Source organism: Hemitrygon akajei, chromosome 9 (assembly GCF_048418815.1).
Source record: "Hemitrygon akajei chromosome 9, sHemAka1.3, whole genome shotgun sequence".
Lineage (NCBI taxonomy): Eukaryota > Metazoa > Chordata > Chondrichthyes > Myliobatiformes > Dasyatidae > Hemitrygon > Hemitrygon akajei.
Genome location: NC_133132.1, coordinates 58,566,810 through 58,679,568, shown reverse-complemented (window position 1 = coordinate 58,679,568; position 112,759 = coordinate 58,566,810). Strand labels below are relative to the sequence as shown.

The window sequence follows — 112,759 nt, the reverse complement described above, 5'->3', positions numbered from 1 at the left end:
ATGGTCCTTCTCTGGTCCAATGTGCTTTCCAACCAGAGGCACAGAGGTTTGCACCAACACCTGTTTGCCCCCTGCTGGGGAACAATTTATGGTGTACAGCATGGAGACAGTTGTGACATCATCCTGTACCTTTCCCAAATGGCATGTGGCATGCAAATGTTGGAAATATTTCCAGTCAAGTTGTAGTTGCCTCTGCCAATTACACTCCCACAATGCTGGCTGTATATGGCTTGATGGCTGTTAAATTTCACTGTTACAAATGTCATTCTGACAGGATATACTTTTTCTACAGTTTAAGCTTTTAGTTGGATATCTAGAAACATAGAAAGTCTACAGCACATTACAGGCCCTTCGGTCTACAATGTTGTAACCTACTGTAGAAGCTGTGAAGAATTTCCCTAGTGCATAGCCTTCTATTTTTCTAATATCCAAGTACCTATCTAAGAGTCTCTTAAAAGACCCTGTTGTAGTCGCCTCTACCACATTCACTGGCAGTGCATTACATGCACCCACCACTCTCTGTGTGAAAAACTTACCTTTGACATCCCCTTTGTACCTACTTCCAAGCACCTTTAAACTGTGCCCTCTCATATTAGCCATTTCAGCCCTGGGAAAAAGCCTCTGGCTATCCACACGATCAATGCCTCTCATCATCTTATACTCCTCTATCAGGTCACTTCTCATCCTCTGTCGCTCCAAGGAGAAAAGGCTGAGTTCTCTCAAATTCTACATGGTGAATTTTAGTATCTTTGAAATGCCATTCAAGCTCACTTTATGGAATGATGGACCAGGGTCCTACCCAGTTTAATTAATTTTCCTTTCACTTCTGGCATAAACCCATACTGTTTGTCTGTTGCTAGTTTTCACATTTTAAATATCAAAGCTGCACAGCACAGTCCTGTGTCACTCTCATCATTGGTCATCAACAGCATGCAGATTAGTGCTCTTTTTTTGACTATTATTTCTTTTCCTCTTCCCTGTACTGTCCGTTTATTTTTGTCCACCTGACATACACTTTGTTTGTGTCGTACTTTGTTGCATTTTTTGCGAGTTTTGCTTTTAAATCTCAATCGGTCTGTTATATGTGAGACTGTGCCACAATGTTAACACAATTTGTATGGCCTGACTAGCTTCTGTTTCAATGCTGCAATTTTGTCTACACTCATTTCCATTACTAACTGCAACTTAATTGCCTCTTTATTTGTTGCTTCCATTAAAGCAGTGATTTCAACTGCTCCTTTAAATGTAAGCTGTGTTTTTGTTAGAAGGCGTTTATAAATGCTTTCTTGTAAAATTCCACAAATTAAATGATCTCTTAGTGCATCATTAAGCCCATAATTGAACTGACAATGCTCAATCTCTTCAATTGAGCCACGTATGCTGAAATTGATTCCTCTTCCTTTTGATTCCGCATATGAAGCTTAAAGCATTCAGCAAATGATAGTGGTTTTGGTTCCAAATGTTCCTGCATAACTTTCACAATATCAGCAAAGCTCATTTCTGCTGGTTTGGTTGGAACAGTCAAATGTCATAGCAAACCGTATGCCTTTAAACCCAACGTGCTCAGCAAAATTGGTACTCGTTTGTCATTGGTTATTTCATTTGCTTCAGTATACATGAGCCAGTTATCTCTTAAGGATTCAAAGACCATAAGACATAAGACATAGGAGCAGAATTAGGCCATTCAGCCCATCAAATCTGCTCCACCATTCCATCATGGCTGATTCCAAATCCCACTCAATCCAATGCACCTGCTTCTCACCATATTCGTTGATGCCCTGACAAATCAGGAAACTATCAACTTCCACTTTAAATATACCCATGGACCTGGCCTCCTCTGCAGTCTGTGGCAAAGCATTCTACAGATTCACTACTCTCTGGCGAACAAAAGTCCTCCTTAACTCTGTTCTAAAAGGTCGCCTGTTAATTTTCAGACTGTGCCCTCTAGGTCTGAATACCTCCCCCCCCCCCCCCCCACCTCCCTGCAATAGGAAAAATCCTCTCCACATTCACCTTATCTAGGCTGTTCAACATTTTGGTAGGTTTCAATGAGATCCCCCCACATTCTTCTAAATTCTAGTGAGGACAGGCCCAAATCAGCCCAAATTAGCTGAATTCAACTAATCAGCTGAATACTAAAAAATATTCAGGCCCCCACTACAGTTATTTTCACATTTTACTGTGTGTTACGTACCCCGTAACTGGGTGTCTTACCAGCAAAGATAGAAGTGTCCGTTGGAGTCTGGTACTATTTTCAAAACAGTGTTTATTAGTAAAATATACAAATCAATATCAACAATGCAAATATACAGATAATACATGTTAGCAATACTAAACCTAAAAGTGTGGGTATAATAATAATCAATAATAAACAAGCTCTATCAATGTCTAGGGGATAATGAATTGTAATATGTGAATATAAAGTTCAGTTCAGTTTATACAGGCTGAGGTAGTTGTTGGTCGATGTGTTGTAATTGTTGGAGAGAGAGAGAGAGAGAGAGAGAGAGAGAGAGAGAGAGAGAGAGAGGGGAGGGAGCAAACAGTGACAGCCAGTCAAACCTTCCTTTACGTTCTTGATCCGTCGATGTGTTGTTGTGGCCATTCAGGTATGACCCCTCTGTCCTTTAGCTAGACTGGTCTTCTACGGTGGACTCGTCACCCAGGCAAGGGTGGACACACACACAAGCCCCCACCGGCCTCGCTATAAACACTGAGAATTAAAATTGACCGATCCTTCTTTCAGTCTCCGATGCCCCACACCTTCACGTGGGTTCCAACACTTAAGTAGTGCTTACTAGTGTGTCTCTTGGTGCATCTGAGGGGTGTCTCCCCAGACCTCACTTTTATCCCCACTCACGGGGTCTCAGGTGTCAATCAGTTTTGAATGGCTTAGCCCATCAAACCAGACCACTCCGGCTGTCCACTGAGGAATTTTAATGAACAGAATAGTACCAAGTAAACAGCCCTCTCCGGAGCCATAAGTCTTACAGGAGGCATAATATGGTGGAACAACAATTCTCTTCCTCCCTGTGTTATCTCTCCCTTATCTGAAGCAAATGTTCCAGTCCAAGTATGTTTTTGTTCCATCTCTTTCTCTCTCATTAGCAGCCTGGCAACAGTAACGGTTTGTAATTCTCCCAGGGGAGGGGGACATGGGCAACCTTGCACCTTTCTGCCCATCAGAGCTGTTCATCCTTCGTAACATGTGTCATTTTCTAAATTTAAAATATATTGAAGTAGAATTTTTCTGCTAATCTACAAAACATTGTGTATCATGTCAAATTAAAGGAAAAATTCTAAAACTTGTCAACAATTTCCTAAAAGTTAAAAACCAAAATAGTGAGGCTGCAAAAATGTTCATCCTTTCTGCATAACTGTACTAACTTCCCTCAGACGCAGTATATTACCTTACCAACTTACTCAATCTATTGATGTCAAAAATTAATAAATTCATCAGAAGGTCCAACAGTATGCTAGATTTTCTGCAAAATGAAGAGAACAGAGCATTAAAGTTCAGATTCAGATTCAGTTTATTGTCATTTTTAAACCACAAATACAATGCAGTTAAAAAATGAGACAACGTTCTCCGGAATGATATCACGAAAAAGCACAAAACAGACCACACAAGAAAAACCACATAATGTTTGGTAATCCCCAATCCAGAGTCCGGAGAGGCTGCTGCGTATCGATATCACGCTACCGTCTTAGCACGTTCCCTGGAAAGGAACTACAAACCCAAAATGTCGACTGGCTGAAATGTCGTAACCAGGTAGATATCTCTTCCTCAAGTGCTGATTTAATCCAGCTAAAGAAACCCCAAACCTTAGGAGAAGCCTGGGAATTTAGAATAGCCTCTGTATTTTTCTTTGTTTTTAGGCATCCGTCAGTCTCATGAGACCATGGATTTGCGCCTTGGAAGGTTTTTTTTTCCAGGGTGCAGGCCTGGGCAGGGTTGCATGGGAGACCGGCAGTTGCCCAAGCTGCAGGCCTTCCCCTCTCCATGCCACTGATGTTGTCCAAGGGAAGGGCACTAGGACCCATGCAGCTTGGCACCGGTGTCGTCGCAGAGCAATGTGTTGTTAAGTGCCTTGCTCAAGGACACAAACACGCTGCCTCAGCTGAGGCTCGAACCAGTGACCTTCAGGTTACTAGTCTGATGCCTTGCCCACTAGGCCACGTGCCAACACGCCTCTGGCATTCATTTGCAATCGAGTTATATGTTCCAATAGATGTGTGATTTTTTTTGGAACATCTGGTGTATACTGCACTCTTACGTGCAACCATCTTTCTCAACTAGCGCACCAACCCCACCTTCTTTTGCTTAGACAAAGTCCAGGGTAATCCTGTTTTGCAAAGCGACTACTCGGAGTGTTTGCATTCACCAATTCATAATAGAGAACCCTTCTATAGTTTAATTAGCTAGTCATTCTAAGTTAAAGAACACAATAATTAAAAGCAGCAAATATAAATACATAAGATAGCTTAAGTACATTGTTATGATCCAGCAACAATGAATATATGATTGAGACAGGTTTTTATAACAAATAAAACATATATAAAACACTGCTAAAAAAAAACCAAAAGTAAACTAACGACTAACTTAACCGGAAGTCGGCTGCTATGCGGCAGCTTGAAAAGTTCTTAAAGCGATAATGCATAAACAGTTCTTAGAAGTAGTAATGCGAAAGTCCAGATGTTTACACAGTCACTTAGGAGAGGCTTTCCTTGGGATAATAAATTCTCTTTCGTGGCATTACTGCTGATCCCAGCCGAAGTATGCTTTGCCGAGGGATTTACAATTGAAGGAAATAAAACTGCTTAAAGGCACTGACCTTTCCTTGGCGAAACTCTGCATCCAACTCTTTCTGCTCTTTTGGCAAAGCAGGAGTTAACACGGACACAGGTTACTAATTCCTCGTGCAAAGATTAAATAAAGGTCGAACCAGCTTCACAGCCGACATCAACTTTCCTCGATCTTTCAACTTCCTGAACTTCAACAAATCTTCACTCTCTGACTGGATTTTAACTGGCAGTATTGTAGCAAAACTGCCGGCAATAACCTTTGACTTAAGGCAGAAAGTAAAACTCCACTTTAAAATAAAACTGCGTCATAACATCAAATATGCAGCAACATGGAGTCACTATTGAATTCAACCATGACTGCCCCACCTCAAAGGGAGGGGTCCTCCTTTTATACCCTGTTGAAATAATTTATCACATGACCTCTCACTGGCAGGAAAATGACATCACTCCACCATCACAAGACCATTACCTCATGTCTAGCATAGCCTCAATCACATCATGGTCATGTGACAGGCACAAGACCCCACGGGTATGTAACAACATAGATTGGTTGTATGTCTATAAAGTGACGCTGGCATCTGTACATAAGAGGGCTGATGGGGAATAATGAAGTAGTGGTGGTACTGTGGTATGGTGGAGGTGTTTAGCAGTCTTACTGCTTGGGGAAAGTATCTATTTTTTTTGTCTGGTGGTCCTGGCGTGGATGGTAGGTAGCCTTGTCCCAGATAGGAGTGGGACAAACAGTCCATGGGCAGGGTGGCTGGAAACTTTCATTATATTACTTTTCTATATATATATATATGTAGTTGATGGTGTGTTGGCTAGTGTCAGTGATGCCTTTCACAGTTTTGACTACCCTTCCTGTCTGTCGCTGTGTTTTCCATATCATAAGGTTATACAGTATATTACTGCACATTTGTAGAATGATTTAGATCTGCAGAAAGACGAGTATCGATGTACATAGTCCAGGTCTTTTCAGCCTCATCAGGAATTAAAGGCATTGGTGGGGTTTCGTGTTTGTGTGGAATGTGTTCTGAGACCATGAGAGGTTGTGTGAAATGCACTCCCATGAGTTTGAAATTCCTTGCAGGAAAAAATCTGCAGATGCTAGAAATCCAAAGGAATTCAACAGCATTTATGGAAAACAGTAAACTGTCAATATATCAGAGTGAGACCCTTCTTCAGAAATCCTAGTAGTTTTCCAGTTGTATAGCTGATGTAAAGTAGGTTGTGAGTGATGCAAGTTCTCCTAAAGTTGATAACCATTATCCTTGGCCTTTGTTAACACTAAGAAATAAGTTATTTGCCTGGCACCAGACCTCGAGCTCTTCCACCTCCTCTCTGTAAGCTGTCTCATCATTGTTGGTGAAGAGCCCCACTACTGACATATCATCAGCGAACTTGACATTAGGCCACGTAGTCATTTGTGAGCAGAGTGTACAAAAATTGGCTCCACAGTCATCCCTGGCGGACACCTGTGTGAGGCTGATTGGGAGGGAGGAGCCGTTGTGCACCGAATATATAAGGTCTGTTGGTTAGGAGGTCCAACACCAAGTTGCACAGTGGTATATTTAGACTGAGGAGTAGGAGTTTGTTCACCAAGGCTTGTGGAACAATGGTTTTGAAAGCCAAACTGAAATCTAGAAATAATGTTCTGACATAAAGTGTCCTTGTTTTCTAGGTGTGTCAGGACCAAGTGTATGTCAGATGCAATGACATCTGTTGTCATCTGTTGTAAAGTGGTTCTGCTGATGTACATATTGGTGAGTATCCAATTCAGCAGGAATGGAATTTTTTGAAATGTGCAATTACCAGTCGTCCAAAGAATACATGATGATTGGTACATCCCCACATGCTTCAAATCAGTTGTGTCTACATTGATCTGTAGCCTCTTGAAATCCTGTGCATTGGAGCCATCAGACCAGGCGGTGATACAATCAGTTAGATTGCTTTACACTGTACATCTATAAAAATTTGCAACGCAAATAAATGAAAAAAGCAATAGGTATTGAGAATATGAGATGAAGAGTCCTTGAAAGTGAGTTCACTGGTTGTGGGAGAATATCACTGATGTTGGGGCAAGTGAGGTTGAAAGAAGTTATCCCCTTTGGTTCAAGAGCCTAATGGTTGAGGGATAGTAGCTGTTCCTAAATTTGGTGCTGTGAGTCCAGAGACTCAATGCCTGTACTTCCAGAAGCTCGTTTGTCGTTGCTCCACTGGTTACTCTGCTAGGGTTCACTTCCAATCAATTCGACCCAGCTTGTCTTTCATGCATCCTGACTCACTTTTAAACTAAAATGTTCATTCAATCATAATATGATCATTGCCTCCTAATGGTTGAGTCAGCTTAAGCTCCTCAATCAAATCTGTCTCACTTCAGAACATCAAATCCAGAACTGCTCCTTTACCTTGTTTCGTATACTGCATGCAATGAAATACCCCAACCTCAGTCCCATATTCATAGCTTCCCCTCTCAAAGTCATCTTCGTGTTACTGTAAAGTAGGTTCCTGGGCATTTTGAAATATTGTCCTGCTTTTCATTCTGGAGTGTTTGATAACTTCTCCTGTTCTCTCTTTCCCTTTGACTGCTTTCTCACTATTCCATGACTTTGAAACCGCTCGTCCACCAACTGGTTAGCTTAAAACTCACTCCGCAATTCACCAGGACTCCAGTCCCGGCATAATTCAGTTGGAGTCCATCTCAGGAGTACAGAACTGGTGCCAATGATCAATGCATTCAAACCCGCTTCTCCTACACCAGTCTTTGAGCCAGACATCCACCTCTAATCTTGTTACCTCTGTGTTAGTTAGTATGCGATGAAGTTAGAATCACAAACCAATTGGAAAACCTCTGACAGCCTTGTGCTGCTCAGGGATATCATTGTGCATGTGCAGGTCAGATGGGTGGATGCCAGTCTGAATAGCTTGGACCAACAGAAAATCTTCAGTCAAGTACACGTCCTTCTGTTTTATTTGTGTGTTCCATCGGAATTCATCAGGAAGGGCAAAAGCTTTATGAGGTGTTGTCTCCCAGGTTAAGATATCCCTGTACATGGACGATGTTGTGGCCCTTTCTTTGAATCCACAGTCATTTTGCAGATTGATCAGCATCTGCAGTCAGTCTCCGTTGGCATTAGTAGCCAGAGTCAAGCACACTAAGAGCAAGGCGATACTTGTTGACAGTGGCCTGACCAATCAGGTCTCATGAACTGAAATAGTGGTTCAGAGGTTCTGAGCTGAGTTAACAAGGATTGATTGGAGCAGATTGAGAAGGCAAACAAAATATTGGCTCTGTTGAAGCAGCTTTCTCTGTCCATAATGGGAAAGAACTATGTCATCAGGTGACTTGATGCAGGGCTCTGAGAGAAATATTGGCAATTACTTTCCTTCCACAGATGCTGTTTGACATGCTGACACTCTCCAGCACCGTGTTTGTTGTTCTTGATTCCAGCATGCAGTCTCTTGTGTCTCTACATTCAAGAGCATGTTCTCGTACCTTGTGCACTGTTGCACAAAGTAAAATCTTAATTACTTAATGAGGGAAATTCACTTTTCTGTAACACAGTGCTGTCTTCTGGTAACATAAATTGTAATTAATCAGACAGCCAAATTTCCCCTTGTTCACTTTTATACAATCTCAAGATGAATATCTGTGCTGGAAACACAGACAAATGTCCCCAGAATAATTTCTGCCAGGACTGAAGGAAAAAGGTTTACGAAATTTTGTGACTTTCAATATGTTATTTACATGAGCTCTCTGATGCAGGAGTGAGACACAAACTGTGAGAAGTGTCAGAAACTGGGAACTAAGAACTAAGAAACTAAATTGTGCTTTGAAATTCATTAGGTAACACAGTCAAGGTACACTCGCAACATCAAACGACACATCACAGAGCAGACAAAGAAGGCAGTTGAAATGCTGGTCCCGTAACAGCACAGTTTCAAGGAACGTGGCTTGCAGAGGTCTGGCTGTTCTTTGCCTCATTATTCAGAGATAGATTTCAGAGATGAGACAGGTACTGCATGCGTACTGTCATTCATTTTCTTTAGAATTTGTACGATGGAAAATAAGATGCAAATGAAGCAAAGCAAAAACCAGCTGAACTGTCAAGGTGAATTGACAGGTGATATCACTCTGTCACAGGGTTAAGCAAATTAACCCATTTGTAAAAAACATTTTGTGATCCAATGTCCCCCATGTAGGGATATTTGACACCAGAAGAAAGAACAAACAGGAGTGTTATGGAAATGCTGTTGAGTTCCATTGCTATGATGGAGGGTGGAATTAACTCTGTGCAGATTGCATTGATGTCTGTTCAATTGGGACAAGTACTTGAGCAGATACAGATCCACTTTCTCCAGTCACCATACTTCTGCTATCTCTTATCTCATAAATGAAAATAAAATATGCAGATGTTTGAAATCGTAGAAAGATGCACAAAATTCTTGAAACACTCAGCAGGGCAGGCAGTATCTGTGGAAAGTAAAACTACCAAAGTGATTCCGGTCATAAAGACAAAGCTATACATATAGGATGGACCACGATCTCTTCAGCCCACTGTTTCATGTTTTCGATAGATTTGCCCACATCTGGTCCAAATCCCTCTGATCTTTTCTTATCTATATACTGTGTGTGCCCAAGAATCTTGCCTCAAGCACATACTTTGGTGGTTTATTCAATGTACAAGCACCTTCTGGGTGCAATGGTCCTTATTCTGACCCCTGACAAATACTACTGGTACTGACCTGCACTGCATAAAATGATCTTGTACTACCATCGTCTGCTCTTTCTGCTGTTGTGTATTTAATATTTCAGTAATATTTGAGTAACCTTGTATATATATATATATATATTGTTTGATTAAGCCTTGTGATTTATATAAATAATTCCCGTGCAGTGGTGCACGCACTTGACAGAGTCGTTGTGTGGAACTTACTGAGGGAGCAGGATAATGACCCAAGGTCCTTAAGAACGGGCAGTTCTTAAGATTGATTAACAGTCCTTGGGTACCCATGAAATCCAAACCAAGCAAACCCCTTTAGCCAGGAAGAAGTCCCACATGTACTGTTGTCTACTGAAGCAGAGCGTCACCTGCCCTGTCCTGTAAGTCTGGATCCTGCGGCCGTTAGCATCCTCCAGTGAAGCTTCATTGCTTTTTGCCTTCTCATCAATAAGCGATGCTGGCAGCACGTTCACTTGAGCACCTTTGTCGCACAGGAAACGTTGCCCTGAAAGGGTGCCGTAGTGAACAGGAGACATACCTGGGCAGCTGGAACCCACAGCGTTCACAGATCTCTGAGGGCCTAATGCGCCGGCACTGTTGAAGCGGCAAGGCGGCCGGCACTTCCCAGTATTTGTTCCAAAGCCAGCATGGTAAAAACACAGATTGTCTGTTTCGCCCTTATGTTGGATGCCTTGCTGACTGGGCTTATTGAGGCAGGAAAGGAGGAGGAATGATGCACCGCTGCCTAGCTGAGTGTAGATTGTCAGCCATTTTATCAAGCTACTTGTAGATCTTCAGGGGTGTATTAGCAAGGGCTATGCAAATTTGATTAGGCATTTGCTGCATAAAGAGTGCTTTAAAAAGAAAACAGGGATGGTGATTTCCCAGGAGAAACAGCAAATACTACATTAGCTCCCGTGGCTTACCATCACAAGGCTGGGCAAGGGGAGCAACTGTCAGGCACGGTCAGACTCCAACAGTACAGAAGTGTGCGGAAGTTGAGTTTTCAGCAATCAGCATTTATAGTGTTCAGGCGGGTGTTCTGGTAGGCTCACCACTCTCACATCTGTAGAGTTGCTGAGTGACGCTTCCACATAGTAAAATTTGGTGTCATTGATGGAGCTTTCTCACAGCACAAATTGGGCCTCGGCTTGTACAAACCAGAAAAAAACAGATATTTTGCTCTCAAAATCTCGGCATATTCAAAGCAACTGTGTTAGCCGACATGTTCAATAACTCTGGAATTGCCCGAGAGCACCAATGTAGTTTTTTCCCCAAATAAAACAGCATGAGATGTTTTATGCTTAAGGAAAACTGTGAGTGACTTCCGGTAAGATGGCGATTGTTTAGTCGCTTAAAACTTTCGCTCCATTACATTTCTTACCGTCGCACTATGTATCTCCCTTTTTTTAATTTCAGTTTGTTAACTTTTTTGTCTTTCTCATCTGCCTGTAAATACGCTTATCTCACAATGGCTACAAAGCTTCCTAAATCTGGGATAAAAGAAACCTCCACGTCTCTGTCTGCTGAGATTCTCTCTGTCCTGGAACAGAATCAACAAGACATTCTAACTGATTTCAAGTCTGAATTTAGGTCTTTTATCAGTCAGTCAGAGTCAAAATTGGATCAGATTAACGCTAGAGTGGATGAACATGCTGAACGTTTATCTCGCATCGACTTAACATCTGAAGATTTAAAACGCCACGTTCAGCAGCTGGAAGCTGCTCCAATTTGACGGAGCAAAACAGCAAACTTACTTTCAAAATGACGGATCTTGAAAATTGGAGCAGACGTTATAACCTACGAATTCTCGGTTTGCCGGAGGCCATCGAAAGGGGATCTCCTGTTGAATTTTTCTCTTCTTTACTTTGTGAGATTTTCGGGGAAGAAATTCTTCTGACTCCACCTGAGTTAGAAAGAGCCCACAGGATATTCATTCCTCGAGTTGTCCTGGCTTCTAGGTCAAGCCCAATAATTCTCTGTTTTCATCTATATCAGGTGAAAAACCTTCTGATCATGGAGGCACACCGGAGAGGTAATTCATATTGTTGAAGACTATGAAGATGTGAAGATTTTGAAGATGTGCACTGAGTTCAAAGGTGTTATGAAAGAGTTCTTTAATCGTGGACTCAAACCTTCCCTCTGTAATCCCGCTGATCTCCGAATTACTCTTACTACTGGGGACTACAAATGGTCCAAGTTGGTCAAGGAGGCTCAGAAGTTTATTGAAGGTCTCCCAGCCATTTCAACTTCTTTGGACTTGGTTTGACTTTCTAAAATGGCCAATAAGTACTTCCTTTAAAAAAAAAGCCTTCTTGTGGACTCCGATTTTATTTGTGTAATCTAGCTCACTTTCGAATAACTTTAACTACTGAGAACCACAAATGGCTTCAATGGGTTTGGGAAGCTTAGAGTTTTATTGAAGGTCTCCCTGCCAATTTACTGCATCAGATTTGCTTTTTTTAAAACGGCTGATAAGTACTTTTTTTATATATAAAATTTTTCTTCTCTTTTTTTTCCCTTTGTTTTCTTTTCAAATTTACTTTTTTTTCTCTCATTTTTTTATAGTTTCTCGCAGGTGGATTATTTCTCAGTTATTAAATCCGTATTAACTTTTATTTTTTTTCATGGTATTGTTTCTTTTTATCTGCAATCTTGATTTGCAGTGCATAAATTAGCTAGTTTTTGTTATATTATTTAAACGGAGCCTATGTCAATGTTACAAAACTAGAAGTTGGTTTTTGGGGTGTCTTTTTTCTTGTAGAGCTAGCTGCTTTTTTGGGTAGCCATCTAGTTTTGGGATTTGAGGGTGGGGTAGGTTCTCCAGTGCCAACACTATTTAATGCTTTTTTTTTTGCTTTTCCTTGTTACTCAGGACTTTTTTTGTTCTGATTTTATTGATTTATATTTATATTTTTGCTCCCAAACTGTTATTTGAATGTTGGACCTTATATATGCCTACTACATTTTATGTTTTATCAATTGATAATGGTTAGTCCATTGAAATTTATAAGCTGGAATGTAAAGGGATTGACTCATCCTGTTAAAAGAAGGAAGGTCTTCTCCCATCTTAAGCAACTTAAAGCTGACATTGCCTTCCTGCAAGAAACTCATATTCATAGTTTTGATCATTCTCATCTTATGTCAAGGTGGGTGGGTCACCATTTCCGTTCCTCCTTCCCGGCCAAAGCTAGGGGGGTTTCTATCCTTATCAATCCAAATGTTCCTTTTGAACTCCACAGTAAGATATCTGATACAAATGGCCATCTTATTATAGTTTCTGGCAAATTGTATAACACTAAGGTAGTATTAGCTAATTTGTATGCTCCCAATTCAGATGATGTGAACTTTTTTTCCCCTCATTATCGGATCTGAATCTATATTCTCTTATACTGGGTGGTGACTTTAACTGTTGGTTAGATCCAGCTTTGGATCTATCATCCTCTGTTCTTAGATTACCTACTAAATCTGCTTTAGCTATTCATTCTTTTCTTAATGGTATCTCCAATGTATGGCATTTTTTGCATCCTACTGAGAGAGATTATTCCTTTTTTTCACATGTCCATCATACTTTCACTAGAATTGATTATTTTTTAATTGATTATCAACTTATTTCATTTGTTCACTCTTGTGATTATCAGAGTATATTGATCTCGGATCATGCTCCAGTTACTTTGTCTTTAAATCTTCCCAGTCTCCCTCAAATGAATAAACATTGGCATTTTAATCCGACTTTGTTATCGGATGATGATTTTGTAAAACTTATGAAGGATCAGATAACTTTTTTCCTAAACACCAATACGTCATCTAAAATTTCATCCTATATTGTCTGGGATGCTATGAAAGCATATCTGAGGGGTCAAATAAGTTCATATACAGCGAATCTTAAAAGAAAGTTCCAATTAGAGCGATTAGATTTGATTAATCAGATTAAAGTACTAAAAACGTTTGTAGATCAACTATATGCTCAGACTAAAAACCCTGAATTGTACAAGAAACGTGTAGAATTCCAAACTAAATTTGACCTTCTCTCCACTCAACCAGTTGAACGTCAACTTCTTGAAAGTAAGAGCCGCTTTTATATTCATGGTGATAAATCTGGTAAGTTTCTAGTTAATCAGTTGAGACGGTCTAAAGCTAAGCAACATATTACAAAGATTCTGAAGGAGAATGGGGATATTATATTGAATCATTCTGAAATTAATGACTCATTCAAGAATTTTTATTCTCATCTTTATACCTCCGAATCCTTGAATGATAATATTTCTGTTGACCTTTTTTTAAATAGTTTGAATATTCCTTCCCTCTCATCTGACTTTAAAGCAAAACCTAATGAGCCAATACCACTAGAAGAAGTATCTTTTGCCATTTCTGCACTGTTGTTGGGCAAATCTCCTGGACCTGATGGGTTTTCTGCAGAATTTTGTAAATCATATTCCTCACTTCTTTCATCTCAGTTATTTTCAGTTCTATCTGATTCGTTTAAACATGGTAAATTGCCACCATCATTTAATGAGGCATGTATTATCCTTCTACTCAAAAAAGGTAAAGCTCCAACAGAGTGCTCCTCTTATAGGCCAATTTCTTGGCTAAATGTTGATGTTAAAATTTTGGCCAAAGTTTTGTCCCACAGATTGGAAAATATTATACTTTCTATTATTTCTGATGTCCAAACTCGTTTTATTAAAAATTGTCTTCACTTTTTTGATAAATGGCATTTATTCAATATTTTATACTCACTTTCAATTGGGACTCCTGAATGTGTTATTTCTCTTGATGTGGAGAAAGCTTTTGATCATGTAGAGTGGAATTACCTTTTTGCGGTTTTAGGAAAATTTGATCTCTGTCAAAGTTTTATTTCTTGGATCAAATTGTTATACCTATATCCTACCCGCTTCTGTTCTGACTAACTCTCAGCAATCCCAGTCGTTTAGCCTTAAACATGGCACCCGTCAAGGATGCCCTTTAAGTCCCTTCCTTTTTGATTTGGCTATAGAGCCACCGGCGATTGCATTTCAAAGCTGTCCTGAACTGACGGGGATCTGGAGGGGAGGTGTTGAGCATAAAGTTTCTTTTTATGCCGACGATTTATTACTTTTTCTATCAAATCCGTCCACTTCCTTACCCCAAGGTTTTTACTTTTTGATCAATTCAGCCAGTTTTCTGGCTATAAACTTAACCTACTCAAGAGTGAACTTTTTCCAATTAATAAAGAAGCACAAGTATCAGCATTTTGTGACCTCCCTTTAAAATAGTTAATAATCAATTTACTTATCTTGGTATTACAGTTACAAGGAATTTCAAGGATCTTTTTCGTGAAAATTTTGCCAATCTTTTGAAATCTACAAAACAGAATTTGTCACAACGGTCACCCTTATCTATGTCTCTGGTAGGTTGTGTTAACGTTATTAAAATGTGTATCTTTCCTAAATTTTTATGCTTATTTCAATCTATTCCAATTTTTATTTCTAAAACCTGTTTTGATTCCTTAGACTCATATTTTGTCCTATCTATGGAAGGGTAAGCGTTCTAGACTTAATAAAGCTTACCTCCAAAAATCTAAAAAAGGTGGCCTGGCTTTACCTAACTTCCGTTTATACCTCTGGGCAGCTAATATTCACTCTTACTTTCTGGTCCTTCATTCATAGCCAGTCTGATTGTCAAAAATGGGTGGCAATGGAGTTGAACTCCACTAAGGATCTCTCTATTTCTGCACTTCTTGGATCTGCACTCCCTAGTTGCTTGCCTAGACTAATTGTTAATCCTCTTGTTAGACATACTCTGAGAATATGGGCCCAGTTTAGAAAATTTAATGATCTTCATGGTTTCTCCCTTTCTAGTCCTATCTTGGATAAATTGCCACTTAGAACCTAACCCTCTGATTGCTCATTTTGATATCTTGGGTGCGGCAGATATACCGTACATCTGAGTCCGACTAAACGTCAATCATAATCTTTTGCTTCTCTTTTGGTTAGATGTTTAATTCTTCTTAGTTGGAGAGATGTTGCCCCACCCACCCATGCTCAATGGCTTAATGATATTATGTCCTGTTTAGATCTTGAAAAAATTCACTACTCACTTCTTAATTCGGACATAAGGTTTCATAAGGTGTGGGGACCTTTTCTTGAATATTTTCATAACTCCTCTTTAGATTGTCTTTTTTTCAGTCCCTTACTTTCAGCTTTTTTTCTTTCTTTCTTTGGTAGTAGGCATTATTATCTTTTGTTCTTATTTTCATTTACAGTTTTGGGGGTTTGAATGCTCCGATTTATATTTCCTACATCTTGCAGGGGTTGGTCTGGAGTTTTTTTTTCTCCGTGGGGGGGAAGGATACTAACTTTACATGTCTTTATTTTGGGTGCTTTTTCATCATTATTTTGAACCATATTATTGTATGTTTATCTTGCACTGTATTAATCTTTATATTGTAGTGGTAAAAATGCATAAAAAATTAATTAAAAAAAGAAAAACTGTAACAACTCATTTCTTGTACTCCAAACACTGAACACAAAGCGCGGTAACAATACAACCAGTCAGAATGCTTCACACTGCATACCTGTAGATATTTGCAATAAGTTTTATGCATCTGCCATATCATTCAAAGTTCAAAGTGCAAATGTTTTAAGTAAATTTAATATCAAAGTACATATCACCATATACAATTGTGAGAATCATTTTCTTGTAGGCCTGCTCAATAAATCCATAGGCTAATAACCATAACAGTTATCCCCTTTAGTTCAAAAGCCTGATGGCTGAGGAGTACTAAATGTTCCTGAACCTGGTGGTGTGAGTCCTGAGGCTCCTGTACTCCCAGAAGCTCCTTACATTACCGCTCCACAGACTACTCTGCTAGTTTCCACTTCCAATCAATTCTACCCTGCTTGTCTCTCATGCATCCTGCTTCAAATATAACAATTACATCTGATTTCTCTCTTTCAAACTGAAATGTTGATTCTATCATATTATGATTATTGCCTAACCTTAAGCTGCTCGATCAGATCTGCCTCCCTTTATAACACCAAATCCAGAATTGCTTATTCCCTAGTGGGCTCTACCACAAGCTGCTCTGAAAACCCTCTCATTGAGTGATCATTGAGCTGCTGCTGTACAAGTTCCTTCCCGTTATGCACAGAGAAAGCCATTTCAACAGTGCCAATATGTTGTTTGCCATCTCAATCTGCTCCAATCAATCCTTGTAACTTACCTGAACCACTACTTCAGGTAGCGAGACCTGATGGTGAAGGGGATGTTGTATTGGTCGGACCACTACCAACAAGTGTGGCCTTGCTGTTAGTGCACTTGACTCTGGCCACTAATGCCAACTTAGACTGGCTGCAGATGCTGAACAATCTGCAAAATGACTGGATTCAAAGAAAAGGCAACAACATCATCTGTGTAAAGGAATATTTTGACCTGGGTGACAACACCACGTTTTCAAGCTTTCGACCTTCCTGATGAATTCCTATGCAAAATTCCAACAGAACAGAAGGAAGTGTGTCTGATGATAGGCTTGATGGAGAGGCTATGAGTCTTGAATATTTCCTTGAGTACCACTTCCAAACTAATTTTCCAACTACACCCATGTATTGTAGCCCACTGTGATCACTGTAATATTGCCTTTCTCAATGTATTCTCAGTCTCCTGGTGTATTTTGTATCTCACAGCCTGTCTACGATTCAGAGGCTGATATGTTACTGCCATGAGGATCTTTTCATTTTATTGTTTCTCAAATTTACCCACAAATATTCCATGTCTTCTGATCTATCTCCTTGCTATTGAATTTGTCTTGTTCATTTTACCAACATCCCAACGTTCTGCCCACTTCCCTACCTTTTTGACAGAATGTACATCCTTGGGTAACTAGCTCCCTGCTCTGATGCTCTTTGAGCCATGTCTCCATGAAGCCCACTACAAAGTTCCCAAAGTTTACAATCTGCACTGTAGCTCATTTACCTTGTTATGTATACTTTGTGCAATCAAATACAGCACCGTCAATGCTGCTCTGCTCAAGGATATAGCTGTCAATGAGCAGGTTAATGGGTGGATGTCATTCTGGTTAGCCTGGCCGAGCAGTCCTTCAAAGGATTTCGCACACAAACAGTATATAATAGATATGAGTTTTGAGGAAGGGATCAGAAAGTGAATCCCACTGCTTTACACGGATATCTGTCATAAAGTGGAAGATTGCTTGGAGCAGCTTGAGAAGGCAAACAAAATATTGACTCTGTTGAAACAGCTTTCTCTATTCATAACAGGAAAGAACTTGGTCAGCAGCTGTCCTGATCAGATTTCTGAGAGAAATATTGATAATTCCTTCACTCCCATGGATGCTGCTAAACCTACTGAGTTCCTCCAGCACAGTGTTTGCTGTTCCAGATTCCTGTATCTACAGTCTCCGGAGTCTCCATATCCAAGAGTACATTCTTGTACCTTGTGCACTGTTGCACAAAGTAAATCTCAATAACTTGCTGGGGCGGGTGGGGGGAGACAGTAATTTTACTTTTCTCTGACACTATGCTGTCTCATTTTAACTTAACTTCTAATTAATCTGACAGCCCTATTTCCCATTGTTCACTTTCAAAACGAATGTCTGTGCTCAAAGCACAGCCAAATCTCCCCATACTACCTTCCACCAGGTCTGAAGGAAAGGTTTATGATGTTTTGTGACTTTCAATATGTGACTTGCATGAGCTCTCTGACGCAGGAGTGAGAAATAAAATGTGGGAAGTGGGAGAACTTTGGAAACTAAGAGCAATTGTGCTTTGAAATTCATTAGGGAATACAGTCAAGGTACACTTGTGTCACTAAAAGACACATCACGAAGCAGCCAAAGAAGGCAGTTGAAATGCTGGTCCTGTATCAGCACAGTTTCAAGGGACCTGGTTTGCAGAGTTTGGCTGTTCTTTGCCTCGTTATTCAGAGATGAGACAGGTTTTGCATGTGTACTGTTGTTCAGGTTATTTAGAATTTTAATGATGGAAAAAAGGATACAAATGAATTGACAGGTGATATCACTACTCCAGGGTTAAGGAAATTTACCCTCTTTAAAAAGATACATTTTGATCGAGGATTTGCATTCAGGGACATTTGATGCCAGAGGAAAAAATGAGGTACGAAGGTAAACTAGCCAAGAATATAAAGGAGGATAGTAAAAGCTTCTTTAGGTATGTGAATAGCAAAAAAATAGTTAAGACCAAAATTGGACCATTGAAGACAGAAAAGGGTGAATTTATTATGGGGAACAAGGAAATGGCAGATGAATTGAACAAGTACTTTGGATCTGTCTTCACTAGGGAAGACACAGACAATCTCCCAGATGTAATAGTGGTCAAAGGAACTAGGGTAAAGGATGAACTGAAGGAAATTTATATTAGGCAATAAACGGTGTTGGATAGACTGTTGAGTCTGAAGGCTGATAAGTCCCCGGGACCTGATGGTCTGCATCGCAGGGTACTTGGGAGGTGGCTCTAGAAATCGTGGATGCATTGGTAATCATTTTCCAATGTTCTATAGATTCAGGAACAGTTCCTGCTTACTGGAAGGTGGCTAAAGTTGTCCCACTTTTCAAGAAAGGAAGGAGAGAGAAAACAGGGAATTATAGACCGGTTAGCCTGACGTCAGTGGTGGGAGAGATGCTAGAGTCAATTATAAAAGATGAAATTACGACACATTTGGATAGTAGTAGAAGGATCAGTCTGAGTCAGCATGGATTTATGAAGGGAAAATCATACTTGACTAATCTTCCGGAGTTTTTTGAGGATGTAACTATGAAAATGGACAAGGGAGAGCCAGTGAATGTAGTGTACCTGGACTTCCAGAAAGCTTTTGAGAAAGTCCCACATAGGAGATTAGTGGGCAAAATTAGGGCACATGGTATTGGGGGCAGAGTACTGACATGGATTGAAAATTGGCTGGCTGACAGGAAACAAAGAGTAGCGATTAACGGGTCCCTTTTGGAATGGCAGGCTGTGACCAGTGGGGTACCACAAGGTTCAGTGCTGGGACCGCAGCTGTTTACAATATACGTTAATGATTTAGATGAAGGGATTAAAAGTAACATTAGCAAATTTGCTGATGACACAAAGCTGGGTGGCAGTGTGAAATGTCAGGAGGATGTTATGAGAATGCAGGGTGACGTGGACAGGTTGGGTGAGTGGGCAAATGTATGGCAGATGCAGTTTAATGTGGATAAATGTGAGGTTATCCACTTTGGTGGCAAGAACAGGAAGGCAGATTACTATCTAAATGGAGTCAAGTTAGGAAAAGGGGAAGTACAACGAGATCTAGTTGTTCTTGTACATCAGTCAATGAAAGCAAGCATGCAGGTACAACAGGCAGTGAAGAAAGCTAATGGCATGCTGGCCTTTATAACAAGAGGAATTGAGTATAGGAGTAAAGAAGTCCTCCTGCAGCTGTACAGGGCCCTGGTGAGACCCCACCTGGAGTATTGTGTGCAGTTTTGGTCTCCAAATTTGAGGAAGGACATTCTTGCTATTGAGGGAGTGCAGCGTAGGTTCACAAGGTTAATTCCCAGAATGGCGGGACTGTCATATGTTGAAAGATTGGAGCGACTGGGCTTGTATACACTAGAATTTAGAAGGATGAGAGGGGATCTGATTGAGACATATAAGATTATTAAGGGATTGGACACGCTGGAGGCAGGAAGCATGTTCCCGCTGATGGGTGAGTCCAGAACTAGAGGCCACAGTTTAAGAATAAGGGGTAGACCATTTAGAACTGAGATGCGGAAAAACTTTTTCACCCAGAGAGTGGTGGATATGTGGAATGCTCTACCCCAGAAGGCAGTGGAAGCACAAGTCTCCGGATGCATTCAAGAGAGAGTTAGATTCAGCTCTTATAGATAGCGGGGTCAAGGGATATGGGGAGAGGGCAGGTACGGGGTACTGATTGTGTATGATCAGCCATGATCACAGTGAATGGCGGTGCTGGCTAGAAGGGCTGAATGGCCTACTCCTGCACCTATTGTCTATTGTCTATTGTCTATTGAAAGAACAGGTAAGAATCTTACGGAAATGCTGTTATGTTCCGTCACTGTGATGGACTTGATGGAATTAACTCTCTATGTGCTGATTCCATTGATCTGTTCAATTGGGACAAGTACTTGAGCAGGTACAGACTTGCTTTCTCCAGTCACCAATCTCCCCACTGGACCTTCTGGTATCTCTTACCTCATAAATAAAAATAAAATATGCAGATGTTGGAAATCTGAGAAAGATAAATAAAATTCTTGAAACATTAAACTGACCAGGCAGTATCTGTGAAAAGTGAAATTAACAAAATAATTCATGTCATAAAGACCAAGACTTACATACAGTATGGAACATGATCCCTTCAGCCCACTGTATCGTGTTGTCGATTGATTTGCCAATGTTAGGTCCATATTTTTCTGAACCTTTCCTATCTATATACAGTACATGCCCAATAATCTTTTATATGTTGTTCATATACCTGCTTCAAGTACATACTTTGGATGTTTATTCAATGTACAATCATTGTCTGGATGCAATGGTCCTTATTGTGACCCCTGGCAAACACTACTGGTACTGACTTTCAGTGCAAAGACAATCTTGCACTATCATTGTAAGATCTTCCCACTGTTGTGCATTTAATATTTCAGTAATCTTTGAGTAATCTTGTATATATTTTTTTGCTTGATTAAGCATTCTGATTTTTTTAAATAATTCATTATGGGTTATGTATATAAATATGTGAATCGCAGCTGTCATTATGCTACCACATGATATATGTGCGCCTCACTTGACATAAGCGCATATTTACCACCTGGATCTCAATGCCCTGCTTGGTTATTTCTTCAGAAAACACAAATTCATGGAACACCATTTCTCATGCACAAATCCACACGGACTATCCCTGAACAACCACTGTCTTTCCAAATGCTCATCACTTTGAATCTCCTCCAGTAACTTAAGTACCACAGTTATTAGTGTGGTATATTTAATATTTCAGTTGGATTTGAGACATTTTGTAAATGTATTTAAAGATATATTGTTTAATTGAACATTCTTATTTATGTAAGTATATGCTGGTTATATGTAAAGATAAGTGAATTGCATATATCACGAGGCTACTACGTGATCATTGTGTGCCTTGCTTACAGTAAAGACAAAGTTACCTGCATTCTGGCCTGCCCTGTTTTCCTTCCAATTAGTTTTCCAATTTGGTGTTACGAAACATTACTGGTCTATAAACAAAGTTTTTCTTTGCAGCTCTTCTTGAATAGGGGCAAATATTGGCCATCCCTAGTCCTTTGGCACCTTCTTGTTGTTCAGTCATTAAGTCGAGTCCAACTCTTCGGTATCTCATGAACCATAGGGTTTTCATGGCAAGACACGGAAGCAGAGTGGCAGGTCTTTCTTCTCCACAGATACTGCAGCTGCCCAGCTGGGACCTGACTAGATTAGAACTCAGGACTGTCTGTCTTGAAGTCCAGTGCTGATGTGACTAGACCACAGGCTGACACCTTAGCTGTGCTTAATAATAATGTGAACAGTTTATCTCAGCCAAGGCTCCCAAAGTGTTTTTTTTCCAGCATCCCCGGTGTCCTTGCATATACCTAACTGAAACTTGGAGATTTATCCACCTTCATACATTTTAAGACATCCAGCATCTTCTCTGCTGTAATACAGATAATCCTCATCGACTAACTAGAGTTCCAAAGTATTTAGATCTTCCTCTGCTGTAAAAACAGAGGAGGAACATTCATAAAGGATCTCACCATTTCCTGCAGCTTCACAAGTGGATGTTCATTTGATCTTTGAATGGTCCTAATCAACCTGTAGTTACTTTTACCCTTCTTGCTTTTACAAAATCTCCTTAGTTTCTCCTTAATCTTCTCTGCCAAAGCTATCTCATTTTTCTTTCTGATGTTCTGATTTCATTCCTGCCCTATACTCCTGGGGTCATTTATTTGATCCCAGGTGCCGGTACTGACCACGTCTCTTTCATTTTGGGGCAGCACAGTAGCAAAGTGGCCAGCACAAAGCTTTAGTGTACAGGTGACCCAGGTTCTATTCCCTCCACTACCTGTAAGGAGTACACCCCATGACTGCCTGAGTTTCCTCCCACAGATGTACCCATTGGTAGGTTAGTTGATCTTTGCAAATTGTCCTGTGATTAATCTGGGATTAAAGTGGGGAATTGTAGGTGGCATGGCTCAAAGGGCTAGAAGAGTCTATGCTGCATTGTATCACAATAAATAAATAAAATATCCTTACCAGAGCCTCAATAACCTTAGGCATTGAGATCAAAACCCCTAAATCAGATTTGGGAAAACAATTTAAAGAAAGACAGTTTTATGTTGGAGAGAAGGTGAAAGGAAGTAGGTTTTGGACACATGGAATATATGCTTTTGTGTGAAACAAGGTGAAGTGGGTTAACAGGAATATTTGAAATGTGTTTATTCTTCTTTGTCTCTGTTCAGTTTTATCAGGTGTATAGAAGATGTCCAGATTTGCTTCCGGTACAAGACCCAGGCTTTGGAGTTGTATAGCAGCGAAGTGATGATGGCAGCGCTGTACACCTGGATTTTTGTGAAGAGACACAGCTGCTGGTTCTTCCATAGATGTTTTTGCAAGCCCTCGAAGGCACTGGTGGCTTTGGCAATCAAGGCAAAACCGACCAGATACGTGGACATCAGCGGGTAAGAACGGCGGGAAGAATTTGAAAGGAGTGCATTTTTTCTTCAGTGGTTTGATCGAAGCATGACTACGCAAGCACGTGGTTATCAGCGAGTTAGACCGGCAGGAAGAATTTAAAAAGAAGGCAGCTTTATGGAATGGGCACTGGAGTAGAGGGAGTCAGAGTAGGAGGGCTTTGGCTCAATGGGTCGAGGTGAGGTCAGTTACTTGTGAAGACTAGGAATAGGAAGTATGTCTGCGAGGCCAGTGTTCCGTACTGGGTGTCAGAGGTGGGATGTCTAGGAGAATCCCAGCCTCCTGGACGGCCACATCTGCGCCAGGTGCATTAAGCTGCAGCTCCTTAGTGACCGCGTCAGGGAACTGGAGATGCAGCTTGATGACTTTCATCCGGTCAGGGAAAGTGAGGAGGTGATAGAGAGGTGCCATAGGCAAGTAGGCTCAGAGGTGCCTCGGGAGACACGTAAGTGGGTAACAGTCAGGAGAGGGAAGGGCAAGGGTCAGACAGTAGACAGTAACCCTGTGGCTGTCCCCCTTAACAATAAGTACTCCAGTTTGAGTACTGCTGGGGGTGGGGAACGGCCTACCTGGGGGAGGCAACAATGACTGCGCCTCTGGCACAGAGTCTGGCCCTGTGGCTCAGAAAGGGTAGGGAAAGGAAGAGAATGGAAGCAGTGATTGGAGACTCTATAGTTAGGGAGTCAGACAGGCGATTCTGTGGACGCAGGAAAGAAACACAGATGGTGGTTTGCCTCATAGGCACCAGGGTCCAGGATGTTTCTGATCGCATCCATGATATCCTGCGGTGGGAGGGTGAACAGCCAAGAGGTCCTGGTACATATTGGTACCAATGACATAGGTAGGAAAAGGGAGGAGATTCTGAAAACAGACTACAGGGAGTTAGGAAGGAAGTTGAGAAGCAGGACCACAAAGGTAGTCATCTCAAGATTACTGACTGTGCCATGCGACAGTGAGTATAGGAATAGAGTGAGGTGGAGGACGAATGTGTGACTGAGCCGTTGGAGTGGGGGCAGGGATTCAAATTTCCGGATCATTGGGACCTCTTTTGGGGCAGGCATGACCTGTACGAAAAGGACGGGTTGCACTTAAATCCGAGAGGGACCAATATCCTGGTAGGAAGGCTTGCTAAGGCTTTTGGGGAGAGTTTAAACTAGGATTGCTGGGGGGTGGGAACCAAACTGAAGAGACAGAGGAAGGGTTGTTTGGCTCACAAACTGAGAAAGCTTAGAGACAGTGCAAGAGGGAGGATAGACAGGTGATAGAGAAGTGATGTGCTCAGACTGATGTTTGGAGATGTGTCTATTTTAATGCAAGGAGTGTTGTGAATGAAGTGGATGAGCTTAGAGTGTGGATCAGAACTTGGAGCTATGATGTTGTGGCCATTACAGAGACTTGGATGGCTCAGGGGCAGGAATGGTTACTTAGAGTGCCGGGCTTTAGATGCTTCAGAAAGGACAGTGAGGGAAGCAAAAGAGATAGGGGCGTGGCACTGCTGATCAGAGATAGTGTCATGGTTGCAGAAAAAGTGGAACACATGGAGGGATTGTCTACTGAGTCTCTGTGGGTGGAAGTTAGAACAGGAAGGGGTCAATAATTCTACTGGGTATTTTTATAGACCATCCAATAGTAACAGGGACATCGAGGAGCAGATAGGGGGACAGATTCTGGAATGGTGCAGTAATAATAGGGTTGTCATGATGGGGGATTTTAATTTCCCCAATATTGATTAGCATCTCCATAGAACAAAGGGTTTAGATGAATGGAGCTTGTTAGGTGTGTTCAGGAGATTACTGAGTCTCTGGCAATGATCTTTGCATCATCAGTGGGGATGGGAGAGGTTCCGGAGAATTGGAAGGTTGCAGATGTTGTTCCCTTATTCATGAAAGGGAGTAGGGATAGCCCAGGAAATTATAGACCAGTGAGTCTTACCTCAGTGGTTGGTGAGTTGATGGAGAAGATCCTGAGAGGCAGGATTTATGTATATTTGTACAGGCATAATATGATTAGGGATAGTCAGCATTGCTTTGTCAAAGGCGGGTTGTGCCTGACAAGTCTGATTGAATTTATTGAGGATGTGACTAAGCACATTGATGAAGGTAGAGCAGTAGATGTAGTGTATATGGATTTCAGCAAGGTATTTGATAAGGTAGCTCATGCAAGGCTTATTAAGAAAGTAAGGACATTGCTTTGTGGACCCAGAACTGGCTTGCCCACAGAAGGCAAAGAGTGGTTGTAAATGGGTAATATTCTGCATGGAGTTTGGTGACCAGTGGAATACCTCAAGGATCTGTTCTGGGACCCCTTCTCTTTGTGATTTTGATAAATGACCTGGATGAGGAAGTGGAGGGATGGGTTAGTAAATGTATCGATGACACAAAGGTTGGGGGTGTTCTGGATAGTGTGGAGGGCTGTCAGAGGTTACAGCGGGACATCAATAGGATGCAAAACTGGGCTGAGAAGTGGCAGATGGAGTTCAACTCAGATAAATGTGAGGTGGTTCATTTTGGTAGGTCAACTATGACAGCAGAATATAGTATTAACGGTAAGACTCTTGGCTGTGTGCAGGATCAGAGGGATCTTGGGGTCTCAGTCTACAGCACGCTCAAAGGTGCTGCGCAGGTTGACTCTGTTGTTAAGAAGGCATTTGGTGCATTGGCCTTCATCAACCATGGGATTGAGTTTAAGAGCCGAGAGGTAATGTTGCAGCTATATAGGACCCTGGTCAGACCCCACTTGGAGTACTGTGCTCAGATCTGGTCACCTCACTACAGGAAGTATGTGGAAACTATAGAAAGGATGCAGAGGAGATTTACAAGGATGTTGCCTGGATTTGGGAGCATGCCTTATGAGAATAGATTGAGTGAACTCGGCCTTTTCTCCTTTGAGCGACGGAGGATGAGATGTGACCTGATAGAGGTGTATATGATGAAAGGCATTGATTGTGTGGATAGTCAGAGGCTTTTTCCCAGGGTTGAAATGGCTAACACGAGACAGCAGAGTTTTAAGGTGCTTGGAAGAAGGTCTAGAGCAGATGCCAGGGGTAGGTTGATTTTATTAAAAATGCAGGGAGTGGTGAGTGCATGGACTGGGCTGCCGGCAACAGTGGTGGAGGCAGATACGATAGGGTCTTTTAAGAGACTCCTGGATAGGGATTATTGCCTCACCTTAAGCTGCTCGATCAGATCTGCCTCCCTTTACAACACCAAATCCAGAATTGCTTATTCCCTAGTGGGCTCTACCACAAGCTGCTCTGAAAACCCTCTCATTGACTGATCATTGAGCTGCTGCTGTACAAGTTCCTTCCCGTTATGCACAGAGAAAGCCATTTCAACAGTGCCAATATGTTGTTTGCCATCTCAATCTGCTCCAATCAATCCTTGTAACTTACCTGAACCACTACTTCAGGTAGCGAGACCTGATGGTGAAGGGGATGTTGTATTGGTCGGACCACTGCCAACAAGTGTGGCCTTGCTGTTAGTGCACTTGACTCTGGCCACTAATGCCAACTTAGACTGGCTGCAGATGCTGAACAATCTGCAAAATGACTGGATTCAAAGAAAAGGCAACAACATCATCCGTGTACAGGAATATTTTGACCTGGGTGACAACACCATGTTTTCAAGCTTTCGACCTTCCTGATGAATTCCTATGCAAAATTCCAACAAAACAGAAGGAAGTGTGTCTGATGATAGGCTTGATGGAGAGGCTATGAGTCTTGAATATTTCTTGAGTACCACTTCCAAACTAATTTTCCAACTACACCCGTGTATTGTAGCCCACTGTGATCACTGTAATATTGCCTTTCTCAATGTATTCTCAGTCTCCTGGTGTATTTTGTATCTCACAGCCTGTCTACGATTCAGAGGCTGATATGTTACTGCCATGAGGATCTTTTCATTTTATTGTTCCTCAAATTTACCCACAAATATTCCATGTCTTCTGATCTATCTCCTTGCTATTGAATTTGTCTTGTTCATTTTACCAACATCCCAACATTCTGCCCACTTCCCTACCTTTTTGACAGAATGTACATCCTTGGGTAACTAGCTCCCTGCTCTGATGCTCTTTGAGCCATGTCTCCATGAAGCCCACTACAAAGTTCCCAAAGTTTTCAATCTGCACTGTAGCTCATTTACCTTGTTATGTATACTTTGTGCAATCAAATACAGCACCGTCAATGCTGCTCTGCTCAAGGATATAGCTGTCAATGAGCAGGTTAATGGGTGGATGTCATTCTGGTTAGCCTGGCCGAGCAGTCCTTCAAAGGATTTCGCACACAAACAGTATATAATAGATATGAGTTTTGAGGAAGGGATCAGAAAGTGAATCCCACTGCTTTACACGGATATCTGTCATAAAGTGGAAGATTGCTTGGAGCAGCTTGAGAAGGCAAACAAAATATTGACTCTGTTGAAACAGCTTTCTCTATTCATAACAGGAAAGAACTTGGTCAGCAGCTGTCCTGATCAGATTTCTGAGAGAAATATTGATAATTCCTTCACTCCCATGGATGCTGCTAAACCTACTGAGTTCCTCCAGCACAGTGTTTGCTGTTCCAGATTCCTGTATCTACAGTCTCCGGTGTCTCCATATCCAAGAGTACATTCTTGTACCTTGTGCACTGTTGCACAAAGTAAATCTCAATAACTTGCTGGGGCGGGTGGGGGGAGACAGTAATTTTACTTTTCTCTGACACTATGCTGTCTCATTTTAACTTAACTTCTAATTAATCTGACAGCCCTATTTCCCATTGTTCACTTTCAAAACGAATGTCTGTGCTCAAAGCACAGCCAAATCTCCCCATACTACCTTCCACCAGGTCTGAAGGAAAGGTTTATGATGTTTTGTGACTTTCAATATGTGACTTGCATGAGCTCTCTGACGCAGGAGTGAGAAATAAAATGTGGGAAGTGGGAGAACTTTGGAAACTAAGAGCAATTGTGCTTTGAAATTCATTAGGGAATACAGTCAAGGTACACTTGTGTCACTAAAAGACACATCACGAAGCAGCCAAAGAAGGCAGTTGAAATGCTGGTCCTGTATCAGCACAGTTTCAAGGGACCTGGTTTGCAGAGTTTGGCTGTTCTTTGCCTCGTTATTCAGAGATGAGACAGGTTTTGCATGTGTACTGTTGTTCAGGTTATTTAGAATTTTAATGATGGAAAAAAGGATACAAATGAATTGACAGGTGATATCACTACTCCAGGGTTAAGGAAATTTACCCTCTTTAAAAAGATACATTTTGATCGAGGATTTGCATTCAGGGACATTTGATGCCAGAGGAAAAAATGAGGTACGAAGGTAAACTAGCCAAGAATATAAAGGAGGATAGTAAAAGCTTCTTTAGGTATGTGAATAGCAAAAAAATAGTTAAGACCAAAATTGGACCATTGAAGACAGAAAAGGGTGAATTTATTATGGGGAACAAGGAAATGGCAGATGAATTGAACAAGTACTTTGGATCTGTCTTCACTAGGGAAGACACAGACAATCTCCCAGATGTAATAGTGGTCAAAGGAACTAGGGTAAAGGATGAACTGAAGGAAATTTATATTAGGCAATAAACGGTGTTGGATAGACTGTTGAGTCTGAAGGCTGATAAGTCCCCGGGACCTGATGGTCTGCATCGCAGGGTACTTGGGAGGTGGCTCTAGAAATCGTGGATGCATTGGTAATCATTTTCCAATGTTCTATAGATTCAGGAACAGTTCCTGCTTACTGGAAGGTGGCTAAAGTTGTCCCACTTTTCAAGAAAGGAAGGAGAGAGAAAACAGGGAATTATAGACCGGTTAGCCTGACGTCAGTGGTGGGAGAGATGCTAGAGTCAATTATAAAAGATGAAATTACGACACATTTGGATAGCAGTAGAAGGATCAGTCTGAGTCAGCATGGATTTATGAAGGGAAAATCATACTTGACTAATCTTCCGGAGTTTTTTGAGGATGTAACTATGAAAATGGACAAGGGAGAGCCAGTGAATGTAGTGTACCTGGACTTCCAGAAAGCTTTTGAGAAAGTCCCACATAGGAGATTAGTGGGCAAAATTAGGGCACATGGTATTGGGGGCAGAGTACTGACATGGATTGAAAATTGGCTGGCTGACAGGAAACAAAGAGTAGCGATTAACGGGTCCCTTTTGGAATGGCAGGCTGTGACCAGTGGGGTACCACAAGGTTCAGTGCTGGGACCGCAGCTGTTTACAATATACGTTAATGATTTAGATGAAGGGATTAAAAGTAACATTAGCAAATTTGCTGATGACACAAAGCTGGGTGGCAGTGTGAAATGTCAGGAGGATGTTATGAGAATGCAGGGTGACGTGGACAGGTTGGGTGAGTGGGCAAATGTATGGCAGATGCAGTTTAATGTGGATAAATGTGAGGTTATCCACTTTGGTGGCAAGAACAGGAAGGCAGATTACTATCTAAATGGAGTCAAGTTAGGAAAAGGGGAAGTACAACGAGATCTAGTTGTTCTTGTACATCAGTCAATGAAAGCAAGCATGCAGGTACAACAGGCAGTGAAGAAAGCTAATGGCATGCTGGCCTTTATAACAAGAGGAATTGAGTATAGGAGTAAAGAAGTCCTCCTGCAGCTGTACAGGGCCCTGGTGAGACCCCACCTGGAGTATTGTGTGCAGTTTTGGTCTCCAAATTTGAGGAAGGACATTCTTGCTATTGAGGGAGTGCAGCGTAGGTTCACAAGGTTAATTCCCAGAATGGCGGGACTGTCATATGTTGAAAGATTGGAGCGACTGGGCTTGTATACACTAGAATTTAGAAGGATGAGAGGGGATCTGATTGAGACATATAAGATTATTAAGGGATTGGACACGCTGGAGGCAGGAAGCATGTTCCCGCTGATGGGTGAGTCCAGAACTAGAGGCCACAGTTTAAGAATAAGGGGTAGACCATTTAGAACTGAGATGCGGAAAAACTTTTTCACCCAGAGAGTGGTGGATATGTGGAATGCTCTACCCCAGAAGGCAGTGGAAGCACAAGTCTCCGGATGCATTCAAGAGAGAGTTAGATTCAGCTCTTATAGATAGCGGGGTCAAGGGATATGGGGAGAGGGCAGGTACGGGGTACTGATTGTGTATGATCAGCCATGATCACAGTGAATGGCGGTGCTGGCTAGAAGGGCTGAATGGCCTACTCCTGCACCTATTGTCTATTGTCTATTGTCTATTGAAAGAACAGGTAAGAATCTTACGGAAATGCTGTTATGTTCCGTCACTGTGATGGACTTGATGGAATTAACTCTCTATGTGCTGATTCCATTGATCTGTTCAATTGGGACAAGTACTTGAGCAGGTACAGACTTGCTTTCTCCAGTCACCAATCTCCCCACTGGACCTTCTGGTATCTCTTACCTCATAAATAAAAATAAAATATGCAGATGTTGGAAATCTGAGAAAGATAAATAAAATTCTTGAAACATTAAACTGACCAGGCAGTATCTGTGAAAAGTGAAATTAACAAAATAATTCATGTCATAAAGACCAAGACTTACATACAGTATGGAACATGATCCCTTCAGCCCACTGTATCGTGTTGTCGATTGATTTGCCAATGTTAGGTCCATATTTTTCTGAACCTTTCCTATCTATATACAGTACATGCCCAATAATCTTTTATATGTTGTTCATATACCTGCTTCAAGTACATACTTTGGATGTTTATTCAATGTACAATCATTGTCTGGATGCAATGGTCCTTATTGTGACCCCTGGCAAACACTACTGGTACTGACTTTCAGTGCAAAGACAATCTTGCACTATCATTGTAAGATCTTCCTACTGTTGTGCATTTAATATTTCAGTAATCTTTGAGTAATCTTGTATATATTTTTTTGCTTGATTAAGCATTCTGATTTTTTTAAATAATTCATTATGGGTTATGTATATAAATATGTGAATCGCAGCTGTCATTATGCTACCACATGATATATGTGCGCCTCACTTGACATAAGCGCATATTTACCACCTGGATCTCAATGCCCTGCTTGGTTATTTCTTCAGAAAACACAAATTCATGGAACACCATTTCTCATGCACAAATCCACACGGACTATCCCTGAACAACCACTGTCTTTCCAAATGCTCATCACTTTGAATCTCCTCCAGTAACTTAAGTACCACAGTTATTAGTGTGGTATATTTAATATTTCAGTTGGATTTGAGACATTTTGTAAATGTATTTAAAGATATATTGTTTAATTGAACATTCTTATTTATGTAAGTATATGCTGGTTATATGTAAAGATAAGTGAATTGCATATATCACGAGGCTACTACGTGATCATTGTGTGCCTTGCTTACAGTAAAGACAAAGTTACCTGCATTCTGGCCTGCCCTGTTTTCCTTCCAATTAGTTTTCCAATTTGGTGTTACGAAACATTACTGGTCTATAAACAAAGTTTTTCTTTGCAGCTCTTCTTGAATAGGGGCAAATATTGGCCTTCTTGTTGTTCAGTCATTAAGTCGAGTCCAACTCTTCGGTATCTCATGAACCATAGGGTTTTCATGGCAAGACACGGAAGCAGAGTGGCAGGTCTTTCTTCTCCACAGATACTGCAGCTGCCCAGCTGGGACCTGACTAGATTAGAACTCAGGACTGTCTGTCTTGAAGTCCAGTGCTGATGTGACTAGACCACAGGCTGACACCTTAGCTGTGCTTAATAATAATGTGAACAGTTTATCTCAGCCAAGGCTCCCAAAGTGTTTTTTTTCCAGCATCCCCGGTGTCCTTGCATATACCTAACTGAAACTTGGAGATTTATCCACCTTCATACATTTTAAGACATCCAGCATCTTCTCTGCTGTAATACAGATAATCCTCATCGACTAACTAGAGTTCCAAAGTATTTAGATCTTCCTCTGCTGTAAAAACAGAGGAGGAACATTCATAAAGGATCTCACCATTTCCTGCAGCTTCACAAGTGGATGTTCATTTGATCTTTGAATGGTCCTAATCAACCTGTAGTTACTTTTACCCTTCTTGCTTTTACAAAATCTCCTTAGTTTCTCCTTAATCTTCTCTGCCAAAGCTATCTCATTTTTCTTTCTGATGTTCTGATTTCATTCCTGCCCTATACTCCTGGGGTCATTTATTTGATCCCAGGTGCCGGTACTGACCACGTCTCTTTCATTTTGGGGCAGCACAGTAGCAAAGTGGCCAGCACAAAGCTTTAGTGTACAGGTGACCCAGGTTCTATTCCCTCCACTACCTGTAAGGAGTACACCCCATGACTGCCTGAGTTTCCTCCCACAGATGTACCCATTGGTAGGTTAGTTGATCTTTGCAAATTGTCCTGTGATTAATCTGGGATTAAAGTGGGGAATTGTAGGTGGCATGGCTCAAAGGGCTAGAAGAGTCTATGCTGCATTGTATCACAATAAATAAATAAAATATCCTTACCAGAGCCTCAATAACCTTAGGCATTGAGATCAAAACCCCTAAATCAGATTTGGGAAAACAATTTAAAGAAAGACAGTTTTATGTTGGAGAGAAGGTGAAAGGAAGTAGGTTTTGGACACATGGAATATATGCTTTTGTGTGAAACAAGGTGAAGTGGGTTAACAGGAATATTTGAAATGTGTTTATTCTTCTTTGTCTCTGTTCAGTTTTATCAGGTGTATAGAAGATGTCCAGATTTGCTTCCGGTACAAGACCCAGGCTTTGGAGTTGTATAGCAGCGAAGTGATGATGGCAGCGCTGTACACCTGGATTTTTGTGAAGAGACACAGCTGCTGGTTCTTCCATAGATGTTTTTGCAAGCCCTCGAAGGCACTGGTGGCTTTGGCAATCAAGGCAAAACCGACCAGATACGTGGACATCAGCGGGTAAGAACGGCGGGAAGAATTTGAAAGGAGTGCATTTTTTCTTCAGTGGTTTGATCGAAGCATGACTACGCAAGCACGTGGTTATCAGCGAGTTAGACCGGCAGGAAGAATTTAAAAAGAAGGCAGCTTTATGGAATGGGCACTGGAGTAGAGGGAGTCAGAGTAGGAGGGCTTTGGCTCAATGGGTCGAGGTGAGGTCAGTTACTTGTGAAGACTAGGAATAGGAAGTATGTCTGCGAGGCCAGTGTTCCGTACTGGGTGTCAGAGGTGGGATGTCTAGGAGAATCCCAGCCTCCTGGACGGCCACATCTGCGCCAGGTGCATTAAGCTGCAGCTCCTTAGTGACCGCGTCAGGGAACTGGAGATGCAGCTTGATGACTTTCATCCGGTCAGGGAAAGTGAGGAGGTGATAGAGAGGTGCCATAGGCAAGTAGGCTCAGAGGTGCCTCGGGAGACACGTAAGTGGGTAACAGTCAGGAGAGGGAAGGGCAAGGGTCAGACAGTAGACAGTAACCCTGTGGCTGTCCCCCTTAACAATAAGTACTCCAGTTTGAGTACTGCTGGGGGTGGGGAACGGCCTACCTGGGGGAGGCAACAATGACTGCGCCTCTGGCACAGAGTCTGGCCCTGTGGCTCAGAAAGGGTAGGGAAAGGAAGAGAATGGAAGCAGTGATTGGAGACTCTATAGTTAGGGAGTCAGACAGGCGATTCTGTGGACGCAGGAAAGAAACACAGATGGTGGTTTGCCTCATAGGCACCAGGGTCCAGGATGTTTCTGATCGCATCCATGATATCCTGCGGTGGGAGGGTGAACAGCCAAGAGGTCCTGGTACATATTGGTACCAATGACATAGGTAGGAAAAGGGAGGAGATTCTGAAAACAGACTACAGGGAGTTAGGAAGGAAGTTGAGAAGCAGGACCACAAAGGTAGTCATCTCAAGATTACTGACTGTGCCATGCGACAGTGAGTATAGGAATAGAGTGAGGTGGAGGACGAATGTGTGACTGAGGGGTTGGAGTGGGGGCAGGGATTCAAATTTCCGGATCATTGGGACCTCTTTTGGGGCAGGCATGACCTGTACGAAAAGGACGGGTTGCACTTAAATCCGAGAGGGACCAATATCCTGGTAGGAAGGCTTGCTAAGGCTTTTGGGGAGAGTTTAAACTAGGATTGCTGGGGGGTGGGAACCAAACTGAAGAGACAGAGGAAGGGTTGTTTGGCTCACAAACTGAGAAAGCTTAGAGACAGTGCAAGAGGGAGGATAGACAGGTGATAGAGAAGTGATGTGCTCAGACTGATGTTTGGAGATGTGTCTATTTTAATGCAAGGAGTGTTGTGAATGAAGTGGATGAGCTTAGAGTGTGGATCAGAACTTGGAGCTATGATGTTGTGGCCATTACAGAGACTTGGATGGCTCAGGGGCAGGAATGGTTACTTAGAGTGCCGGGCTTTAGATGCTTCAGAAAGGACAGTGAGGGAAGCAAAAGAGATAGGGGCGTGGCACTGCTGATCAGAGATAGTGTCATGGTTGCAGAAAAAGTGGAACACATGGAGGGATTGTCTACTGAGTCTCTGTGGGTGGAAGTTAGAACAGGAAGGGGTCAATAATTCTACTGGGTATTTTTATAGACCATCCAATAGTAACAGGGACATCGAGGAGCAGATAGGGGGACAGATTCTGGAATGGTGCAGTAATAATAGGGTTGTCATGATGGGGGATTTTAATTTCCCCAATATTGATTAGCATCTCCATAGAACAAAGGGTTTAGATGAATGGAGCTTGTTAGGTGTGTTCAGGAGATTACTGAGTCTCTGGCAATGATCTTTGCATCATCAGTGGGGATGGGAGAGGTTCCGGAGAATTGGAAGGTTGCAGATGTTGTTCCCTTATTCATGAAAGGGAGTAGGGATAGCCCAGGAAATTATAGACCAGTGAGTCTTACCTCAGTGGTTGGTGAGTTGATGGAGAAGATCCTGAGAGGCAGGATTTATGTATATTTGTACAGGCATAATATGATTAGGGATAGTCAGCATTGCTTTGTCAAAGGCGGGTTGTGCCTGACAAGTCTGATTGAATTTATTGAGGATGTGACTAAGCACATTGATGAAGGTAGAGCAGTAGATGTAGTGTATATGGATTTCAGCAAGGTATTTGATAAGGTAGCTCATGCAAGGCTTATTAAGAAAGTAAGGACATTGCTTTGTGGACCCAGAACTGGCTTGCCCACAGAAGGCAAAGAGTGGTTGTAAATGGGTAATATTCTGCATGGAGTTTGGTGACCAGTGGAATACCTCAAGGATCTGTTCTGGGACCCCTTCTCTTTGTGATTTTGATAAATGACCTGGATGAGGAAGTGGAGGGATGGGTTAGTAAATGTATCGATGACACAAAGGTTGGGGGTGTTCTGGATAGTGTGGAGGGCTGTCAGAGGTTACAGCGGGACATCAATAGGATGCAAAACTGGGCTGAGAAGTGGCAGATGGAGTTCAACTCAGATAAATGTGAGGTGGTTCATTTTGGTAGGTCAACTATGACAGCAGAATATAGTATTAACGGTAAGACTCTTGGCTGTGTGCAGGATCAGAGGGATCTTGGGGTCTCAGTCTACAGCACGCTCAAAGGTGCTGCGCAGGTTGACTCTGTTGTTAAGAAGGCATTTGGTGCATTGGCCTTCATCAACCATGGGATTGAGTTTAAGAGCCGAGAGGTAATGTTGCAGCTATATAGGACCCTGGTCAGACCCCACTTGGAGTACTGTGCTCAGATCTGGTCACCTCACTACAGGAAGTATGTGGAAACTATAGAAAGGATGCAGAGGAGATTTACAAGGATGTTGCCTGGATTTGGGAGCATGCCTTATGAGAATAGATTGAGTGAACTCGGCCTTTTCTCCTTTGAGCGACGGAGGATGAGATGTGACCTGATAGAGGTGTATATGATGAAAGGCATTGATTGTGTGGATAGTCAGAGGCTTTTTCCCAGGGTTGAAATGGCTAACACGAGACAGCAGAGTTTTAAGGTGCTTGGAAGAAGGTCTAGAGCAGATGCCAGGGGTAGGTTGATTTTATTAAAAATGCAGGGAGTGGTGAGTGCATGGACTGGGCTGCCGGCAACAGTGGTGGAGGCAGATACGATAGGGTCTTTTAAGAGACTCCTGGATAGGGATTATTGCCTCACCTTAAGCTGCTCGATCAGATCTGCCTCCCTTTACAACACCAAATCCAGAATTGCTTATTCCCTAGTGGGCTCTACCACAAGCTGCTCTGAAAACCCTCTCATTGAGTGATCATTGAGCTGCTGCTGTACAAGTTCCTTCCCGTTATGCACAGAGAAAGCCATTTCAACAGTGCCAATATGTTGTTTGCCATCTCAATCTGCTCCAATCAATCCTTGTAACTTACCTGAACCACTACTTCAGGTAGCGAGACCTGATGGTGAAGGGGATGTTGTATTGGTCGGACCACTGCCAACAAGTGTGGCCTTGCTGTTAGTGCACTTGACTCTGGCCACTAATGCCAACTTAGACTGGCTGCAGATGCTGAACAATCTGCAAAATGACTGGATTCAAAGAAAAGGCAACAACATCATCCGTGTACAGGAATATTTTGACCTGGGTGACAACACCATGTTTTCAAGCTTTCGACCTTCCTGATGAATTCCTATGCAAAATTCCAACAAAACAGAAGGAAGTGTGTCTGATGATAGGCTTGATGGAGAGGCTATGAGTCTTGACTATTTCTTGAGTACCACTTCCAAACTAATTTTCCAACTACACCCGTGTATTGTAGCCCACTGTGATCACTGTAATATTGCCTTTCTCAATGTATTCTCAGTCTCCTGGTGTATTTTGTATCTCACAGCCTGTCTACGATTCAGAGGCTGATATGTTACTGCCATGAGGATCTTTTCATTTTATTGTTCCTCAAATTTACCCACAAATATTCCATGTCTTCTGATCTATCTCCTTGCTATTGAATTTGTCTTGTTCATTTTACCAACATCCCAACATTCTGCCCACTTCCCTACCTTTTTGACAGAATGTACATCCTTGGGTAACTAGCTCCCTGCTCTGATGCTCTTTGAGCCATGTCTCCATGAAGCCCACTACAAAGTTCCCAAAGTTTTCAATCTGCACTGTAGCTCATTTACCTTGTTATGTATACTTTGTGCAATCAAATACAGCACCGTCAATGCTGCTCTGCTCAAGGATATAGCTGTCAATGAGCAGGTTAATGGGTGGATGTCATTCTGGTTAGCCTGGCCGAGCAGTCCTTCAAAGGATTTCGCACACAAACAGTATATAATAGATATGAGTTTTGAGGAAGGGATCAGAAAGTGAATCCCACTGCTTTACACGGATATCTGTCATAAAGTGGAAGATTGCTTGGAGCAGCTTGAGAAGGCAAACAAAATATTGACTCTGTTGAAACAGCTTTCTCTATTCATAACAGGAAAGAACTTGGTCAGCAGCTGTCCTGATCAGATTTCTGAGAGAAATATTGATAATTCCTTCACTCCCATGGATGCTGCTAAACCTACTGAGTTCCTCCAGCACAGTGTTTGCTGTTCCAGATTCCTGTATCTACAGTCTCCGGTGTCTCCATATCCAAGAGTACATTCTTGTACCTTGTGCACTGTTGCACAAAGTAAATCTCAATAACTTGCTGGGGCGGGTGGGGGGAGACAGTAATTTTACTTTTCTCTGACACTATGCTGTCTCATTTTAACTTAACTTCTAATTAATCTGACAGCCCTATTTCCCATTGTTCACTTTCAAAACGAATGTCTGTGCTCAAAGCACAGCCAAATCTCCCCATACTACCTTCCACCAGGACTGAAGGAAAGGTTTATGATGTTTTGTGACTTTCAATATGTGACTTGCATGAGCTCTCTGACGCAGGAGTGAGAAATAAAATGTGGGAAGTGGGAAAACTTTGGAAACTAAGAGCAATTGTGCTTTGAAATTCATTAGGGAATACAGTCAAGGTACACTTGTGTCACTAAAAGACACATCACGAAGCAGCCAAAGAAGGCAGTTGAAATGCTGGTCCTGTATCAGCACAGTTTCAAGGGACCTGGTTTGCAGAGTTTGGCTGTTCTTTGCCTCGTTATTCAGAGATGAGACAGGTTTTGCATGTGTACTGTTGTTCAGGTTATTTAGAATTTTAATGATGGAAAAAAGGATACAAATGAATTGACAGGTGATATCACTACTCCAGGGTTAAGGAAATTTACCCTCTTTAAAAAGATACATTTTGATCGAGGATTTGCATTCAGGGACATTTGATGCCAGAGGAAAAAATGAGGTACGAAGGTAAACTAGCCAAGAATATAAAGGAGGATAGTAAAAGCTTCTTTAGGTATGTGAATAGCAAAAAAATAGTTAAGACCAAAATTGGACCATTGAAGACAGAAAAGGGTGAATTTATTATGGGGAACAAGGAAATGGCAGATGAATTGAACAAGTACTTTGGATCTGTCTTCACTAGGGAAGACACAGACAATCTCCCAGATGTAATAGTGGTCAAAGGAACTAGGGTAAAGGATGAACTGAAGGAAATTTATATTAGGCAATAAACGGTGTTGGATAGACTGTTGAGTCTGAAGGCTGATAAGTCCCCGGGACCTGATGGTCTGCATCGCAGGGTACTTGGGAGGTGGCTCTAGAAATCGTGGATGCATTGGTAATCATTTTCCAATGTTCTATAGATTCAGGAACAGTTCCTGCTTACTGGAAGGTGGCTAAAGTTGTCCCACTTTTCAAGAAAGGAAGGAGAGAGAAAACAGGGAATTATAGACCGGTTAGCCTGACGTCAGTGGTGGGAGAGATGCTAGAGTCAATTATAAAAGATGAAATTACGACACATTTGGATAGCAGTAGAAGGATCAGTCTGAGTCAGCATGGATTTATGAAGGGAAAATCATACTTGACTAATCTTCCGGAGTTTTTTGAGGATGTAACTATGAAAATGGACAAGGGAGAGCCAGTGAATGTAGTGTACCTGGACTTCCAGAAAGCTTTTGAGAAAGTCCCACATAGGAGATTAGTGGGCAAAATTAGGGCACATGGTATTGGGGGCAGAGTACTGACATGGATTGAAAATTGGCTGGCTGACAGGAAACAAAGAGTAGCGATTAACGGGTCCCTTTTGGAATGGCAGGCTGTGACCAGTGGGGTACCACAAGGTTCAGTGCTGGGACCGCAGCTGTTTACAATATACGTTAATGATTTAGATGAAGGGATTAAAAGTAACATTAGCAAATTTGCTGATGACACAAAGCTGGGTGGCAGTGTGAAATGTCAGGAGGATGTTATGAGAATGCAGGGTGACGTGGACAGGTTGGGTGAGTGGGCAAATGTATGGCAGATGCAGTTTAATGTGGATAAATGTGAGGTTATCCACTTTGGTGGCAAGAACAGGAAGGCAGATTACTATCTAAATGGAGTCAAGTTAGGAAAAGGGGAAGTACAACGAGATCTAGTTGTTCTTGTACATCAGTCAATGAAAGCAAGCATGCAGGTACAACAGGCAGTGAAGAAAGCTAATGGCATGCTGGCCTTTATAACAAGAGGAATTGAGTATAGGAGTAAAGAAGTCCTCCTGCAGCTGTACAGGGCCCTGGTGAGACCCCACCTGGAGTATTGTGTGCAGTTTTGGTCTCCAAATTTGAGGAAGGACATTCTTGCTATTGAGGGAGTGCAGCGTAGGTTCACAAGGTTAATTCCCAGAATGGCGGGACTGTCATATGTTGAAAGATTGGAGCGACTGGGCTTGTATACACTAGAATTTAGAAGGATGAGAGGGGATCTGATTGAGACATATAAGATTATTAAGGGATTGGACACGCTGGAGGCAGGAAGCATGTTCCCGCTGATGGGTGAGTCCAGAACTAGAGGCCACAGTTTAAGAATAAGGGGTAGACCATTTAGAACTGAGATGCGGAAAAACTTTTTCACCCAGAGAGTGGTGGATATGTGGAATGCTCTACCCCAGAAGGCAGTGGAAGCACAAGTCTCCGGATGCATTCAAGAGAGAGTTAGATTCAGCTCTTATAGATAGCGGGGTCAAGGGATATGGGGAGAGGGCAGGTACGGGGTACTGATTGTGTATGATCAGCCATGATCACAGTGAATGGCGGTGCTGGCTAGAAGGGCTGAATGGCCTACTCCTGCACCTATTGTCTATTGTCTATTGTCTATTGAAAGAACAGGTAAGAATCTTACGGAAATGCTGTTATGTTCCGTCACTGTGATGGACTTGATGGAATTAACTCTCTATGTGCTGATTCCATTGATCTGTTCAATTGGGACAAGTACTTGAGCAGGTACAGACTTGCTTTCTCCAGTCACCAATCTCCCCACTGGACCTTCTGGTATCTCTTACCTCATAAATAAAAATAAAATATGCAGATGTTGGAAATCTGAGAAAGATAAATAAAATTCTTGAAACATTAAACTGACCAGGCAGTATCTGTGAAAAGTGAAATTAACAAAATAATTCATGTCATAAAGACCAAGACTTACATACAGTATGGAACATGATCCCTTCAGCCCACTGTATCGTGTTGTCGATTGATTTGCCAATGTTAGGTCCATATTTTTCTGAACCTTTCCTATCTATATACAGTACATGCCCAATAATCTTTTATATGTTGTTCATATACCTGCTTCAAGTACATACTTTGGATGTTTATTCAATGTACAATCATTGTCTGGATGCAATGGTCCTTATTGTGACCCCTGGCAAACACTACTGGTACTGACTTTCAGTGCAAAGACAATCTTGCACTATCATTGTAAGATCTTCCTACTGTTGTGCATTTAATATTTCAGTAATCTTTGAGTAATCTTGTATATATTTTTTTGCTTGATTAAGCATTCTGATTTTTTTAAATAATTCATTATGGGTTATGTATATAAATATGTGAATCGCAGCTGTCATTATGCTACCACATGATATATGTGCGCCTCACTTGACATAAGCGCATATTTACCACCTGGATCTCAATGCCCTGCTTGGTTATTTCTTCAGAAAACACAAATTCATGGAACACCATTTCTCATGCACAAATCCACACGGACTATCCCTGAACAACCACTGTCTTTCCAAATGCTCATCACTTTGAATCTCCTCCAGTAACTTAAGTACCACAGTTATTAGTGTGGTATATTTAATATTTCAGTTGGATTTGAGACATTTTGTAAATGTATTTAAAGATATATTGTTTAATTGAACATTCTTATTTATGTAAGTATATGCTGGTTATATGTAAAGATAAGTGAATTGCATATATCACGAGGCTACTACGTGATCATTGTGTGCCTTGCTTACAGTAAAGACAAAGTTACCTGCATTCTGGCCTGCCCTGTTTTCCTTCCAATTAGTTTTCCAATTTGGTGTTACGAAACATTACTGGTCTATAAACAAAGTTTTTCTTTGCAGCTCTTCTTGAATAGGGGCAAATATTGGCCATCCCTAGTCCTTTGGCACCTTCTTGTTGTTCAGTCATTAAGTCGAGTCCAACTCTTCGGTATCTCATGAACCATAGGGTTTTCATGGCAAGACACGGAAGCAGAGTGGCAGGTCTTTCTTCTCCACAGATACTGCAGCTGCCCAGCTGGGACCTGACTAGATTAGAACTCAGGACTGTCTGTCTTGAAGTCCAGTGCTGATGTGACTAGACCACAGGCTGACACCTTAGCTGTGCTTAATAATAATGTGAACAGTTTATCTCAGCCAAGGCTCCCAAAGTGTTTTTTTTCCAGCATCCCCGGTGTCCTTGCATATACCTAACTGAAACTTGGAGATTTATCCACCTTCATACATTTTAAGACATCCAGCATCTTCTCTGCTGTAATACAGATAATCCTCATCGACTAACTAGAGTTCCAAAGTATTTAGATCTTCCTCTGCTGTAAAAACAGAGGAGGAACATTCATAAAGGATCTCACCATTTCCTGCAGCTTCACAAGTGGATGTTCATTTGATCTTTGAATGGTCCTAATCAACCTGTAGTTACTTTTACCCTTCTTGCTTTTACAAAATCTCCTTAGTTTCTCCTTAATCTTCTCTGCCAAAGCTATCTCATTTTTCTTTCTGATGTTCTGATTTCATTCCTGCCCTATACTCCTGGGGTCATTTATTTGATCCCAGGTGCCGGTACTGACCACGTCTCTTTCATTTTGGGGCAGCACAGTAGCAAAGTGGCCAGCACAAAGCTTTAGTGTACAGGTGACCCAGGTTCTATTCCCTCCACTACCTGTAAGGAGTACACCCCATGACTGCCTGAGTTTCCTCCCACAGATGTACCCATTGGTAGGTTAGTTGATCTTTGCAAATTGTCCTGTGATTAATCTGGGATTAAAGTGGGGAATTGTAGGTGGCATGGCTCAAAGGGCTAGAAGAGTCTATGCTGCATTGTATCACAATAAATAAATAAAATATCCTTACCAGAGCCTCAATAACCTTAGGCATTGAGATCAAAACCCCTAAATCAGATTTGGGAAAACAATTTAAAGAAAGACAGTTTTATGTTGGAGAGAAGGTGAAAGGAAGTAGGTTTTGGACACATGGAATATATGCTTTTGTGTGAAACAAGGTGAAGTGGGTTAACAGGAATATTTGAAATGTGTTTATTCTTCTTTGTCTCTGTTCAGTTTTATCAGGTGTATAGAAGATGTCCAGATTTGCTTCCGGTACAAGACCCAGGCTTTGGAGTTGTATAGCAGCGAAGTGATGATGGCAGCGCTGTACACCTGGATTTTTGTGAAGAGACACAGCTGCTGGTTCTTCCATAGATGTTTTTGCAAGCCCTCGAAGGCACTGGTGGCTTTGGCAATCAAGGCAAAACCGACCAGATACGTGGACATCAGCGGGTAAGAACGGCGGGAAGAATTTGAAAGGAGTGCATTTTTTCTTCAGTGGTTTGATCGAAGCATGACTACGCAAGCACGTGGTTATCAGCGAGTTAGACCGGCAGGAAGAATTTAAAAAGAAGGCAGCTTTATGGAATGGGCACTGGAGTAGAGGGAGTCAGAGTAGGAGGGCTTTGGCTCAATGGGTCGAGGTGAGGTCAGTTACTTGTGAAGACTAGGAATAGGAAGTATGTCTGCGAGGCCAGTGTTCCGTACTGGGTGTCAGAGGTGGGATGTCTAGGAGAATCCCAGCCTCCTGGACGGCCACATCTGCGCCAGGTGCATTAAGCTGCAGCTCCTTAGTGACCGCGTCAGGGAACTGGAGATGCAGCTTGATGACTTTCATCCGGTCAGGGAAAGTGAGGAGGTGATAGAGAGGTGCCATAGGCAAGTAGGCTCAGAGGTGCCTCGGGAGACACGTAAGTGGGTAACAGTCAGGAGAGGGAAGGGCAAGGGTCAGACAGTAGACAGTAACCCTGTGGCTGTCCCCCTTAACAATAAGTACTCCAGTTTGAGTACTGCTGGGGGTGGGGAACGGCCTACCTGGGGGAGGCAACAATGACTGCGCCTCTGGCACAGAGTCTGGCCCTGTGGCTCAGAAAGGGTAGGGAAAGGAAGAGAATGGAAGCAGTGATTGGAGACTCTATAGTTAGGGAGTCAGACAGGCGATTCTGTGGACGCAGGAAAGAAACACAGATGGTGGTTTGCCTCATAGGCACCAGGGTCCAGGATGTTTCTGATCGCATCCATGATATCCTGCGGTGGGAGGGTGAACAGCCAAGAGGTCCTGGTACATATTGGTACCAATGACATAGGTAGGAAAAGGGAGGAGATTCTGAAAACAGACTACAGGGAGTTAGGAAGGAAGTTGAGAAGCAGGACCACAAAGGTAGTCATCTCAAGATTACTGACTGTGCCATGCGACAGTGAGTATAGGAATAGAGTGAGGTGGAGGACGAATGTGTGACTGAGGGGTTGGAGTGGGGGCAGGGATTCAAATTTCCGGATCATTGGGACCTCTTTTGGGGCAGGCATGACCTGTACGAAAAGGACGGGTTGCACTTAAATCCGAGAGGGACCAATATCCTGGTAGGAAGGCTTGCTAAGGCTTTTGGGGAGAGTTTAAACTAGGATTGCTGGGGGGTGGGAACCAAACTGAAGAGACAGAGGAAGGGTTGTTTGGCTCACAAACTGAGAAAGCTTAGAGACAGTGCAAGAGGGAGGATAGACAGGTGATAGAGAAGTGATGTGCTCAGACTGATGTTTGGAGATGTGTCTATTTTAATGCAAGGAGTGTTGTGAATGAAGTGGATGAGCTTAGAGTGTGGATCAGAACTTGGAGCTATGATGTTGTGGCCATTACAGAGACTTGGATGGCTCAGGGGCAGGAATGGTTACTTAGAGTGCCGGGCTTTAGATGCTTCAGAAAGGACAGTGAGGGAAGCAAAAGAGATAGGGGCGTGGCACTGCTGATCAGAGATAGTGTCATGGTTGCAGAAAAAGTGGAACACATGGAGGGATTGTCTACTGAGTCTCTGTGGGTGGAAGTTAGAACAGGAAGGGGTCAATAATTCTACTGGGTATTTTTATAGACCATCCAATAGTAACAGGGACATCGAGGAGCAGATAGGGGGACAGATTCTGGAATGGTGCAGTAATAATAGGGTTGTCATGATGGGGGATTTTAATTTCCCCAATATTGATTAGCATCTCCATAGAACAAAGGGTTTAGATGAATGGAGCTTGTTAGGTGTGTTCAGGAGATTACTGAGTCTCTGGCAATGATCTTTGCATCATCAGTGGGGATGGGAGAGGTTCCGGAGAATTGGAAGGTTGCAGATGTTGTTCCCTTATTCATGAAAGGGAGTAGGGATAGCCCAGGAAATTATAGACCAGTGAGTCTTACCTCAGTGGTTGGTGAGTTGATGGAGAAGATCCTGAGAGGCAGGATTTATGTATATTTGTACAGGCATAATATGATTAGGGATAGTCAGCATTGCTTTGTCAAAGGCGGGTTGTGCCTGACAAGTCTGATTGAATTTATTGAGGATGTGACTAAGCACATTGATGAAGGTAGAGCAGTAGATGTAGTGTATATGGATTTCAGCAAGGTATTTGATAAGGTAGCTCATGCAAGGCTTATTAAGAAAGTAAGGACATTGCTTTGTGGACCCAGAACTGGCTTGCCCACAGAAGGCAAAGAGTGGTTGTAAATGGGTAATATTCTGCATGGAGTTTGGTGACCAGTGGAATACCTCAAGGATCTGTTCTGGGACCCCTTCTCTTTGTGATTTTGATAAATGACCTGGATGAGGAAGTGGAGGGATGGGTTAGTAAATGTATCGATGACACAAAGGTTGGGGGTGTTCTGGATAGTGTGGAGGGCTGTCAGAGGTTACAGCGGGACATCAATAGGATGCAAAACTGGGCTGAGAAGTGGCAGATGGAGTTCAACTCAGATAAATGTGAGGTGGTTCATTTTGGTAGGTCAACTATGACAGCAGAATATAGTATTAACGGTAAGACTCTTGGCTGTGTGCAGGATCAGAGGGATCTTGGGGTCTCAGTCTACAGCACGCTCAAAGGTGCTGCGCAGGTTGACTCTGTTGTTAAGAAGGCATTTGGTGCATTGGCCTTCATCAACCATGGGATTGAGTTTAAGAGCCGAGAGGTAATGTTGCAGCTATATAGGACCCTGGTCAGACCCCACTTGGAGTACTGTGCTCAGATCTGGTCACCTCACTACAGGAAGTATGTGGAAACTATAGAAAGGATGCAGAGGAGATTTACAAGGATGTTGCCTGGATTTGGGAGCATGCCTTATGAGAATAGATTGAGTGAACTCGGCCTTTTCTCCTTTGAGCGACGGAGGATGAGATGTGACCTGATAGAGGTGTATATGATGAAAGGCATTGATTGTGTGGATAGTCAGAGGCTTTTTCCCAGGGTTGAAATGGCTAACACGAGACAGCAGAGTTTTAAGGTGCTTGGAAGAAGGTCTAGAGCAGATGCCAGGGGTAGGTTGATTTTATTAAAAATGCAGGGAGTGGTGAGTGCATGGACTGGGCTGCCGGCAACAGTGGTGGAGGCAGATACGATAGGGTCTTTTAAGAGACTCCTGGATAGGGATTATTGCCTCACCTTAAGCTGCTCGATCAGATCTGCCTCCCTTTACAACACCAAATCCAGAATTGCTTATTCCCTAGTGGGCTCTACCACAAGCTGCTCTGAAAACCCTCTCATTGACTGATCATTGAGCTGCTGCTGTACAAGTTCCTTCCCGTTATGCACAGAGAAAGCCATTTCAACAGTGCCAATATGTTGTTTGCCATCTCAATCTGCTCCAATCAATCCTTGTAACTTACCTGAACCACTACTTCAGGTAGCGAGACCTGATGGTGAAGGGGATGTTGTATTGGTCGGACCACTGCCAACAAGTGTGGCCTTGCTGTTAGTGCACTTGACTCTGGCCACTAATGCCAACTTAGACTGGCTGCAGATGCTGAACAATCTGCAAAATGACTGGATTCAAAGAAAAGGCAACAACATCATCCGTGTACAGGAATATTTTGACCTGGGTGACAACACCATGTTTTCAAGCTTTCGACCTTCCTGATGAATTCCTATGCAAAATTCCAACAAAACAGAAGGAAGTGTGTCTGATGATAGGCTTGATGGAGAGGCTATGAGTCTTGAATATTTCCTTGAGTACCACTTCCAAACTAATTTTCCAACTACACCCGTGTATTGTAGCCCACTGTGATCACTGTAATATTGCCTTTCTCAATGTATTCTCAGTCTCCTGGTGTATTTTGTATCTCACAGCCTGTCTACGATTCAGAGGCTGATATGTTACTGCCATGAGGATCTTTTCATTTTATTGTTCCTCAAATTTACCCACAAATATTCCATGTCTTCTGATCTATCTCCTTGCTATTGAATTTGTCTTGTTCATTTTACCAACATCCCAACATTCTGCCCACTTCCCTACCTTTTTGACAGAATGTACATCCTTGGGTAACTAGCTCCCTGCTCTGATGCTCTTTGAGCCATGTCTCCATGAAGCCCACTACAAAGTTCCCAAAGTTTTCAATCTGCACTGTAGCTCATTTACCTTGTTATGTATACTTTGTGCAATCAAATACAACACCGTCAATGCTGCTCTGCTCAAGGATAGAGCTGTCAATGAGCAGGTTAATGGGTGGATGTCATTCTGGTTAGCCTGGCCGAGCAGTCCTTCAAAGGATTTCGCACACAAACAGTATATAATAGATATGAGTTTTGAGGAAGGGATCAGAAAGTGAATCCCACTGCTTTACACGGATATCTGTCATAAAGTGGAAGATTGCTTGGAGCAGCTTGAGAAGGCAAACAAAATATTGACTCTGTTGAAACAGCTTTCTCTATTCATAACAGGAAAGAACTTGGTCAGCAGCTGTCCTGATCAGATTTCTGAGAGAAATATTGATAATTCCTTCACTCCCATGGATGCTGCTAAACCTACTGAGTTCCTCCAGCACAGTGTTTGCTGTTCCAGATTCCTGTATCTACAGTCTCCGGTGTCTCCATATCCAAGAATACATTCTTGTACCTTGTGCACTGTTGCACAAAGTAAATCTCAATAACTTGCTGGGGCGGGTGGGGGGAGACAGTAATTTTACTTTTCTCTGACACTATGCTGTCTCATCTTAACTTAACTTCTAATTAATCTGACAGCCCTATTTCCCATTGTTCACTTTCAAAACGAATGTCTGTGCTCAAAGCACAGCCAAATCTCCCCATACTACCTTCCACCAGGACTGAAGGAAAGGTTTATGATGTTTTGTGACTTTCAATATGTGACTTGCATGAGCTCTCTGACGCAGGAGTGAGAAATAAAATGTGGGAAGTGGGAGAACTTTGGAAACTAAGAGCAATTGTGCTTTGAAATTCATTAGGGAATACAGTCAAGGTACACTTGTGTCACTAAAAGACACATCACGAAGCAGCCAAAGAAGGCAGTTGAAATGCTGGTCCTGTATCAGCACAGTTTCAAGGGACCTGGTTTGCAGAGTTTGGCTGTTCTTTGCCTCGTTATTCAGAGATGAGACAGGTTTTGCATGTGTACTGTTGTTCAGGTTATTTAGAATTTTAATGATGGAAAAAAGGATACAAATGAATTGACAGGTGATATCACTACTCCAGGGTTAAGGAAATTTACCCTCTTTAAAAAGATACATTTTGATCGAGGATTTGCATTCAGGGACATTTGATGCCAGAGGAAAAAATGAGGTACGAAGGTAAACTAGCCAAGAATATAAAGGAGGATAGTAAAAGCTTCTTTAGGTTTGTGAATAGCAAAAAAATAGTTAAGACCAAAATTGGGCCACTGAAGACAGAAAAGGGTGAATTTATTATGGGGAACAAGGAAATGGCAGATGAATTGAACAAGTACTTTGGATCTGTCCTCACTAGGGAAGACACAGACAATCTCCCAGATGTAATAATGGTCAAAGGAACTAGGGTAAAGGATGAACTGAAGGAAATTTATATTAGGCAATAAACGGTGTTGGATAGACTGTTGAGTCTGAAGGCTGATAAGTCCCTGGGACCTGATGGTCTGCATCGCAGGGTACTTAGGAGGTGGCTCTAGAAATCGTGGATGCATTGGTAATCATTTTCCAATGTTCTATAGATTCAGGAACAGTTCCTGCTGACTGGAAGGTGGCTAACGTTGTCCCACTTTTCAAGAAAGGAGGGAGAGAGAAAACAGGGAATTATAGACCGGTTAGCCTGACGTCAGTGGTGGGAGAGATGCTGGAGTCAATTAAAAAAGATGAAATTACGACACATTTGGATAGCAGTAGAAGGATCAGTCTGAGTCAGCATGGATTTATGAAGGGAAAATCATGCTTGACTTATCTTCTGGAGTTTTTTGAGGATGTAACTATGAAAATGGACAAGGGAGAGCCAGTGAATGTAGTGTACCTGGACTTCCAGAAAGCTTTTGAGAAAGTCCCACATAGGAGATTAGTGGGCAAAATTAGAGCACATGGTATTGGGGGCAGAGTACTGACATGGATTGAAAATTGGCTGGCTGACAGGAAACAAAGAGTAGCGATTAACGGGTCCCTTTTGGAATGGCAGGCTGTGACCAGTGGGGTACCACAAGGTTCAGTGCTGGGACCGCAGCTGTTTACAATATACGTTAATGATTTAGATGAAGGGATTAAAAGTAACATTAGCAAATTTGCTGATGACACAAAGCTGGGTGGCAGTGTGAAATGTCAGGAAGATGTTATGAGAATGCAGGGTGACTTGGACAGGTTGGGTGAGTGGGCAAATGTATGGCAGATGCAGTTTAATGTGGATAAATGTGAGGTTATCCACTTTGGTGGCAAGAACAGGAAGGCAGATTACTATCTAAATGGAGTCAAGTTAGGAAAAGGGGAAGTACAACGAGATCTAGGTGTTCTTGTACATCAGTCAATGAAAGCAAGCATGCAGGTACAGCAGGCAGTGAAGAAAGCTAATGGCAGCTGGCCTTTATAACAAGAGGAATTGAGTATAGGAGTAAAGAGGTCCTTCTGCAGCTGTACAGGGCCCTGGTGAGACCCCACCTGGAGTATTGTGTGCAGTTTTGGTCTCCAAATTTGAGGAAGGACATTCTTGCTATTGAGGGAGTGCAGCGTAGGTTCACAAGGTTAATTCCCAGAATGGCGGGACTGTCATAAGTTGAAAGATTGGAGCGACTGGGCTTGTATACACTAGAATTTAGAAGGATGGGAGGGGATCTGATTGAGACATATAAGATTATTAAGGGATTGGACACGCTGGAGGCAGGAAGCATGTTCCCACTGATGGGTGAGTCCAGAACTAGAGGCCACAGTTTAAGAATAAGGGGTAGGCCATTTAGAACTGAGATGCGGAAAAACTTTTTCACCCAGAGAGTGGTGGATATGTGGAATGCTCTACCCCAGAAGGCAGTGGAGGCCAAGTCTCTGGATGCATTCAAGAGAGAGTTAGATTCAGCTCTTATAGATAACAGGGTCAAGGGATATGGGGAGAGGGCAGGAACGGGGTACTGATTGTGTATGATCAGCCATGATCACAGTGAATGGCGGTGCTGGCTAGGAGGGCCAAATGGCCTACTCCTGCACCTATTGTCTATTGTCTATTGTCTATTGAAAGAACAGGTAAGAATCTTACGGAAATGCTGTTATGTTCCGTCACTGTGATGGACTTGATGGAATTAACTCTCTATGTGCTGATTCCATTGATCTGTTCAATTGGGACAAGTACTTGAGCAGGTACAGACTCGCTTTCTCCAGTCACCAATCTCCCCACTGGACCTTCTGGTATCTCTTACCTCATAAATAAAAATAAAATATGCAGATGTTGGAAATCTGAGAAAGATAAATAAACTTCTTGAAACATTAAACTGACCAGGCAGTATCTGTGAAAAGTGAAATTAACAAAATAATTCATGTCATAAAGACCAAGACTTACATACAGTATGGAACATGATCCCTTCAGCCCACTGTATCGTGTTGTCGATTGATTTGCCAATGTTAGGTCCATATTTTTCTGAACCTTTCCTATCTATATACAGTACATGCCCAATAATCTTTTATATGTTGTTCATATACCTGCTTCAAGTACATACTTTGGATGCTTATTCAATGTACAATCATTGTCTGGATGCAATGGTCCTTATTGTGACCCCTGGCAAACACTACTGGTACTGACTTTCAGTGCAAAGACAATCTTGCACTATCATTGTAAGATCTTCCTACTGTTGTGCATTTAATATTTCAGTAATCTTTGAGTAATCTTGTATATATTTTTTTGCTTGATTAAGCATTCTGATTTTTTTAAATAATTCATTATGGGTTATGTATATAAATATGTGAATCGCAGCTGTCATTATGCTACCACATGATATATGTGCGCCTCACTTGACATAAGCGCATATTTACCACCTGGATCTCAATGCCCTGCTTGGTTATTTCTTCAGAAAACACAAATTCATGGAACACCATTTCTCATGCACAAATCCACACGGACTATCCCTGAACAACCACTGTCTTTCCAAATGCTCATCACTTTGAATCTCCTCCAGTAACTTAAGTACCTCAGTTATTAGTGTGGTATATTTAATATTTCAGTTGGATTTGAGACATTTTGTAAATGTATTTAAAGATATATTGTTTAATTGAACATTCTTATTTATGTAAGTAATTCACTGCTGGTTATATGTAAAGATAAGTGAATTGCATATATCACGAGGCTACCACGTGATCATTGTGTGCCTTGCTTACAGTAAAGACAAAGTTACCTGCATTCTGGCCTGCCCTGTTTTCCTTCCAATTAGTTTTCCAATTTGGTGTTACAAAACATTACTGGTCTATAAACAAAGTTTTTCTTTGCAGCTCTTCTTGAATAGGGGCAAATATTGGCCACCCCTGGTCCTTTGGCACCTTCTTGTTGTTCAGTCATTAAGTCGAGTCCAACTCTTCGGTATCTCATGAACCATAGGGTTTTCATGGCAAGACACGGAAGCAGAGTGGCAGGTCTTTCTTCTCCACAGATACTGCAGCTGCCCAGGCTGGGACCTGACTAGATTAGAACTCAGGACCGTCTGTCTTGAAGTCCAGTGCTGATGTGACTAGACCACCGGCTGACATCTTAGGTGTGCTTAATAATAATGTGAACAGTTTATCTCAGCCAAGGCTCCCAAAGTGTTTTTTTTCCAGCATCCCCGGTGTCCTTGCATATACCTAACTGAAACTTGGAGATTTATCCACCTTCATACATTTTAAGACATCCAGCATCTTCTCTGCTGTAATACAGATAATCCTCATCAACTAACTAGAGTTCCAAAGTCATTAGATCTTCCTCTGCTGTAAAAACAGAGGAGGAACATTCATAAAGGATCTCACCATTTCCTGCAGCTTCACAAGTGGATGTTCATTTGATCTTTGAATGGTCCTAATCAACCTGTAGTTACTTTTACCCTTCTTGCTTTTACAAAATCTCCTTAGTTTCTCCTTAATCTTCTCTGCCAAAGCTATCTCATTTTTCTTTTTGATGTTCTGATTTCATTCCTGCCCTATACTCCTGGGGTCATTTATTTGATCCCAGGTGCCGGTACTGACCACGTCTCTTTCATTTTGGGGCAGCACAGTAGCATAGTGGCCAGCACAAAGCTTTAGTGTACAGGTGACCCAGGTTCTATTCCCTCCACTACCTGTAAGGAGTACACCCCATGACTGCCTGAGTTTCCTCCCACAGATGTACCCATTGGTAGGTTAGTTGATCTTTGCAAATTGTCCTGTGATTAATCTGGGATTAAAGTGGGGAATTGTAGGTGGCATGGCTCAAAGGGCTAGAAGAGTCTATGCTGCATTGTATCACAATAAATAAATAAAATATCCTTACCAGAGCCTCAATAACCTTAGGCATTGAGATCAAAACCCCTAAATCAGATTTGGGAAAACAATTTAAAGAAAGACAGTTTTATGTTGGAGAGAAGGTGAAAGGAAGTAGGTTTTGGACACATGGAATATATGCTTTTGTGTGAAACAAGGTGAAGTGGGTTAACAGGAATATTTGAAAAGTGTTTATTCTTCTTTGTCTCTGTTCAGTTTTATCAGGTGTATAGAAGATGTCCAGATTTGCTTCCGGTACAAGACCCAGGCTTTGGAGTTGTATAGCAGCGAAGTGATGATGGCAGCGCTGTACACCTGGATTTTTGTGAAGAGACACAGCTGCTGGTTCTTCCATAGATGTTTTTGCAAGCCCTCGAAGGCACTGGTGGCTTTGGCAATCAAGGCAAAACTGACCAGATACGTGGACATCAGCGGGTAAGAACGGCGGGAAGAATTTGAAAGGAGTGCATTTTTTCTTCAGTGGTTTGATCGAAGCATGACTACGCAAGCACGTGGTTATCAGCGAGTTAGACCGGCAGGAAGAATTTAAAAAGAAGGCAGCTTTATGGAATGGGCACTGGAGTAGAGGGAGTCAGAGTAGGAGGGCTTTGGCTCAATGGGTCGAGGTGAGGTCAGTTACTTGTGAAGACTAGGAATAGGAAGTATGTCTGCGAGGCCAGTGTTCCGTACTGGGTGTCAGAGGTGGGATGTCTAGGAGAATCCCAGCCTCCTGGACGGCCACATCTGCGGCAGGTGCATTAAGCTGTAGCTCCTTAGTGACCGCGTCAGGGAACTGGAGATGCAGCTTGATGACTTTCATCCGGTCAGGGAAAGTGAGGAGGTGATAGAGAGGTGCCATAGGCAAGTAGGCTCAGAGGTGCCTCGGAAGACACATAAGTGGGTAACAGTCAGGAGAGGGAAGGGCAAGGGTCAGACAGTAGACAGTAACCCTGTGGCTGTCCCCCTTAACAATAAGTACTCCAGTTTGAGTACTGCTGGGGGTGGGGGGGGGGACGGCCTACCTGGGGGAGGCAACAATGACTGCGCCTCTGGCACAGAGTCTGGCCCTGTGGCTCAGAAAGGATAGGGAAAGGAAGAGAATGGAAGCAGTGATTGGAGACTCTATAGTTAGGGAGTCAGACAGGCGATTCTGTGGACGCAGGAAAGAAACACAGATGGTGGTTTGCCTCATAGGCACCAGGGTCCAGGATGTTTCTGATCGCATCCATGATATCCTGCGGTGGGAGGGTGAACAGCCAAGAGGTCCTGGTACATATTGGTACCAATGACATAGGTAGGAAAAGGGAGGAGGTTCTGAAAACAGACTACAGGGAGTTAGGAAGGTAGTTGAGAAGCAGGACCACAAAGGTAGTCATCTCAAGATTACTGACTGTGCCATGCGACAGTGAGTATAGGAATAGAGTGAGGTGGAGGACGAATGTGTGACTGAGGGGTTGGAGTGGGGGCAGGGATTCAAATTTCCGGATCATTGGGACCTCTTTTGGGGCAGGCATGACCTGTACGAAAAGGACGGGTTGCACTTAAATCCGAGAGGGACCAATATCCTGGTAGGAAGGCTTGCTAAGGCTTTTGGGGAGAGTTTAAACTAGGATTGCTGGGGGGTGGGAAACAAACTGAAGAGACGGAGGAAGGGGTGTTTGGCTCACAAACTGAGAAAGCTTAGAGACAGTGCAAGAGGGAGGATAGACAGGTGATAGAGAAGGGATGTGCTCAGACTGATGTTTGGAGATGTGTCTATTTTAATGCAAGGAGTGTTGTGAATGAAGTGGATGAGCTTAGAGTGTAGATCAGAACTTGGAGCTATGATGTTGTGGCCATTACAGAGACTTGGATGGCTCAGGGGCAGGAATGGTTACTTAGAGTGCCGGGCTTTAGATGCTTCAGAAAGGACAGTGAGGGAAGCAAAAGAGATAGGGGCGTGGCACTGCTGATCAGAGATAGTGTCATGGTTGCAGAAAAAGTGGAACACATGGAGGGATTGTCTACTGTGTCTCTGTGGGTGGAAGTTAGAACAGGAAGGGGTCAATAATTCTACTGGGTATTTTTATAGACCATCCAATAGTAACAGGGACATCGAGGAGCAGATAGGGGGACAGATACTGGAATGGTGCAGTAATAATAGGGTTGTCATGATGGGGGATTTTAATTTCCCCAATATTGATTAGCACCTCCATAGAGCAAAGGGTTTAGATGAATGGAGCTTGTTAGGTGTGTTCAGGAGATTACTGAGTCTCTGGCAATGATCTTTGCATCATCAGTGGGGATGGGAGAGGTTCCAGAGAATTGGAAGGTTGCAGATGTTGTTCCCTTATTCAAGAAAGGGAGTAGGGTTAGCCCAGGAAATTATAGACCAGTGAGTCTTACCTCAGTGGTTGGTGAGTTGATGGAGAAGATTCTGAGAGGCAGGATTTATGTATATTTGTACAGGCATAATATGATTAGGAATAGTCAGCATTGCTTTGTCAAAGGCGGGTTGTGCCTGACAAGTCTGATTGAATTTATTGAGGATGTGACTAAGCACATTGATGAAGGTAGAGCAGTAGATGTAGTGTATATGGATTTCAGCAAGGCATTTGATAAGGTAGCCCATGCAAGGCTTATTAAGAAAGTAAGGACATTGCTTTGTGGACCCAGAACTGGCTTGCCCACAGAAGGCAAAGAGTGGTTGTAAATGGGTAATATTCTGCATGGAGTTTGGTGACCAGTGGAATACCTCAAGGATCTGTTCTGGGACCCCTTCTCTTTGTGATTTTGATAAATGACCTGGATGAGGAAGTGGAGGGATGGGTTAGTAAATGTATCGATGACACAAAGGTTGGGGGTGTTCTGGATAGTGTGGAGGGCTGTCAGAGGTTACAGCAGGACATCAATAGGATGCAAAACTGGGCTGAGAAGTGGCAGATGGAGTTCAACTCAGATAAATGTGAGGTGGTTCATTTTGGTAGGTCAACTATGACAGCAGAATATAGTATTAACGGTAAGACTCTTGGCTGTGTGCAGGATCAGAGGGATCTTGGGGTCTCAGTCTACAGCACGCTCAAAGGTGCTGCACAGGTTGACTGTGTGGTTAAGAAGGCATTTGGTGCACTGGCCTTCATCAACCATGGGATTGAGTTTAAGAGCCAAGAGGTAATGTTGCAGCTATATAGGACCCTGGTCAGACCCCACTTGGAGTACTGTGCTCAGATCTGGTCACCTCACTACAGGAAGTATGTGGAAACTATAGAAAGGATGCAGAGGAGATTTACAAGGTTGTTGCCTGGATTTGGGAGCATGCCTTATGAGAATAGATTGAGTGAACTCGGCCTTTTCTCCTTTGAGTGACGGAAGATGAGATGTGACCTGATAGAGGTGTATATGATGAAAGGCATTGATTGTGTGGATAGTCAGAGGCTTTTTCCCAGGGTTGAAATGGTTAACACGAGACAGCAGAGTTTTAAGGTGCTTGGAAGAAGGTCTAGAGCGGATGCCAAGGGTAGGTTGATTTTTTTAAAAACGCAGGGAGTGGTGAGTGCGTGGACTGGGCTGCCGGCAACAGTGGTGGAGGCAGATACGATAGGGTCTTTTAAGAGACTCCTGGATAGGGATATGAAGCTTGGAAAAATAGAGGACCATGGATAACCCTAAGTAATTTCTAAGCTAAGTATATGTTCAGCACAGCATTGTGGAGCAAAGGGCCTGTATTGTGCTGTAGGTTTTCTATGTTTCTATGATAGTCAATGTTGCATCTCTGGAGGTGACACTGCCCAGGTAGGTGAACTGCTCAATTGTAGTGAGAAGGTGGTTGACAACGATGATCCGAGGTATGGTTGACAATGATGATCTGAGGTATGTTGTAAATGCTATGCTGGAGGATCACTGTTTTCTTCAGACTGACCGTTATCCTGAAAACCCTTGCAGCTTTGGCAAACTGTGTGACTGCGGTCTGTAGCGCGTCTTCTGTGTGCGTGAGAAGAGCACAGTTGTCTGCATATATAGCTCGAGAATGGGGTCTTGCATGGGACCGCAGCTGTTTACAATATACGTTAATGATTTAGATGAAGGGATTAAAAGTAACATTAGCAAATTAGCTGATGACACAAAGCTGGGTGGCAGTGTGAAATGTCAGGAAGACGTTATGAGAATGCAGGGTCATTTGGACAGGTTGGGTGAGTGGGCAAATGTATGGCAGATGCAGTTTAATGTGGATAAATGTGAGGTTATCCGCTTTGGTGGCAAGAACAGGAAGGCAGATTACTATCTAAATGGAGTCAAGTTAGGAAAAGGGGAAGTACAATGAGATCTAGGTGTTCTTGTACATCAGTCAATGAAAGCAAGCATGCAGGTACAACAGGCAGTAAAGAAAGCTAATGGTATGCTGGCCTTTATAACAAGAGGAATTGAGTATAGGAGTAAAGAGGTCCTTCTGCAGCTGTACAGGGCCCTGGTGAGACCCCACCTGGAGTATTGTGTGCAGTTTTGGTCTCCAAATTTGAGGAAGGACATTCTTGTTACTGAGGGAGTGCAGCATAGGTTCACAAGGTTAATTCCCGGAATGGCGGGACTGTCATATGTTGAAAGATTGGAGCGACTGGGCTTGTATACACTGGAATTTAGAAGGATGAGAGGGGATCTGATTGAGACATATAAGATTATTAAGGGATTGGACACGCTGGAGGCAGGAAGCATGTTCTCGCTGATGGGTGAGTCCAGAACTAGAGGCCACAGTTTAAGAATAAGGGGTAGGCCATTTAGAACTGAGATGCGGAAAAACTTTTTCACCCAGAGAGTGGTGGATATGTGAAATGCTCTGCCCCAGAAGGCAGTGGAGGCCAAGTCGCTGGAAGCATTCAAGAGAGAGTTAGATAGAGCTCTTATAGATAGCGGGGTCAAGGGATATGGGGAGAGGGCAGGTACGGGGTACTGATTGTGTATGATCAGCCATGATCATAGTGAATGGCAGTGCTGGCTAGAAGGGCCGAATGGTCTACTCCTGCACCTATTGTCCATTGTCTACAGAGAAACCATTTCATTATAACAATACAGAGAAGCCATTTTGTTAGCTTGAACAGTTAACACCACAGTTAATGGTACTAAGAGCCCTACACAGTGTTAACATCACACTCACCAGGTACATCAGACCAGATCCTCCCGGCTGCCTTCGTAATTAAACACTAATCCCAATCTAGTGTCCTACACTCAAGTATTCACGACATGGTTTCTACAGCAATGCAGCAACCAAACACAGATGGGGCGTGAGCTTTGTGCAACTCTTGTACAAACGATTCCTGCCATGAGTCCCACACCAAGTAACTCCCAACAGCGGGCAGCAGCAGTCACATAGGAGGGAGGCCATGAGGGTTGTAACCATGGAAATCATCTGTCTGGGGGGAGGATGATGAGGGTGGAGAGTAAAAAGGACAGGGGGAGGGAGATGTGAATTCCAAATCTCAGAATGGTGAACAGCCTTTGCTTATCATTTTCTGGGATTGACTGTGTTCCAAACCCAGAGGCAGTGATAATCACAGCTCCCTTTCAACCTGAGAGATTTAGACTGTGTTCTTCTGTAAATTTAACATTAAAATTGTTTAAAATTTATTCCAATGTGTCACAGGGAATTTCAACAGGCAGATGCTGACTACGAGAAGCTTGTCAAAGAATTTAAAACAGAATTGGACAAAGACCAAAGACGCTATGACAGCAGTGGTGTTTATATCGCATGGTATAACACTCGTGGACTTTTTGAAATTGTATTTTTTTAAAGAATGAAACAGAACTTCTTTCCCAGACGTTCTGTTACATTTACAGATATCAAACAGTGAGATGAGCTAAACTCTGTTCTTAACTTTTACACATTCTTTCACCTGCACCAACATATCTGTGGCATCATTAGTGATTAAACCAAGCTCAGAGTGATTTACACACACCAGATCCAACCCTCTCTGCAACGTTTGCGATTTTGAAAAGTTCCCTGGGCTATGTGTATAAATGCTGCCCTCAAGTGGTAGTTTCCAGTTATTAACATGAACCAACAAATCAAAAGCCAGCAGCAGGTCATTCAGCAATGGAAGGCTTACTTCTCCATTCAGTGGTCACGGATTTTGTCCTGCCAGAGGTCCTGATCAATCATTCTCAATTGAGGTCCCCTCTGATTATCTAGTGTCCAATAGTGTTGGGTTCTGGGGCTGCAACTCCCAGTCATCACACCTTTTCCTGGAGAAATATCATCTGAAGTCACGTTTTCTTACTCCCTCCCATTTCCCAGATATTACTTTCCAACCCTTACTGGAGCCCTGGCTGTAACTGTGTTTAATACTGTTAATAATTAACTACCACTGAATCCCAAATTATTTCCCAGTGCCCAGTGACCTACTAGTTGTTCTGTGAAGCTACAATAAACAGTGAGAGAATCATTCAGTCGGCTCCACATTTAAGACTTTCTGGTGAGAAATCCACCAATCCAGTGAAAGAGCCATCAAAGCAGAGATGTTTGTTGAAAAACTCCACACTGAGCAGCTGCACATGGGTGGGGGCCCCCTCTGGGCAACAGGATCAATCACTCTGGGAATTCCCCTTTCCTTCAATCTTGCTTTAAACAATCTGTGCACAGTCTGAGAATGTGATGGTTTTGAGGACAGACACTGCTACAGAGCATTCTCTCTCCAGACTAGGACCGATTCTATGTGTGGTTCACCCAGACACACTGAGCAGAACAGATAAAGATGATGTGAAGAGATCTGATTTAAACTGTTAAATGATGGGTGCACAGAGCACTTGTGATGTAGTGCATGAAATCCTGGAATGGAACAGATCGGGGACTGTAGACCACACTCTGAACTTGTTATTGTCTAAAATACAAAATAAGGAAATATTGAACCTTCAAAGAGCCAAAGTCCGCATCAATTGCCCCAATGAGATCACTCAGAAACATTGAAAAAGTGTAACCAGAATCCAAAAGCACATGCAAATGATCCTCAAATTCCCCCAACACAAGTCCACAGTGACAAGCCACGCTGATCAATCCTTGCAACATGGACAGCAACACTCCTGTTCTCTCTTCTGACAGCAGCTATTGCAAGTGATACAAAGACCATTTAAATGCGAGGGGACAGTGCCAAATACCCTCCTGTCTTCTGCACTTATTTTTGTTGAATTCAACCTTGCTTGGCATCTCAGTTGGAGAGGATCGATGGAGTTGATCATTGTCTCACACCCTGTCTCCAGCAATCCAGGCCTCCAGGCCTCATGCTCAACTCCCAACCTCTCCGAACTCCCTGGGAGACAGCAAAGTATCAGATCACTCAATCGGCCCAAAAACTCATCAGCAAAATGTAAATCACAGGCTCCAATTCACAGCTTAGTAACAGAATCAAATTTGAAAAAGAAGTGAAAGAACTAATTTTGTCAATTGTCGGCAAGACGGCACCATTCATCACATAGTTTGCTGTTGCCATCTTGAAAGATGGTTTATAGCTTGAAAAATATTGTTTTCATAAGTTCAATATTCCTGTTCAATGTCCTGTCCTCTACAAGATGGAGAGTGTGATACTCTGGATGCTGAAGGACAAAAAACTAATTGACATTTCCTGTTCACAGACGGCTATTTTTGGGGATTTGATAAACATACGCCTTTTGGGGCTTTGTTTGTCTTTTGCTTTCCAACCTGCTGGGAATGTATTCTCACTGTTAAATAAAGAGGGTGATGCATCACAAAATTGGTCTCTGGGTTTATTCTTACTCAGAAAATCAACTGGTCTTGGAAAAGTACATCTACATTGGGGATTTTTTGCAAAATGCTTGGATTTCAAATGAGTCTTACTCCAATTGTATATGGTTTTGTTGAGACCACACCTTTTGCTCTTTGTATACAAGCCTGTCCTCAACAACTTGTTCCATACTCCATTTTGCCCCACTCTAACGTGCAACTGCTGAACCAAGCAATAGGTCCAATATGAAGCCCATTTGCAGGCACTAGAGATCTAAAACACTAACAGAAACTGCTGGAAATACTCTGCAGATCAGTCCACATCTGTGAGCTAATGTTTGAAGCCAAAAACCCTTCGTCAGAACTGAAAAGGAGATAGAAGAAATCTTCCTCTTATATTTGAACTCCCGTTGTGAAATACCTCAAACTTACCTGGATTAAACTTGATCTGCCCACACTGCCAGCTGGTCTATATTCCACTGAATGCCTTGACAACTTTCCTCACTAGCTAGAGCTCTGCCAATTTTTGTGTCATCTGCAAGCTACCTAAATTTTGATCCAAATTGTTTATTGTTTATTTCTAATGGTAACTGAGGTACCAGCATTGATTCTTTTAGAACATCATTGGTCACAGACCTCCAGCATTACCTATGGCCATTCCAATTTACAATCCAATTATACCATCTCTCTTTTAATCTTCTAGATCAGTCAAATCACAAAAAAACTCAAAAGGTTTCATGAAAGCAACAACCATTGACCCACCCACTTCAATTGTCTTTGCCATTTCCTTAGAAACTCATTTTGTAAGACATATCCTCCTCCAGACAAAATTATTCTGACCATCTCTAAAAGTCTATGATTTTCCAAATGTGAATAGATCCGGAGTTTAAGTATCTTCTCCAATAATTTCCTTACTACTGAAATAGCTTCATTACAATATCTTGTAGGACAATACCTCTACTGCTCTTCTTAAATAGAAGTAAAAAAAATTGGCTCTCTCCAGTCCTTTGGAAATTGCCTGTCACTCAATAAGGATATCTGTCAAAACCCAAACAATTCTCCACTTTGCCTCCCTCAGTAACCTGCAATAGATGCCAATGACTCTGAGAACATCTACCTCAATGCTCTTTTAGAGCCTCACCATCTGCTCCTTGATATCAACATGCCATGAAGCATCAGCATATCCCACTCCTCGACGCATCACTGATCTGAATTACTCATTCAATACTTTGCCAACTTTCTTTTGCTCCAGGCATAAACTTACGCTTGTGGTCCTTGAATGGTCCTACTCTCCCTCTTTCTCTCCAGTTGCACATTGTTTTTAATGAAGTGGTTCTTTTTCCCCTGATACTGTGCCCTCATAACCAAGAGAAAATACAGTACTTTGCAAAAGTCTTAAACACCCAGCTGTTTAATGTATGTTTTGATGTAGATGCTTTTGTCTTTTGCATTAGTGTGTCAGTAGAAAAGAGCAAATTTTAGATTTCCAAACATTCATTTATCAAAAATTAAATGTTAGAGAAATTTTTGTTCTCCACTAAAGAAAATAATATTAAGTGATAGACTACTTTTGAAATAGAAACACAATTGCTTTGCAGGTATACAGCCCAGTGTATGATTAAACAAAGATAACAAATAGGTGCTAATGATCAATGAGATAATGAGGAGAATTAATTAAAATGATTAACTTAAACAGAAATGGATGTAGAAGAACTCCCAGGTCATGCCATCTGTGCTTCACTACCTGTCTGCAAGTGCTTCTCTCTTAGAACTGAAGGCAGCAGGGCTAATCTCACACTGAGTTAAATGGAAAGTCAATACTTTTGTTTGCAAAATAGTGTAGAGGTTAGCACAATGCTTTTACAGTTTGGGATGTCAGAGTTCAATCCCCGCACCCATTGTAAGGAGTCAGTGTGGAATGCACGGGTTTTCTCCCACAGTCCGAAGATGATCCGGTAGGTCATTGTAAATTTTTCTGTAGTTAGGATCGGTGTTGTCAGGGGTTGCTGGGTAGTGAGGCTCCAAGGGCGGGAAGAGGCTATTCAGTGCTGTATCTCTAAAAAAAAAATCTGGATTAAAGAAAGATCTTAAAAGAGATGTCGACTGTTGGTTTCCTGCCAAAGATGCTGCCTGACCCACCAAGGTTTCTCCAGCAGCTTGTTATTCAATTTTAAGTTCCAAATTCTGCAGTCTCTTGTGTCTCCCCATAAAAAGAATACTGGAAATCCTGAGCTCACCTCAAAGGGCTGGACCTTTTTCTTTCAAACAAATTCAAGAATGGAATTTTGTTGGACGAGGAACATTGAAGGATGACATAACAATGGAGTTCTGGAAAATACCAGTCATGCACCAGCTTCCAGAGTAGGGAGTGAATGGTGAACTTCTGTCTTGTTGTTCCTGATTCAATAACACAGCAATTCAAAACAACCATGGACATGGTTCACGTTGTCACCTTGTTCTATACTAATCTTCACTGAAAGTGCATGCTGGTTAATCTCAACTGAGAAAAGTGACTGTGCACATCTCTGATGCTCGCTGTGATCAGTTCCTCACACTAATCTTAGTGTGGAAAGGCACTAGTGTGGAAAATGTCACCAACACAGGGCATTGGAGTGAGTCTCTATAAAACTAAAGCTAGCACACTTTTGCTACAATCACAAGAAAACCTGCATATGCTGGAATCCAAAGCAAAATGCTAGAGGAACTCAATAGGTCAGGCAGCATCTATGGAAGAGTAAACCGTAGATGTTTCAGGCTGAGACCCTTCCTCAGGACTGGAAAGGAAGGTGGGGAGATGCTTGAATAATAAATTTTAGCACTTGCTATCTTCAACTGTGCTTAACAATGAGAGGGTGCATGGTTGAGCACGCACGGTAATTGGATTAAATTGAATTGGACTGGATGTCAATGAATGGAATCTGACAAGCGTGGCTTCTCCAGTTACACCCTCTCATAGTGCATGGGCACAAAGAATTGAACTGAGACACAAGATAATGCAGATCTAGAATCTAGAACAAAGCTCAGCAGATAGAGCAGCATTTGTAGTGGAGATGGGAGTGGGAGTTATTCTTCTAGGTTGAAGCCAATAATCCACTGGCCTGTGTCGACTAGTAATATTGTCTATCTTTCCTCTCTACCCTTGGACCTTGTATAGAGTTTTGACCCAAAATGCTGACAATTCCTTTCCCTGCATAGATGCTGCTCAACTTGCTGAGTTCCACCAGCAAATTGTTACAATGAATTGAATTTCCAGCTTCTGTATCATTAAATGGTTCCTTATAATAGAAACAATAGATGCTGCCAGAGTTAGTGTTTGAGGCAGATACAGCAAAAACTTAAGACAGATAGACATGTTCCTGGATCGGAAAGGTTCAGAAGGTTATGGGCCAAATGCTGGCTAATGGAATGAACTTGGATGAGACAGCTGTCCGAGCATGGACCAGTTGGAATTAAGGGCTAGCTACCATGCTGTGTAATGCCAGAACTGCTGGGTGGTTCCAACAGTTACTGTCTTATCACAGATTTCCAACATCTGTGGTTATTTTGAACTCCATAATAATCAACTGTTGTACCTGACCACAAGGAGCTTGTACCTCTTGTTCAGACATGGCTCCTCAAGGCTCTGCTGTCCCCCCCAAACTTTTACTCTGACCTTGTCAGAGGTACAGCATGGAAAACAGCCATACAGCCCACAACGTCCACACTGACTGCGTATCCCTCATTAATCTCCATTTTCCTTCTCCTCACATTCCTATCAACACCCTCCAATTTCTACCAGCTACCTACGCACTCATGGTAATTTAAAGTGCCCATTAACCAACCGAGAAACCATAGCGCCTGCAGATAGCCCACATTGTCACAGGAAGTACATACAAACTCCACAGAGACGGCAGCTGCAGTCAGGATTGAACTCACATCTCTGGTTGTGTAAGACAGTGTGCAACGTGCAGCCCTAGTTTCTACCTTCATAGGCCTATCCAGGCGTCTCCTGCAGAATGCCAGTATCAAGTGATAGACATGGATAAACTTTTCAGTATAGCACAGCAATTTAATGGACTCCTTGATGAAGCTTCCTCCATTATATTCTGTGTGGTTACCAGTTCGCTTCAGATTAGAACAGGGCCCTGCTCCTGTTACCGTGACTGCAGGGAGGTGAAGGAGAACAAGCTGAATGGTGATAATTGAAACCAGGTAAGAAGGAAGATGGGCGGATGGGGGAGGGTGTATGATGTAAGGAGCTAAGCTGGGAGCTGAAAAATGGAAAGGGTAAAGAAATGAAGAAGGAATCTCTGCTAGGTGAAGACATTGGACTATGAGAAGGAGGGAAGGTGGAGGGGATGGGCAGCTGAAAAGCGAAGGGCTAAGAGGGGAGTCAGAATGGGAAATATAGAAATGCAGAAAGAGAGAAGGGGGAAAATACCAGAGCTGTTGATGTTCATGCCATTGGTTTGCTGGGTACCCATAAATATGAAGTGTTACTCCTCCAATCTGAGTGTGGCCTCGTCGTGACTATACCGGAGGCTATGATCCAACAGGGGTGGCCCACTTTTTCTGGCAGGCGGAACAAAGGTTCACAAATCTGACCAGTGCAGGGAGGCCACACCTGGAGCATTGGATAGAGTAGACAACCCACACAGACTTTCAGGTGAAGTGTTAAAAAGGCCTGTTTACACCCCTGAATGGTGGTGAGGGAGGTGCTGGGCAGGTGTTGCACAACAGGTGCCAGGAGGATAATCAGTGGGGAAGAGCAACTGCACAAGGGAGTCATAGAGAGGGTGATCCCTGCAAAAACCAGACAGTAGGGTGGGGGAGTGGTGGAAGAAAGACGTATTTAGCTGTAAGATCCTGTTGAAGATGGCGGAAGTCACAGAGATGGTGCCTTGGATACAGAGGCCTGTGGGGTAATGGGCAAGGACAAGGGAGACGTACCCCTATTATGGGGGCAGGAGGATGGAGTGAGGGCAGATGTGCGGGAAATGGGATGCGGGTGAGGGCAGTTGGTGGTGGTGGAAGGGAAACCCCATTGTTTGAAGGAGGGTCTAAGTTGTTCTAGAATAGAGAGCCTCATCGTCCCAGAACCATAGTCATATCATGGAATAATGACTCAGCTGCAACATAGTATAGAGGTGGATGAATGGAAAGGACAAAGATCGTGTTGGAATTAAGCTGCTCTGTGAATTTAGTTTAATTACACTGGACAACAAAGATTTTGCTTCCTCAATACTTTTGGGTGTATCTTAAGGATTTTGGGCTGCTAATCATGAAAATCATCGTGATATTTCCCTATCATGCACCTTTTTAAAAAAATAACTACATTTGTCATTTTAATTCATAATTCAAGTCAGAATAACTGATGTCAAGATTAAGGAAGACAATTTTGTCGGTCCACAAATCAAACAGGTAATTAATGACAGGCAATTCAAAGAACTTCTGGTGGGACTAGAGAAAAATCACTTGAAAGACATTGAAGGATGGTGTTGGAAAATTTCTTGGGAACTACAGAGCACCAAACTACATGCAGCTAAAAGCTGACAAAATCATGAAGTGCAAACATGCCAATAAAGATTCATTTCTGCATTCCCATTTAGACTTCTTCCCTACAAATCCTGGTGCTGTCAGTGACTAGCATGGTGAAAGTTTTCACCAGGACATTGTGATCATGGAGAAACAGTATCAGAACAACTGGAATGAATCAATGCTGGCTGATTAAAATTTTAATGCTTAAGAAGCCTCAGACACTCAGTACAAATGAAAATCATCAACCAAACTTTTTTAGATTAGTTGAACACTTGTAAAGCATCAGCACTGTTATGCAACTGAACGCATTATATTCAATAAAAGTTTTTCTTTTGTTTCTCCAAATTCCTACATGATACAAGTAGTCTGAATTTATATGTTCAGCTTCAAGCAGTCCATGATAAACAACAAAAAAAAATTGAGGAAGCAACATTTAAAAAAAAACATTGTCTAGTGTTATTTAACCTGGTGCTTTAGATAACCGGTGCAATCCAGCACAGTAAATACTGCTGGGGAGGGGTGTGCTTAAGCCCATCATTTTGTGGATGCATTGATACATGTCAATGTAAAGAGGAAGTTACATTACAGAGCACTTTATTGCATTGAAGCACATGAAATAACGTAACATAGAATCAATCTGTTCACCCCAATCACTCTTTACTGGTCCAGATGTTCCACTCAAACCTCCTCCCCACCCACAGTGATCAGCACAGCCCTCTGGATGAGGGCTATTGTAAGCAAATTCAACAGCACAATGTGGAGGCCAAAAAGGCCTTGTTCCCCACAGCACATTTCAGTAGAGGTGGGTTGTTTAGGAGAGGGGACTTGAGTTAGAAGATAGGTCCACCAGCTCACAGCTCAGTGGGGATGCCAGTGAGATCCAGGTCCTGATTATTGTTAAATTTGAAAGCCCTCTCTTTGTTTTCACAGTTTTATCAGTAGTTTCCAGCACATCACAAAGCATTTTTTTTAAAGCACAATCAAATGTCATCAATAAATCCAGTCACTTACAGCCCCACATAAAAGCAATATGATAAAGTATCTTTCAGTTCAGCTGAAGGATGATTATTGGCCAAAACACTATGGGAAATAAATTGCTCTTTAATCAGGAAATTCCATTAAGCTTCCTCTTACATCGGATGAGAGCAGTAGTTTCCTCAACTGGAAGACAGAACCTCTGACAGTGCAGCATTCTCAGTGCTGCACTGAGCGATCAGCCCAGATGAAGTGTCTTCCTATATGTCAAGGCGGAATGTTGGTAAGAATTCAAGTGACATCAACCTGGTATCCAGAAAATCTATTCTGCTTGCTTACTTTGGATCTAAATCCCCAGCACTTAGGACTACTTCAGAGAAAAGGAAATAATGAAAAAAAACTTTTAAAATTTGTGTATTCTTCCCAATTTTCTTCTTCCTATCTATTAAAATTATTACAAGGCAAACTCCTAGCGCAAAAGCTGCCTGAGCGCTGGCTCTGCTGCGCAGGTGAAGCATGCAGATCTCTACCTTCCACTGTGTACTGTCTGACAACAAAGAAAGTTTGAAGATCTGTCGAGCCATCAGGTTCCTTACTGAAGAGTATCGGTATCATTGACAACGAGTCTGTGCTCATAAACACAGCACAGAAAACAGCACTCGGGCTTCCAAGTCCATACCCATCAACAACCATCCAATACACTAATCTGGTATTAATCCCCTTTTGTTACAGTCACATAGAGTTGTACAGTACAGGAACAGTCCCTTTACTGCCCATGCCCCTTACACTAATGCCATTCACCCATAGTAACTGTAATTGTCCCCAATTTTTCATCAATTCCCTTCAGATTTTGCCACTCACCTGCAGTCAGGGTAACCTACAGTGGCCTATCAACCCACCAATCCCCACATCAAAATAAGCTGCAGAAAGTTGTAAAGTTAGTCAGCTCCATTCTGGGTTCTAGCCTCTGTAGTATCCAAGGCACCTTCAAGGAGTGATGCCTCCATCATTAAGGACGCCCATCACCCAGGTATTGCTTTGTTCTCATTGCTACCATGAAGGAGGTACAGAAACCTGAAGGCACACACTCAATGATTCAGGAACAGCTTCTTCCCCTCTGCCATCAGATTTCTGAATGGACATTGAACCATGAATATTACACCACTTTTTAATTTCTATTTTTGCACTACTTATTTAATATAAAGTATACATAGTCATGCAATTCACTCACCCCCACGTATTACATCGTACTGCTGCCGTAAAAACAAAAAAAATTTCACAACATATGCCGGTGATATTCAACCCGATTCTGATCTTTGGGAAGGAGGAGGAATTTAGAGAACTTGTGGGAAACCTACAAATTCATGGAGGACATGCAAACTCCACACAGTCTGCACCAGAGGGCAGAATTGAACCCAGACCTCTGCCAAGTGGGCGATCCAGTGGGGCAGCTGGTGGAGCCAGCCTCACAGTGCCAAAGATTCAGTGACTGTCATAAGTGGTTTATCACCCTGATGTGCAGGAGAAACAACCTCTTCTCGCTATGGTTAAGGAGGAGAGGGGGTGGAAGGGTGTATGGGACAGGTTGGGAGAGAGAGATTTGTCAGCATTCAGCTTACAGGGCAAGGGCAGCTTTAAACAACAACTGTACCAGCCAACCCCCAACAAAGACCTGGATGCAAGTCAGAGTTGAAGACCAGGTTCCTACTTCAGAGAACCCACAACATAAAGTTACACACACACACACACACACACACACACACACACACACACACACACACACACACACACACACACACACACACACACACACACACACACACACACACACACACACACACACACCCACACCCACCCCCACCCCACCCCACCCCACGAAGAAGTACAGTCGACAGGCAGAGACCCTTCTATAAATCATGTTTATGATCTTCAGTGATATTATTCGAAAACCAATCTCACCAGTTCATCTCACACAAACAATAACCAGTTCAAAGAAAGCAGTGCAACACCGTTTCAGAACTGTAACCAGGTTGAACCTTAGTTTGACATGTTCAGCATTCCGTTTCCTTGCTTTACTTTAATGTAATCATGTGTGACAATGATCTGTATGGATGGCATATAAAACAAGATTTCTCACTGTACCCCAGTGCATATGACAATAATAAACCAGGTACCAATCCAGTCACAGTTGTCCTGCCACCTAGTGGTGAAACACTAGTTAAAAAGGGTCAGCAGGCATCTCAACCGAGCTGAGAAAGATAATAAACCAAGATTGTACACAGACAGAATAGAGATGTAAATCTAATGGCAAAGTGGCAAAGGACTAACTGAACTCTAATCTCAGTAAGATATTTGCTCAGAATGGTCACAGAGAGTAAACCTCGAATAATCTAGCACACTCGAGACTTTGGTGTGGACTAGCAGATTTTGAAGACCATTAGATGTTAATCCTGGTAGCATTTTTTTTTTGCCCGTGTTATGCAGTTGGTGAGGTTAAAGAGGGTAGGAAGTTTACAAGAACTCAGGACCCTGTCTCCAGCCACAAATCTGCCAACATTTTGGAATCCTGGTTGTTCAGCACTTCTGTTAGTTCCTGTCACACACCCAGCCCACAGTTCAGAGTCCAATCCCGGCTACACCCATCCCCAGTCACAATCACAGTCCAGATGAATGAATGAACCAGGAGCCGAACCATCAGGATTTCCAAATAACTGGATTATTGGAGTCCAAATAGTATTTGAGGGGTCGGTGGAGTTAAGAAATCTGTGGAATTGTTTAACAGTCAGTTGCTGAGAAGAAAATTTGATTTTGTCTGACTAGGTTGAGAAGGCCTATTGACATTCATTCACTGGGTTTCTCGGATCAGACAGGTTGGAATTATTTCTCTCCCTCATCTTGCTGAGGGCACTCCACAATCAATCGGCTCTTGGAGCACATTCAACATCATACACACCCAACACCAAACTTGTGAACAAAAGGTGGAGTAGCTGTTCTCCACATCTGACAAACTTATGGGTTCAGATTTTCAGGCACACTCACATTCCCACCTCCCCTATTATTGCCAGGTTAAGGTGATTGGGTGGCGAGTGTGGCCACTGATAGTAAACAAAAGGTTTCTGGTGTCTTGATGACAAACTTCATCCTCCTGTCAGCTGTGGGTCCATTACTGGGGCAGTACTAATATCAACACATATAATTACGACTTTTACTAATTACAGAATTGTTACATTGGGTCTTCTTTCCATAATCAAGTCAATTAAAGGCACAAAGCTATTTCCTATTACAGTAATCATCTTTGTAGTTCCCCCAGTACATTTTATTTGTCCATTGTCCCTCCATGCATTTGCCTCTTCTGTTGCTATTTGCCCTGTAACCTTGTTTTTTTTGTGCGTCCCAGCTTTCCCAGATTTGAAGCTCTTTGACTCAGCCGATCTTCTTCACTACGTGGATGAAATAACATGGAACACTGCCTTGGTCAAGTGGGTGAGGCTTAAAGTCACCGTACAGGGTGTGCTGGCATTTTCCATGGAAGGCATCCTTCAGGAGCTTGGTGAAGGCATCCACACGGTGCGGGTAGTAGGAGAGCCGGAAGGTGCTGAGGGAGAGAAGCAGAACACAGTTCTGTGTGCACATGAAAAAAGCAACACTAAACGGCAGAGTTTGACTCCAAGTGTGAGAGATGAAGAAGGCATCTCAAAAGGAACAACACACACAAACTGCTGGAGGAACTCAGCCAGCCAGGCAGCATCTGTGGAGAAAAAGTACAGTTGATGTTTCAGGCTGAGACCCTTCAGCAGGACTGGAGAAAAGAAGCTGAGAAGTAGATTTAAAAGGTGGGGGAAGGGAGAGAGAAAATCACAAGGTGATGGGTGAATCTAGGAGAGGGAGGGATGAAGTAAAGAACTGGGAAGTTGTTTGGTGAAAGAGATACAAGGCTGGAGAAGGGGGAGTCTGTTAGGAGAGAACAGAAGGCCATGGAAGAAAAGGTGGGAGGCAATGGGCAGGCAAGAGATCAGGTGAGAGAGGGAAAAGGAGATGGGGAATAGTGAAGAAGGGCGGGGCATTACAGGAAGTTTGAGAAATCAATGTTCATGCCATCAGGTTGGAGACTACCCAGACTGTTGTTCCTCCAGCCTGAGTTGCAAAAATCTCTCAAAAGGAGAGTCCAGAATGCAGAGGAACACTGGGAGTCCACATTGGTGGAATTGGAACAGGAGGACTTCTGTTATCAGGGAAAGATGCTCTTGACTTAACCTAGAAGACTGAGCCGAGATTAGCTAGTGTGATGGGACCACGAGGACACAGAGCAATGGACAACACTGGTACACTATTAAAAAAAAAGCGATGAATTTGCAGAATTCATTGGCACAAAGAACTGCAGAGGCCAAGTCACTAGGTGCTTTTAAGGTCGAGATTGATAGGTTCTTCATTGGTAAGGGGGAGAGAGATTACAGGGAGAAGGCAGAAGAATGGAGCAGAGAGAAAAAAAACATCCATTATTGAATGGTGGAGAAAATTCAAAAGGGCCAAATGGGCTACTTTTATACTTCTGGTCTTGTGTTCAGTGGTCATTACTAATACAAAGACGGACGGAGTTCGGAAAACAGTGTGAGTGACATTTAATTACAGGAGGCTTCATGCGGGGCATGACTAGCAAACTAAAACTTCAGGTTAGACAGCCTAGGAGCATTATAGATGAATGATAACTAATTGGAGCTGAAATAGCTGAGTGAGCAGTATGCACTGTGGAAAGTGACTGCAATGTGTACATGATTCAGCAATTCCAGCAATCCCATGCATGATGTCACAGTACTTATGGATTTTAGCACAGTACACTGTGGCTGAAGTGTGAGCAATGCATAGGCAAAGAATGTGTAACCTTAAAAGAGACAGCAGCGAAAAGAAATCAAACATCCATGGAAAAAACAAAATGTGAGTCAATATTCAATTCCATTTGGAAAACATTACCTAGGAGCTCCAAATAAAAAGCCGGAAGAAATGAGCTGATCAGGCAGCATTCATGGAGGGAAATGGGCAGTCACCGTTTCTGATCAAGACCCTTCATCAGGACTAGAAAGAACGGGGGGATTTTTTTTTTTAAAGTGGAGGAAAGGGGGTGGAGCAGGGTTGGCAGGTGATAGCAGGATCAGGTGAGGAAATAATTAGCAGGTGAGGAGTGAAAAAGGAATGATGCAAGAAGCTAAGAGGTGATAGGTGGAAGTGACAAAGGGCTAAAGAAGATGGAATCTGATGGGCGAGGACAGTTGACAAAAGAATAAAGGGACGGAGGTGAGAAGGTAAGCCAACAGGAGGAGTGCATAGAGGATGAAAAATCAAGAGGGCAGGAGATGAACAGAGACTGAGTGATGGGGGTTCTGGGGATAGAGAAAATAGGAAAGAGGAGAGGTTAGTGGAAGTTAGAGAAATTGATGTTCATGCTGTTGGTCTGGAGATTACCAAGGCGTAATACGAAGCGCTGTTGCTCTAATCTGTGTCTAGTGTCACATTGACAGTAGAATAAGGCATGGGTACACATGTCAGTGTGGGAATTGGAAGAGGAGTTGAAATGGTTGGCCACCAGGAGATTCTGGATCATATGGCAGATGAAGCCAGGATGCTCAACGAAGCAATTCTCCCAATGTGCGTTGGGCCTCACTGATATAGAGAAGGCAGCGGTGGAATGACTAGATGCAATAAATAACCCCAACGGATTCAGATGTGCAGTGCTTCCTCACCCAAAATGATTACTAACAATCCTGAATGGTGCCGAGGGAGATGGTGCAAGGGCAGGAATAACTATTGTTGCAGTGCCTGGAGTGGTGGGGGGGGGGATATCTATGGGGAGGGATAAGCATGCAGGTGAATTATGGAGAGCAGAAAGGAAAGGAAAACTCTTGCTGGTGTGAGATGGTGACAAAGTTGCAGAGAATGATGTGGGATGTGGAGGCTCTTAGGGTGATAAATGAAGACTAGATGAACTCCAGCCCTGTTGTGTCTGGCAAGGGTAGGATTGCGGGAACAGAAGCTATATGAGTGAGAGCTACATTGCACAGAAGGGAATGATGGGAAGAGGTGTATCTGAGGTAACTGTGGAGTCAGTGGGTTTGGAGCAGATTACGGTAGATAATGTGTCTCCTGAGATGGAGACAAAGACAACAAAAAAAAGAAAAGGAAGAGAGATGTCAGGGATACACCAAGTGAGTTTGAGGGTAGGGTTGAGCTCCACAGGAGGGTAGGGTTGAGCTCCACAGAAGGGCAGGTAGGAAATAGCACCAATGCAGTCATCAATGCAGCAGAGAACATGTAGGGGAGTGTTACTAGTGTAGGCTTGGCAGATGCATTGTTCAACATAGCCAATGAAAAGGGCAGGTTTAGCTGGGACCTTCTGAGTGCCCATGTCTGGAGAAAGTGGAAATAACCGAAAGAGCTTTTGAGGGCGTGCCAGTTCTGCCAGATGAAGGAGGATGGCGGTGGAGAGGAACTGGTTGAGTCTGTTATCCATAAAGAAGCAAAGAACCCTGAGGCCTTCCTGATGGGGGATGGAACTGTACAGGGACTGGACATCCATGGTAAAAATGAGGCAGTTGGGGCTAGAGAACAGGAAGTGATGAAGAATATCTGAAGTGTCACGAATGTAGGTAGATAGAGACTAAACCAAGGGAGACTACATGGAGTCAAGATGAGATGATATGCATTTGGTATGGGAGGAGCAGACAGAAGCAATGTGCCTACTGGGGCAGTTAGATCTGTGAAACTCAAGTAGAAGGTACAATTGGGCAGTGCAGTGTTGGGAAGCAATGGCATTGGATGTGGAAGAGGGAGATCTCTGGGCCCTGTTTAAGAGGGAAGGAAGAAGAGATATCCTGGAGCTATCATATAGACTCTGCAAGGTAGAGGTCAGTCTGCTCCCGACTGTGCTGAGGCTAGGATTGGTGCAGACAGAGTGAAGAACAGGCATTCAAAAGGGGGTGAGTTTGGAGAAGGTGAAGGGAGCAGTGGAGTCAAGAGAGTTATGTCCCATTGGCAGTTAGAGATGAAGAGATCCAGATGATAGCATGTTGGAAACAATGCATGATCATAAGTATTAAATCTAAGTTTGGGGGCTTTCAATTAAGAAAGTATATGAACCACAATTATATATAGAGATAGATAGATAGATAGATACTTTATTCATCCCTTTAGTCATTTTTAATAATTATAGAGCAAGATATGTGCAATTAGTTATATGAAATTTACTAGGGAGGTGACCTACTGAGATCAGTGTTAGCTGTAGATGGTGGCAGATGTTTAACTTAGTTACGCAAACACGAGGAAATCTGCAGATGCTGGAAATTCAAGCAACACACAAAAGGCTGGTGGAACACAGCATGCCAGGCAGCATCTTATATAGTCGATGTCTCGGCCCGAAACATTGACACTACTTCTTCCTATAGATGCTGCCTGACCTGCTGCGTTCCACCAGCATTTTGTGTGTGTTGTTTAATTTAGTTGACAGGTTGTTATTGCACAGCATGTGATTTCATACCTGTTGATTTATGAATGGTGAATATCTGAACTTGGACACAATTAGCTATTAGTATAATTTCACATGTGATACTAATAGTAATATGTAATATGAGAATAATTGTTATTGTAGGAAAACAGAATGCAATGTACAATATATACACTTAGTGGCCACTTCGTTAGTACAAGAGTGGAGCCCATTCTGTTCTTCTGCTGCTGAAGCCCATCCACATCAAGGTTTGATGCTCTGTGCACTCAGAGATACTCGTCTGCACACTATTTTTGTAACACGTGGTTACTTCAGTTAGTGTTGTCTTCCAGTCAGCTTAAAGTAGTCTGGCCATTCTTCTCTGACCACTCTCATTAACAAAGCATTTCACTCATCAGAACTGCCGCTGACTAGCTGTTTCTGTTTTCTGCACCATTTTCTGTAAACTCAAGAGACTGTTGTTCATGAAAATGCAGGAGATCGAGTTTCTGAAATACTCAAACCACCCTGTCTGGCACCATCATTGCACCGTCAATGTGACTTGGATAAGATTTCTTCCCCATTTTGATATTTGGGCTGAATAATGACTGAACTTCTTGACCATGTCTGCATGCTTTTATGCATTCAGTTGCTGCCACATGATTAGCTGATTAGATATTTGTATTAACGAGCAGTTGTTACAGTGTACCTAATAAAATGGCCACTGAGTGTGCATTTAAGAATTACATGTGGTGTCACCTTTGATAGTGTTTTGCTTCAAACATTATTGTCATTTGAATGCTGTTTTGTCTTCAGTCACAGATATTTGTGTAATGACTCATTCCTTGTCTTGTTCACCAGCGTAAACAAGCAGCCCATGGACACCACAAAACGCTTTGAGTTAATCAGTCACAGCAGTGAAGTTGAGGTGGAGGCCTAACTGAATTGTAATCAGGTTGAAGGAGGTGCTACCACCAAAGGTATGGAATCCATCATGCATCAAGAACAGAAAGGATGGAGAGGTGATCAGCCACTGGTTGTTCATCCATTCTCATTCAGGCTCCGGACAAGAAGCCAACTAGAGCAGTCCTGAGAACAGAGAGAGGGGTGGAGCGCAAACCTTACACTGATATCCTCCGGGGTGAAATGGCGAGGTACGGGTGGGGGGGGGGGGGGGAGGAAAATTGCATGAGTGTCATTTATGGGCCAGCCAAACCACTGAATTTTGGCAGTGGATGCAGAGAGAGATAAAGAGCTCAGATCTTTCACTCAGTCTTCCCTTAGTTTCACAAAAGGATACATTATTGACTTCCTGCAAAGTTTTTGCCAGCCAATAGACATGCTTCACTCAGTGAAAATACGACATGCCAGCCAAGAATTGCCCATTGATCAGTGACACAAGAATAGTAAAGAATGCTAAACTGCTGTATTACATTGGATTAATATGATGCGCATTCTCAAAACTGAATTTTAATGTTCATCGTCCACTCCCGTTCCCCTGCACATTCCTACCTCACGTCTGCCTGCTTTTCCTGGTCCTTATTTGGGACATGAACGGTGTAATCCAACGTTATCATGTGAGGCTTGTTGTTTACATAGAGCACAGAAGTGCTAATGTCTCTGGTCAGGTCACTCTGGAAGACAAAATTGCAGATTTTCCCACGTTAAAATGGTGATTGCATTTCAGAGGAATGGTGGTTTCCCATAGTGATGCATGGGTAATGATTCTTCCTGCACACGCTAAGAGATTCAGGAATGGAGGAAGATTTGAATGGAGTGTTAAATAGTTGAGTTTATTCAAATCATTTGCACATGTAGAAATACAATGAAAAACTTACTTGCAGTAGCATCACAGGCAATAGGGAGCTTGAAGGGACGAACATACAAGGTAGTACGGAGCAGGTGGAGGAAGTGAGGCATCATATTGCTCTTGCATTGTCGGTTAGGACTTGATGTGTTGAATGGGCTGGTTCTGTATTGCAACCACTCAATAATATACTTTGTGAAGCTGACTTCAAAAGAACAATGGATATGAATTCTATCGGAGCATTGTGCCTTGTGCTTGGATTTACCCTTTCTTAGGTTGACAAGAATTCACAAAATGGGCTGAAAAGATGCCTGGTGTGGCATTAGGGTGATTTCCTACTGAGCAGCAATATAAACAATGCCTGCACAGTCACCGACGTGGCTCTGTGATAATGTGGCTACCAGCACCAGTCGTGGAAGATCATTGTTCCAAAGGGGGTTGCAATCAATTGATTGTAGACCAAGGCCTGAGTAAGGACGGACATGACTCAACTCACCCTACACATACTGTGGGATGGACTCCTAGTCTAAGCCCAAGGCAATTGATCACTTGAAGAATGATCCACTACTCACTTCTATCACACCTCATCTCTGCTTTAACTCCATCCATCCATTTTGACTCTTCAGCTTTGAGTATTTTTCTCTGAAACATTCAGAGACAAATAAACTCTTCTTGGGTTTCAAGCTGGGTACAGGTATTGATTATAACACCTCGGTGACAAACTCTCCCATCTTCTTCAGGGATGATACCTGTACCCAGCTTGAAGCCCGAGAAGAGTTTATTCGTCATATATGCCAGGAAAGCACTCGATCCTTTTTCACTCATAAGCTTGTTCGCATTGCTCATGAGTAAACTGAAAAACAAGGCTCAACTCTTCCCTCAGAAGATACAAAAGCTTGGAAGCATGGACAGACTCCAGGATGGCTTCAATGTCACTATTACCAGATTCTTGAACAGAGCTCAACTTCTCATAAAATGAAGATGATTTCTTGATCTCCCAAAGTATTGTCTAGTGCTCTTTACACTACATGTCTTCATGCACATTCTCTGTGACTGTAACACTATATCCTAAATTCTTTTTCTAATTTCACAAATCAGAATACACTCCTCCCAGCAGGCACAGTTTCTCCATCCACATATCCTACTCCCTCTTCCACTGCGGCACCATCATTGACATTCGCCCTGCAGACAGTGCAGAGCAGAGAATCCTGCTGATGGAAGGTTGTGGTCCTCTTAGCAGATCAAAATAAAAAAAAAATTTAAATAATGAAATAGATATACACATTTTTTTGATCCTCCAAGACGACTACAACCCTGTCATCGGGTTTGGAGGCTTGCGTACCTCAATGGCCTAGAAAGTATGTTAGCTGGAGTCAGGGCTTTATGCTTTGGCTCTTGGTAGGGTCACCCATGCCAAACAGGTCAAAGGCTAAAGGCCAGACTAAGAGTGGTCCGCTGGTCCTCCAGATTCAGGGGTTCAGCTCAGGGCTAACAACCCTGACTGGTAAAACAAAATTGTTACATAAACAGCAATGAAGAATCTTTTCACATTTGAGTGTGACGGTATTCTTGAGTCTCCACCAGGGACTTGCATGACTGACAGCAGTGAAAGCTGAAAGGAAGCTTGTGACATGATGAAGGAAGCCCTGATAACTGCCACAGATAGAGGACCTTCATTGCTGCCCTAAACACCAGTGGCGTAACAGGCAATAAGTATATGCACTTTGATAATAAATTTACTTAGAAGCATGTGAAAGAGAATAGCTTGCTGCAAGGAGATAAAGGGATAATGGGACTACTGGGATTGATCTAAAAGCCAGCATTTAATTGACAGACCTAATGTCTTCTTTCTATGGTATACAAAAAAAAGCTTTCAAAGTAAAAAGGTTCAAAGTAAATTTATTATCAAAGTACATATATGCCACTTTATACAACTCTGAGGTTCATTTTCTTGAAGGGCAAAGTATATTTAGAAGTATTGTACATAGTCCACAAAACATCAGAGTGTTTCACTGGCGCTATCTTCCATCAACACAGCCACCAGCACCACTCAACCCCCACTCCCATCCCAACCTTCAAGCATTAAATCTCTAAAGTAGAGTAATGGATTGTAACAAATTTAACTTTTATCCACCCACTGAGAGAAAGAAATCTGAGGAGGCTGGCCATTTGCAAGGGACTGGAGCTTGATAAGTACAGCACCTCAGGTGGGTGAGACCATCACACAATGGTGGACAAAGTGGCCACCCACCCCAAAGTCACTCTACCACAACTGTAGACTGGAACCTTCCAGCTATACCCACTAATACAATTCCTTTGTCATCACTACATGTCAGTTGATTTGATCAACTGCAGTCACCAGTTGAGCCATTCCACCACCATTATGACACCTTAGCCTGCAGCTTTCAAACAAAAGAAACCAAATTTGTCTTTGCAAGGTAGCTAAAGAGATCACCTGCTCCCCAGTCCCTTGAGTATTGTTATCTTGAGCAGGAGGAGGTGGTGGTGTGAGAGCAGATTGGAGAGAATAATAACGTTGATGCTGATTATGGTCCTGATAATGGTGTAGATTATTTTGATGATGGCCTTGATAATGATGATCCTGCTGATGTGGATTATGGACCTACAGACACCCTGCAGCATCAGAGACTGCTACTGTGAGCAATGAGGTTAAAGGGCTGTGAGAAAGTCCAGTCACCGACAGGCTGAAGTCTGGCGCTGGGCCAAGGCGAACTGTTGCAGGGCTCAATGGAAGGGAGGTTTGGGCACCTGTAATGCCCCAGAATGATCAGATGAAAATTATCTTTTGGTGACAATGACACAGTTACAAGGAGAGAGACGTGTTTTCTCCCTTGGAGCGTAGGAGGCTGAGAGGAGACCTTAGAGGTATATAAAATCACAAGGGGCTTACACAAGTTGTGTTCACAAGTTTCTTTTACTAGGGGTAGGGGAACTTACAGCTGGAAGGCATCGATTTCAGGAGAGAGAGGAAAAGTACAAAAGTATCTTCGGATCCTCTCACATTTAATGGTACATCCAATAGGCTGACAGAGGTAGGTAATATTGTAAAACACAAACCATTTTTGGAGATACTGATCTCAGCAAGTTTTAGTGAGATACGAGCTAAATGCAGGTATATGGGGCTAACTCAGTCAGACAGCTTGGTTACCATGGACTGTATAAATCTATGACTATGACTCTGTTCTCCCAATATGCAATTTGTAGATGTATAGAAAGCTTTTGGGGTGTTGCTAGATGAGTCACTCTCTACAGAATACCCAGCCTCTCACTTGCTCTTACAGCCGCATGATTGATGCAGTTGGTCCGGGCGAGTTTCGGGTGAATGACCACTGCCAGGATGTTGGTAGAGTTCTTGGTGATAGTAATGCCATTGAATATCAAGGGCAAGTGGTAAGTCTCTCTGCTCTTGAGGAACATCACTGAGTAATTTAAATATTACCTTCTGCCTATCCACATGGCTGAATGTCATTTCTGTAACAATTTTATCATAAGGCCAGACCAATAAGGCCAAGTCCTCCCAATGTGATATTGTCTGACTCACAGATCTCAAAGTCCACACTGAAATGTGTGGGCTTTGTCATAGGAATCAGAATACTACCTTTCTGCTATCTGTCCTGTAGCTGACTTGGAAGTGTACTATCTTTACCATGGGCACTTCCATTGAGAATGCATTCTTATTTTTGGCTCCAAGACTTCAAATTCCGATGAGAAAGGTCCTAACCCACCCCCTCCCCCCAGTACACTCCTGAATTGAATCTGATAGTCAGGACATAGTCCAGTGATCCAAAGGGATAAAATCCAACAATGCAAAGAGACAGAGGAATGTCACAGAGACGTGGTGTAACTAGTAGAGCTGCTGCCTCCATGCTGGAGCCCATCTCAGGTGCTGTGTGAAACCTGTGGGTTCTCCTTGTGTCTAGGGGGTTGTTCTGGGTTTTCCTCCCACACCCAAACCATGGAAGGGTTGTTAAGTTAAATCGATCACTATAGATTGTAGAGTGGTAGCAGAATCAGGGAAGAATGCATGAAGAGCTGTGGTTCTGGCTCACCTCGTAACATTTGTTACACTGCTCTTCCACTCAATGGGACCCCTGTTCTTTCACTGGGGCCCCACTTCCCACATTCCCTCTAACACCACAGGACCCCACTTACTATGCTCTTCAGCTTGTGCAGAACATAATCCCCATGCCCCTGCCCACTCTCGACTCATTATGGCTAGGGTTCCCAGCCGTTTTTTTAAAATGCCATGGAACCCTACCATTTACCGAGGAATCAATAAACCCCAGGTTGGGAACCCCTGCACTACAGCTTCCAATCCAGCACTCTCGTTACCTGGTTTACTGGAAAATCTATCATACTTTTTTTTTTAAAAAAGTAGTAAATTAAAGATATTCATGGAAGTAACATGTAGGGTTTTACTACGTTGCTTGAATTTTAACTCCCCATTTGCCGTGATGGGATTTCTCCAACTATATCTCTGATTATTAACCCAGCACCTTAACCACTACATTGCCAAATCTACTGCGTATTACAGTATGTTCAAGAAGTGCCCCACAGAATGAAATTGGATAACTCGAGGCCATGCAGTCTTTGGTCAAGATGATTTGGAATATTTAATTAACAATAGTTAATTAACAGCTGATTAGTTTTAAGGACAAGTGAATGAGTTCATTGAACTCTGAGGAAAATAAAAAAGATCAAGGAAGGATTAGAGTAAAAATAGGTGCTTAATGGTCAGTCTGGGCTCACTGGGCTGAAGGGCCTGTTTCTATGTTGAACCCTAGTGATTTTAGTTCTAAAATAGTGGTGGCTTCACCTATGCTCACTCTTAGAGGGGGCAATAAGCCACCATTGCATTATACAGATACAATTGCCAAATGTTACCAGAAATGTAAAAAAAAAATCCAAAACAATTTTGGATTGAACACACTCAGAAAAAGTCAATTGTTACATGCTCCAATTCTACTGATGTACCTTGTAGTAAATATTTTTGCCCTTCGGAGCCTGGCCGGTTTCCAGGATGGCATCGTAGTTCCGATGGTCAATGATTAATATTCCACCTGGTTTCACCATGCTGGCAATATTACTTAGAGCCAACTTCTGATCACTCTGGTCACCTGCAGCAGTTCAAGAAAATAACAACGGTTCCAACTCGACATTTGCAGGTTAGCAAGGGAGCAATGGGATGGGATATGCTGGGAGGCAAGATCCCAGACAGCACCCACATCATCCATTTCCACTTTTAAATTCAATGGGATTAGTTGATTTTCAGCCACTTCGGCACAAAGGCTTGTTTCCTCACATAAAAAGAGACATGTGTAAAACCAACACCAAGCATCAGCATCACCAGTGAAGGACTTCCCGCGTTTAGCCCATCATCCTAGCTATGTACTTTTCAAAATGATTTTAAAAGTTGTTAACCTATTCCTAATGCACCTTTCTTCATCTCTTTCCAAATCACTCTCTGATCCATTGGTGATATTTCATCAATCCCCACTAAAAGCTTCCTGACCCATCCCTCTCTAATGCTCTTCACTATCTCCTCTGACTTCATTTTGACTGCAACTACCTCCTGACTCCTCCAAGTGGCATATCCTGTTCCAAAGTTCTCACATTTCTAGTCTCACATTAGAACCTGCCACCAAATCTTTGGCCACACAAGAATCAAAGAAGTCACATTAAATTTTACCTTTGAAGTCTGGCAAATGTGCAAATGAATTCCCCAAACAAATCACGGCATCAAACCCATCACCTGGTTTTGGGATGTCCGAGGGCAAGGTCAGCCAATTGGCTTCTTCGATTACTGTGAAGCAAAGCATGCTGGTTAATGGGCTGAAGGAGTGGGGACCATCAGAACCAAGTCATACGAGGGCAAGACCCAAAAGTGGTCCATGTGTCTTGTCTTTTCAAACAAGCATGAAAAGAGAAGAATGATCAATTAACTTGCAAAAACGAAACTGGATTGCTTTTGCAGAGGGGGAAAAAAACTCAAAGAGGAGATAAGTCAAATAAAGAAAGGAGAATGCTGGAAGTGCTCAGCAATATCCACAGAACGAGAAGCAGAGCTAATACTTCAAGTCAACACTCTTTCATCGGAATTGAGAAAAGTTAGAAATCAAACTTGTTTCAAATTGCTGAGAACGGGAAGTGGCTGGAGAGAGCAAAGTAAATGGCTGCATTAGGATGCAGAGCTGGAGGAACTGACACAAGAGTCCACTTCTGAAGAATGGCCATCAACTTGAAATACTAACTCAGTCTCTCTCATCACTGATGCTATAGAACTTGCTAATTATTTCAGCTTTTCTCTCAGATTGTTTTTTGTTTTGCTTTTCAATCTGATAATTTGGTTTACTTTGCATTGTTGCTACAGTGATAACTATGACCAGGATACCATATTACAGTCATATTGGAAGAACCTACCACAAAAGTCCAACAAATGTCTTCGAATAGTCATGGTAAATGGGAGGGCAGACTACATTACATTCATGTAAAATTACCAAGAACAAATAAAGTAAAGCACATTTGTAATAGCACACATTTAAGATAACTGGCAAACCCAATAATATAACTTAAGTATTTAGTGCTATTAATATCTGGGATATATGGAGAAAGGAGTTTCAGTCAAACCAGTCAAATACCAATTGGATAAAATTTTCAAGGGAGAAAACATTTGCAGGGACATGGGGAAGGAGCAGGGCTGTGAGGCTGAATTGATTTCTGAAAAACCAGTGGATAAAGCCAGCTCTACTTTGTGGTATATGCTCCTGTTTAGACCATAATGGCGTAGTTGGTGCTATTCAGAGCAAGCAATTGTTCATTATTCTATTAGAGACTATCCAAACCTTTGATTAGATCCCCATTTGCAATCACTCCCAGGAACCTATTATTCTATGTATAAACCATCTGAACTCCTCAATTAGATTCCAGTTTGTAATCACTCCCAGGAGTTCATTACTCCAAGTATGAACCTCTCCCCTGAACTCCTCGATTAGATCTTAATCCGTGTCACTCATGTACCAATAATGCCATACATAAACCATCTGAACCCCTGCACTAGATCCCAGTCTCCAATTACATTCAGACTTTCAGTTTTTGACTAATTTGTGGACATCACTGGATGGGCCAGCATTTATTGCCCCTCCATATGTGCCCCACAGAAGGTGTTAAGGAGTTGTTTCTTTATTATGTACTGCCAGTCTCCTACAATGCTTTGGGTAGTGTTCACTAACATTACTTTTCCACGTGATAACAGAGTGCAGCACTTACATGTAGGAGAGCCTAAATATCAGATTAGGCAATGAGTTATGAGTGAAATAGAAGACTCCCAAATGCTTGGGAAGGGCCACCTCCAACACGAGTGAGCATCTAAACACTTAATCTTGATACTCAGTGCTACTACCATTGCTGAGTCCTTAACCTCCAATCATCTGGGAACCAGAAACTCAGCTGGATCAGACACATTAATATCGAGGCTACTAAAGATGGCCTCTTGTAGTAACTTACCTCCAGACAGCCCCAAGGCGTGAGGCTGGAGTGTGATGGAATAATTTAACTCGTTTCAGATGAGTGCAGCTCCAGCAACTTTCAGCACATTCAAAACCATCCAGACCACTTGACTGACAACCCCATCCACCACCCCAAATATTCATTTCCCTCACCACTGGTGCATGGTGGTGGCAGTGTGTATGATCTACAAAACTGCACTGCATTCATTCATCCAGGCTACTGTGACAACACCTCCCGAACCTGTGACCTCTGCCACTAAGAAAGATGAGGACAACTGATGCATCGGAACACCGCTAACTGCAGGTTCTTTCCAGGTTGCTGATTTGGGATATACATCATTGGGCTGCAAGCTGGAACTCCTCCTCCCATGCAGACTAAGAAGCCCATCAAGCTGGTCACATTTGACCTATATCCCTCTCTACCTTCCTATTATATATTTGGCCAAATGTCTTTAAAATACTGTTATTGTACTTGCCGCAACCATTTTCTCAGGAGTTTATTCTATATATGCACTACACTCTGCATGACGAAAGAGTCCCCCAAGTCCTTTTTTAAAAACTTTCTTCTCTCAACATAAACCTATGCTTTCTGGTTTTATATTCCCTTTGCCTAGAGCAAAAAAGTATGAAGGTTCATCCCACTTTCGTCCCTTATGATGTTATACACTTCTATAACATCACTCTTCAGACTCCTAAATTCCAGGGAATTAACTGCCCAAACGCTCCCTGTCCTTCCTGTGATAGAGCATCTTTGCAAGATATTTACCCCAATTATCAAATGCTGCTTCTTTCCGCCGGTTCCATCGCTCTTTCAAGGCGTATTTCAGCATCTTGTCACTGGCATCTGAACTCACGAGGGTGAAGCCCTCCTCCAGTAGCATGATGGAATCCACTCTGTCAAGGTAAAGAACAAAGAGATTAGAGGGGCCCACTCTCTGTGGCAAAAGACCAAGAACAAGCCTGGCATGGATGAATAGGCTTCTTAGAAAGACAAACACTAGACTCTGACTTTTTGAGAGCAGGTACCCATCCTTAACCCACCGAGGCACACTAGAGGGTTTAAACAGAGTCCTTCATAAACTTCAGGACATCCCACGAGACTGAAAAACTGGAATGAAGTACCAGTGTTTTCAGTAAAGTAGCACACAGCAGGATTCCACCCAGTGCAGATTATACATTTCAATAAACTAATACAAAGATAGGAGGAGCAGCAGGTACTATTGAGGAAGCAGGAAGTCTGTACAAGGACTAGGACAGATCATGAGAATTTGCAAATAAGTTGCATAAGCTCATACACTTTAGTAGAATAAATACATAGATTATTTTCTAAATGAGGAGAGAAATCAGAGGTGCAAAGGGACTTCTGCAGTATTCCCTAAAAGGTGAAGCTGCAGATTGATTTGGTAGTAAGGAAGGCAAATGCAATGTTATTGTTCATTTCAAGAGGACTAGAGTATAAAAGCAAAGATGAATAATTGATACCAATTTCCTCCAGTTTTATATCAGTGTTCGGGCAATACATACAACTCCTGCTCTTTATATAGACAGAGATACCGTGTTTGGCATCAATGATCCTTAATCTTCAGAATACTTAACGTGCATTAAATGTGGCCTCTCGGGACAGGTCCTAAATGGGGAAATGTGACATCAGGTAGGTTTGAGAAGTGTGAGGTCATTTACTTTGGTAAGAATAGTCAAAAGGTGGATGAGAGCCAGAGTCAGTGGCAGAGACAAAGACAGATCAATATATAGTGGCAAGGATGGGGGAAGTAATTGCTTTAAAATAAATAGATTCATAGATTATACTTCCTCCCCTTTAGATTAATACAACACAAACTGTATATGTACAAAACATTCAATTCCCCTTTCATAAACCCAAATTCCAAATAAATATGCTTTCACAATAACAGTCCATAACTAACTTCACAGTTCTAAAGTTTCAGTCTTTGGGTGGTGTCCTGTTTCATTCGGGAAAACACCTCTGGAGCTGTGGAGTGGCATCAGGCTTGGTAGGTGTCTTTTCTAAGACAACGTTCTCGATTTCCCGCGTCATGTTGACATGATCACCGCTGAGGGGTGAGTCCGATGACTGTAATGTGTCCGTCTTGTTCAATGCAATTGACTCAGGTGTTTTCTTCAGTCTTGCATCCAGTAACTAGTCCACATCACGTCTCCACCTCTGATCTCCAAAGTCCACTGTGTACATCAGTTGTCCAGTTCTTGTAGCTATCCTACCAGGTATCCACTTGTCTTCTTGTTAATCACACACCAGGTCTTCCTGTCCAATCTCGAAGCTCCTTGCTGAGTCACTTGGCAACTGGCTGAACTGTTTATTCTGCACTTCCCTCCGTAGATCTGGTTTCAATGCGAGATCTCAGATTCCTGTTCACGAACACCATTGCAGGTGTCTGATTTGTTATCACATGAACAGAGTCCTGATACACAAAAAGGAAGTTGTCTACCTTATGCTGTAGAGAAACATACTCCATATCCACCACTTTAATGGACTTCTTGAAGGTTTGGATAAACCTTGCAGCTAGCCCATTCATTACTGGGTGGTGAGGAGCTGACTGGAAGTGTCTGATGCTATTTTTCTTCATGAACAGTTGGAATTTTTCTGATGTGTATTGTGGTCTGTTGTCACTCACTATTTGTCCTGGTAAACTATTTCTCATGAAGCTAGTCCTTACAGCAGAGACCAGTCTTTGCTGATGTGGTTGACTTCATTGGTATAACCTCTGGCCACTTCAAATGAGCATCCACGGTAATCAGAAACATGGAGTCCATGAATGGTCCAGCAAAGTCAACATGTATTGTTTGCTATTGTGATGACGGCAACTGCTTTGGGTTTTACAGTGCCTGTAGGGGTGCATCTTGAAGTTTTTGGCATCCCAAACAGCTTTTGACCAAGGCTTCAATCTGTATATCAATTATCAGCCATGACACTTAGCTCCAACCAAGACTCTTCCTCTTGACTGTACCAGGTATCCTTCATGCAGGTATCCTAACACACAGGTGTGCAGTTTAGAAGATCCACATGTCAGCATTCTTTGACAGCAATCCAGACAGTTGGTTTTGTCTCACTGAGAACTCTGGAAACAGGGTTTTCATGAGCTGGCCATCCTTGCATGGCGATTTCATAGACTTTGGCAATGTCAGATCGTTCCTTGCTTCCCTTTATATTTCAGAATTTGTTACTGGTAGCTGGTCCACCAAAGCTGTGTGGAACACTTCTGCTGGGTCACAGTATGAGGACCTTCCTTCTTCAGTTGCCAGTAGTGGAAGACGTGACAAGCCATCGGCATTGTTGTGTTGTTTAGAAGCCTTGAGCTCTATGTCATAACAATAGGCTCCTAGGAATAGTGCCCAGCGTTGTAGCCGGGTAGCAGTCATCACTGGGATTAAAAATGGACACAAGGGGCTGGTGATTTGTCTCTAGCATAAACTTTTGTCCACAGAGGTAGTGGCAGAACTTCTTTATTCCCCATACTAGGCTAAGGGCTTCTGTGTGTAGTTACATTCTGCACACATTAGTGATCTTGAAGCAAGTGCAATCAGGGGTTCAGGTCTATCCTTCATGACGTGTGACAAAATGACTCCAATGCCATAAGGGGATGCATCACACACCAGTCTGATGGGCAGAGATAGGTCATAATGTGCGAGCAGTTCATCGGATGTTTTTAGTCAGTTTCCTTAAATGTTTTCTCACACCTTTCTGACCATTCCCTCTTTGCTCCTGTCTGTAACAGCGTGTTCAATGGGTGCAGCGCTGTCGCAATATCTGGGAGAAACCGGTGACCATAGATTACCAAGCCCAAATATGACCTGAGTTGTGACACATTTTCCAGTTTGGGTGACACAATCTTCTCTTGCGACTTATGAAAGCCATACTTGTCAATGACGTGTCCACAATATGAGATTTCATTCTTGAAAAACTCACATTTCTCTCTTTGCACACAGACCATACTCACTCAGCCCGGTAAGCACTTAACCAAGGCCCTTTAATCATTTTTGCCAATCACAATGATGTCATCAAGGTAACATTGTGTTCCTGGGATATCTTGGAGCATCTGGTCCATTGCTCTTTGCCAAATTGCCAGAACTGATGTGATGCCAAAGACAAGACAATTATACTGGAACAGTCCCTTGTGAGTGTTGATTGTGAGGAAACTTCCTGTTTCACACCACAATCTCCATTTGCAAATAGGCTTGTGCCAAGACAATCCTTGAAAACCACTCTCTGCTTGCCAAAAGTGCAAAAATGTCTTCTATTCGTGGCAGGGGATACTGTTCAGTACGCAGCACTGGGTTGATTCTCACCTTGAAATCCCCACATATGCAAACTGCTCCTGCCTTCCCTTTCTCGATCATCAGGATAATGGGTGTTGGCTATTCAGCCAGTACAGCATCCACTTTAGAATGCAAGTGCATAATGGAATCTTGGTGCTGCTGCTTCATTCAGTTCAATTCTGGCCTTCGTGCCTATGAGTTTCCCCAATCACCTTCTCAAACAATTAGCATTAAGTAGTGTGCCAGTCTCTAGTTACTTCTGCCACTTGGGCTGCTGTTGCCTGTTGAAGCCACACACAGCTTTGAATGAATGCCAGTCTAGTTGGATTTTTCTCAACCATTCACAACCAAAGAGTCTTTGCCCTCCACATGTCAATACATAAAACTTTAACTGCTGTGTTTGGCCTCCATGCGTTCACTTTGGGTGAGCTGCTTCAATAATACTATGCAGTTGTAGGCATGGCAGTTCACCTTTGTCAGACTCCGTGTTGCCTGATTCTGTTTTACATTCGGTAACTTTAAGCTCTTGCTTAATTTTGTGTTTGAGACTTTTCACTGGGTTGTGCTTTTTGTCTGCCTTGCACACTCGCTCAGTGACTTTATCTGCAAAATTCTCTTGGAACCAGCAGTCATTTGTATCGTGGAAGGATTTGACACATCGCCAATATCTTTGGCTTTTTGCACCATTCAGGGGCATTTTGTGCATTTCACATTCTAACCTCCTTTTCTGTAGTTCCGCTGCATCCTTTGGTGTAGTCTCTAATGATATTGCAATGGTGAATACCCATTCTAATGTTAGGTCTCTTTTGGACAGTGGCCAAATTTGATTGCATTGACTACACATGCCACGTACAAGCTTGTCCCTTAATGCATCAGAAAGTGCTTCTCTAAAGTCACAGTACTGGAAAAGTTTGTGCAGTTCTACAATATATTCAGAAATGCTTTCATCTTTTGACTGGTTCTTTTTGTTTTTAAAAAAAAATAAAAATTAAAAAAAAAATCGAAATCTCAGTTATGGCTAGCAGTTTAAGGCTCAAGTGATTTTGTAAAATTGTAACAATTTCATTGAACGTCTTGTTTGCTGACTTTTCAGGGGTTACTAGGTTACGTAAGGGACTGTATGTCCTTGCACCCATTAAGCTAAGAAGTGTGGGTAATTTCTTTTGCTCCTCCACATCATTCGCATTACAATACAGTTCAACCATCTCAATATACAACTCTCAGCTTTCATTAGCACTATCAAGTTCATCAGCTTTCCCGACTAAAGCCATTTCCACGATATTTTCACTTTAACTTAAACAGCTGTGATGTTTCTGCTGCTGGACCATCGAGTCATCAGCCAGGACCATCTGTCTCCAGACGTTTCATCCCCTAACCCAGAACATCCTCGGGATGGTGGGACAGCAGAAGGCGATCAGTCTTCTACCCCCGACGGTCAAACTTCCAGCTACTATCGTCCCCTTGCAGCCAAAGCCAACTGGACGCTCCCACTGCTGCTTGAGCCATGGTGTTAACGTCTCTTCCTGGTTCTCCCTTGTATCCCTAAAGCTGCCATCATCTTCCAGCATGACATGGCGGGAAATCCTCTTGCCCCACTTCAACAGGGAAGTTCCACGTCTGCCAGCCTTGCTGTCTGCAGTCCACCACCAGGTCTTCATATCTCGCAAGCTTCCTCTCGTGAGCCTCTTGGCATCGGGTCTCCCATGCTACTGTTAGCTCTATTATCATGAGCTTCTTTGCACTCTCTGCCAATAATAGAACGTCTAGTTGAAGTGTGGTCTCTACGATTGGTGGGAACACCAGCTTCTTTCCAAGATCGACCTTCATCTCCCAGTCCTTTGCCATGCTCAGGATGCCGTCTCTGCGTTTGTTTGTTGCTGCAGCATGTTCCCTGGTCCTGATGAAGTTGATGAAGTTTGGTTGGCTGTCCTTTTTGTGGTCCTTTTTCCTCTCTGTCTCCAAAGTGTGGGCGAGTGCTCTCAAAACCTGGTCGTGTCTCCATCTGTACCGTCCCTGGGAAAGGGCAACCTGGCATGAGGAAAGAATATGCCCTAGGTTGGCTGGTTTCTGGCACAGATGGCACGTTGGGTCTTCTGTTATTCCCCAGTTCTGCAGGTTTGTTGGAGTTGGTAGTACATCATACACAGCCCTCAGTAAGAACTGGAGTTGGAAAGATGTATATTCCATATGTCATCCCATGTCAATACTCTCTGTTCTGTTTCCCACTTTGTCCAGGTCCCTTGACTCCCCATCTCCACTGCTCGCACATATCTAGCCTCCTCCTCTTTCTTCCTTATCTCCTGCTGGACCAAGTGCCGTCTGTCCTTAGGGTTGACCTCCCTCCACCTGGTTGCTGACTCACATCCCAGTCCTTGTCTGCCCTTACACACTCTTCCAACAACGTCTCTGTGGCAAAGTCGGGTCTCTGCTTCTTCTACTGCTCTGCCGCCTTCCGTTTGCTCCCTGTCTGTATCTGGACTCCGGCTTCACTGACCTTGTCGTCCTTGGAGTCTTTGAGAGTCATAAGGCATGCTTTCCTCTTAAATTCCTCCACAACTGAGGAGAGGGGCAACTGGAGCTTGGCTGACTTGCTGTGTAGCCCTGTTGAAGAGAAGCACTGCGGTACTCCAAACCACCTTCTCAGATACTGGTTAATCTTCCTCTCCACGTCCTCGACCGTCAACAGGGTGATGTCATACAGCATCATTGGCCACATTAGTCTGGGTAGAAGGCCATGTTGGAAGATCCATGCCTTGAACTTTCCTGGTAGACCTGATTTTTCGATCTTTACCAGCCTTTCTATTGTTTCAGGTGTCTTTCACGTTTACTCACAGGTCCTTCAGCTCTCTCGTGCCGTTTAACTCTCGCTGTTTCATCCCGTAATTGTCTGTGCAGTTTGCGATATCTTCTGACATTCAGGTTCGTACTTATTGCCAATTTGTTGTGACTATGCAATGCTTTTCAAATGCTTCTTTCATCTTCTGAATAATACAATTAGTAGCCTTTTCAGGGTGCCTTTTATGGAAGTGTTCCTGCAATCTTGATGGTTTCATGGCTTCATTAAACAGTAGCCAGTTGACACCAGTGCAACGATGATAGCAGCATGCAAAAGGAACAGCGAGGCGAAGATGAAGACGATCACAACAGTGAAAGTTACATTGGCAAGGATTCAGATTGGAATCTGAGTGTTAGTCAGGGTAGAGCTGGTGTGTGGCAAGCTACCTTTATACCATTCCAATTAGCACAATTAACCAATTATGTTGGGTCTCATAATCCCTAAAGATGGTTCTTGACTGCACATAGGAAGCCAAGGCTGCTTTGAAGACCTCAAGAGGAAACCTCAGGGTCAGCAGGTTCACTGATTGGCTTTATTTCACTTTTTGGTTCTGGCCAGCACTGTATTACAGCATGGCCTGTTTTCCATAGAATTGTACAGAAAGTTGAGAAGGTGTACTTGACTTACCAACCGTTAAATTGCATGAACTCGTTCCGTGCTGAGTCAAGTGGAGCTGCTTGGCACTCTGGTTGCTAATTTATGCATCCCCAATAACGTCTGTTTGGTTGGTGAGGTCGGATGAGATTGCCGAGTTTCAGACGCGTTGTGAGACGAGTGCTCACCGCCTGCAGAGCTGTGGTTCTTCCTGTGTTCCAGTGCCTCATCCTTGTTTTTGCTCTACCAATAGTCAGTCAGGTCTTGTGCCTCATGTTAGGGTGCTGCTTACCACATCCCCCCCAACAACAACTTCTATTTCCCCCAATACACCCCTGGGACACATAACCACCCCCATTGGGAATCACTGCTCTAGGGTCAAGGCTTATAGGTGAATAGCAATTTTATAATTGGTACAATCTGATTAGGCCAAACTCTCTGAATTAATATCATGAAAACTGGACCAAATTGGTCTTTTGATGGTGGTTACCCAAATGAGATCATCTGTCATGATATCCACTCCAAGCCCTCTTATTTGGAGTGCAGTGCAATAATATTGACTCCAAACAAAGATTGTTAATTTAAGGCCATCACACTGGAGCTGTGACCAGCTGCTCTCTGAGACCCAAGGATGCTATAGGAAATTGCAGAGCTAGTCAGTGAAGATTCTATGTGTAAACTCCACACAACTTGTTTGACTTTCTGTGCTTCAAGTTTATCAGTTTGCAGACACCAATAGATTCTGTTAAAGATAAGATCATAAGATATAGGAGCAAAATTAGGCCATTCAGCGCATCAAGTGTGCTCTGCCATTCCATCATGGCTGATCCTGGATTCCACTCAATCCCATAACACCTGTCTTCTTGCCATATCCTTTAATGCCCTGACTGATGAGGAAACTATCAAATTACACCTTAAATATATCCACGGACTTGGCCTCCATCGTGGTCTGTGGCAGAGCATTCCACAGATTCACCACTCTCTAACTAAAGAAAAAACCTCCTCACTTCTATTCTCAAAGGTCACTCCTCAATTTTGAGGCTGTGCCTTCCTATTTCTGATACCACCACCACAGGAAGTATTCTCTCCACATCCACCATATCTAGTCCTTCTAACATTTCAATGCGATCCCCCTGCATTGTTCTAAATTCCAGTGAGTACAGACCCAAAGCCACCAAACGCAGCTCATGTTAACCCCTTCATTCCTGGAATCATCCTTGTGAACCTCCTCTGGACTCTCTCCTGTGCTCCAATATCAACCCTCACCTCCCTTTTACTCGTTACATATCTGAAAAAACTTTTAGTATCCCACTTTATATTATTGGCTAGTTTGCCCTCAGATTTCTTTGCCTTCTTATAGCTTTTTTAGTTGCCTTTTATTGGGTTTTCTCACTTTTACTACCTTATATGCCCTTTCCTTGGCTTTTATGCAGTCCTCAACTTCCCTTGTCAGCCATGGTGCCCACCCCTGCCATTTGAGAACTACTTCTTCTGTGGGACATGTCTATCCTGTGCTTTGTGAACTATTCCCAGAAATGTCAACCATCTCTGCTCTGCAGTAAGACCTGACACTTCCAAGCATGGGAAAGAAGCTTTGAGCAGCCAGGAAATAGACAGTGACTTTGAGATTTCTCATGCGCAAGTAAAACCACCATGGTACCTCACAGTTCTAGAGACACAGGTTAGATCTGACCTCAGGTTGCTGCCCTTGTGGAGTTTGCACATTCTCCCAGTGGCCACTTGGGGTTTCACCATGTGCTGTAGTTTCCTCCCAAACCCCAAAGACACACGAGTTTGTCGGTTAATTGTGATGTGATTAACACAATTAGTATAAATGCATGGTTGATGGTCACGCTGCTTAATACCAGGAAAATGACACAGCAGTTAACAGCATGAGAAGCCTCCTTATTCATGCAAGAATGAGAATTTGTCCCGTGTGCATTTAAGCCTCATGAAATCCATTACAGTATGCAAGGGTTAAGCACGTTCAGATCACATGCTGGCTGCACAATCTACCAACACAGATGATATCTGACATCAACAGCTGGGCTCATGGCCCAGGCCTTTTTATAGTTTCTTTGGGACTAACTTTCAATTTCATCCCACCTCCTCCACCCACGTCATTTTCTTAATATCTGACAAATATGTTTACACACAGCTCAGAGGGTGTGGCCTGATCGAGTTCTAGCACTTCCCCAATTAGCCATTGGCATGAATTCACTTATAGTAACAGCTGGACAAATTACAGGGCTCTAAAACTCAGCCCCAAGAAAGAATCTCATTCTGTTTTGGGCCGTGATTATTCTCCCAATCCAAGCGAAGTAACACAAATCCTCTGGCATATGAACTTACTCCTGATTTACCTCAAACAAACGTATCACAGCAAACACATAAAATACTTGCATTTATATGGTGCCCGTATGACCTCAAGATATTGAGGTCACCATCATAGAATCATGTTTATGTTGACCTTCTTTTCTAGCAAGACCAGTTCCATTTGCTTTGCCTATTTAAGTGAATGTCTTAGTGCCTCTTAAATATAGAATTACATCCAATTCCACCACCATCTCTGGCCATGTGTTCTAGATGTCAACCACTGTGTATGAAAAACCTTGCTCTTTAATCCTCTGTAAAACTCCCTCCCCTCAAATATGTGTCCGCGTGTTTATGATGCTCCTACCAGGGGAGAAAGATTTTAACTATTCACCCTATCTATGCCCCTCACAAGCTTGTATATTATCAGATCACTCCTCAGCCCCTTTTGCACTGGGGGCAAAAGCCAAGCCTATCCAATCGCCCCACCATCTCTAATGGAGCGAACATCCTGGTGATTCTTCTCTGCACTCTCCAGCTCTCACAATGTCAAAGAATCTTTGAAGCATAATCAATTGCTAACATTTTCAGAATACATCTAATGGTTTATTGAAAAACACTGAAATAGGTAGAAGCCTATGGCACACGGGCACTCAAAAATATTGCAATTCCTTCAACCTCACTGGCTCCAAATCCTGGAACGCCTGGCCCAACCATGTACCTCCACCACTATCAAGGGTAATTGAGGATGGGTGGTAAAATTGGCTACAATGAAAACATTTTAAAATCCATTCTGTTTTTTTCTTGATTCACCAAGGGGTATTTGTGTATTATTCACAAATGAGTCATTGTATGCATTAAACAACAAAAATCACTTTATTAGAGTTGTATAAAATAAGTAATACAAAAAGGAAAAGAAATGGTTAATGAAGTAGCAGTACAAAAGACAAAGTGTACATAACATCCACTGAATGAGCCGATCTGCAGAATGCCAAAGGAAACCACAGATCCAAAACCTTCCATGCAGCTTTCTAATCTTTCCTTCTATCTTCTCACCCTCTCAATGCACTTCTCCCCAATCTTCTCCAACTCTTAGCTCTGGCACTGGCCAAGTTTCAGAGGAAGCTCTCTTCTTGCAGACAGAAAGTGCCCCTTTTTATACCCTTGAAGACCTATTCAAAACATGAAAATAACTCAGTACTTTCCCATAATAAGGCACCATTTGATACCTGCAGCTGTACAATGACATCACCTTCTCTCGACAAACAAGTATTCATCATTATCTACTCTCAAGGCTGTAGACTTGAACTCTCTTAACTTTCTCAAAACAATCCCTCTTCAAGCTAACACCATTCTGTCTCAAGAAGCAGTGTAGAAAAGACCCACACAAATGGTTCCAGGAATGAGGAACTCCAGCACCAAGATTAATCTGGAGAAGCTGGGGTTGTTCTTGGTGCTGGAAAAAAAAAAGAGCCATATACTACAGAACCAAGACCTTTATCTCACCATGTTCACGTTGATCACCAAGTAACCATCTATACTCATCCCATTAGACAGATAAGATTTAGAACAGATTTGAGTGTAGAACATCATGTTCAGCACGTTTGTTGAAGATTTTTGAAGAGGCAATTCAGATAACAAAAAGATTAAAAAGAATGAGAGATTTGTTTGATGAAGAAACAATGTCTTTTAGTCAAATAGTACAGAAATTTAACATACTCAACAAGGATCTTCTTCGCTTCTTTCAGATAAGAGATTATTTACAGAAAAAAAACATCATTGTTAACTGAATTCTATAGATCTAACATAGAAGAGGGTGTTTTGTTTTAAGGGTGAAGTCTCCATTAGTACTTTTTACAGCATCCTGAGGGAATGTTCTTGTGGAGAGGTTGAGCAGCTGGGAAGGGTCTGGGAAGAAGAGCTGGGAGCAGAAATTACATTTGAAACAGGGGAAGACATCTGTGATAATGCAAAGAAAATTTCAGTTTGTAATAGAACTAAAGCATTGCAACTCAAAATTCTGCATAGAGCCCATCTGACTTCAGATCATCTCTTGAAATTTAAGACGGGGGTTTCTCCAATGTGTTCTAAATGTAAAGTGAATACTAGAACTTTCACCCACTGTTTTTGGACTTGTCCCAAACTTCAGGGACAAGTTTAGGAAGTGATAACTGGAGTGATATTTTGGGTGAAATGGAAAAGATTCTGAAGATGGAACTTGATCTGGACCCAGTGTCTTTGTTCTTCTGAATAATCTTTTTAACGTCCTAACTTTGTGCGAGGAAGAACATTTTACTTTGTTAGTTATCCGATAAGGCCCCTGGACGTTTTGGTTGGCGTAAATTAATCACGGAATACATTCCTTTGGACTTTTTGACATGTATGGTACAATCAAAAACAAAGTTTTCATAGAACATGGCAACCTTTTTGCAGTTATGTAGATGTAAATCTAATAAGGGCTTTTGTATAGGATGTGGTGATGATGTCAATATTTTGATGGAAGTGTTCTGATAGCTGATACCTGTGAGGGTAAGAAATGTAAATGTATCAGGAAATCGGAAGTTTTGTTATGCTGAGCAAAGACAAAAAAGAATGAGTGGTAAACATTGTCTACAATGTTACGAATGAGGAGCAACTCTGACGGGCAGAAGGGTGCAAAGTCGCCCCCCCCCCCCCCTTTTTGAGAATCGCAAAATCGCTACTATTTCGGGTCTGATACCAAGGAAATGAGAGAGAGACAACACAGGGATACACAAAAGTGGAATGTCTCCTCCTAACAAAAGCGGAACGGAACCACCGATTACTGCTATTGTCTCTTGGAGAAGGAATTGTGTATTGAGTACTGTTCTATTCATTGAAACCCCTCAGGGGGCAACCAGAGTGGTCTGGTTAATGGGTTGCATCATCCCAACCTGATTGACACCTGAGACCCCGTGAGTGGGGATAAAAGTAGGGTCTGGGGACACACCCCTCAGACGCACCAGGAGAGATGCTACAAGACCGGTGGGGGCTTGTGTGTGTGTCCACCCTTGCCTGGGTGATGAGTCCGCCATGGAAGAACAGTCTAGCTAAAGGACGGAGGGGTCATATGTGAATGGCCACAACAACAACAACACATCGACGGATCAAGATCGTAAAAGGAAAGTCGGCAAGTCAATAGGTCTTACTGCTTTCTCTCTCTCTCTCTCTCCCCAACAATTGCAACACCGCGACCAACAACTACTGCAGCCTGCATGAACTGAACTTTATATTTCTATCGGACAATTCATTATCCCCTAGACAAGGATAGAGCTTATTTCTTATTGATTATTATTATACCCGCACTTTTAGGTTTAGTATTGCTGACGTATATTATCTGTATATTTGCATTGATATTATTTTTGTGTATTTTTACTAATAAATACTGTTAAAAATAGTATCACCAGACTCCAACGGATACTCCTATCTTTGCTGGTAAGATACCCAGTTACGGGGTTCGTAACAACAAGGACAATAAGGCCTTTGACAAGGTCGTCCATGGTAGGATAGCCTGAAAGGTCAGATCATATGGATCCACAATAAGCTAGCCAACTGGATACAAAATTGGTTCTGACGGAGCCAGGGAAACATAGTAGGGGGTTATTTTTCAGACTGGAGGTCTGTGACCAGTGGTGTGCTGCAGAGATCAGTGCTGGGTTCACTGTTGTTTACCATTGAGATTAATAATCCAGTTCAAGATTAATTATCATGCAACCATACATGAATATGGCCAGATGAAACAGTGTTCCTCCGGGGTGAGGGTGCAGAACCCAATACCAAGAGTCATTCACAATACAAGACATATACAGCACAAACAAGATAGCAGTAAAGATGTCCTGTAAACTGACATCCAAGACAATCAGTCACTGTTAGACCGTACACTGCTGTTGACTGAGGCCTGGGCAAGGTTGTATGGAAGACCAGCAGTTGCCAATGCAGCAAGTCTCCCCTCTCCACGCCACCAATGTTGTCCAAGGGAAGGGCAAGGGCCGACACAGCTTGGCACCGGTGTCGTCGCTGAGCAACGTGTGGTTAAGTGCCTTGCTCAAGGACACAACATTGCTGAGGCTTGAACCAGCGACCATCAGATCACTAGACCAACGCCTTAACCATGCGCCAATGCACAAGATATAGATTGGGTGGTGACGGCAGCATTTGGCATGCTTGCCTTCATCATTCAGGGCAATTAAGACATCACGTTTAAATGTAAAAATCATTAGTGAAACCCGACTTGATGGGCTGTGCGCTGTTCTGGTCACCTGGCTATAGGAAGGATGTCAAAACTGGAAAGGGTGTAGAGAGAGAAAAAAAATAGTCACAGGGATATTATTGGGAAGGCGAGCCTGCTTAGGCTGGAACTGTATTTACCTGGTGCGTAGGAGGCTGAAGAATGACCTGACCGAGGCTTACCACATCTGAAGGCTGCAGAGAAAGTGAATGGTTGTATTTTTTTCTCTTGGGTGCACAATTCTCAAACTAGAGGACATAGATTTAAGGTGAGAGGAGAAGATATAAAAGGATCCAAACTTTTCAGAGGGTGGTGGGTTTATCAGATGAGCTACCAGAGGAAACTGGAGTGGAAGGTACAGTTACACTTCCACTTGGACAGATACATGATAGGAAAAGGTTAGAAGGATATGGGTCAAATGCACACAAATGGGACTAGCTCAGATAAGACATCTTGGTTGGCATGGGAGATTAGCCCAAATGCCTATGCCCAGGCTGCATGACTACGATTCTCCAGGTGTTGCATGCTGGGGAAGCTGGGCGATGTAATGGCGGTATGGAGAGCGAGCTACTGTTGAAGGCTGTGCCTAATTGAATTTGAAAAGCTTCCCCCCCCCACCCCCCAAGAACATTCCTGGAGCCAAAAAGCTCCAGTTCCAAGATGTTCATGCTTGACCAACACTCTGCAGAATACATTTTGCAAAATATCAAACAGCCTTTGCAATGTTAACATACCACAGTCTATAAATAAGTCAATTACTTAATCACTTCAACACTTACAATCTCTTAAATGCTTTAGGAGGAAAATAGCTTGAAAAAGAACCATCCTAATCCTTTCTCAGAATGGCATTGATTTTTTTTTCCTGAAATTATTCCAGATAAACGTTCAAAGGTTGGTAATTGCATCTCTGTGTGTTTGTTTACAAGGTATGGTGTGATCAAGGAAAACTTCTGTAAACACTGCTTAGAAGCATAGTGCCAATCACATTCAGCCTTTACTGGGGCTCATATTTCATGCTCTCCAGTCTTGGCGAATGTCACTATCAAACTTTTGATGACTTCAGACATCTCCTGATGAGTCCTGTCCCACAGTAGAAATCATTTGCAATGGTCTATAGCAGGGGTTCTCGACCTGGGGTCCATGGACCCCTCGGTTTATAGTAGGGGTCCATAGCATAAACGAGGTTGCAAACCCCTGGTCTACAGTCTCAATCAAGTGGCCCTGAAATATACTCGTTCAGCTTGTACCCAATAGTAGCTGTTAGAGTAATCTGAAATGATCAGAGGTTTGAGCCCTTAAATAATTATGATCTCAAATTCACTGTCTAAAAACTATGATGGAAACATGTTATCAAGGGCATATAAAAAAAATTTAGGAAATGCTAGGAAAAAACTCAGGATGACAGGCAAAAGATGCAGAAAGAGAAACATTTGTAAGATCACCAGACCCAAAATGTTTATTCTATTTCTTTCCGCAGGTGCAGCCTGACCTTTAAGGTTTTTTTTTCAGCATTTTCTGCTTTTGCTTCAGATTTCCAGCATCTGCAACTGTTGTGGGGCACAGGGGTTAGAGGGGATTTGATTTGTATTCTTTTTCAAGGGATGGTCATCATCTGGAACATTTTGCCCATTAGGATGGTCAAGGCATTGATATCATTTGTCTAGAGGAGCACTTAAAACAAAAGTATGGAGTTATAGAAGTACAGCAAATGGGATTAGTGTCGATGGGTACTTGATAGTGAGCATCAACATGGCATGGTTCTGTGCTGTATGACTACGATTTTGCAGAAACGTTCAAAAGGCAAGTAGATCTATAAACTGAGCAGGCAGACAAAGGACAGACTTGAATTATCAAGAGTTTGGTTTTTGTTTTATAGGAGAAAATGAGGCTGATAGGTGTCAATATAGAGGTATATAAAGATAGGGCAGGCATAGATGCTGTCAATAGCAAGAGTCTGCTTTCTATGCTGGGGTGTCTAAAACTAGACAGCAGTTTTAACTTGAGAGATAAGGTTTGAAGAGAGTATGAGTAGTAAATATTTCACTCAAAGGATAGTTGGTATCTGGAATGAGCTGCCAGAGGAGGTGGAGGCAGAAACAGTAAAAATTTTTTGAAGACACATCTAGAATGGATGATTCAATGGAGGGATAAAGAAATAATGAAGTCAACTGGGATTAGTATCACGGGCATGGTGGTTAGCACAGATGTGGTGTGCCAAAGGGCCTTATTTCTAAGCTGTACAAATCCATGGCTCTGTAAGGTACATGCATTTTAAACCACTTTCAAAAAATTAATTACAGGCAGCGTAGACCAAATGGGCAGCTCTCTGGTGCATGGAACAATATGACATCGTTGCCTGCAGTCAGATTTGCCCAATCAGTTCTGTAAATATAGTCCCAATACCTGCTGAAAATATGATCCAATTCAGTACATTAGAAGAAATGGGCATCTGCAACCCAAGAGACACAATATTTGTTAAGAAGGCAAACGGTGCACTGGCCTTCATCAACCGTGGAATTGAGTTTAAGAGCCGGCAGGTAATTTACAGCTATATAGGACCCTGGTCAGAACCCATTTGGAGTACTGTGCTCAGTTCTGGTCACCTCACTATAGGAAAAATGTGGAAACTATAGAAAGAATGCAGAGGAGATTTATAAGGAGGTTGCCTGGATTGGGGAGCATGCCTTATGAGAACAGGCTGAGTGAACTCGACCTTTTCTCCTTGGAGCGGCAGAGGATGAGAGGTGACCTGATAAGAGGTGTATCAGATGACGAGAGGCAGTGATCGTCATGGATGGTCACAGTCTTTTCCCAGGGCTGAAATGGCTAACACTAGAGGGCACAGTTTTAAGGTGCTTGGAAGTAGGTGGTGGTGGCATCCGTCGGTCTCGAGAGACCATGGATCTGCGCCTGGAGTTTCCAGGGCGCAGGCCTGAGCAGGGTTGTATGGGAGACCGGCAGTTGCCCAAGCTGCAGGCCTTCCCCTCTCCACGCCACCGATGTTGTCCAAGGGAAGGGCACTAGGACCCATGCAGCTTGGCACCGGTGACGTCGCAGAGCAATGTGTTGTTAAGTGCCTTGCTCAAGGACACAAACACACTGCCTCAAGCTGAGGCTCGAACCAGTGACCTTCAGGTTACTAGTCTGATGCCTTGCCCACTAGGCCACGCGCCAACACAAGGAAGTAGGTACAGAGGAGATATCAGGGGTAAGTTGTTTTTTAAAAAAAAACTCAGAGGTGAGCGCATGGAATGGGCTGTTGGCGATGGTGGTGGAGGCGGATATGATAGGGTCTTTTAAGAGACTCCTGCATAGGTGTACAGAGCTTAGAAAAAGAGAGGACTATGGGTAACGCAAGGTAATTTCTAAAGTACGTACATGTTCGGTAAGGCATCGTGGGCTGAAGGGTGTGTATTGTGCTATAGGTTTTCTATGTTTCTATGTACCCAAAACCTTGGAATGGTTCAAGACAGCGGGAACTCAACACAGAATGATTTATGGTAAAAGAGTTCAGATGCAGAAATCTGAAAGTGAAGGCTGAAATTAGGGAGAGAAACAAAGAGGCTAAGATCAAGAAAACGGATACAATTTGGTACATGGATAGAAAAGGTTTAGATCAGGGGTTCCCAACCTTTTTCATGCCATGGATCAATACCATTAAGCAAGGGATAGGCCAAATGCAGGAAAAAGAAGCCAGCTTAGATAGGAATTTTGATCAGCATGGACCAATTGAAATACACCTTATAGCATTTTCAGTCTTATGTGCTAAATGTGTGAACCAAGTTTCAAAAACAACGTTTAATACAGACACAGAGTTCAAGAGGTGGGACAGCCGGTGGAGCTGCTGCTTCCCTGCTCTGGTAGCCCGGGTTCCATCCTGACCCCGGGTGCTCCGTGTGCTGTTACGTAACCCCGTAACCAGGTAACTTACCAGCAAAGATAGCGGGATCAGCTGTGTCGGATGCTACTATTTTCAAACGTTTTATTCAAAAAAGGGCACAAGCGTATGGTTAATACAAAACATTCAGATCATATACATCGTCAAAACTCAATCTAAAACACCGGTGTAATAATAATCAATCAGAAATAAGCTCTATAGTTGTCTAGGGGGTAATACTGAGTCCGATTGAAATATAAAGAGTCACTCAGAAGTTTGCAGGCTTTTCCCTTTTGGGAACCGCTGGGGTTTTCACGTTGTGGAGAGAGAGAGATGGTTTCGAAAAGAGAAACACTTGCCCGTTGTCTTTGCAGAGCAAATCCTTGGAATCTGGGGGAGCAGGCTTCCCCGTTGTTAGTTAAAAGCAGTCTTTCGTTGGTTCTAGCCACAGATTCAACATTTGGAATCTAACGCACGTGGCTTCCTTCAAAATGCCTTCCCGCTCCCACGGGAATCGGTATCGTGCTTCCTTGGTGTCTCCTTGGTGCGTCTGAGGGTTCCCCCCCTCAGACCCTCCTTTATACTTCTTCACGGGATCGCAGGTGTCAATCAGGTTGCAGGTAATGCGATCTCTCTCTCAACCAGCCCACTTTGCCCGAGGGCTTTTCACGTGGTCTCCATGAGACAATAGTCAATGTCGCCTTTATTCTGCTTCTTGGGAGAACGTGGTCTTCCGCACGTCTCTCTCTCTCCCATTTTCCTGTGTCTATTCAGCACGTCTCTTTCTCTCTTGGGTCAGTTGACCCCCCCTCGACTAGGGCTCTTGCGATTCTCACAAAGGAGGGGGCCGAGGGCATAACAGTGCAAGTTGGCATGTTCTGCTTGTGATCACTCGTGGGTTATCCAGGTGCACTGGTTTCCACCCATGTCCCAAAGATGTGTGGGCTGGATGTTGATCGGCCAGTAGCATGTACGTGTATAGTAGGATCCGAGTTTGATGGCATTATGGGATGAATGGAGAAAAACCAACAACTTTTCATTTTGACTAACCTTGTACCTGAATTACTACATTTTGGAATATTCTGCAAATCAGATATTAGCTACAGAGAAGAAAAAAATGGAGCCAATATTTCAGTCTCTGGCTCTACCAACTTTTCTAGCTGAAACTAAATCTTCCTCAGATCCCCTCCAAAACTCTTAATCCTTACCTTAAACTTACACCCTCTGGTCTTGGGCACTTCTACTGAAGGGAAAGGTCTCTGACCATCTACTTTTTACATGCTTCCCATACTTTTACACCATTATCATATTCTCCCACCTAACTCTCCCCTTGTTCTAGTCCAAGAAAAACAAAAGCAACCACTTTCTCCTCATAAATTGAACTTTTTAAAAACTGCAGGCAAATTCCTCGTCTGCACCATCTCCAGCACAACCACATCCCTCCTATCATGTGGAGACCAGGACAGTATACAATATTCCAAATCTGCCCAAAATAATGGTTTATAAATCTATATAAGGACCTACCTACTTGCTTAGTATTTCAGATTTCAAGCACCCGCGATATTTTGGTTCTGCATTTTTGCAACTAGACTCATTTCTGGAGCTGGGGGAAAGTCCCATGCAAATCAATAGAGTAGACTTCAGAATAATGGAAGATGATCCACTCAGCCCTCAGGTCTTTCCTCAGTTTGGAGGCTGTGCCCTCTAGTTCTGGATACCCTACTAGAGGAAACATACTCTCCACATCCATCTTATCTAGTCCTTTCAACATTTGGTAGGTTTCCATGTATTCTTATAAATTCCAGTGAGTACAGGCCCAAAGCTGCCAAACGCTCCCCATATATCAACCCCTTCATTCCTGGAACCATCCTCATGAACCTCCTCTGGACTCTCTCCAATGACAACACATCCTTCCTGAGATAAAGGGCCCAAAACTGTTGACAATACTCCAAGTGCAGGCCGAGTAGTGTCTTACAAATCTTCGTCATTATCTTCTTGTTATATCCTATTCCCCTTGAAATAAATCCCAACATTGACAATAGACAATAGGTGCAGAAGACCATTCGGCCCTTCAAGCCTGCACCACCATTCTGAGATCATGGCTGATCATCTACTATCAATACCCAGTTCCTGCCTTGTCCCCATATCCCTTGATTCCCCTATCCATAAGATACCTATCTAGCTCCTTCTTGAAAGCATCCAGAGAATTGGCCTCCACTACCTTCCGAGGCAGTGCATTCCAGACCCCCACAACTCTCTGGGAGAAGTTTTTCCTTAACTCTGTCCTAAATGACCTACTCCTTATTCTCAAACCATGCCCTCTGGTACTGGACTCTCCCAGAATCTGAAACATATGTATATGCATATGTCTTTTTCACCACAGACTCAACCTGTGAATTAATCTTCCGGGATTCTTGCACAGGAACTTTTCCCCTCTAATGTTTGAAATCTCTTTAGATAATAGTCTGCAATATTGTTCCTTTTACCAAGCATGTATTATCATTAATTTCCCAACACTGTATTCCATCTGCCACATTTTTGCCCATTCTTCCAATTCGTCAAAGTCCTGCTACAATCGCTTTGCTTCCTTATCCCTTCACTACTTTCCTATCCAAACGTCTGTATCCAACTGTTACTGTACCACTAACCGCCAGGCGGCTAACCTCAAATAACCTACCGCACAGCTGTGTGTAGCGTGTGGTGATTGCATCATGAAACGCTTGCTGGCAAATTTGTTAAGTAATCTTATGCCAACTAGACGGCATCCCCCTCCCCCAGTTTTTAAACTAGCCAGGAGTTGATGGACTAGAGAAGCGCCTTGCCCGTCTGCTTTAAAACAAAAGCAAGACCATGGATCAATTAATTTGTTTTTAAAACGCAAGAACCTGTTTTAAATAACAATTGGCTATGTAGTCACAGACTGGTCACGGCAATAAACTCCATATGGTGAGCACCACGCGACTTTTTTTGCGCGCTTAAAGTAATCCACATTTTATTTGTTAAAAAGCACACCAGGGGTGTCCAAGGCCATAGGGAACAATCCTATTTTAGAACTCACGCTGAAGTGTGTGAAAATTCCCCGAGCAAGCGCGGCGAAATAAGTCACAACATTTAAATGGGCGATTTGCTTCAGTTTACCTGTAATGAGAGACTATATGGTGCTGTTGGCAAAACACAAGAGACCAGCTCCTCAAAGGAGCAACAAAGCAACCCTGCATAGGAAAACCACGACTTTTAAAGCACCGGAGGTAAACACAATTCGCACTCGTTTGTAATTTTGATTTGATGCAATACCCCTACCCGGTGCCGCAAGCCACGTCCAGGATTCGCTGACACTTGTGTTGGCGCAGAAGCCGCACAATCGCATTCCTGTACTCGTCAGTCCTACTCTGGGTGTCTCCAATGTACAGCTGCCAAACCTTGGCGGCTTTGCCGTCAGCGTACTGGTCTGGCAAACCAACCGCCGCCACCCCGAGCGACCGGGTCCGGTATACGCTGTCCACCATCTCGACAGGATGGAACACGTGCGAACCTCTCAAGCCAGAGCAGAACCCTTCGTTGCTCTGCAGTCAATAACTTCTCCCAAACTTATTCCCGCACTACAAAACTTCAGTGGAGCTTTAACAACCAATCGCTGACTTCAGATCTGTCCACACCTCCGCCTCCTTGTTTGCGTCACAATACGGGTCACCACGCCAATTAAAGAATGCTTAAGGGAAGATCCCGCCTCCGCAGTAGTGTCGTTGGTTTCTCCCAAGTCTTTCTTCGTTACCATTGGCCATTGCACGTCAGCCGTAGCTTCCCCTACCATCTTCTCCAATCCTGGAAATATTCAGTGAATCAAACGGTATTAACAGGGAAACAAATTGTGTTAACATTTTTAGATTGACATTTAGATGACGCGATCAAAATAAGATGCTTACAGATAAAAGGACACAAAGATGGACAAAAATATGCCCAAAGCCCAAGTGAGTGAAATGAAGAGGTTCAAATACTTTATAAGAAAAACTCTGCAGTTGCTAGAAATCGAAGCAACGTGCTCAAAATACAGCAGGAACTCAGCAAGCCAGGCAGCATCTGTGGAAAAGAGTTAAAAGTGGACGTTTTGGGTCGAAACTCATCACCAGGATTGTTCTAATGAAGGGTCGCAGTCCGAAATGCTGACTGTTTACTCTTTTCCTTAGATGTTGCCTGGTCTGCTGAGTTCCTCCAGCATTTGTGTGTGTTGGCTGAATTGAAGAGGTTGCATTAGGTTGGGAAGTTCACTCCTTTAACCCCATTATCAGGTTACCTTCTACCCTGAGCCAGCAATCTTTCAACTGTGCCAACTTTAGTTGCATGAGTTTATTATTTTTCAATGTACCAAATTACATCGAAAAGCTTTGATTTGCATGATATCCAGTCCTACATAAATACACCAAGGTAGTGCAATTAAAAGCATAAAGAAGAATACAGTATTAGCAGTTACAGAAAAGTGCAGTGCAGGTAGACAAATAAAGTGAAAAGGTCGTCATGAGGTAGATGGGGAGATTCCTAGTGTAGGAACGATTCTGATAACAGTGGGATAGAAACTATTCTCAAGCCTGGTGGGAACTAGTCTCAAGATTTGGCATCTCTTGCCCGATGGGACAGGAAAAAAGAGATAACGACCGAGAGTTGGAGGGGTCCTTGATTATGCTGGCTGCTTTCCTGAGACAGTGGAAAGTGCTGACAATGGAGGACAAATGATGCCCTCTATTGTCTGTACCTAAATGATGGACTGGGGCTGTGTCCATAAGTATGTAATTTCTTGTAGTTTTGGGCAAAGCAGTTGCCATGCCAAGCTGTGATGCATCTAGATAGCCAGAAATGATTCCTGTTGCTACGTCTCTAACAGACTAGTATTTGCAAAGAGGCAATGGGAACTGAGAGCCACCGGAGTGGATGGGAGGTAAGGGGAAGGAAGTAGTAGGGGGAAGCTGTGAAAATCAAGAAAGGAAGCAATAAGGTTGTCCATCCAGCCCTCTGTGCAACAGTGTCCACTCTGCCAGGCCACTTACTTTCTGTGAATTTTGTCTGTTGTCCATCCTCATGGTTGCACAGAAATACTGGTTGGAAACAGGCTATTTGGCCCAATGCATTAACCATTGGCCACACAGACACACTATTCCTACATATATGTCTCCATTTTCTTGCGGGCATTCACAGTAAATACAAAGAAGCACAATAGAGTCTCTGAAAAAATACTGCACACGACTAAGATGGACAAACAACCAATGTGCCAGACAGCAAACTGTGCAAACACAAAAAGAGAAAGAAAACAAAATAATAATAATAAATAAGCAATTAATGAAGAGAACGTGAGTCGTAGAGTCCTTGAAAGTGAGCCATAGGCTATGGAATAGGTTCAGTGTTGGGACCAGTGAAGTTATCCTCTCTGGTATAAGAGTCTCAATGTTGAGGGGAAATAACTGTCCTCAACCTGACAGTGTGGAACCTGGGGCTCCTGTACCTGCTTAGAGTTGATGGGCTGATTGGTCTTCTTCTATGTTATATGTAAAAATATATGCTTTATTGATTAAAAAGGATGATCTATCGCTGGACACTTCAATCCTCAGATAAGTACTCATTCCACTCATTTCTTTCAGTAGGCAGCATCTTCTGCTTGTATTTCATGCTTCTTTTGTGTATTACATAGCAGTTAAGTCATTTAAATCACATCTTAGGCTGTTAAACTACTGACAATTTCTAATCCCACCTTAGCAAATTTAAGCAGAGAAATACAGAATTTCTTTAAGATACCTGTTATGAGTAATGGTAATCATGAAATGATGAGACTGTCTTAAAAACTCATCAAGACCAGTGATGTACTTCAAGAACACAGCATACGAAAATGGGAGTAGGAAATGGCCACCTGGCCCCTCAAATCTGCCCACTCTTCAATGTGATCATGGCTGATCTACAGCAGGCTAGATCATTCTTACCTGGTCTGGCATATGTATGACTCTGCACCCACAACAATATGGTACCCACAGTTTAAATGTTATAAACAATGTAAACTCATTCTCCTTTGGTTTTTCCTTTATAGATATGCAATATTACAGAATCATATAATTGTATCATACAGAAGAAGCCATTAGGTCAACTTAGCCTGTGCCAGCACTTCGGAAAAAATTTCAATTAATCCCATAGTCCTCTCTAAAATTCATTTGCAACCAACTCCTAACTCAAGCCCTACTCCTTTCACCTACCTGGCACGACCTGCCTGTCACCTTAGACCCCCTCCTCAGTCTCCAGTTATGTCAACCTCCCTTCTCATCACTCCCCTTCTCTTCAGCCTGGCTATCTCTTCTGCACTGTCAGTTCTGTTGCAGGACTTTGACCCCAAATTTTGACAATGCCTCTCCTTCCACATATGCTGTTCAACTTGTTGAGTGCTCTAGCAGATTGTTTATCACTCCCATAATCTTGCTTTTTACCCCAGTTCTATATTTTCTAAGTATTCTCTCCCTGATTCCCTCAATGCGAATTATGGCAATTCAAGGATCTATTCACATGTCTGTCCAGGAAGGATATTTTCCAATCCAAAATGCTCACTAAACTGAAGAGATTGCTAGTTCTTTTCATAGAGCAGTTCAAATTAAATCTCATTATTTTGGGCTTGAAGTTGGACGGACTAGATAGAGAAGTGCCAATGGCCTGACCTCTGGTCACTCCTCAATCCAGAGGAGTCCTGAATGCAAGTGGGGTGTGCAGCCAGTGATGAGGTTCTGAAATGCAACTAGAGTCTGGTTTATGGGCCGGATGTGAGCTCTAGCAAATGTAGGTGTCCAGATGACCTCTAGTCAGGAAGATGGGTAGGTTGTAGCTGGGACCAGAGTGCTTGTATATTTCCTACTCCCGTTATCATGCTACTGTGTCATACATATATTAAAAAATGCGTGTTTGGGTTTAATATGAGCAACAGTCGATGATCTGGAAAACATACTCTTCTGAGGATTCCAAAATATCACAGCTGGTCCAGACCAGGACCATGTGGAACCTGTTGTCAATGCTTGCTGAAGTGGAGTTGATCATGTGGAATACAAGGTGGTGCATGGGGACAAAAATTTATTAGCCTTGCAAATAATACATATGCAAAAAGAATGGAAAATGTGGTCAATTTTGCAGTGATGATAGACGTAATGTGTCCTTGAACATCATGGGATTAGTTTAGCTCATGGGCCAAAATCAATAATTTTTCATGGAAAATATTTACCATGTTAATTATTTGCTCTGTTCGATGCCTTGACCCTTGTTTCATACCATGCCACAACGTTGATCATTCTCCTCATCAGGTCTTTGTGGCTGTCTGTCTGAAATCAAACTATGAGTAGATTGTATTCTGGATCCATGCTCATTATATACAAAGGGGTAGGAGTTCATTCTTAATCATATGCAAAGATGTAGGATGAATTATGCTTCCAAAGTTTGTATCCATTAAGTGTCGAAGTGATTCTTCATCACTTGCTCATCCCTCATTAATGCAATAATTGCATGTTGAATTTGGTACGATCAGACACTGGTCAATCAGGAGGTTGTTTTGTAAATGCTAATACAAACCCTATATGGCATATACTCACAACACACCCACAAAGTGCTGGAGGAACTCAGTGGGCCAGGCAGCATCTATGGAAAAAATGGAAGGGTCCTGTCAAAGGGTTTCGGCCCGAAATGTCGCCTGTACTTTTTTCCATAGATGCTGCCTGGCCTGCTGAGTTCCTCCAGCATTCTGTGTGTGCTGCTTGGATTTCCAGTATCTGCTAATTTTCTCTTGTTTGTGGTTGGACGGCATATGCTCACTTTCATTTACAAGATTCGTTTCCAATGGGCTCTCATTACTTCTGTGCCCTCTTTGAACTAATTTCATTGTGGTTATTTCATGGTTTGTTGATAACCTTTCTGAGTTTCTTCTAAAACTCCCTTGCAGTAGCTGTTATTTAACCTGTCAATTTCTATCTTCCAAATTCACTGGGATCCATTGACTGTTTTCTTCTCCCTTTTAGGTCTCTTTTTAATTAAAAAAATACTTCCTTCAGCGTCTGAGATTTTGCTAGGCCACATGGATTTTCTTGAACTTCTACCAATGCACTATAGAAAGCAGCTTGAAGGGTTGCACCTCACCTGAAATGACAACTGCTGTGCTGTGGACAGACAGAACCTGCAGAAAGTGGTAAACATTGCCCAGTCCATCACAAGCTCACCACTTCCTACCATTCAGTCTATCTTTACAATGTCATGGTGTCATTCATTGAATGGCCAGTGTGCTTGCCACAATATCCATTGCCTTTTCCTTCTTCTACCTTCCGAGAGGAGATAGAGGAGCTTGAAAGTCCAGTGACAGACTTAAGAACAGCTTCATCCTACTGCTATCAGACTTCTGAACCAATCACCTCTTTTGTACCCCCTCCAGGTGATGCTACCACTTTCTCTGACCCTTAATTCAATCTCTGTTATCAATTTCTTTATTGTCACTTCAGCATTTCTTTTTGCACCACTGCAGATTGCACCACCATCTCTGCATTGTTTTGCAAGTATTGTTGCATTTATTATGAACATGTAAACTGTAAATCCTGTGGGCTTCATGCAATCAAGGAACATCATTCCTGCCTGGTTTAAATGACACAAGCTAATTTGAATTTGCATTTGCCTCATCAGTTACCCCAAGAATTACTTTGACTTTGACCTAGAAATTTCTATATCATTTTGATTAGCTTGATTTAACTTGACTACTGACTTTACACTAAAAGTTTCCTCAAGTATTTTTTAATTCTGTCGAACTGGGAAAAGCAAGTTGTTGCTCAGCTGTTGTTTTTCCCAAAAAGACTTTATTCATGAAGCTTTCAAATAATCAATGCAGTACGTTTAAATAGTGGCATCACAGTGCAGTCCATGTCCATCATTTTGGGTATCATGGTGATACAAACTGGTAGAGCTGCTGCCAAAAGAGACAAACTGCTGAAGGAATTCAATAGATCAGGCAGCATCAGTGGAGGGAAGTGGACAGTCGATATTTCAAGTCAGGGCTTCATCTGCACCGAAAGATAGAGGGGAGATCCTAACTATGAGGAGGTGAGGCTAAAGAGTGAGCACAAGGTAGCAAGCAAAAGGTGACAGGCAGATGGGGAAAGAAAAGGTGGAAATAGCGATAGAGGCTGGGAGGTGGCAGGTGTTAAGTGGAGTTGACAAAGTGCTGTAGATGTGACCCAGGTTTAATCCTCTATTGTTATCTGTGTGTGGTGTTTGCACATTCGCCCTGTGACTATATGGGTTTCCTACAGGTGATTCAGCTTTCACCTGCATCGCAAATATGGGCAAGCTGGTTGGTTAATTGGCTGTATAAAGATCCCCCAAAGTGCAGGTCAGTGATAGAACCTGGGGGGAGGTGATGGGAATGTCTGTTTGTCAATGAGGATTCAGTAGGCCACATGTCCTGGTTCTAGATTCAATGATGTAGTAACATGATAATTACTTTTCTTTAAAATCTATTCATGGCCAAGCAGACTTGGGGTTCTTTTTAAGCCAGAGAGTAGTGGAACAATTCATTGCCATAGACAACTGTTGAGGCAAAGTCATTAAGTATATTTAAGGCAGAGGCTGATAGATTCTTGATTGGTCATGGCATGAAGGGATACAGGGAGAAGGCAGGAGATTGGAGCTGAGAGCAGGGGCGTATCTACGGAAAATAGCACCTATGGCAAGCACTGAAATTGCGCCCCTGTCCAAACATCTGACACCCATCTTTTAGATAACTTTACCATAATATCAGCTCAAAAATACAAGTCAAGCTCATTAATCTTTTAATTAACAAATTATGGCACTACATGAAAATTATAACTGCGCCTTCCTTGCTTTCACTGATGCAATTGGTCTATGATGTGATCAAAGTCAGTTTTGTCAGTTTCTTCTCTTTCTGCACTCAGCAGAGCAAGATCACAGAGTCTGCCTTGACCCATGGAGACTCTCAAATACGAAAGTATTAGTTTTAACTTTCTGAATGATCTCTCACGGCTGGAATGGAAACTGCGATGGTTAGCATTATCTGAATAGCAATGCGAAGATTGGGGAAGACGCTCTCGTCTCCATACTGAACAATAAATTTAAGAAGTTCTTCAGGTCTTGATATTTTCATGTAGACCCACCTTGATAGCAACATTCTGCAATCCAAAATTTCTTCATATAGCTGCTGTCCATCAACATCAGAGCTGTACAATTTTTGCACTTCTTCTTTAGGTCATTACTGTCGGTGCCATAACACAGTCCCCCGACATCGAGAAGGAACCCAAACCTGATGTCAGTATAATGCAAACGAGCAAACCTTTTGTCCACTTCTCTGTGAAGACGGTCGAGTGTTCCCTTCTTGACTCTTTCCATTTCCTCCTTATCTGTTAACCCAGCGTCTCTCGAGTTCTCATCAGCCATTCATTTCTTTCGTCTCTGACGTCTTTCAACTTCAATATTCCATTCTTGACAGAGACCGACTCATTCTTTGAGTGACTCACTGACCAACACTTCTCTTTCATCATAAAAATGACCTCGGAGGGCTTTCAAATCCAGGGCAGCATCGTGGAAGTTCATGCTAGGATCCTGCAGCCTCTTTTGAATACGGTCAATGCGAATGAGTACTTTGTTCCAAAATCTTAGCAAAATCAGAAAATCGTAACTCAACATGCAGTTGTACAGCTGCCTTGCGTCACTCACTGGTCTTGTTTTCATTGTCTATCATGTCCTGGAGAACTTGAAGTATCTCCTCAAGATACTTGTTGATGGGCTTCACTGCTTCTGTCCTTGCACTCCACCTGGTTTCGGACTCTGACTTAACAACCACAGGCACGGCGTTTTTGACTTTTTCCCAGCGCTGTGTTGAATGAGATAAAAACACGTAGAGAGCTTCAATGGTTCCAAAAAACGTGACCATCATTGTATCTGCTTGACTGCATGTACACCCACCAAGTTGAGTGAGTGACTGTCGCAATTCACAAACACTGCCAGGTTGTTTTTCTCACTTATTCTTTGATGAACACCACTTCTGTGTCCAGCCATCACAGCAGCGTTGTCATAGAGCTGTGACCGACAATCTTGGAGCTCCATTTCGTCCTCCTCTAGCTGTTTCAAGATGTCTTCAACCAAGCTCTCAGCATCCTTCTGGCTTATCTGGATAAAACCAAGGAAAGACTCTCTAACACA

General features: G+C 42.7%; 1 protein-coding gene across 1 annotated transcript; it reads right to left on the bottom strand.

Annotated features, from left to right (window-relative positions):
- Positions 1–68,494: 68,494 nt before the first annotated feature.
- gnmt (glycine N-methyltransferase) lies at positions 68,495–105,181 on the bottom strand. The gene is made up of 6 exons (XM_073056064.1): positions 104,855–105,181; positions 84,165–84,292; positions 81,583–81,696; positions 80,868–81,010; positions 75,578–75,699; positions 68,495–70,189 (listed from the first exon to the last, which is right to left on the bottom strand). Exons 1-6 carry the CDS (start codon positions 105,058–105,060, stop codon positions 70,018–70,020), a joined length of 885 nt encoding a protein of 294 aa, XP_072912165.1. The 5' UTR covers positions 105,061–105,181; the 3' UTR covers positions 68,495–70,017.
- Between the last annotated feature and the right edge of the window lie 7,578 nt (positions 105,182–112,759).

Excerpts from the sequence above, each read along its gene's own strand:
- gnmt (XM_073056064.1), bottom strand. The coding sequence starts at position 105,060 with ATGGTGGACAGCGTATACCGGACCCGGTCGCTCGGGGTGGCGGCGGTT. Across the intron at positions 84,293-104,854 it reads GACGTGGCTTGCGGCACCGG|AGTGGATTCCATCATGCTAC; the intron begins GTAGGGGTATTG and ends TTACCTTGACAG. Across the intron at positions 81,011-81,582 it reads ACATTTGCCAGACTTCAAAG|GTGACCAGAGTGATCAGAAG; the intron begins GTAAAATTTAAT and ends GAACTGCTGCAG.